Raw genomic sequence first — 141,484 nt, forward strand, 5'->3', positions numbered from 1 at the left:
CCCACTGTCTTTCTTTCTTTTCTTTTTTTTTTTAAGATTTTATTTATTTGAAAGAGAGAGAGAGAAAGAATGAGTAGGGTGGGGAGGGGCAGAGGGAGAAAGAGAAGCAGACTCTCTGATGACATGGGTCTCCATCCCAGGACCCCGGGATCATGACCTGAGCCCAAGGCAGACGCTTAACTGACTGAGCCTTAGGCGCCCCTGAGCCTGCTTTCTTTGTTATGCTACCTCTCCAGTGTAGATCCACCTCCAGGGAGTGGTGCACTTTATTCATGAAACTCATCATTGGAATCTACAAATGGGAGCAATTAACAGAGAGGCTTAGAGACATAGTCCTGAGGAGTCTGATATACAACTGCTGTAACACATACTAGTTGTGAATTTCAAAGAAGCTCAGCCAGAGCAAGGGGCTCTTCCTCCCAGTAGTTTGTTTAATTTGCTAGGATGTGTTGAGCCAGGGATTGTTATGAGTACAATATATCAGGTGAAACTTTTCAAAATAAAGGACCTTGACTGGCCCCTTTATCTTATCATCTGGACTTACTGCAGACTCAGAGACCAGTCTCTTACTCAGTTCAGGGTTTATGAGATTATTTACCTTATTTTCTTCTGCAGCCTTGGTCACACAGCTCATCAATAGCAGAGCAGAATTTAGACACAGATCTGTTGGACTCCAGAGTGCACATTTAGTTACTATACTATACCATCTCCACCCCCATCTTAGATTACTCTAACATAGTGGCCAAGTATTCCACTCTTCCTGGGACTATCCTAATTCCCATGTTTGATTTCATTATTCCTACAAGCCATTAAAAGATTCCCCTAAGTCCACTATTTTTTACATCCAAAGTTTACTTTGAAATGCCCCACCCACCCAGAAGCAGCACTCAAGTCCTATGTGAGATCAGGTGTCCTGATCATGTTTTTAATATGATTACTTCTTTGACATGAGTCTGTACGCCTCAGGCAGGTCCCATCTTCCAAGACTTATGGACTACTGACATAATCTTTTAATGTGTTCATGAAAAGGGCCTCCAGGGGCACCTGGGTGGCTCAGTCAGTTAAGTGTCTGCCTTCGGCTCAGGTCGTGATCTTAGGGGCACGGGATCAAGGCCCACATCAGGCTCTCTGCTCAGCGGGGAGTCTGCTTCTCCCTTTCCCTCTGCCCCTCCCCTTGCTCATGTTCTCTCTCTCTCTCAAATAAATAAATAAAATCTAAAAAAGAAAAAGAAAAAAGCCTCCAGGGCAACGGTTCATTTTAACAGTGGCCTTTTGTAGGCAATAATGCGAAAGACATGTCAAAGGGAGCAGATTACTGTGGCCAAGGTCTGGACTGGGAATCAAGAGACTTGTGTTCTAGTCCTAGCTCTTTCTCTGACTGACTATTTCAACCTGGACAAGTCATTTGAGTACTTTGGACTGTCAAGTGAGAAATTAATGAGTAGTTAGGAAAGTAATAACAGCTGTTTTTCTCCAACTGCTAAAATGTGGCTAGCAAGCTATAGGCAAGATTGTCCAGCCCTGTTTAGAGCCTCCAGGATAACTGATCCACAGCACGGACTCCTCTTCTCAGGCCCTCACAAGGAGCAGTGTTATGGGATGCAATGCCAAGTGCTAGAGTACCTGGCCATAGTAACTTCTGTAGTGAATTTGGGTAAGTTTTTGTTAGGGCTGCATATCTAGAATGTGGCTACCCAAAATGGCCTCTAACCACTTGTGTAGTCTGTTCAAACACATGTTTGCTAATATGCACAGAGCAGGTGTTGAAGTTACCTATTAAGTGAGTTTTAGACAGCAGGGATTATTTAGTGCTAATACTCTTTAACAAATATCCCAAGACGTCATGAAAGTCGATATTATATTTTTATGCAAAAGGTGGAAGAAGGTGGAACAATATATTAAGTCTGTTCACTGTCTTCTGTCAAGACCTCTTCCCAGTACCCCTCTGTAGGCTGGGAAACAGGTCCACTTCCCTGACCACAGTGACTAGACAGATACTAGGGCACAAGGGTGGGAAGGAGTGCTGAATCTGATAGATCACCAGAGTGTCTCCTTGGATTTGTTGACTACAACTCTGGGGCTGTACAGCTATTAGGGAAACATGACTTGACTGCCTACATCCGAGAGGTTGGTTTGGATGCTGATTAATTTGATGTCAATGAATAAATATTTGTTGAATGAATGATGAGGGATTGTAGCCAGTTCCATAGATATGAAGCTCCTTATCCAGGCAGAGATGCTTGCCACATGGATTGGCATTTACTTTAGCTAACCTACCTCCCAGGATGAGCAATTCTACTACAAGGAACTATTGCACAAACCAATGTGTTACGAAGTGATTTAAAAGGTTTAAGGACGGTGGATTGACTACTACAATGTAATACGATGTAAACTAGCCTTAAATGTTGCAGGTCTGGTGTTCTAATTATCCAATTATGCACAACAAACTACCCAAAACTTAGTGACTTAAAACAACAACTATTTTACTATATTTCTCATGATTTTATGTATCATTGGTTTCACTTAACTTTAGGGAGGGTTTAGCTAGATGAGTTTTCTGTTCTATGTTCATTGATGGAAGTTACTTGGTTGTATTCAGCTGATCAGTGAGCTGGCCTGGAGTGCCCAAGACAGCTGGGTTCACATGTTTGGTGCCCTGGTGGGGGTGGTTGGAAAACTAAGCTCAGCTGAGATTGTTAACTGAAGCACCTGTATGTGACCTCTTCCGTGTGGTAGTCTAAGGGCAGTTGAACTTACTCGGCAGCCTCCAGAGGGAGTATTCCAAGAGTCCTGGATGGAAGGTGTGAAGTGCCTTTGACCTAGACTCAGAAGTCCCAGAATGACACTTCTGCAACATATATTGGTCAAGCAAGTCACCAGGTCATCCCAGATTCAAGAAGTGAAAAATCAGACCATTTCTCAGTGGCAGGAGAAGCAAAAAAATTGTGTCTACTTTAATCTGCCATACCTGGTAAGGAAGACTAGGCAGAGAGGGAGGGCTTACAATGGGAATCATCCCTTGAAGGAAGGTGAAGAGAGGTGTTAATGTTAACAGGCCAGAGACCAAATGCAGGGTTGTTTTGAGTTAGAGGAGTCAGAAGGAAGAATGCCCTAAAGTTCTTGCCACCTGCTGATGTGGCTTTCAGATGTTCCAGAAGGGCTGCTTAGGGATGTCAGGTGTTACCGAATAAGTGCTTGTCCATGTATCACAACTTGTATGATGTTTCGAAGTTGGCAGTAGTTAGACTGAACAGAAACACAAGCTGTAAATCTAAAGGTTATTATTCACAAAAGAGAACAAATCCATTGAAACCGGTGGCCTTTATATTCCCCAGGCTTTCACTCCTCTCAGCTTCTTATCAGAGGAGGCCCGGCCTTCCCAGTTCAAAGTCCTATCCCTCCGGAAGTTACTCAAACTCCCTTCCCCACATAACCCTGTAGTTTGTTCCCTAGTGGAATATAGCATGTCTCATAATCCGCCTATTATTTTTGTGACTTCTGCATGTGTCTGTCTCCTTCTTGAGATCGTGAAACCTTGAGGAGAATGCATGTTTTATACATTTTACAGGCTATCATTTGAACTTGGTAGATGCTTAACAGATTAAACAATATTTTAATTGAAGTGTAGTTGACATATAATATTATAGTGAACAGGTGTTTGTCGAATCAAAATGGGGGAGGACAAGAAGTGTGCAATAAAACAGATGAGAAGAGATGAACAATTTTCATAGGTGGTAGGGCCCTTAATAAAGGGGCTTCAAAGGGTTGAGAGGATGGCAGAAAGGAATCAGCCTGGACACTACAATCTGAAGAAAGGTTGCTTCAACTCAAGAGAGTGGCTAATTTAGAAAAGCAGGACTCAAAGGAACAAATATTGGCAATGTGCATTTACAACTGTCCACTGGAGAGAAAAACTAAATTTGGACTTTGTAAACTTTTTGCCAGTCGAGAGATTTTCTGTTACAAGGCAGAGATAGTTTATCTGGCTATCTCAAAATCCAGCTGAAATATCTCTTAGGGATTGGTCAGTGGCTCTCTAACTGGGACAGACTCAAATTGGGCCCAATAAATATAAAATATGTATATGAAATTCAGGTGTGGCAGGGGCTTTCCTTATTAAACTGCAGTAGGGTAGGAAGTTACTCTCTCTCCATCTGGGGAATCACTCTAGACCAGTGGTTTTCAAAATGTGGTCCCAGGATCAGAGATCAGAATCAACATTACCTGAGCAATACTTGTTAGAAATGCAAATTTTTCGGTCCTATCCTAGATCTACTGAATGAGAAATTTTCAAGGGGTGGGGAGGGTGGTGAGCAGCAACCCCAGTTTTAACCAGGGGTTATTAAACTTCAGTGTATATCAAAATCACCTGGAGAGCCTGTTAAAACACTAGTTGCAAGACCTTGGCCCCAGGATTTGGGTATGGAGACTCCAGGGCCCATTCCACTTGTCAAGATTAGTGCTTCTCAATGTTTAATGTGATTGGGAATAATCTGGGAATCTTGTTAAATTATAGTTTGTGATTCATAGGTTGGGGGGGAGGCTGAGAGTCTGTGTTTCTAACAAGGTGACGCTGATGATGGTGGTCTACAGCCCATAGTTTCATTAGCAAGACCCTGGCGCAGAGGTTCCCAAACTTGTTTGCACATTAGTATCGATCTAGGGAGCTTCAAAAATTACTGGGGTCCGGGTCCTACTCTGGAGACTGTGATTTAATTGGTCTGGGTTGTGGCCTGGTTTATGGAATTTTTAAAAAAGATTTTATTTATTTATTTATTTGAGAGAGAGAGAGAGAGAAGAAAAGACTGTGTGAGTGTGTGTGGGGGAAGGGTAGAGGGAGGGAGAGAGAGAATCTCAAGCAGACTCCCTGCTGAGAGCAGAGCCTGCCACTGGGTTGGATCTCATAACCCTGAGATCATGACCTGAGCCAAAACCAAGAGTTGGAGGCTTAACCAACTGAGCCACCCAGGCGCCCCCGGGTTATGGAATTTTTAAATTATCTCCAGTGGTTCCAGTGTTTAGGCTTTGCCGGCCTTGAATTTCTTTGTTGCTACAGCTAACCAGAAAGTAAACTCTAGACATTCCTAGTAAATCAGGAAGTGGGGGTCCCTGTTGCTATTCTTCGTGCATCATTAGTGTTCTCTGATCTGAGGCTTCAATGCTCATTGGATTAAGTTGGAAGGGCTTGCATATCCTGTTCTTTCACTGGTAAGGCAGATAGTTCCCACAGAGAGCTACAGAGGAGGAGGCCTTGAGGTAGGACAATTATCTAAGGTATCTCCCTTATTCCAAGGGGAGGAAGCCTTGAAGATTTAGGCCTTCAGAAGGAAGTCTTATGTGTAATCCACTCTTTTCCTCTCTTATTTCCTTCTCAGTATGTCACCATTGCAGTCTTCTTGCAGGACCTCTTCTTTCCTGTTTCCTGTTTTTTGTTTTGTTTTGTTTTGTCTTTTTTTTTTTTTTTAGAGAGAGAGAGAGAGAGAGAGAGTGCTTGGGCATTAAGGAGGGCGGGGACGGGCAGAGAGAGAATGTTAAGCAGGCTCAATGCCCAGTACAGAGCCCGACCCAGGGCTCCATCTCATGACCCTGAGATCATGACCTGAGTGAAGTTAAGAGTCGGAGGCTTAACCGACTGAGCCACCCAGGCGCCTAATGGGTTTCCTAGATCTGGTGTTCCTTCACCAAACTCTTCTCTTTCCCCTATAGATGGACCTCCAATGAGCAGAAATGCACCTAGGGAGTGGATTCAAAAATTTGTGGAGGCTTTTTTTCTCTCATAATTATTAGAGTTATCTGTAGACATTTAATGGGCAGGATTAATGTCTAGCCAAGATTGCTAGACATTCAGCAAATGTGCAGGGCCCTCCCACATAATAAGGGACATGCCTCCATCACTGACAACTTTGAATGATTTGCCAGTCACTCATGTAGTTGAAAACTCATTGTAATTAGGGATCTGATTTTATTTTAAATATAATCATAAGGCATCTTATATATGGTTTAATATATCCTGAGCTTTCCAGGAATGCCACTACTACAAATATCATGGGATGATCACACCTTGTTTTTTCTAAAATTTGCCAGAAATTGTCATTTTGGAAAATCATGCCACATCAGCACCTCTCTTCATGGTATTTGAATCACCATCGTAACGTCCCCATATCATGTTGCATTTGTAGTTGTTACAGTCAAGGTAGTTCTATATAGAGCTGCATGTATCTGAGTACTACATTGTCTTCTTGAATGTTGTGCCCAAATATTTACATATATAAACACATAGTATTTTATTTATTTAAAAAAATTTTTTTATTCATTTGAGAGAGAGAGAGAGACAGAACACAAGCAGGGGGAGAGGCAGAGGGAGAGGGAGATGCAGGCTCCCCGCTGAGCTGGGAGCCGGAGCCCTGGGCACTGAGAGATCATAACCTGAGCCAAAGGCAGATGCTTAACCTTCTGAGCCACCCAGGCGCCCCCACATAGTGTTTTATAATAAATCATCTTCCTTCTATTCTTTTATATCTCTTTAGATATTTTATAAATTTTTAAATTGTGTGTGTAGGTAAAATACATTTTTTATACATTGTAGTTCATCATTATAAAGGTGGCGTAAAAATATTTGTTATAAGAAAGGCGTGTTGGGACTGATAAGGCAGGTAGCGAGGGAAGCATCTAAGGAAAGAAACTGGAATCTAGCTCAATAATTTGAGAAGATAGGATGCCCCCAAGTCAGAGCTGAAGCTCAGGTGTTTACCTGAGAATGAAGGGTATCTCCCTAAGGAAGGGGATATTTTCCAGAAGACAGATAATCTGTCTTACCCAAGGTAAGCATATTTCTCCTGCAACTATCTGTTTGGCTCTGCTCTTTATGAAATGGTAGTAGCAATACCATCCTAAAGGTCACTTGTCTCTTTTCAGAGCCTGGTCCTACCTTCTGGGAAAAATTCTGCTTAGCCTTTCAGGATGGCTCCATATAGATTCCTTGTAATCCACGGCTCTCTCCCAGGTGGACATTGGCACACTCTCAGTTCCCTCTGCCTTCATTATTCCATATCTACACCTGCTTACAGGCCACTGCCTTTCACCTGGTTACAGACCATTAGACTTTCTCTCACCTTTTATTTCCACTTTCACCAAGTAACTTTAGGAGGAGTTAAAAGTCCAACTATCTTTGACACCAAGAGAAAAGGATCCCAGATAGGTAGAGAACATGCCAAAGTCCTTCCCAAGAAACGGAGTTTGAAGATGCAACAGGAGAAAGGAGGCAGGGGTGGGGGGTGGGGAGGAGGGACTGGAGTGGGGCGGGGACTAAACTCAGGTCCCGGAGAGGCTGCAGCGTCCTCTACGGGTTCTGATCGCGGCCGGCAGTTCAGTTCCCCGCGGCCCGGTGCTCGCTGCCAGCACCGTGGCCGCCGCGCCGCGCCCGGGCCGCGTCTCCGCCCGCTCCTCCTCGGGCTTCCACTCTTCCCACTGGCGGAGCTGAGACCCCGGCCCCGGCTGCCTGCTACCGAGAACCGTCAGCCAGCGTCTTCAGCCCCGTGGGTTCCGGGGACGGTCCGGGTGCAGGTAGAAGCCCGCGCGGGCCCTGGGTCCGGGGCGCTGGGCTCGGCAGCGGGGAGCCGGCGGGAAGGGCCTAGCGCGGCCACTTCGGACGCTCGGGAGAGTCGGGAGGGCCTAGCGCCGGCAGGGAGCCTCTGCCCGCCGCGTCCTCCCGGCTGCTCGGGACGGGGTGTGGGTGTGAAAGGAAAAGTGGGGGAGCCGGCGGAGACCGTGAGGGAGAGGGAGGGGCGGGGGATGCAAGGACACGGAAGGAGACCCAGTGAGAATGAGTCACTCCTCTGCTCTGTGTGCTTCTTGGAAGGGAGAGTGGCTGCCACTACCGAGGAGTAGGTGGTGTGCGCACTGCTTCTAATAACGGGGTGTGCTGAAGCAGGAGAGAGTATCAGCCAGCTTAAAAGCGGGTGTAAATGTGTTTACCCGGCAAGGTCTCCAAGATATACTAAGTGCAGAATAGTGTCTAAAGTGTGGTCCTCTTTGTGGAATGCAAAGAAAACGGGGGGGGGGGGGGATAAACTTGTAATTGTATATGTATAGAAAAGTGTCTGAAACTGTTCCTTCAGAACTGTTAGCAGTGATTATCTCTGGAGAATGGAACTGGAGATTGGATTTTTGCTTTTCGTTTGTAGTCCAGCTGAATCTCCCTTCACAAACTCCAGGGTGCAAAAAAATATTTAACTGTATTTTTCTGTTAACTTAGTTTTTATTGTAAGACTTTTTAAAAATTTATTTTTTTTAAAGATTTTATTTATTTGTCAGAGAAAGAGAGAAAACAAGCAGGGGGACCAGCAGGCAGAGGGAGAAGCAGACTCCCAGCTGAGCAAGGAGACTGATGGAGGGACTGGATCCCAGGACCCAGGGATCATGACCTGAGCCAAAGGCAGATGCCCAACTGACTGAGCCACTCAGACGTCCCTATCGTAAGACTTTTTGTTTTATTTTGCTTTGATATATCTTGAGTCAGTTCTGAGATTTCCCACTCCTTTCCCTAGGGGCTTATATAGTGCAAAGACCCGAGGGAAGTGTATAGGAACAGAGGCCATCATTCTTGTTGTAATTTGTTCACACTGATGCACTAGTGTCTGGTGAGATATCATTGTCTTTTCTAGTTTTGGATTGTCAATCTATTCAAGTCTTCTTGGAAGTGTTCTGCATTCCTGTCCCTCAGCTCTTGTATATTAAGATCTAAGTGATTGACTTAACAATGTACTTATTCCTAAAGTACTTAAACATAAATGGGAGATAAGCACTTGTCCAAATAAGTAAATACATTCCTAATGATATAAATTTAAGCATTTTCTCAGGCAGAGGTTCTTAATTTGCAGTTAATGGGGATTCTAGGAGATCCATGAATGGATTCCCTGAAAATTGTGTGCAAAATGGTATATACTCATGTTTTTCTATGAAAAAGTTATACAGCTTTCACCAGATTCTCAAAAGCCTCTAAATCCCACTGACGAGGCATTATAGAGAAAATGGTGAACAAAGTGAAAAGGGTCTCTGTCCTCAGGAACTTACAGTCTGGTGGGGGAAAGACAAACAGACAATTACAATGTAAGAAATGTGTTCTGTGATAGAGGAGGTTTGCTGTTGGTGAGAACATAGAGAGAGCCACGTATATTAGACTAGGGCTGCCTGTCAGCAAAGGCTCCTTAGAGGAACTGACTACTAAACTGAGGCCTGCAGAGTGGCAGGAAAGTAGAATTTGGACTGCTAAAGGGGGGGCTGGGGAACGAAGTGCTCTTGGTAGAAGGAAGAGTGTTTTATTTTTTTATTTTATTTAATTTTTTTATAATATTTATTTATTTGAAAGAGAGACAGCAAGAGCGAGAGGCGGAACACAAGCAGGGGGAGTGGGAGAGGAAGAAGCAGGCTTCCCTCTAAGCAGGGAGCCTGATGCGGGGCTCGATCCCAGGACCCTGGGACCATGACCTGAGCCGAAGGCAGATGCTTAACGACTGAGACACCCAGGTGCCCAGGAAGAGTGTTTTAGGCATCTGCCTGTGTGAAGATCCTAAGTCAAGAGATACCTTGGCAATTCATAAACTTAAAAGAGTGTGTATGACTGCAGTTTGATGGGAGTAGCAGTAAGAGATGAGGCTGGGAGAGGATCAAAAGTCAGGTTGTGTGTGTGATGCTGGCCATGCGGAGGTGAACCAGACAGAGGAGCTCCCTGACTCTCAGGGAGTTTTATTTTGGTAAGGAGAAACAGGAAACAAGTAGGCAAGTAAGCAAACAAAATAATTTTTTTATCATGGTAAAATAAACAAGGTGATGTAGTAAATGGTGGCTGGGGTATATACCGAGGAGCTGCTTTAGACAGATCTTCATACTGTGTGCCACATGGTTAGGAGGGTTTCAACAAAGGCGGTGGCCGGCAGAATGGAGAGAACTGGATAGATTTGAGAGACATTGAGGGAGTAGAATCAATAGGATTTGGTAGTTTACTGGATGATAATAACAAATAACAATAGCTTCCATTTATTGAACACTTACTAATTACCAGGCACTGTTCTAAATGCTTAATACATTTTTATTTATTCCTATAACAACTCTATGAGGTAGGCATTTATCTCAATTTTGTAGATGAGGAAACTGAGGCACAGAGAGTTTAAGTAACCAGCCCAAGTAAATTCTGGGTCCCATCAGGATTCAAACTCAAGTCTATTTCACTCCATATCCCTGTAAGGAGACTGGGGAAAGGAGAGGGAATAGAGTTGAGGAAGAGTGGGAGAAAGGATACATTTGGGGTCTGGAGTTTTGGGTATCTTTGGGTCTTCCAAGTGGAGATGTCCAGTAGGCAAATGGGTAAATGAAGATGAAGCTCAGATGAGATCTAGGTCAAAGAATAAATTTGTGAGTTGCCAGCACAGAGATGTTATTTGGCGCCTATCCTGGGAAAGTATACAGGATTAGAATAGAATTCTAAGGAGCTTCAGCATTCAAGCGATAGTGGGAAAGAGCCTTCATGAAGAGGGGGTCAGAGATATGAGGGAAACCAAGACAGTGGCACCAAGGCAGCCAAAGAGAAAAGAGAGTTTCAATGAAAGAGTGAGCAACAGTGTCATATTCTGCTTGAGAAATGAGGTTAGATAAGGGCCAAGATGTGCCTGTTCTCATAGTAACAAGAATGCCGTTGGTTAACCAAGAGGACAGCCTTGAAAGAGTAGGGAGGACAGAATCCCATTTAGTTGGTTGAACAGTGAGTAGGAGGCAAGGAAGTTGAGGTTGGTGAATATAGACATCTTGATCAAAATATTTGTTTCTCTAGAGCTAAGAATCTAGAGTTCACAAGTGTGACCCCTATACTTAGTAGGAATCACGTTAACAGCCCTAGGAGGCTCCTTTACCCCTTCCTGAGGAGACATGTCCTTTTCGTCTCCAACACTTTTTTTTTTTTTTAAACTTCTCTGCTCTTCAGCTTCTGCCTTATCTTTTCCCTACTCCTCTCACTTAGAATGCTCCCTGCATTCTCTCTGTATAATATTTTCTTTATACATCCTTAGAATGAACCCACTCCTGGAAAAAGAAATATTGGTTGTTTCCTGTCTGCTGGTTACTGGCATTACCAGGAGGACTATGGGAAAGACATACTCCCAGTGCAGCCAGGAGCTCATGACCTGTCTTTCTCTCCTTCTAGGCATATACTGGTTGGGGTCCAGCTATGGAGAAACTCCATGGGCATGCGTCTGCCCACCTGGACATCCTCTCCTTAGAAAACCGGTGCCTGGCCACACTTCCTGACCTGAAGACCATGGAGAAACCACATGGGCATGTGTCTGCCCACCCAGACATCCTCTCCTTAGAAAACCGGTGCCTGGCCACACTTCCTGACCTGAAGACCATGGAGAAACCACATGGGCATGTGTCTGCCCACCCAGACATCCTCTCCTTAGAAAACTGGTGCCTGGCCACACTTCCTGACCTGAAGACCATGGAGAAACCACATGAGCATGTGTCTGCCCACCCAGACATCCTCTCCTTAGAAAACCGGTGCCTGGCCACACTTCCTGACCTGAAGACCATGGAGAAACCACATGGGCATGTGTCTGCCCACCCAGACATCCTCTCCTTAGAAAACCGGTGCCTGGCCACACTTCCTGACCTGAAGACCATGGAGAAACCACATGGGCATGTGTCTGCCCACCCAGACATCCTCTCCTTAGAAAACCGGTGCCTGGCCACACTCTCTGTTCTAAAAAGTACTGTGTCCACCAACCCCTTGCTTCACTGTCTCCAGAGAGCTCACCTGGTGCAAGCTGATCTGCGTAGCCTGAACATCAGCAACTGCCCACTCTCTGAGCCTCCAAACTGGAGGGCCCAGGGCCTCTCTGAGGGGCTAGGCTGTCCCAGCTGCCCCAGGGCCTTGAAATCCGTCTCTGCCACAGAGAGAGCTCCTGAAACAGCTTTGGTAATAGCTCCCGGCACTCATCCTGACTCCACCCATGTCTGTTGGATACTCTAGTCCCGAGCCTTTGGTGCCACAGTTTCCCCTCTGTGCTGCTCTGTGTCTGTATAACTTCTGTCCTCAGAGCTTCTTCCTGAGGTGCCCTTGACTCTTGGGCTGTCTTCTTCAGCGTCATTACTTTTATTGCATATCAGGTTCAGATATTCTGGACAATAGAGCCAAAACAGGCCCTGTCCTTAGAAGCCTCTGCTCAGGAGCAGGGGCAGCATGATGTTGCAGTAGCAGCCAATCAAGCGCTTTTAAGATCTTATGTCAAGCAGGAGATGCATCTGCTATACCGTGCCCACTTCCCTGTATGTACACGTGTAAATGTATGTCTACTTGTACACATCTATACAAACACACTTAGCACACAGGGCAGAATCAGTAGACAAACACACATTCCTTCTGTATGGACTTGGGATTCAGACTGAGGCAAAAGCTATACTGTCTCGGCCAACTATAAGCCGTACAATCTTGGCCAAGACTTAACCTTTTGAAGCTTTGATTTCTTCCCCTTTAAAATGTGGTCAATGAAAATCTATCTCAGAGGGTCATTGTCAGGATTACTAGTGCCATCTTACATTTGTTTAGGGCTTTGCAATTTGCAAAGAGCCATATATATATTATCCGTTTAATCTTCTAATGACACTATTAAGTAGGTAGTAGGAAGTGATGAAGCTGAGACTCAGAAGTTAAGCAGCTCACGGTTGCTGGGGGATTGATCTGGGACTTGGCTCTTTTTCTTCTGAATCCAGAATATCTTAATAGTATCAGAGGTGTGTTGTGAGGGGCCCCAGGCTCCTAGGCTGTGGCATCAGTAAGGAGATGACAGCAGGGGAAGATCCCAAAGCGTCTGAGCAAAGGCTCAGAAGGTTGAGTTGGGTGTGTGTGACAGTGAGGTGTCACTCTGTCAGCCAGGAGAGGTGGATGCTGGCGTGTGAAGGGGGAGGGAGGAGGAGTTTTGGTGCTGGAAGATAGATGTAGACTTCCTGTGCCTGGGGTCTGCCTTCAGATCTGTCTATGTGATTAATAACTGCCACTGTCCTCAGGGTCATTGTTCCTCTTCAGAAGAGAAAATGCCGGAAGAGAAGGAATGGGTAGAGGTTCAAATGCCTTTTTATAATCTAAGCTTGGGAGAGGAGGAAAAGGTAGAGGAGCCTGTCCTGAAGCTCACCGCCGGGGACTCTGAATCTCATCCTGGGCCCACTGACCAGGCCCTTAAGGACAAGAAGGTAAAAGTTCCAGAGTTGGGGAGAGGTTGATGATGGTGGAGAGAAGGGTGTGAGGTGGTGTGGAGGGGTGGTGACTGAAGGCTGAACCAGATCCCCTCCACAGATGGAAGGGGAAGGAGGGGGCATCACCCAGCTCTTATTTCTCACTCCCTAATCACCTTTTCTAACCTTGCAGTTGGGCAAACATCTTTCTGAATGTGGGGTCATTTCTCTCTGCTCTTGATTTCGTAAATCGGCCTGAGTGGGTGCCTTGAGTTGGTCCTCATTACCTCTTTCATCCTTTCTCCCCTCTCTTTCCTGATTCTCAGATGGTTCTCATAAGCTTGCTGTGCTCCACTCTGACGTCAAAGGTAAACACAGAAGATGCAGCTGACCTGACCTCGGGTATTCTCTTTGAAGTCTGTAGTGAACTTGCCCCCTTGGAGCCTGAGTTCATCCTTAAGGTACTGTGGTGTGAAGGAGGGGATGGATGGGAATGGGAAGCTGGGAGGTAGGAACTGTGGCCATGCTGTGGGAGGAGGATGGTGGCCAGCTTGGTGGGAAGGGAGTAGCATCTCTGGGTGAGTCTGAGGGCTGGTCCCTGGGGTTCTCTGAGGAGCAGGGGAAGATGAGATTGGGAAAGAATATACTAGGGCTCATTTGTTTAGTAAGTACACAGGCTAAGTACACAAAGCTAGGCCTTGAGGGTCATTTCAACAGATATAATGAAACTTGGATCTGGCTTTTAAGGAGCTTATGATATTGTTAGGGAAGCAGAACATTCCCAAGTATCACATAAATGCAAATGGAGTAGTAGGTAGTGAATGTTTCAGAAGCAGAGAAATGGTGGGGGAGTGTTCTCTATGAAGCTTTGGAAGATGGCAGGTTTAATCAGCAGTTTGAACCCTGGGTAGTTTTCAATAGACCTTGATGGTGGGAAGCCTACTATGTACCTGGTTGACTTGGGAGGTAATCAGTAGACTCAGAAGAAGCCATGATGCAAAGTTGGATAAGGGCTAGATTATGGGGGATGTAGCATGCCAAGCCAGGAGGCTTGCGCTTTCTATTTTATAGACAATGTGAAGGGGTCAGGGAAGGTTTTATGCAGGCGGATTAGGCAAGCAAGTTAGTTTAGGACATGATGCTATGGAACAAGTGGCTGAGATGCCAACTCTCCCCACCCTGTGCCCTAGGCATCTCTGTACGCCAGGCAGCAGCTGAACATCCGGACTGTGGCCAACAAAGTGTTGGCCATTGCTGCCTTCTTGCCACTCTGCCGCCCCCACCTGCGACGCTATTTCTGTGCTGTTGTCCAGCTGCCTTCTGATTGGATCCAGGTAGCCCAGTTCTACCAGGTATGGCACTCCGTTCCCTGAGCTTTGGCTCTTACTGGTTGCCTCTCCTTTGCTCATTGCATCCCCGTGGAAAATTCTCATCTAGTTTCGCTTCCCCTCCGCTGTCTTCAGCTTTGCTTCCCAGACAGGACAGCTTCTCCCCGGATCGGGTTGGGTTGCCCAGTAGGGAGAAGACAACTGAGAAGAGCTGCACCACAGTTGGAGAAAAAGTGGTCTTATTCTGGACCTCGTGTTTACGATGTAGGAGATGAGAATCGAAGTCTGCCAACTGGCCCAGGATCATGGAAATGATCACTTTAGAGCTGGGGCTGGAAACCACCTCCTTCTTCTCTGCTCTCATTTAACCCCGTGAAGTAGTCTGACCTTGTTTTAGAGGGTTGGTTTGTGTCTCACTCCTGATGGTCTTTCCTCCCTCTCTGGTAGAACCTAGCTGGAGGAGAGGAGGACAAGCTGGTGCCCCTGCCTGCCTGCCTGCGTGCTGCTATGACTGACAAATTTGCCCAGTTTGATGAGTACCAGCTGGCTAAGTACAACCCTTGGAAGCACCGGGCCAAGAGACGCCCCCGCCCGCCTCCCCGCCCTCCAGTCAGTCCCTGCTCAACCTGGTCATTCATAGGCCAGGCCCCTTCTCTCTGGAAAGGCGGGGTCGGGGGGGGGGCGGTCAAAGGAACATGCTGACCCTGGGGGATTGCACACTAAGCATGTTACATGTTCCTTCCACCAGAAATAAGGGAGTCAGAGAAAAGCAGAGGAGCCGAGTAGAGCTCAGGAGGCAGCGAGGGCAGGGCCTGCCTCTTTCTTGGCTGGCTTCCTTTTTGGTAGAGATGGGCTTTTGGAAAAATTGGAGTGGCTCTCTCCAAGGATGAGTTCCTTTTCCCATTTTGAAATTGCTTCTCCTGTCCCTACAGAAGACAGGGCGCCCATTTTCTGAGACACAAAAATATTTGCCAAGGTACCTTAGGCCTCTTAAAGATGAACAGAAGAAGGTGAGTGCCTTGTTCTGGGGTTCCATATGTGCATGTAAAACCTTTTCTGAGCTGATATTTAGACATGGAGTTCCATTTGGTTTAGAAATACTAATGGTTGGGGCACCTGGGTGGCTCAGTCGGTTAAGCGGCTGCCTTTGGCTCAGGTCATGATCCCAGGGTCCTGGGATGGAGCCCCGCATCGGGCTCCCTGCTCGCAGGAAGCCTGCTTCTCCCTCTCCCACTCCCCTGCTTGTGTTCCCTCTCTGGCTGTCTCTCTCTCTGTCAAATAAATAAAATCTTAAAAAAAAATACTGATGGTGTGGTACGCACATGCCAATTTCCTACCTGGCGAGTTCTCAGTTGTGATTGTAGGGTCAGGTTTGAGAGCACTGGGAAAGGCTCCTTTTATATCCCATTTTGCTCCCCTTGGTATTTACTGACAGACGGCATGTCCAGCTGGATAAGTGAGTTAAAAATGTATGAAATAGGAGCACATGGGTGGCTCAGTTGGTTAAGCATCTGACTCTTGATTTTGGCTCAGGTCATGATCTTGGGGTCATGGGATCGAGCCCCGTGTGTTGGGCTCCTCACATAACAGGGAGTCTTCTTTCTTTTTTTTTTTTAATATTTTATTTATTTATTTGACAGAGAGATAGCGAGAGAGGGAACACAAGCAGGGGGAGTGGGAGAGGGAGAAGCAGGCTTCCTGTCGAGCAGAGAGCCCGATGTGGGGTTCGATCCCAGGACCCTGGGATCATGACCTGAGCCGAAGACAGACGCTTAACGACTGAGCCACCCAGGTGCCCCAGCAGGGAGTCTTCTTGAGGTTCTCTCTCCTCCCTCTGCTTCCTGCCCACCCCCGCACATACACACACTCTGTCTCTCAAATAAATAAATAAATAATGAAATATCTACCTTCCATAGGAGGTTTTAAAACTGCACCAAACCTTTTGCATTAATGACAAATAAGGCACTGCACTTTGTGGTTAAGAACATAGAATCAGGATTTAGACCTGGGTTTGAATCCCTCCACCAGCACCACTTGCTGGCTATGCAACCTTAGCCAAATGACTTACCCTGTCTTACCTCAGTTTCCTCAGATATAAAATGGGGATAATAGCAGCACCTCATTGGGTACTTCGTTGGGTTTTTGCGAGGATTAAATCAGTTATTGAATTTAAAGTATTTTTTTTAAGATTTTATTTTTGTTAGAGAGAGAGACAGAGAGAGAGAGCACGAGTTGGGAGCAGAGGGAGAGGGAGAAGCAGACTCCTGCTGAGCAGGAAGCCCGATGCGGCACTTGATCCCAGGACCCTGGGATCATGACCTGAGCCACCCAGGCACCCTGAATTTAAGGTATTTCTAACAATACCTGGCACTTAATAAGTGTTAGCTATCACCAACATCATTATTATTGAAATAGATTATTAGGAAAATAATATGGTGGTATTACAAGAGAACACATTCTCAGTTGGTCAACTGATCTTTTCTCTTCATCCTAATAATATATCCCAAACTTAGCTCTTCTACCATAGAAGATTCTACCATAGAAGATACCATAGAAAGCCAACTTCTTTCAGTTTTTTCACTCCTCACAGCTTGTATTGTGTTGATACTTCCATTTACCTCCTCCTCCAAGTCTCAGTGATTTAAATAAAAGCTGCTTTTCCTTTCCCTCCCTCTAAGAACAAGGTGTTCTCTGTTCATTCCATCCGCATCTTGTTTTTCATAAGCCAATTACCCCATGTTAACTATGAATAGTTCAATCTTGTGAACATGAAACACAGTGACCCCAAAGAGCTATTATGGTATGCTCGCTGCAGGAGCGCTTGTTGCTGGAGACTTTTGCCCCCTATTCCTACTCTGCCCACATCTATTTTGGGGGAATAAATTACTTCATAGGTATAGGAGGTCTGCGGTTCTGATTTCTGAAGCAAGTGACTATGGTCGTAGATTAAATGACCACTGTGGGACTTGGGGGATATTTCCACAGTTTGAGGAGACCTACAAGGCAGTGCCAGAGAAAAAGAAGCAGCCAAGTTTCACTCTCAAGAAGCTAGTACGGCGACTGCACATCCGGGAGCCTGCTCAGCACGTCCAAGCCCTGCTGGGCTACAGGTGAGAAGACACACCCCGTACACCCCTTCCACCGGGGTGACCCCATGGCTTTTCAGCCTCCACGGCCCTGGCGCCTGTAGTTCTGACCCCAGCAACATTAGGGGCAAACACTGGCTTTGACCGACCTTTCCTTTTCTGAGTTATTTTCAGCTGGCTTTGAAATGATAAGCTTTTCCTCTTCTGTCCCAGGTACCCCTCCAACCTACAAATGTTTTCTCGAAGTCGCCTCCCTGGGCCATGGGATTCTAGCAGAGCTGGGAAGCGGATGAAGCTTCCTCAGCCAGAGACCTGGGAGCGGGAGCTGAGCCTGCGGGGGAACAAAGCTTCTGTCTGGGAGGATCTCATTGGTAGAGTAACTTTGACCACATATTCCCTCCCTCTCTTCCCCGTTCACACCTCTACATGTTGGACCCTGACTTAATTTCCATGGCATGATACAGTTATTCTCTTGCCTGGTGGTTGCCTCACTGAAAGTGATTGGATTTGTGAGGTTTGCCGTTGACCATGCCCAAGTGGACCAGTGGTGCCCGCTTTGAGTGGCACTGGCATCATAGGGAGATCATTATTCCCGATGTGGGTAGGTGATGCACAAGCCTTGATGAACAGGACGAAAGTGGTACCTTCTCTCTGATTTCACCTGTATCATACTGGCTAAGTCATCCAATCAAGGGAGGACTGGCATATTGGAATCTCCACAGGAACCCGTAGTTAGGACATGGACATTTTAGGTAATTTGCCCATACTGATAAAGAGAAAAAAAAAATTAAATCGGGAGGCCTAAGTTATTTCAGTCTTCTGTTTGTCTCTTTTTGTTGTTGTTGTTAATTTATTTTTAACTCTACAAGGCTCTTTTCTGTTCTGTCTTTTTTTATGTCCTCTTACATCTTTAAAAATTTCAAGTCTAGTTCTATCTGTTGAAAAACGTCTTGCTGTAGAGTTTGTGACTGCTTGAGTTTTGGAGACTTCATATTTTGGAGCTTCAGAAGCCCCGTTTTTTTTTTTTTTTTTTTTTAATCTCTTTCTCTGCAAACTGCCACGTGCAGATTGTGCTCAGGGCAGCCTGAATTCTCAGCTGCTCATCGGTCACTGCCCTCACTCTGTGGTTGTCGCTGGGGGTGTAGGCATCAGAATCACATGGGAATTAAAACACACACATGCACACACCCATGCGGGACAGCCTCTTCCCCAACATTTGATGCCTTGGGTGGAACAGGATAAAGTAGCAGGGATGGCAGCCAGGATGTATAGCTGATCCTGGTATGTGTCATCTCTACTTCCTCCCTCTGCCCTTGAAAATTAAAACTGTGTCATTTATCTAAGCTGAGTTTTTTTTTAACTTCAATAGAGCTTTTATTTATTTTTTTTCATTTGCATGTAGTTTAATATTAATGGAATCATAAATGTTCTAGGCAGTAAAGATTTCTTTTTTTTTTATTATGTTCAGTTAGCCACTGTATAGTACATAATTAGTTCTTGATGCAGTGTTCAACGATTCATTAGTTAAGTGTAGGCTGAGTCTAATGCCCGTAGTCTAATCCACTGGTCTCCAGAGTTTTTTGATCATATATTGCAAAAAAAGTTTTGGAATTCATCAGAAATGTATATATATAATTTAAAGGCTTTTATATATGTACTAAAGAATTATGTACTTTAGGAAATACATAAAATATAATTATATAAATATAGATCTGAAAGTATGTATAAGTAAAATATAAAAAATATAAATATATGAATAAAATATAAGACAAAATGTAGTTAGATATACAGACCCCTCTTTGGAGACCACAGGGCTCATTAATAACTCATTAACAGTTTTTTTTTTATTTTTTAAATTTATTAATTGCCAGAGAGAGACAGTGAGAGAGGGAACACAAACAGGGGGAGTGGGAGAGGGAGAAGCAGGCTTACAGTGGAGCAGGGAGCCCGATGCGGGGCTCGATCCCAGGATCCTGGGATCATGACCTGAGCCGAAGGCAGACGCTTAACGACTGAGCCACCCAGGCGCCCCTTATTAACAGTTTTTTTTGAATGAAATCAGTGAACTTCTCAGTCTGAAGGATAAATGTTCAATTTATTTATATGATATTGGACTTAATTTCTTATCTAAATGATCTAGAACACCTCTCATACGTAGCAACAGTTGAGAACAATTTATGAGCTGACAAAGGATGTAATAGTTTATGAGTTGTCACCCATCATTTACATGGTGTACACAACCTAATTGTTCTATACAGTTTGTGAACAGAATTATGACTTGAGAACCGCAGGACTTCCAGAAGGCTGGAAGCTTCTAGCTGTAATTCAAATGAGACTTACATCACCTTAAAAAAAGGCACCACCATTCTCTTGACAAAAGCTGCTGCTAATGCCTGGGGTTGGGGCTGGGGACTGATAGGCCATGTCTCTACAGTGGTCCGAATGCACCTCTGGGGGTACCCAGGAAAAATATCACACTTCCTAGTTATGGTTTCCCTCGTCTAAAAGAAAGGATTTCCTCAATATTTAACCATATAGATCGCACCCCTATGGTCACTTAGTCCGTGTGTCGTATGGTACACGGCACATATGAGAGTTCAGGTTTGTGGAGGAAGAGTAGGGGTTCCACAGTACGAGGGCGTCCACAGAGCCCCTCACTCCTTTTTGGTTTCTGCATAATGACTTACCAAACTTATCCTTGAATTATAAGTGGATTTAGAATTATTATTCACTCTTAACTAAACTAACCATCTAAAATGGACATAGGCCTTAAAGACATTATTATTAAGAAACTATGATTTGAAGATGATACTAATATCACAGAACAAATGGACAATATGAAAGTGATGGGGTGAAATTCTGCTTTAGCACAAGTCTTTTTCATTTCAATGAAAAATAATGACTAATCAGATCTCACAAGAAGTTTGCCAGAAAACTTAAAAATTACCAGGAAGATTATTTGAAATATGAATTTACATACACTGTTATTAAAGGTGAACCTAACCTTAGGTTAAGTTGTGCCTCGAAATATTAACCCGATGATTACACTTCACATATACAAGTTATAAATAAATACACATACACTAGGAAATTTCACATTTCACCATCTAAAATGTTTGGAAATCATTACTCTATATTAGAGAACTTTTTTTTAAAGATTTTATTTATTTATTTGAGAGAGAGAATGAGAGAGAGCACATGAGAGGAGGGAGGGTCAGAGGGAGAAGCAGACTCCCTGCTGAGCAGGGAGCCCGATGCGGGACTTGATCCTGGGACTCCAGGATCATGACCTGAGCCGAAGGCAGTCACTTAACCAACTGAGCCACCCAGGTGCCCTAGAGAACATATTTTGCCAGTTGAACCCAATCTCGTGGCTGGACCAGCAGACAAAATAGTAATAGGAGTTGTTTATTCAATAAACAGCCATCTCGTAAACAATGTTCTATAAATCTTGCTCCACACTTTAGACCAATCCTGTTTTTTATCTTTCCAGACCTCTAAAACATTTTGAGTAGGGTAGATCATATGTTAATACCTCACTCCCTCCATCCTGAATTTTCTGTGTGGCCTCTGAACTTCTTGCTCTGGTCTGACCTCTCTCACTCATCCTTTGTCTGCTTTCCTCACCCTGTGCCTGACCTTCCACAGACCACGGGAAGCTTCCCTTCATGGCCATGCTTCGGAATCTGTGCAACCTCCTGTGGGTTGGGATCAGTGCCCGCCACCACGAGCTTGTACTCCAGAGACTCCAGCATGAGGTATGTATGAGGGGCAGGGGGACTGGAGGTGGGTGCGGAGATGCTGCTGCGTCTTCCTCGTGGCTGGGGAAGGTCATGGCCACGAGCTGTTTTCCATGTGGGCTGTAAACAGGTATGGAGATATGGACAGGGGGGAGACAGATCTGGGGAGATAAGCCCCAGAGATTCAAGTATAAGAACTTCCTTTGGATCACTGATTTACCAAGAAGAGGCACTTTTGTGATGTAACTGACTTCAGAGGGAGTCTGATATAAAAGAAACCAGTCTCCTTCCATTACTTGCTCTCCCTTCTTTCCCTCTTCTCATATTCTCACCTGACAGCTTTCTTTTTTCTTTCTTCTTCTCCACCTTTCTCTGTATCTCTTCTCTAATATCCATTTGATCCTTCCTCACTTTCCCACAAATCTAATAGAGTGGTTATCTCGTATTCTCGGTCCCCGAAGGCCCCTGAGTAGCCCCGCCCCCATACTCTCTGATATGTTGCTCATGACCCCACCCTTGCTTTCCAGAATTCGGTGATCCACAGTCGGCAGTTTCCATTCAGATTCCTTAATGCCCATGATTCCATCAATAACTTTGAGGCCCGACTCAAAAGTAAAGGTATTATCATCTATCTTCCGAATCCTGTTTATCTCTCGAGTCTGAGAGTAGATGAACTAGGAGCATTGGTATTTTTCAGCCTCTTGCCTTCCAGTCTCAGGGTGTGGGGTGGGCAGAAGTCAGACAATTGCCAGCTCAAGGGTCAGGGCTTAGGACAGGTATTGGTGGGAGAACATAAGGAGGGAACAGAACCTGATAGACATTGACTCACTTACTTACCTGTTGCCACACAGCATTGCCACTGCCTTCCAATACAAAGCTGATACGTTTGATAATGACTAGAAACGCAAAAAAGGACAAGAATTGGACATATCGGAGGTATCCTTACAAACCAAGTCGTCGGCAACTTCGGACAACAATGATGATACCGGTGATATATGAGCAGCTCAAGTGGGAAAAGCTGAAAATACAAAAGGCCAGGTGTGTGCGTGTGTGTGTGCGTGTGTGTGTGCGCGCGTGTGCGTGTGCATGCTGTCCTATCTGGGAACAAAGGGTGGGCAAGAAGAGGTGTCCTTACAGGGCTTGGGAGTCATCTGGGAACCCCGACTTTTATTCTGTGAAGACATGCTTGCCCCAGTGGCTCACTGTCTTTGTATAGCAAACCTCGCCTTTAACATTGTCCTATGGAGAAATCATGAGAAAAAAACTATATTTGGGCCTCCAGTTTATTATCTGGGATTGTTTTATTGGTTTCTGTGGGTTCTGTGAATCTGTGCAGCATTCTCCTTTCTCTTAGTGTAGGCTGGTGTTCTCTGCTCCTGCTATGGTTCTGAGTCTCTTTCTTCTCCATGATATCTGTTCTTTTTGTTTCTCTCTCTCCGTGTCTTTATTTTCTGACCCATTTGCTTTCTTTCTTTCTTTTTTTTTTGTTTATACATATAAAGATAGTTATCACCGAGCAGGCTCAAAGTCAGACATAAAACCTGTTCTGTAAGGTTGATGAAGTCAGCACTCTGTCCTTTAGATGCTTCAACAGGATCTTCATTCCAGACAAATGCAGGGCTCATCTAACCTACTAATGAATCCGTGGCTGAACCCAGGGCCACTTAAAAGTCAGGCCTGGGGTCCAGTCCAAACAACATGCCTTCTCTGGCCAGTTCAGCAGCCACTAGCCACACTTGGCTATTTGGAACTGAGATGTGCCAGATTTTCAGGACAGTATGAAAAAGGATGTGAAATACCTCCTCTGTAACTTTTGTATTAATTACATGTTAAAATGAAAATAGCTTGATATGTTAAATCAAATGTCATATTAAGTTAAATTCTCCTGTTTATTTTTACTTTTTTCCTCTGGCTACTAAAAACTTTTATTAGTTACATGTGTGATTTTAATTTTGTTTCATTAATTGTAACTTAATTCTATTGGATAGCACTGGCAGAGAATACTGAATTTTCTAGGTTAAAAACATTATTATGAAAAAATTTTAAACATGCACACAAATAATGAGAATAGTATAATGGACTCCCATAAAACTGTTAGCCACATTCAGTGATTATCTAGATTTTATCACAGTTCTTTTAGTGGTCCCTTTCTTCTTTTTTCTGGGAAGGTGTTTTTAAGAACAAATGCCGAATAATATGATACATTTTATTTCATCCCTTCTTATTTCACACGTGTCTCTTAATACATTTTATTATGTAGTTAGAATGTCATTAATATACCTAATAATTATACTAATAATTGCTTGGTATTATCCTTTATTATCTAGTCCATATTCAAATTTCCCAATCATCTCAAAAGTATGATTTCACAACTTTATTCAAATCGGAATCCAAATAAGGCATACACATTACATTTGATTATTAAGTCTCTTATATCTCTTTTAATATTTTCATTGTCTTCATGCCCTTGGCTTACTGTGGAAACTGGCTTCAGGGACCCTGCAGAGTGTCCCACATTCTGGATTTGTCAACCTCCTCATGGTGTCTTCTAACTTGTTTCTCTATTTCATGTGCTGAGGGCATTAACTCTGAAGGCTTATATAGCTTCAGATTTCACTTTTTTTTCCTTGCAAGAATATTTCATAGGGGATCCTCTGTACACTGTGAGACCACCAGACTTTTTTTTTTTTTAAACCTCATAATAAGATACAGGATCAGGAAGCACCAAAGGTCGGGTGGTCCTACTTGTCGTGATGCTAAGACTGATCCATTCTTTTAAGTGATTATAGCCTGATCTCTTCACTGTAAGTTGATGGTTCATCCATTGGTGATCTTTGCCTGAACCGGTTCTTTTATTAGCAGTTCTAGAGTGGGAGTTTTCTATCATTCCCCATATTTACTAGCTGGAACTCTAGAAAGAACCTGTCCTATCAACTTAAACTATTCAGTTACCCTGAAGTAAAGATTCTACTGGAAAGGTGGGATGAATGTTCCCTTCTTTCCTCTTTTAATTTCCAGTTTTCAGAATAGGAGTTAGTATTTCTTTAAAATACAATTAAAGAATATGGAGCAGTTAAGTCTTGCCTCATGAAGTAGGTATGGATTGATGTGGGAAGTGTGGCAAATGATTTCAGAGAGTGAGTCTCCAGATGACTTCCCCTCTTCTGCCATGAGAATGGGTTAGTAGAGGCCTTTGTAATGGAAGCCCGGAAGCTCTGCCCCAGTACCCCCTACCGGCCGTGGGGGTGGGCTGTGGCAGGGGCACGAACGCTTGGTACTGGAGTGCCAAGTTCTCATCTTCCCGTCTGCCTCAAGGTGGCAAACAGAGAAACTCCTGAGCCCTTCTGTCTGTGCCTTTTCTGCCGGCAGACGGGGAAAATACGATAGTGAGATGTTGGCTCGGTACCGGCAGGCCCTGGAGACAGCTGTGAACATCTCCGTGAAGCACAACCTGCCGCTATTGCCCGGCTGCACCATCTTGGTCTATCTGACGGACATGGGGACGGATGAGCTCTGTCGGAAGAGTAACCTACAAGGGGTAAAAAAAAAAAAAAAAAAAGTTAAAAGGTGGGGAGTTAGTAGGATGCTGGGGATCCTGAAAGCTCTCTTGTTCCCAGACACGGTTTTCCCAAGGAAGTACTCAGAACTGAAATAAATGGCATGCATTTGCTTCTCAGTATCGGACCTTGGTTTCTAAGGACAGTTCCTAGAATGTGGTCTCAAGCCTGTTCATGGATTATCATACTTCTGTATTTCACATTTGGCTGGTACTTAATTCTCTCTATATTTCTGTCACCAAAATATATCTCATTTTTATTTCCCTACATCCCAGTGTTGAATGTGGGCAGGAATCCTGGCCCTTCTCCACCTTCCTCCCTGGCCAGCTCATCCTGAGAGCTGCTGAAGCTGTCCCTTCCTAACTGGGGATTTTGTCCCTTTTCCCCAACCAGTGGAGGTATTTGACCTCCAGGGCTGGATGGGCAATGGTGGGTTTCAAAATAGAGGAGCTGGGGCTCCTGGCTGGCTTGACTGGCTTAGTTGATAGAGCATGCAACTCTGGATCTCACGGAGGTAAGTTCAGACCCCATGTTGGGCATGGAGCTTACTTAAAAAAAGCAGGGGGGAGGGGGAAGGGGAGCTGTATTTCACTGTGATGTTTGTCCAATCAGCCCCCCATAAACTATGTGCTGCTGCTGATTGGGATGATGATTGCACGGGCAGAGCAGGTGGATCTCTTACTGTGTGGAGGAGGCACTATGAGGACTGCAGTTCTTAAGGCAGAAGAAGGCATCCTGAAGACTGCCCGCACGCTCCAGGCTCAGGTCCAGGTCAGACACCCACCCCCACCATACAAAAAGGCAGGAAGGACCTGGTGCTGGACACAGCCAGATAAATCAGGAAAGGCTTGGATATAGACTGTTCTGAAGATTTCCCAAGCAGAAAATGGTGTTTGTTGCTTACTGACCATCTCCTGTGCCAGCAAGGAACATGAGACTCTTTCCTTCAGGATTTGGGTGAAGAGGGTGAATGGTCCATGAACACTTTTGGGAAGTACCTGCTGTCTCTGGCTGCCCAAAGAGTTCCTGTGAGTACTTCCCAGTCCCTGAGAAACCCTTGCCCCCTTCTCACTTTGCCCCCCACAACTGATGGCTCTGATTTCTCAGAGGTTGTCTTTCAAACTACGTACACTACCCACCTCCACTCCCAGCTGGTTGTAGCACCCTACCCAGTGGTACGCTGCTAAATGCTTCACAGCCAGCTCTCTGGAAAAAATAAGCTTTGTTTAATAGCATTTGCTAATTTCTATGGTGTTAAATACTCCTATCATAGCTGAGTTCAAGCTACCAGCGTGGTATCAGTGAACAGAGTTGGGAAGTGATGCTCAGTAGCACACATTACATGGTATTTCTATGATATAGATACAATAGATGTTAAGTAAGACCAAAAGTAGATAATGGTAAAATGTAGTAAAATAATTAGGAAGTGATGAGTTCTGAATATTTGTTGCCTTTATTTTTTATACAATTTAATGTTTAATAGTGGCCATGTTTAACAACTGGCTCACAAAATTACTAAAAAATTACTTTAATATTTTTTTAAAAGGATTTCACTTATTCATTGTTCATTTGAGAGAGAGAGAGAGCACAAGCAGAGGGGAGAGGTAGAGGGAGAGGGAGAAAGAGAAGCAGACTCCCCGCTGAGCAGGGAGCCCAATGTGGGGCTCGATCCCAGACCTGCAGATCACGACCTGAGCCGAAGGCAGACACTTGACCATCTGAGCCGCACAAGCGCCCCCCTAAAAATTTATCAATCAGCTTCTGTGAGCCTGAATGAACCAGCTACAGCACACCACCTTCCTTCCCTCCACTTTCTTGCCCCTCTGTGTCAGGGTGTAGTGATTTCCTCAATCCTAAATGCTCTCTGGAGAGACAATTTCCATTCCCCTCGGAGCTGTCCCAACCCCCTAATCCCCAGGGAGCTCTTCCTTTGATATCCTGAGTTTATTAGCATTTCTTCTGTCGCTTTGCTCCCTGATCTCAGCCCCTTCCTTTTCATCTTACAGGTGGACAGGGTCATCCTCTTTGGCAACACTATGTGTGACAGACTGGTAAATGAGGCCAAGCAGCTTTTCTGGCAGCATGTGAATTCCAAGTGCCTCTTTGTTGCTGTCCCCCTGGAAAGGACATGTAGCATGTAAGGATGCTTAAACTTCTTGTCCAGTGCCAGAAGATAGGTTTCCAGACTTCCTCTCTACCCCTACTGTAGTTTGGGACGCTCCCACTCACTAGGCACGTCCCTGTGTCTGCCTCTTAAGTACTAGAACCTTCTCTGCAGTCTTCAGCCTAGCTCCATGCCCCTTTGTGAGGGTCCACCCCAGCCCTAGCCTAGCACGTACCCCTATTAAAAGTGCAGAAGTGGGGTATCCATCCTAGAGAGCAGTGACTCTGTGTTCCTGGCACGGTTTCTGATGGGTAGTGGCTGCTTCTTCCTTTGCCAGATTACCAGATTCGAATCCCAATAACGTGACACTCTCAGGCTACACTGACGGGATCCTGAAGTGAGTACAGAATGGACACTGAAGGGATCAGGGGTTTTGTTAGAACATCTTTCAGAGATTACCTGGCTTCTACTCCCTTTACTTCTCTTTTTAAGCAAGATAGAAGCTTATTCCTCTTTTGCAGCTGTGCTGGTATAGCAGCAACAGTGCTAGAAGGGCCCAGGCACCTTCTATCTTCTTGCTCCATCATCCTCAAATACTCTGCTTTCACCTCATGGCTCAAGACAGCTGCTCCAGCTCCAGCCCTCATTTTTATATGACATCTAGTATGAAGAAGGAAAAGGGACAGGGGAGGTTGCACTGTTTGCTTTTAAGGGAAAAACTCAAGAGTTGGTCACATTATTTCTATTCATTTTTTTAAAAATTTCTCTTCATTGTTTGTGGCCTCTGTTCCATTCTTGATCCAGAGGAAGTCTCATGCTAAATTTATTTATAGACACCAAATTTACAGAAATCTTTTTGCTTTGTCTTTCTCTCCATGTTCTCTCATTTACTTGTTTTCTCTCCTACCTTTTCCTTTGTATGCCTCCATTGCCCCCAGCTGCTGTTATCATGCGCATTCCTCCTTCTCCAAGGAAGTTTTATGGCTGATACAGAGCTGATGGCCTTAATCTTTAACCTTTAATCTTAACCTTTGCCAGCCTAATTGCCCCTGACCCAAAGAAAGCCCATGATAAGCATGCATAGCAGGAGGGACTAGAGCTGGGTTTCTTCCCTCTTCCTTCCCCCCTTGGTTCTGCATTCTGGTTTATTTTAAGTCTACATTCCCTGCTTATGGTTGTCTCCTTAAGGAGCTCCAGTTAACTGGGTGACCTTCCCTAGCTACATCTTTGTCCCCTGACCCCTTGGAAGATCTGTTTCTGCCACTGGTATTCGCTGTTATTTATTCGGTCACATTTATGTCAGGTTCATTGCTGAGCGTGGGGCCTCCCGTCTTCTAGAACATGTGGGCCAAATGGACAAAATATTCAAGATTCCACCACCCCCAGGAAAGACAGGGGACCTGTCTCTCCGGCCACTGGAAGAAAATGCTCTAAGCCCCTTGGCTCCGGTTTCCCAGCCTGGGTTAGTCTATGTTTCTTTGCCTTTGTGAATTGGGAGAGGCTATGGGCAGGTGGCTGCATTTCTGGCTGTTGAGATGCTGCTTGAGGTATGCTTCCTCTTTCCCAGGTAGGGATTTCTCTGACAGAGGAAATTGTCACATTGTGAGCCTACTCCTCTCTCTACTGGGGAAGGGGGTCAGTCTGTGAGGCGGGCTCAAGGAGAGGGCTCAGGAGTATAGGTTCCGGCTTTCTCATCACAGCTTTGCCAAATAGTAGCTTGAATCTTGGGCTAATTGGTTTTCATTTCTTAAAGCTTTAGTTTTTCGATTAGTAAAATAGAGATAATGATTGTGCTTTCCTCACCGTGTTGTCATGAGCACACCGTGGGCAAATAGTAAGTGTCTAATAATCAGCTGACCAAGGAGGGTGCATGAGAAATGGCAAGTAGGGTTTAAGCTCCAGGGCTGTGCAGTTGAGGCTCTGAGGCCCACTGGACACCCCCTGCTGTCCGTCATACCTTACTTGTGCTGGCTTGTGCTGAAGGGTGATCACAGGCGCATCTGTGGAATTGGGTTGTGAGGCCCATCCCTAGACTGAGCCTAGGCCTCTGCTTACCCCCAGATGGCACAGCATCCGGCTTTTCATTTCCTCCACTTTCCGGGACATGCACGGGGAGCGGGACCTGCTGCTGAGATCCGTGCTGCCAGCGCTGCAGGCCCGAGCGGCCCCCCACCACATCAGCCTTCATGCCATCGACTTGCGCTGGGGCGTCACTGAGGAGGAGACCCGTAGGAACAGGTGAGGGGGCCACAGAGAAGAGGAGCCAGGTCAGGAACGAGGGGCTTGAGTGGTAGAACTGACATGCGTAGGGTGGAGGCTGCAAGGAAGGCTGAGAGCCTAGGGCTCTTTGGATGCTAACAAGAGCAGCCTGTCTCCGCTTTGCTCAGTTGTGAGCCATGGCCCTGTCTTCCTATGTGTACCTGTATCCCCTGATCTGATGCCTCCATAACCATGTCTGCAGACAACTGGAAGTGTGCCTGGGGGAGGTGGAGAATGCACAGCTGTTTGTGGGGATTCTGGGCTCCCGCTATGGCTACGTTCCCCCCAACTACAACCTCCCTGACCATCCTCACTTCCGCTGGGTAAGGCAGACAGCAAGGTTGGGAGCAGGGTCTGGGGAGGAAACAAAGGTTGGGGCAGGGGTGCAGAGAAGCCCCAGTGTGTCAGGAACCTTGGGACTGTGGACAGGCAGCTCCTTGACACTTGAAGTGAATCCCAGGCAGAAGATTGTGCAAGTGGCCAAGTCCCAGATGAAGGGATTCCTTTGAGAAGTATCTTTCAGTTGGCCAAGGGATGCGAGAGGTAAGAGTGTAGGTCTGTTTAGGTTTTGCTCTCAGACATATCTGAGTTCTGATCTCCCTTCTGTCATTTACAGATTGCCTGACTCTGTGGGACATGGCTTATCCTAACCCAGCCTTAACTTCCCCATGTATCAAAGAGGAATGGTGGTGTCTATCCTGCAGGGTTACTGTGAGAATTGGAAACCTGTTTTTAAAAATGCTCAATGCATGACAGGCGTTCAGTAAATGTTAGCTATTAGCTGTGTTTTATTGGCTTGTGGCTGGGGGGAGGGATCATTACTGAGATGCAGGAGGCCTGGGACCTTTGCAGGTCTCGAGGGAGGGGTTAGTGTGACCCGGGACCGAACCCATCTGTCCTCTGCCTTCTCCCCGCAGGCGCAGCGGTACCCTCCAGGCCGCTCTGTGACAGAGATGGAGGTGATGCAGTTCCTGGACCGGGGCCTGCGCCTGCAGCCCTCTGCCCAAGCTCTCATCTACTTCCGGGATTCCAGCTTCCTCAGGTACTGCTGTCGCCTCTGGGCCTCGCGGCTCGGTGGCCATATCTTCTCTCCCCGGCATTCAGAGTGTAGGAGGGAGGAGGCTGGAAGAGAGCACAGGGCTCAGAGAGCTGCCTCGTGGCACCAAATCAGCCTTGCTGCTGAAGCCAGCAGATCTCCCCACTTGTGGAGTTTCGGGGAACCACAGCCAGGTCTGATGGTTGGGGTTGAAGAGAGGCTGGGGTCTGAGCGTAGCTCCACTCTTGGGTTATCTTTGGGGGTCAGCTCTGTGCCGGATGTATGGAAATCTGACTTTACTTCTGAGTCTGAAGAGGCTGCACGTCGGATCTCAGAACTGAAGAGCTTCCTGAGCAGGCAGCAAGGGATTACCTGTCGCAGGTGAGCTAGGGGAGGTAGAGAGCCCCTGCAGGGAGAGATGTGGGGAGGGGAGCCAGGTGCAGTCTGACTCTGCTTGTGCTCACTTTGCCCACAGATACCCCTGTGAGTGGGGGGGTGTGGCAGCTGGCCGGCCCTATGCTGGGGGTCTGGAGGAGTTTGGGCAGTTGGTTCTGCAGGATGTGTGGAATATGATCCAGAAGCTTTACCTACAGGTCAGCAGGAGCACCCATGGCCAGAGGAGTGGAGAGGGGGTAGGGTGGTCTGGGTAGTCCTGGGTGGGAAGTAACTCAGTGGGGGTTCTGTGAGTTTTCAGGCCTGGGGGTCCTAAGAGCATGGAAACATTGTCAGTTACTGTCCCATTTGCCCTCAGCCTGGGGCCCAGCTGGAACAGCCAGCGTCCATTCCAGATGATGACTTGGTCCAGGCCACCTTCCAGCAGCTGCAGAACCCACCGAGTCCTGCCCGACCACACCTTCTTCGGGACATGGTGAAGCAGCTAATGCTGCACCGAGAGAGGCTGAGCCTGGTGACTGGGCAGTCAGGACAGGGCAAGACGGCCTTCCTGGTACATAATCTCAGAGCCCTGGGCAGGAGGAAGGAAAGGTTGTGTGGGCGAAGGAAGTGGGCCACATGGGGTCGTGCATGGAAAATGTGACCGTGTTTTCTCTTTGCTTTCCATGCAGGCATCTCTTGTGTCAGCCTTGAAGGCTCCTGATGGGGCCAAGGTGGCCCCCTTAGTCTTCTTCCACTTTTCAGGGGCCCGCCCAGACCAGGGTCTTGCCCTCACCCTGCTCAGACGCCTCTGTGCATATCTGCATAGCCAACTGCAAAAGCCAGGCGCCCTCCCCACCACCTACCGGTGCGTATCCCCCATTAGCCGAGCCTTGTTGATGCCACGTGACACCACCCATGTATCTCCCTCTCCTCCTGACCCCGGTCCTTACCCTGCACACACAGGGGCCTGGTATGGGAGCTCCAGCAGAGGCTGTTGCCTGAGTATGCTCAGTCCCTGAAAAGTGGCCAAACTCTGGTGCTGATAATCGATGGGGCTGACAGGTTGGTGGGTCAGCATGGGCAGCCAGTCTCAGACTGGATCCCGAAGAGCCTTCCCCCGGTGAGTGTGAGAAGGAGGTGGGGGTGGGATGCAGTAGTGGGGAAGGGGGCCTCTCCCACATTGTCCTTCTCTTTTTCCTTCTATCTCCTTCTCCTTTTGCCCAAATATCACAGCGGGTGCATATGGTACTGAGCATGTCTACTGATGCGGGCCTGCGGGAGACCCTTGAGCAGAGCCAAGGTGCCCATGTGGTGGCCCTGGGGCCTCTGGAGCCGTCTGCCCGGGCCCGGCTGGTGAGAGAAGAGCTGGCTCTGTACGGGAAGCGGCTGGAGGAGTCACCTTTTAACAACCAGGTTGGATGTAGGCCAGGGCCGGTGGGTGTGAGGACCCCGTGCAGCCCTGCTCCTTCATTTCTGAAGGAACTCTGTGCCAGGGGGAAGCTGTTGATAAGATAACTGGGAATCCTTATAATACCAGGCAGCCTTTTCCCCCTGGTGAATGGCCTCCCAGGGCCTGTCCCCGTGAGGGGAGGCGTAAGGCTGTGGTTATTGGGTGGGGTAGGCTGAACCATGGGAGCTTTCCGGAAAGAGAGGCTGGTTGGCAGAGCGGTGGAGGGAAGGGATGGCTGTGTTCTGAGGTGAGGCCATCAGGTGACGCCTGCTGGGGACTCTCAGAGGAGTCACTACCCTGCAGTGGGCTTGGCGTTCGCGGTGGAGCTCGGGGCTGAGGGCTGGCTGTGGCAGGCTCTCTGCTCCCCGCGCTGAGGCCCCTTTGTCTTGTCAGATGCGGCTACTGCTGGTGAAGCGGGGGTCCTCCCTGCCGCTCTACCTGCGCTTGGTCACCGATCACCTGAGGCTCTACACGCTCTATGAGCAGGTTGGTTGGGGACGTAAATCCTCACCCCTCATTTTCTCAGTCCTAATCCACTTCCCATTCTTCATTCAGCTTCTTTCACCCCCATCCCTCTACTTTTCCTACCCTCATCCTGCACCACCTTGCGATCACCATTCCCCATGCTCAGCTCACCCCTACCCCCTTCCTCCCCCACCCTTTCTCTTCTTTTTACATCCTTTCCCATGGTTCCTCCTGCTGCCCACTCCCCTCCCCACAATGAAAGCTGCCTCTTCTCCTCCCCGCCCACTGACTGAAGCCCAGTCTCCCTCCTCTCCCAGGTGTCTGAGAGACTCCGGACCCTGCCTGCCACTGTCCCCCTGCTGCTGCAGCACATCCTGGGCACCCTGGAGCAAGAGCATGGCCCCGATGTCCTTCCCCAAGCCTTGGCCACCCTTGAAGCCACACGTAGTGGTCAGTGGTTGGGGTGGGATGGGAGACCGAGAGCGCAGGTTGGATGACATTGGCTCATTTGGGGTCTCAGTGAGTGGCGTGAGGAGGACCAGGTGTCATGGGATGGGTATGCTGTGTGGTTTGGTGAGAGCCTCAGAGAGCCGCGGTTTTCAGGTCTGACTGTGGACCAGCTGCATGGCGTGCTGAGTGCATGGCGGATACTTCCCAGGGGGTCCAAGAGCTGGGAAGAAGCAGTGGCAGCTGGTAACAGTGGGGACCCTTACCCCATGGGCCCATTTGCCTACCTCGTCCAGAGTCTGCGCAGGTACAGCTGCCCCCAGTTGAGCTCCCACCAACCTCCTGTGCCTTCCCGTCTTTGAGCCAGGGCCCCATGTGATCCTTTATTCATCCCATCATTCCCTGGGTATAGCCCCTGACACCTGTCTCCCAGGACCCGAATGGGCTGCCACTCAATTTACCACTCTGTGGGTGGGCATGGGAGCCCACAGCTATGCCAGGTGCTCACTGACAGGCCTACTCCCCGCCTTCCTGTCCTCTTTCCCTCACATGAGGACAGTCTGCTAGGGGAGGGCCCCCTGGAGCGTGCTGGTGCCCGGCTCTGCCTCCCTGCCGGGCCCCTGAGGACAGCAGCTAAATGCCGATATGGGAAGAGGCCGGGGCTGGAGAAGACAGCACACATCCTCATTGCAGGTGATTGCAGCCCGAACTGGCCCAAACTGGCCCCAGGGCACTGAGAGTGGGGCCTGCACTTGGAGGCCAGGACCACCCACTGGTGCTCCCATTCGGCTGGCCCTCTTACCTGCCACTCCAGTGTGTGGATGGCTTTTGCTGTGACCTGTGGCATGCGATCTTTGGAGATGCTTTAGGGCTGAGCCCATCTCAATGTCTGTTCTGTGACCCACACCTGCAGCTCAACTCTGGAGGACTTGTGACCCTGATGCCTCAGGCACCTTCCGAAGTTGCCTCCCTGAGGCTCTGGCAGATCTGCCTTACCACCTGGTTAGTCTCGAGATCCCATAGGCACCTTCTCCCAAGCACTGCTTTGACTATTCTGAGACCCCAATCCCCCTTGACCACCACCACTGTCACCACTGCCATGACCCCTCCCTACCTTTCTCCGTCCAGTTTTCCTGCCCTCTCCCTCCAGGTCCTTTGTCCCAGCTCCTAGGTTGAGGTCCTGGCTGCACAGGCAGGGCCTAGAACTAGACTCTTCTTTCTCACCTGCTTCTTCACATCCTAATAAGTCCAATCTGACCTTCCCAGCTCCAGAGCGGGAACTGTGGCCTTCTTGCAAAATTCCTTACCAATCTCCATGTGGTTGCTGCACACCTGGAACTGGGTCTGCTCTCTCAGCTCCTGGAGGCCCATGCCCTCTATGGTGAGATAAGTCAGTGGCTTCTCTGAGATATTGGCCTCCTGGGTGTGTTCACGGGGGTGTGCTGGGGGTGGGGCAGGAGGTATAACGCAAAGAACAGTTAAATTTCTGTTCCCAGGCTGAAAATGCCAAGAGGGTAAGCAGGTGATTTTCAGGGGGACCTTCTGCCCAGATCTCTTAGATCAAAGGTTCTCACAGGCATAAAATTACCTGGGAACGTTGTTCAAATTGCAGATCTCTGGGTCCCCAGATTCTGGTTCCCTAGGTCCAGAGTGGGGCCTAAAGCTTTGTACTTTTAACAGGTATTCCTGAAGTAGGGCCAGAAGGCCTCAAGACTTAACATTTTAGACACATCATATGACTGTATTTGGTCCTGGGGTTAATGGGCGTCCAGGCTGGCTCCCCAGTGATGGTCTGTATCTTTTCCACAGCTTCCTCAATCCCTGCAGACAAACAAAGTCTTCCTGAGGCTGACACTGCTGTGTTTCACTTGTTCCTGAGGCAGCAGGCTCCAGTCCTCAGCCAGTACCCCCTGCTCCTGCCCCAGCAGGCAGCCAACCAGCCCCTGGACTCACCTGTTTGCCTCCAGGCCCCACAGCTTTTCCGGCGATGGCGCCTCCAGCTCACACTACGATGGCTGAATAAACCCCACACTGTGGAGGGCCAGCAGAGGTAAGGCCCATGGGCCCGGATGCTGGTAAGCTCTCCAGAGAGCAAGCTACAGCCCTTTCTGAAACTGGAGAAGAAAAGGCGGACCAGAGTCCCCATCAAGAGCAGGGGGATTCAGGCACAGGAATGCAAACGTGAATTTCCGTTCCCTTCCTTCCCTGAATTCCTCATTTCCTTCCTTTCTTCCTACTCTTTCTCTAGCTCCAGCCTGTCTCTGGCAGTTTCCTCATCCCCCACAGCAGTGGCCCTCTCCCCCAGTGGGCAAAGAGCTGCCGTGGGCACTGCCAATGGGATGGTTTACCTGTTGGACCTGAGAACCTGGCAGGTAGGACACTCAAGGTGGGCAGAGTTTGTCTCCAGAAAAAGCCTCACAGATTGCCCTGAAGACCTTAGCAAGCCAGCCCCACCTGTTATCACCCTGTTTGATTCAGCAACTTGTATTTCCCTCACATCAGATCAAAGGTTTGGTGTTAAGTCAATCACGCCTTCCACAGTATTTGCTGAGCACCTTCCATTCAAGGCTGTACTAAGGCTGTACTGTATTAAGCATTGCAAAAACACAGGGCTAGGACTTTGTCTTTGCCCACCAAGTGGTCAGTTTTGTTGAAAGATATGACATGCAAGGTGAAAAGGAACCAAAACATAGCCATGTGACGTAGACAAGAGCTGAGTGCATTGGGTACTTCCAGGAGAACATGGGACAGGCAAGGGCATGCATTCTAGTTGAGTGAAAGGCAGAGGGGAGAATGTTTCCAGGAGATTGCTGGGAATGATTGCAGCAGAAGGTTCTTAAGGGAAGGTAACAGCAGATTAGGCTGGAGAGGTGGGTCCCACAGCCACAGCCACTCCCTCTCTCTGCCTCCCACCCATATCACGCCCTACCGCCATGTATATATGCATGCATACATACAGACCCATCAGAATCTTCTGTGACTTGAGGATGCATATGGGGTTGGGAGGAGGGGAGAAGAAGTGGCCCCACTTGAACCAAGGCTTGGCCTACATCTGGAGTGGGGTGCAAAGCTTTTCACTTTTAATAAGTGCTCCTGATGTGGGACCAGAGGGCCACCCTTTCTCCAGCCCTTCTTGCCTTGGCCTCCTTTTTGGTTGGAGCTTGATGTAGCTGGACACTGGGGGTCAGGGGAATGTCCTGAGCGTGCTTCCCTGCTCGTTCTCATAGGAGGAGAAGTCTTTGGTGAGCGGCTGCGATGGGGTCTCCTGTTGCTCATTCCTCTCAGACAGGGCCCTCTTTCTCACTGCCTTTGATGGGCTTCTGGAGCTCTGGGACCTGCAGCAAAGTTGTCGGTAAGGGGCCCCTCCCCCATGTCTTGGAGTGAGGGCCTTCTCTGCTTGTTGGGAGTCCCCCGGGGCAGGGGAAAGAGGTGGGAGGTCAGGGGGTCCCAGAAGTCTAACTTTGTCTACCTGGGATAGGGTGCTCCAGACCAGTGCTCACCAGTACCAAATCACCGGCTGCTGCCTAAGCCCAGACGGTCGGCTGCTGGCCACTGTGTGCCTAGGGGGATGCCTAAAGGTAATGACCAAGGGGCAGTGGTAGTCAAAGTGGCCCTAAATGCCAAGTCAGCCCCGTGAAGTTGTTCTCTTCGTGTGGCAGAGCTGTTGACTGCTTGGCCTGGGGAAGGCCTTTCCTGCTGAGGGCAGGGGACTGGACAAGGTGGCCTCCGGAACTGAGAAGTCAGGCATCTGTCCTGGGCACTTAGCTTTCTCTCCTTCTCTCTCCTTCAGCTATGGGACACAGTCCATGGGCAGCTGGCCTTCCAGCACACGTGTCCCCGGCCCCTGAACTGTGTTGCTTTCCACCCAGAGGGGCAGGTCATAGCTGTAGGCAGCTGGGCTGGCAGCTTCAGCTTCTTCCATGTGGATGGGCTCAAAGCCACCAAGGTGAGAAGGTCCTGTGTCGCCCTGGGGGAGGAAGCCCAAGAGGGTGGGAGCTGAAGATACGGGTTGACGGACGTCCACATTCTGTTTCACTTTGGGTTTGTGTTGAGAGTAGGTCCTCACGTTCCATTTCTGCTTCCTCGTGTAGGAACTGGGAGCCCCAGGGGCCTCTGTCCGTACCTTGGCGTTCAGTGTGCCTGGGCGGGTTGTGGCTGTGGGTCGGCTGGACAGCATGGTGGAGCTGTGGTCCTGGCTCGAGGGGGCACGGCTAGCTGCCTTCCCTGCCCACCATGGCAGTGTGGCTGCTGCCGGGTTCCTGCGTGCTGGGCGCCAGTTCCTGACGGCCGGACAGGATGGCAAGGTCTGGTGGCAGAGTGCTGGTGGTAGGTTAGGAGGAGGGGGGAGGAAAGGCCTATTTGGGTGAGGGTGGAGCCTTTGTGGGGGAGAGTGTGGAGGAGCTTCGCTGGTGCAAGCTGCAGGGAGAGGGTGCAGTGTATGCATGGGCCGCCCTCAGGAGAAGAGGGGCGAGGACTTTAGGGGGAGGAGGACTTTAATGGGGGTGGCTCTCACTCTGGGGGTGGAAGTGGTCTGTCTTTAAGTCCTGTTCTTGGCCCTCAGGTTCAGGTGTGGTCTGGATCTCTAGGTCGGCCCCGGGGGTGCCTAGATTCCCTCTCTCTCCCTCCTGCCCTCTCTGTGGCTCTCAGCCCAGATGGTGATCGGGTGGCCGTTGGGTACCGAGCAGATGGCATCAGGGTCTACAAAATCACTTCAGGTACTGGAGAGGGGATGGGGTGTTTGAGCCTTTGGAAAGAGCCTCCCCACCCTGAACTCCCTTTCCACGTGTCCCGCTCTTTGTTTCTTCCACATGCTCTAGGTCCTCAGGGGGCTCAGCGTCAAGCACTAGATGTAGCAGTGTCTGCACTGGTCTGGCTAAGCCCTAAGGTGTTGGTGAGCGGTGCAGAAGACGGGTCCCTGCGAGGCTGGGCTCTCCAGGAAAGTTCCCTTCAGTCCCTCTGGCTCTTGTCCAGATACCAGAAGCCCGTGTTGGGACTGGCCACCTCCAAAGAACTCCTGGCTTCTGCTTCAGGTACTGCTGGGCAGTGGGCAGCTTCCTTTTAAATATGCTCATACCTTTCCTCCATTTATATGTGTATGTGTACAGGAAACACACGTAATTATTTTTACAACTTTCAAAGTGCTTTTAAATGCATTTCTCTTGCATCATCAGTCTGGACTGTTTCTTCTTGTTTCCAAATCCTGATTCGGGGACCTCTTTGTAATCCCTGTAATCCTCTGAGTTTCTGCCTGGGTGGAGACTTTGCTGTGTATAGGGCTGGGTTTCCCTTACGTTGAGGGGAGAGATTTTGAGGTGAAAATGCAGAGTGGTCTTAGTCCTCTCTAGGTAGGATACTTGGTCCAAGTGATAGTGGTCACTTGAGAAGAGGAGGGTCTGGAGGTGTAGCAGGGAGTTAGACAGCTGAAGAGCCAGAGCTGGGAGTGCCTGGTGTCCCTGTCCCGTGACCTCATATGATGACTGACCCTTGTCACTCAGATTGTCCACAGCCTGTGACTCGCTGTCGTCGAATATCGTGCTCACCCGTGATTGCCTTTGTCCTTGGGGTCCCGTCTCACTTCCTCTTTCAGGGACTCTTCCTTTCTCCCTCTTTCCAATGCAGAAGATTTCACAGTGCGCCTCTGGCCAAGGCAGTTGCTGACACTGGCACAGAAAGCAGAAGACTTCCCCTGTGGCACTGAGCTCCGGGAACATGAGGCTGCCGTAAGCTGCTGTAGCTTCAGCACCGATGGAGGCAGGCTGGCCACTGGGGGCAGGGACCGGGTGAGCCACGGAGGTCCTCCCACCTTGAGCCCACAGCCCCTCTGGGCCCTGGATTCCTCAACAGTCCATTTCCCGTGGCTTCTGAGGCATTTTGGTTTGCCACACCTCCTAAGCTGCTTCTGTCCACCATCCCTTCCTTGATACTCCCTTTTCCCTTAAAATTTCTTGCTGGAAATGGCCCTGATGTTCCTACCTCCCTCCTATGGTCCTGATTGCTCCCTCTCTTGGGACCTATCCAGAATCTCTTCTGCTGGGATGTGCGGATGCCCAAAGCCCCTGTTCTGATTTGCTCCTTCTCTGCTTGTCACCGTGACTGGGTCACTGGCTGTGCCTGGACCAAAGACAACCGACTGGTAAGGGAAGGGGTGGGGGTGGGCAGAGCTCAGCAGGGTTCCTGGGGGAGGACCACACTGCCCATGTCATCTTGTTTCTGACACCCATTTATAGTAATAGTAATAGCTGACATTTATTGAGCACTTAGTATGTGCCAGGCATTGAACTAAGCTCTTCATATGTCTTGCCTCACTTAGTCTTCACAACTCCCTGTAAGGCAGACAGTACTACTATCTCTTTCACAGACAAGAATCTTGAGCTCAGATAGATTAAAGAACATTTCCAAGGTCATGTAAGTGATGAGGCTGAAACACTAAATATAAGAAAGCCTACACTCTTAACAAGAATACAGAACTGTCTCCCCAACGGTTTAGGGTACCCTCCCTGCAGTTAGAGGCTACTGCTGTGATTTCTTTGGTCCTAAGGCAAAAAAAAAAACAACCCTCAAATTATGCATTCAAGATTGGTGAAGCCTAGTTTCCCAGTGCACAGTCCCCACACTTCTTAAGAAGAGATGAGAAAGGAGTGAGAATCAGTTGACTAGAGTTGTCATAGTCTGCTCTCTACCCCTGCCTTCTTGGTAGCCAGATCTTTCCTTGGCATTGCAGACTGTTCACCTTTGTCTGGGTTTGTTGACTGACAGTATGTTTTTTTTTTTTTTTAAGATTTTATTTATTTATTTGACAGAGAGAGACATAGCCAGAGCAGGAACACAAGCAGGGGGAGTGGGAGAGGGAGAAGCAGGCTTCCCGCAGAGCAGGGAGCCCGATGTGGGACTTGATCCCAGGACCCTGGGATCACGACCTGAGCTGAAGGCTGACGCTTAATGACTGAGCCACCCAGGCGCCCTGACAGTATGTTAATAACAAGGACAATAGCCACTCTTTATGCAGTGCTCAGTATGTACCAGGCAGTCCTTCATGTAGGTGTTCCAGCCCCACAGCAGCCTTATCAAATAGCTACAGTGTTATTATCCTCATTGACTGGATGAGAATCCTTATAAGGCCCAGAGAGATGAACTTGCCACAGGTCATAAAGTAAAGAATGGTGGAGCTAGGATTTGAACCCAGGACAGCCTATGTTTTTAATCACAAGCCTTAATCCACCCCCCCCCAACATTATAAACCTACTGAAATGCTGGAGGCCTGCTGATAATCCCACTCCTCTAACCTCTGACTATGCAGGTCTCCTGTTCCAGTGACGGCTCTGTGGGGCTGTGGGACCCAGAACGGCAACAGCAGCTTGGCCAGTTCCTAGGTCATCAGAGTGCTGTGAGCGCCGTGGTGGCCGTGGTGAGGAGGCGGTGCAGAGCTCACTGGGGGCCCTGGGTGGGCTAAGGAGGCTTTGGGACCCTGGGTGCATTGGGTATCTAATCTCAAAGGCAAAAGCAGTATAAAGAATGAGATGCCCGGGCCTGGATTAGAGCAGGATGAGGGTATTGAGACGGAGGGTTGGAGTGAGGGGAGGGAGAGGGCAGCTCGGTATCCGGGCCTCGTGGAGGATTGCAGTCCTGAGCCACCCAGCCTGTGTCCCTGGGTTCTCTGCACTCTTGGACATCTCCTAAGCCTTTAGTGCTCAGCCCTCACCTCAGTGGTAGGAGTCATACTCCCTACGTCCTGCTCAGTGCAACTCTGCTCTGATCCCGTGTTCTGGGGCAGGAAGAACACGTGGTGTCTGTGGGCCGAGATGGGACCTTGAAAGTGTGGGACCATCAGGGCGTGGAGCTGACGAGCATCCCTGCTCACTCGGGACCGATCAGCCACTGTGCAGCTGCCCTGGAGCCCCGGGCAGGTAGGGAAACATCAGCTCCCTTTTCTTCCCTTCTCCCCCAACCCCCACCCCCCGCTTCTCTCCTTCTTCTCACTTCATCTCTGTGCCTTATCAGCTGGGCAGCCTGGGTCAGAGCTTCTGGTGGTGACTGTTGGACTGGATGGGGCCGCACGGCTGTGGCATCCACTCTTGGTGAGTTCCCTGAAAGGACTGGGGTGGACGGAGTGGAGAGGGCAGAGGGGGACAGCCTCCTGTGGCCTTGACCCCCTGTTGTCTCACCTCCATCCTCTCCTCCTAGGTGTTTCAAACACACACCCTCCTGGGACACAGTGGCCCAATCAGTGCAGCCGCAGTTTCGGAGACCTCAGGCCTCCTGTTGACCGCCTCAGAGGATGGTTCCGTCCGGCTCTGGCAGGTCCCTGAGGAAGCAGGTGAGTGAGGCATGGAGAGAGGCAACATATGAAAGAGGGGTGTGTTACTGGGGCCATGAAGGTCAAGGGTGGCCTGATATCTCCTCTCATGTCTCAGTGGTGGTCCAGCTTCTAATGCATCACTTCCTTCCTTCTCCAGATGACACATATACACCCAGGAGTCCTGCAGCCATCACTGCTGTGGCGTGGGCCCCAGATGGTTCCGTGGCAGCGTCTGGGAATCGAACTGGGGAACTAACCCTGTGGCATGAAGCTAAGGCTGTGGCCACAGCACAGGTGAGTTGGGGCAACCTTGGTGCTTGTCTGTGTGACTTCTGCCCCAGCTGTGCGTGGACTGGTATGTTCATAGATGGCTGGGAGGGGAAAGGGGGTTAATCCTGGCTCCTCAGGAGGACTGAGATGGACTTGTTATGCTCACAAGGCTCCAGGCCACATCAGTGCTCTGGTGTGGTACTCGGCACACACCTTGATTGTTCTCAGCGCTGATGAAAAGGTCAGCGAGTGGCAAGTGGAACTGCAGGAAGGTTCAACACCCAGAAATTTCAGGTGAGATGGGGCAGCTGGGTTAATGTGATACATAGATGGTCTCCCTATACCCCGGATTTTGTGCAAATCACTCCACCTCTACTTCTGAACTAGGTCAATAGGATGTTAGTTAAGTGGGGAAAAGTCCTTGGGAAATTGTTTTTGACTCCCCAAAATAAATAATAATTATGAAGTGCTTCCTTTATGCCATAGCTCTGAGCCAGGCTGTGTGAACCAGATTGAAATTACCTTTTAATTTAGGAAGCACGGTAGAGGAATATGCACTTAAGTAAACCACCAGCAATCAGCAGAGTGATTAGTGCTGTAAGGAAGAGAGAGGTCTATATAACTCCCAGAATTTGAGAAATTTATAAAAAGAGTTGCTATTTGAGGTTGGGCTTTAAGGATGAGTAGGACTTTTCTGGACCCATAAGGGAAGGGAATGGTGTTTCAGGAAGCGGAATTGGTATTAACCAAAGGCAGGGAGGCATGAGAGTGCATGGTATATTCTGGGCACAGCTGAGTAGTTGGGTTCTTGGTGAGAGTGGGGGCAGGGGGGTGGGGGAATTGGATTGAAAAGATAAACTGGGGGCAGGCTATAGAGGGCATAGTGTTAAGGATTTTGAGAATAATTATCTACACTTTGGGAAGAGGACTCCAGTGGCAGTATGGAAGATGGACAGTAGTAGAGAGATTTTAGAGGCAGGGAGACCACCTTCATAGCATTGCTCTAGTTCAGGGAAGACATAGTGTGGGCCCCGAGCCAGGCAGGGAGATGAGAAGGAGGAATAGAGATTTAGGCATGTGTTGGCAAGTAGAATCCACAGTGCTTATTGATCAGCTGGAGGTCAGGAGGGAAGGAAAAGACAAGAAGGTAAGAGATTCCTCGTTTGAGCAGGTAAGGGGATGGTGATAATGAATACTGATAGAAGAAAAACAGAAAGAGGAAGAGAATTTGTAGGGAAGGTCATTGATTGTGTTCTGTACTTCGCTCCTGAGGAATTCATGGGGAGCCGAGGAGCCTGAGAGAGGCGGACTAAAATAGGATCTTTCTTTGCCCTTGTACCTTTTGTGAGTTGCAGTCTTCACCTGAACCGAGTTCTGCAGGAGGACTTAGGGTTCCTGACAGGTGTGGCCCTGGCTCCAGACGGTCACTCCCTCCTCTTGGCCGATGCGGGTTTGCAGTTACAGTGCATGAAGCCAGGGGATGCTCCTTCTGTAATCTGGTAGGATCCAAAAAGCTGTTTCCTCTCAGGCTACAGAAAAAGGCAAAGTGGGTTATGAACTTGGGTCTAACTTAGAACAAAACACTGGGGTCTTACAGAGAGATGTTCATGGGTTCAGCCTCTTTCTTTCTTGTAAACCAGGAGCAGCCACTGTTCAGAATGTGCTATGTTGTTGTCCACCCATCAAGACTATGGTGTGTTTGTCCTGCAGCCAGTGGAACCTGGAGGCCTTTTTTTCTTAGTAAGTCCTATGTGAGTGTGTGTTACAACATTGGTCCAGGGCCAGTACTTTTAAAACCCTGGGGCCATGATTGAGGGTAAGAGGAAGGGAAGGGCACTGGTTGCAAATTCCTTTCTCTTCTGTCAACCGGAGCAGCTCTACTTAAGAGCATTCTATAGCGGGTTTCAGCTTCCCTATAAGATTTTATTGATAAAAAAAGGATTCCAGTGTTTAAAAAAAATCATGGGAAACCATCAACGTAGAAGTTTCCTTAATTGCATTTTTTTCTCATGTCTCTCGTCTTGCCACTGCGAGTACTAGAGTCTGGAACAATATAGACACATCTCGTAGATGTTACGTTGGGTGAAAGAAGCCAGATACAAAAGAGTACTTACTACATGATTTCGTTCAAATAAAGTTAAAGAAGCAGAGCTAATATATGGTGACACAACTCAGAGTATTGTTAGCTCTGGGGGTGGGGGTGCTCTGGTATTGACTGGGAAGGGTCATGAAGGCACGTTTCTAGGGTGATGGAAATGTTCTACATGTTGACCTGGGCAGTGATTGCATGGATGTATATATATATGGAAAAGTTCTTCGAGATGTACATTTAAGATGCGTGCACTTAGGGACGCCTGGCTGGCTCAGTGGGTTAAGCGTCTGCCTTTGGCTCTGCTCATGATCCCAGGGTCCCAGGATCAAGTCCTGGGCTTCTTGCTCAGTGGGGAGCCTGCTTCTCCCTCTGCCTGCCACTCCCCCTGCTTGTGTGCTTTCTCAATCCCTCTCTCTCTGACAATAAATAAATAAAATCTTTAAAAAAAAAAGATTCACACTCTTTACTGTGTCTGAATTACAGTTAAGGAATTGAGCAGCTGAGAGCTGAAACCGTTGCTTTGGCTGGGTAGGGTCAGGTGCTATGACGAGGCTAAACAGAATGGGCCACTCTTTCGTAGAGGCAGAAGGAGTCAGGGGACTTTGAAGAGAAACTTGAGTTTCAGCTGGACTTGGAGAATCCTACTGGGACCTTCGTGTTGGTAACCCAGGCCAAACCGGAATCTGGTGAGTGGGATGGGAGGACCCACAGAGTCTGGAGATGCCTTGTAGGGAATGGTGGGTCTTATGAAGCCGGAAACCCAGCTCTAAGCTCTGTGCTTGAAATGGCAGAGTCCTCGTTTTTGTGTGCCAGCTCTGATGGGATGCTATGGAAACTCGCCAAGTGTACCCCTGAAGGAGAATGGGAGACAGGCAACCTCTGGCAGAAAACAGAAGTGCCTGAAACCCCAACTCCAGAGACAGCCTCATCTGTGAATGACGGCAGCACAGGTGGCTGGTCCCCACCCCCACGGCTGGCGACTCAGCAGCGCAGAAAGGTGAGTTGGAGGGATGGGTCACAAACAGAGGGGAGGAGACTCTCGGTCTGACAGGTGGATGCTTCCTTGACCGAGGAGGGCCCACTGAAAGCTCACCGCATCCCTTCTTCCCCTCCAAGATTCACTCGGGCTCTGTCACAGCCCTCCATGTGCTGCCTGGGTTGCTGGTGACAGCTTCAAAGGACAGAGATGTTAAACTGTGGGAGAGACCCAGTATGCAGCTGGTAAGTGTGTACGTGTGTAAGGAAGGCTAAAGGGATGCCACAGAGAGCAAACTTGGGCAAAGAATGTACAAAAGAGCAAAATTGTTTTCTCCTATCCTTGCTGTCATGTGCAACTAACCTGTTTCTAAATAAAAGGCATTGCTGCGAGAGAAAAACAAGTTAATAAGGAGGCCCTAGGCTTGTAGCCCTCATCTTGCTGTCTTTCGTTCCCCATTGTAGCTGGGTCTGTTCCAGTGCGAGGCGGCTGTCAGCTGCCTGGAACCTTGGCTGAGCCCCGGCTCTGCGCTGCAGCTTGCGGTGGGAGACACACTGGGCAACGTGTACTTTCTGTCCTGGGAGTGAAGATGCACCACCCACTTGTGCTAGAGATGCAAAGCCGGAAGATACCAGTGGCTACTTTCTTGATTAAATGTTTAAAATAAAGTGTCAGATAATCTCCAGTGCAGTCCTGCCTGTGTTCTGATGTGGATGTGGATCAAGAAGAATATGGATGTTCTCATGTTTCTTTTCTGATTTAACATCAATCCTTACTAGAACCTCAAGAAAGAGAACCAGCTCTTTAATAGATAATCTTTGAAACCAGGCTTTAGAAATCTTATGTCATTTGCTGGCCTGAGGGTCCAGAGTCGCCATTCCTGGCAGGGGGAGGAATGAGTGATGTTGGCCAGCGCTTAGTTGGAACAGAGCGCTGAAGACGTCTCACTTGGTCAAGAAAGAATAAGAGAAGAAGTGTGGGTTGGCATTGCCCCCCAGGCAGGGCATTTAGAGAGAACATTAGGTTCCTCCCATAGAAACAGCCTCTTCTGTGCAGAACTAACTGCCCCGATGAGCCGAGAAGCCAGGGCGCTGAGTAGAACCAGACTCCTGGCTTTCACAGCCTCTGACCGAAAAGCACCAGCCACTTGACTTGCACATGTTTGTCAATATAGTAATTTGCATTACTGGAAGAAACCACAGAAGTGTAGCTCTCAAATTGAAGTTCACAAAGATTAAAATGCATGGAGAGATGGAACAATCCTACCCATGGACTCACCATGGACTGTGAGCCGAATGGAGAGATGGAACAATCCTACCCATGGACTCACCATGGACTGTGATCCTTTTAAGTTCTAGAAACTTATTTTCCTGTAATTCTATCTTATGGGAGAGGAAGTTGCCTGAGGCTCTTTCTAAGGGTTAGGGAAAGGTTAAAAGTCTTCTATGTCCAAGAATTTAAGGACTTGTGTATGATAAGCCTTACAAGATTTTGTCCTAAGATGGTAGGCTTCTCTCAGAGAAATACCACTGCACTCTGATCTAGAAATGAGTTCTGAGGAATTGGGTTGTTGAGGGGTACTGAGTTTTGTTCTCACTTTGCCCTGGTAACAGGTTTTCATGGACAAATCACCTGAGGGACTTTTTCCTTTTTTTTTTTTCCTTATTTTTATCAGTGCCCCACCGTCTCCCTCAGCCAGAGGATAAATATATAAGAAATGCCATCAGCTGATGTCTTAATCATAGGTCATGCTTCTGTATTTTCTCATGTGTCTCATGCAAGGGCTCTAAAAATACCTTCTAGACCACCTCCTCCACATACCTTGTGACCAGAATCCAAATTAAGTTTATTTGAAATTTATGATTTATAATACTACCCAGAAATGCTACAGAGAACCATGGCATGGCATTATCCTAAAAGTTGCTGGTTTCAATCTTTTTGCCTTTTGCTTCCCTGAGAGCATGGGCCAAGGACAGGAGGAAGCCCTAGATGTCTGTCTTCTATGCTCTAAAAATTCTACAAAAGCACCTCATCTAAGGCTGGAGGAATGGGGATGGAGAAATTTAAGAAAAGGTTAACTTGACCTTTGCTCAATAGACTCAGCCTTGTTGGCCAGGCCCTCTTGAAGGGTTTTTTTCTGTCTTTCTTATCTTGTAGGTGTACAGCAAGGTCATAGTATAATTGCTGTGAGTGACAATTAAGAAGAGACTCTAGGTAAAAGTAAATATGTGTCCAAGGGAGTTGAAGGGAAAATTAATTTAGGTTGTAGTTTAAACATCTGAGATCGTTGTTTTTGTTTTTTTAAGATTTTATTTATTTGACAGAGAGAGAGAGCCAGAGAGCACAAGTTGGGGGGGGAAGGGGGGATGGCAGAGGGAGAGGGAGAAGCAGGCTCCCCGCTGAGCAGGGAGCCCCATGTGGGGCTCCATCCAGGACCCTGGGATCATGACCTGAGCCGAAGGCACCCGCTCAACCAACTGAGCCACCCAGGCGCCCCAATTTTGATCACTTTTAAGGGCAAGGTGGTTTTTGTTTTTTACTGTTATTTTTCCATACTCTGTTAGAAACAAGTCACTAAGCCCAGCCCCCACTTAGGAGGAGGAAGACTAAACCTCGTAGAGGGAGAGTCAGTGAAGAATTTATGCTATGTTAAAATTACCACAGTAATCGGTAAATCTTGAGGTAGGTTTTTTGAAACTATGAAAGTTATCCTGTTCCACTAATTTCAGCATTCATCCATTGATCTTGATTATAGCAATTATTCCCGAGCAGGCTCCATGCTCTGTGCAGAGTTGGATGCAGGGCTCAGTCTCACGACCCTGAGACCATGCATGACCGGAGCCGAAATTCAAGAGTCAGATGCTCAACTGACTGAGCCACCCAGGCGCCCCATTACTGTGGTTTTCTAAAGATTTATTTCCCTCAAGCCTTCTACATTAATTGAAATCCTTCTGAAAGGATTATTTATCCCTTCTTCCTCATTTTCAAAATGTATGGAGTCATTCATCCATTTCAGTCTTTCTGTGGGTTTCTCATAGATGTCCTTTATCAGGTTGAAGAAGTTCCCTTCCATTCTTTGCTGAATGTTTATCATGAAAGGGTGCTGGATTTTGCCAAATGCCTTTTCTGCATCCAATAAGATAGTCATGTGACTTTTGTCCTACACAGATGGATTTTCATATGTTGAACCAACCTCACGTTCCTTTGCTAAATCTCACTTGGTGATGGTGTATAATTCTTTTTACGTTACTGGTTTAGGCTTGGTAGCATTTTATTGCACATATGTATTCTTAAGGGACATTGGTCTAGAGTTTTCTTTCCTGGAGGTATCTTATAAGGTTTTGGTTTCCTCTTGCCTGATAGAATGAGTTGGGAAGTATTCTCTTCTACTTTTTGGAGAAGTGTGTAGTCTAGTTTTAACAGCAGCACAATATCTCAGTGAGTGGGTATATTTAACTAGTTCCTTATCTAGGATCTTTGCATATAACAATGCTGCACTGACATCAGCTATACAGACAAGTATCTCTGTAGTTTTTAGGTCAAAGTGTGTATTTTAAATTTTGATAGATATTGGTAATCTGGTCTCTAAAAAGTTACACGCTACTGTTTTCATTTAAATAACCTTTACTGTTATCTAAGGAAGTATGGTGTACCTGTGTGTGTGTGTGTACGTACGTGTATTTGTGTTGCATGTGTTTACAAATAATCAGGAAGTCTTTGGATCTGACCTGGACTTTGGTACTTCTTAGGTGGAGCAGGGCATGTCAAAACTCATTCAATTTCTCTCCTTTCCTCCCTGAGATCTATTTAGGGTTAGTGACAAGTCCTCTAAGTGCTTCCAGATTTTTGGACATCTGCTGAACCCTAGGATAAGTGGTGGGAGACCTGGTCTGCAGTTGGTAAACAGGGTCAAAAGGCAAGTTAGAAGATTTGGATGGGGGCAAGGGAACAATGCAGCTTCTGTTGTCTCTACCCTTCTTGTAATAATACCCAACAAATTCTAGATTGCAGAAAAACTGACTTAAATGGGGAAAAGCATCAGTCTCCATTAGCATCCTTCAATGCACAGAGGCTGTTCCGCTGTGAAGGGACAGGGTCCTGAGTAACTTGCAGCTAGCTGTGGGGTACATGGAGCAATGCGTACTTCCTGCCCTGAAAATGAAGTACAAACATGAGAAGAAATATGTGGTTGGAGAAATAAAGCCCAAAGAAGCCAGTGGTAGATTTGTGCTATTTTTATTACATTCAAGATCAGAAAATTCAAAAGTAAAACCTTGCCTATTTTCTTCTTTGAAGATCAGACCTATCTGGTTTATTTAATATTGACATTCACCACAGCTCCAGGAAATTAAACTGAACCTTTAGAAGGTATCGCATAAGGACCTGGTTGGGGTTATAGACAATAAATTCATTGTAGTTGAGGGTATAACCCTCTGGATTCAGAATTCCTGTATCACTTGCTGGTCCTAAGGGTACCGTACTCCCATTCCTGCCAAATGGAAAAAAGTGTGTCAATATCTGCTTCTGGGTCAGAAGTCAGAATATAGAAAGTAGAGAGTCTTATCTGGCCAAAAGAAGTTTTCTGGCCTTATAGGCTCTGAGTACTCACAGGGTGATGAAGGAGGCAGGACTGGGAGCCATCTTGCCCAGTCCCTTGGTGCTGTGTTTGCCCTGAAGTAATCTTTCTGCCTCAGGATTGGCCTCCAGTAGCTCATTACACTGACCCAGAGCGACCTGCAAAGCAAAAGATCTTTAAACACCCACATCCTACTGAGAACCGGATGGCTCTAAGGTCAAACAGAAAAATCCCATCGGTACTTTCTTCCCCTCCTCCTGCAGAGGAATGGAATGGAAATTGCCCTTGGCTCCCCTCTCAAGTTCTCCCAGATGAACCTCTTGGTTCTGGAGTCACACTTTTCTCTCTGGAAAAACATGAACTAATAATAAGCTAAAGATCATAAATATGTTCATCTTACTTCTGATAAAAGCAGCAGTCCAGTATCCTTTACTCGAGAAGCAAAGCAGTAATTGGCACTCTTAGAAGACATGTCGGCAAAGTAGATTCCTTTCCCAAACTGAAATATATAAACAAACTTAATCCACTGTGTTAGAAAGGAGGCCCGTATCACTGACCCTGTGTTTCCATGATCTTAAACACATTATAGACATTTCTCCATTTCCCCCTGCAATTCTTTTCCAGAGAAGCAGGTGTATTGGTGAGTCTCTGCTTTCTGAGGGGGCAGAAGGGATATCTTTAGGAATTTAAAGAAAGAGGGACATAGTAAGAAATGTCATAGGGTGTGAAAAAAAAATATGTCAGGGTTATCAGTGAGCTGGTTTAATTCTTGGGAAGGGTACAACCGAATCCTAATCTAAAAAAAAAAACGGGGGGGGGGGCGGGGAGAAGGACTGAGAAAATTATTGTATCCTTTATCCTTGTGCCTCCTTCCAGGATTCAATTTCTACTCACCATGTAACCTGTGATGGGAGCCTCAGGTGGGGCAATTCGAAGCCCGTGGCTCAGGATTCCCACCCAGTTACTAAGCCTGGAACCATGCCACAGCAGCATCCTAGGGAAAAGCCACTATTATGGTACTCTCTTGCTCTCCAGCAGAGATAGGCCATAAGCATAAAAAAGCCATTTTCTGGAAGTCCCATAACTGCACTTCAGGCAAGGGAATGTCTTCCCAAACCCAAAGCTAAACTGAACCTGTTATGAAGGTCCTCTCTGAAGGCTTCTTTTTCACCCTCCTTCTCCACTTCAAAAACATCCAGTAAGGTCATGGTATAGTCTGTGTGTGTGGGAGCATGAGTAGACTGCAGGTACTGGGAAATCACCTGTGAAAAGAAAGAAATGGCTGGTATGGACTCTACCAAGAGACCAGACTGAGCTGAAGAACCTCAGGGCTTCTGGTAAAAACTGGCAGACTTTCTGCTCCCTAATGGTCTCACAAGACAGTGAGAAAGAGCTCTACCTTCTCCCATTCCTGGTAGATTGAGATTCAGCTCTATATAAAAGTTTGCTCTTGGGCAACCCTCTCAGGTCCCTTCTTTCTTCGGGAGCTTTGTACTATCACTCAATAAACCTTTCTTCCTGCTCACAAAAAAAAAAAAAAAAAAAAAAAAAAGCTTGTTTTTAACCAGAAGTAGCCACAGAACAGTGGTGTTAAGAGGATGGGTCTTAAAGGTAGGAAAATAAATGATCATTTTTCTTACTTTGAACTCATAACTTTCATGGTCTAGAGGGCGCAAGGCACAATGTAGTTTTCTATAGTGTTGGTCGAGTGGGTGTTCTGGGCTTTGCAGCTCTGTCTTCACCAGCTTAATGGCAATTTCAATGTCTCCCAAAGCCTGGCAAGATGAGATACAGGATCAGTGTGTAGGGACTTGGAACCAGAGAGTAATACTTCCCAATCCACACATGTCTCACCTCTAGTAGTTGGACTTTGTCCGATAGTTCTTTCTCTGTCCGGATTAATGGAGGGGTACAGAGTCTAAGGACAGAAATATAATCCATAATCAGTTCTCTAACGGGTGGCCAAAGGCACATGACTAAAAGTAACAGACTAAAGATAAAACAAACACACTGTATAGATTTTGACATCTGAGACTAGAAATGAAATTCTTTTTTATGGGTTCCCTTAATATACCTATATACACAGCTTTATAATTTTGAAAACGATCACTGCAAGTTCAGTTACTATCCCTCACCATACAGTTGACCCCCTTCACCCATTTCACTCACCCCCAACCCCTTTCCTGTCTGTTCTCTGTATCTATGATTTTTTTTTTTAAGATTTTATTTATTTATTTGACAGAGAGAGACAGTGGGAGAGGGAACACAAGCAGGCGGAGTGGGAGAGGGAGAAGCAGGCTCCCCACGGAGCAGGGAGCCCGATGTGGGACTTGATCCCAGGACCCTGGGATCATGACCTGAGCCGAAGGCAGACGCTTGATGACTAAGCCACCCAGGTGCCCCTATGAATTTTTGTTTTGTTTTTTTAGAATCCACATGAGTGAAGTCATATGGTATTTGTTTTTTTCTGTTGGCTTATTTTGCTTAGCATAATACCATCAAGATCCATCCAACCACGTTGTTGCAAATGGCAAGACTTCAGTCTTTTTTATGGCTGAGTAATATTCCATTATATATATATACACCACTTCTTTATCCATTCATCTGTAATGAACACTTAGGTTGTTTCCATATCTTGGCTACTGTAAATAATGCTGCAATGAACAAAGGGATGCATATCTTTTCGAATTTGTGTTTTCATATTTTTCAGATAAATATCCAGAAGTGGAATGGCTGGGTCATATGGTAGTTCTAGTCTTAATTCTTTGAGGAATCTCCATACTGTTTCCTATAGTGGCTGTGCTAGTTTACAATTCTACCAGTAGTATATAAGAGTTCCCTTTCCTCCACATCCTCTCCAACCCTTGTTATACCTTGTTTTTGATAATAGCCAAATCTTGTTTTTTAAGTAAGATATATCAACATCAATAAGGAGCAGCTTGGATATAGTACTGCCTAGAAACAGAAGTAAACCTGCTGACTACTCAGGGTTATTTTTAGGTCACAGAGCTCTATAAAGCGATAAAAAAATAAAAACAAGAATAAGCATCAGAATATAGAATCAACAAAGATAAAATGTATTTTATATGCCTACTATCATTTGAATAGGAAATAGGGAGTTTTATGCCTGAAGCTATTTTACTTGTTGGTTGGATATCTAGACCAAATATTTTCTCTTGGTAACTTCTACTCGGTCAGAAACTATGGTTATAATCAGGCCAGGAGAGTGCATCCCAAACTTCTAAGTTGACTACATAGGCTATCTATAAATCATTTTGGCTCTGTGTCTATCCAACATGATCATTTCATTAGAAATGAGAGTAAAAAGACTATAGTTGCTAGAGTGATGTAGATGGATATAGTTAGGTAGAAGACCAAAGAGAAGTAACAGCACAGGCCTTACCCAAAGTCATGTGGGATTCTGGTGTAGAATTCATTGCAAGCTTCCATGAGAGCTCGTCCATGCTGGCCAGCCCGAATACAGTCCTCAATCTTCTTAAGAGATTGGTAGCCTGCCTTGATTTGTGCCACTGTCAGCTTCCCTGCAGGCCCAGCCAGAGATCATCAGACCCCACAACTAGGGTTCTATCCCGAAAACTGTACTCATGTGCCTACCCGACAAAGACTCTCACCTTTCAACTCTCAAAACAGCTTCTCCTCCCCCACACTACCTCTCACCCCAGATCTCCTTTTTTTTCATTCACAATATTAGCAAGCTTTAAATCATGAAGGTGATGAAAGATCCTATTAAAGGAACTAGGAAATACAAAGAGAGAATGTGGGATAGAATCTGAAGTCCTACCGAGTGGGGCTTTCTTGGTGTCATATTTCATTTCTACCATCATCTCTTCCATGGCCTGGACATTACAGATCAACTCTATCAGCTTCTGCACACGAAGATCTAGCTGTGATTCTGGTTTCAAAGGGGAGCTGAGAGATTCCTTTTTTGATTCTTCTTCACTCTACAGCCAAAAAAAAAAAGGAATTACAAAATCTGGAAGGATCTATTTTAAGGTCCCTGCAAGGTCTGGCTCTACAATATCCCTGGCCGGTGAACACCAATCAACTCCTGCTTGAACACAGGCTCATTCCATGTTAACCTAGTTAGAGTACTTGATGTGATTCCACCTTCAGGTCCTCCATGTGCCTCCCATAGTTAAACTCCTGGAACAAGTCTAAAAGGCTCTCCTAATGTGTTGTTAAGTATGTAAAGACAGCTACTATGTCTCAGATCTTCTCATCTTAAAAAGACTAAGATTTTTACATTTGCCCGATACTGTAGGTGACAGTTTTCAGCATCCTGGTTGCAATTCAATTTGTTGAAATTAACCTTTTACAATGTGGTATATAACCAGAAGTGAAGACAACTTTAAGTGCCGTTTCATCAGTGTGACTATATATTACTCCTCTCTTGATCCATACACTAAACTTCTGGAAATAGGACCAAAGAAAAGAACTGTATTAAATAATAGAGACTAGGTGCGCCTGAGTGGCTCAGCCGTTAAGCGTCTGCCTTCAGCTCGGGTCGTGATCCCAGGGTTCTGGGATCGAGCCCCGCATCGGGCTCCCTGCTCGGCGGGAAGCCTGCCTCTCCCTCTCCCACCCTGCTTGTGTTCCCTCTCTCGCTGTGTCTCTTTCTGTCAAATAAATAAATAAAATCTTTAAAATTAAAAATAAATAAATAAATAATAGAGACTAGAAAGCATATTCTATCTTTAATCTACAGTCCCTTCAAGATTACAAAGATCTGTGAAAGTTGCCCCTGAGGGAATTGTTACCTTTACTTAGGTGGGAAATAGCAAGACGCAAGATACCCTGATCTGTTCTAGTCTGGGACCTGATCTAAGCCATTCTGCTAGACTTCACCTTGGTTCAGAGGAAGTAGTTTTCTCCCCAAATGTATAGCCAGAGTTTACCTGAGTATTGGTGGTATAGTCCATTTCTAGCATATCATATTTTCCAGGCACCTTCTCAAACTTCTCACGATCCTCCCAATTGTTTTTTGTTTTGTCAAGGAATCTGTGGGATCCACAATAGGGAGAAAATCTTACAAATAAGGGTCTACTACTAGGAATGGGCTTCTAATTGTTTCTTTAGAACATCTCCAAACGATTTCTTTTTTTCCCCCAACTATTTCTTAGAACTCTTATATCTGACTTCCCAAAAATCTGGATTCTAAATTAGGACCCTGAATGAAAACAAAAAAAGCTCTGGAGTCAATGGGAACAAAAAATGGGAAAAAAGGACTCTTGAGCTTCCCAAAGGCCCCCAAATACCACAAAAGCCTTTGAGATTTTAGACAAAAGACCCCTTTCTAATCCCTTTCTCTGGAAGATTCCCAGAGACCAGAAAGCTCTGCCTCCATATCATAGTGAAAGAAGTTTTAAAACTCTAACTGAATATTCTCATCCCATCCACTTTTCCCAAATTTCCTTAATTGTTGGTCATGTGCTAAGTATTAGATTGTTCTGTTTTTAGTCAATTTCAAGGTTCCAGGTGATGTAATCACTAACTAAGGATGCAGTTTGGTGTCCCAGTCATAGAATGTCACGGTGGAAATACATTAACATCGAGGCCAAACCACACTTATTATAAAATTCTTAAAGAAGATACATCCAAGAAGAATGGTATTTTTTTGGTACTCATTTCTTTCTTTCTTTTTTTAAGATTTTTATTTATTTATTGAGAGAGAGAGAGAGAATGGTAGAGAGAGAGAGCATGAGGGGGAAGAAGGTCAGAGGGAGAAGCAGACTCCCCGCGGAGCAGGGAGCCCGATGCGGGACTCGATCCCGGGACTCCAGGATCATGACCTGAGCCGAAGGCAGTCGCTCAACCGACCGAGCCACCCAGGAGCCCTTGGTACTCATTTCTTAGCACTCACTTCTTCTGAAAGATTTCCTTGGCTTTGCTGAGGTCCCCTGAACAAGCCACCAAGTTGTGCTGCCCCATTTTCCCAACTGCAAAGCAAATGCCACACATAAGATGGTTTCCTGCCTCCCAATCCAAGTAGAATTTTCCCAAGTAATAAGCCAGCTCTCTAAGGTCTCCTTGCTTAGTATCTGACAAATGGGCAGGAAGGGGAGAGGGAAATTACGATAAATGGGCCCAGGAAACTGATCCTGTTGATATTAGTTACCTCTAACTGCCACAGTCCCGGAGCAGCATTAGCAGACCAAATGCAGGACACTTCCCAGCCTCAACAGGCTGCTCTTAGTTTCTCCAGTGGGAACTTCCTAATGAAGATGCTCGCTATTTCCCATTTGCAAGCCCCTCCCAGGTTATAAAGCCTCCATTCCACCAATTTAAACCCAGAGGATCTTCTGGTTACTCACTAACCTGTTTCTGCCTTTCTGTATGACAAATTAGAAAATCCATAATAAGAGTCATTACCTCGGCCCCATCTCATCCAAACGCTGAAGTGCCTCTGGGCATCATCTTCTAACAGCTGAATCAAATAGTACTTGTTGTTGTTGAACTGAAGGTTGGTCTATGGTAAGAGAAATACGAACATAAGAGAGAGGTTTACAAATGGAAGCCACATAAACTGATGTCTTCCTTGGTCACAGGTACCAGTAACTGCTGTAAGAAGACTACTATAAGGCTAGTACCAGGGACTTCAGAATTAAAGATACGGGCACTGGGGTACTCTCATCAGTAAGTACCAAGAAAAAAATTCCCACACATAGAACAGTTCCTCCCCGTACCTGATTTAGCATGACATAATAGACATCATTCCCTTCACAGTACACATGGGCCTAGAGAGAGAAGGAAAACACTGACGTTAGTATAGTCTCAGTCCTCATGAGATCCTTAGTCATGCTCTAAATTTTATTGTCTCAAGGTGTCATTCTCCAGCACTACCAATATCTACCTTCCAGGGAAAGAACTGCAAAGGGATGTTCTTCTACACATAACATGTTATTCCTATAACGAAAACATGTTGCTTTTTTTTGTAATTACAGAAAAACAAATGATTCTAACAGTTAAAGGAAACCTGCTCCAAAGGAAGCCTTTCTTCTGTATTCTTCAAATCGTTTTCACATTTATCAGTAACTCATGCCATACCAGAGCACAGTTTCTCATTAGAACAAAGATGGTTCTTCCTTGATAATGGCATAATTTGCTAACTGAGAAAGAGAATGAGGTGTGGAAAGCTGATGACAACCCCAGAAGTTAAAAAACACCCTGATTATTAACACCAAACTCCACCACTCCCATATGTTAGCCTTGGAGACAATCACTAGTAGTATTTTGGAGAGGACTCCTAAAATGAATAGTAGCAGTGTTCTGGACAGGAATCCCAGTAGCAAAAGAACATCTGCTCTCTGAGAAATCGATAGGCAAAGGAGTCTCTCACCTTCCCCACCTTGGCTGTGCACTCAGGGTCCACGGGAACTTTGCCCTTTAACAGCAAGGTCTTCACAGACTCTGAAGGAAGACAGATACGTACTACAGCTACTTGTATGGGAATCAAAAACAGTTATAATAATAAAGTTATAATAAAGTTCATAACGAACTTTACCCTTCCCAAGCAATCCTGATCTGTCCAGGTCTCAATCTGTCTAAACTACATGAAACTGAAGATTCTGAGAAAGGAGATTTGTACTGTGGTATGCCCAAAGGATAGAAAATTATATCTTCAAGAAAGGAAGAAGTAAGAGTTGAAAGAACAAGGCATCCCTTGCCCTCACCCCTCCCATAGACAATCCTGCTAGGCCATATCCTTCCTGGCCTACCACTTGAAGCTGACCTTGCTTGTCTTCTGTCCTGTCGTTATTGGCCTCTCCTCCAGTCACAGGCTCCTTTTTCACCCCCTGCCTCTGGCATCTTCGAGTCTTCTTTGCAGGAGGAGGATCTTCTATAGCCGTGCTGCCATTATGAACTCTTCCAGCTTCATTTAATGCTACAGAAGCCATGGGCACGAAGAATGGGCAAAGAATCAAAAGAAAGAGTACCCACTGAACACAATCCTTTGAAAAAACATCATCTTTTTAAAGAAATGGTTCAAGATGGTTTTGTAAATTTACAAAGAAATAATAACTGCCATGCCACTGTTTTTGACAATAGTCAGAAATCACTTCCTAAATTGCAATTCTAGCCAAATTAAAATAAAATGAAATAAAATAAAATGGAGCCCCAGGGCTCTTGTGAGCCCATAGCCTGAGGCATGAGTGTCAGACTGCTTATCTCTGTTTACTTGTGCCCTCAAACTTTCCCAATACCTATCTTCAAACTACCTAAGGTGGTATGAGATAATGGTTAATAGAGTGCTCTGGAATCTGTCTCTAGTTTAGAGCCTAGCCCTGTCTCCAACAGCTGTGGAAACTTGTAGAAGTTATTTCATCTCTTTGTACCTCTGTTGCCCCAACTGTAAAATCCAGAGGATGACAAAATACTACCTAATTTATAGGATGGACCTACACATTTGTAGGATGGATGCATTTAAGAACATAACACACAGAGTATAATACTCATCAATTCTAAGACCTGAATTTTACTATCTTTGAAACTGGGATGCACTTACAATGGATGACATATAAACAATGAAACACGTTTTAATTGGAAGCATTTTCTCCTTTCCTAGTTATACATAAAATAATAATGCATCTTACAATAAATTTTTTTAAATTGGATAACATTAAGTATTTAAAATACTGCTGGCACTGTGTTAGTTACTACAGGTCCACCAGTCCTTATACACAATTCTGTAATCCAAAAAGCTCTGAAAACCGAAATTTAAAAAGTTTAGCACCTAAACTAGCTTGATAGCCAAGGGCGGGTCGGGGGGCGACGGAAGGGGAGGGGCTAGAGCAGAGGGCCCCGTTCCCCTTCAGACTCGTCGCCCCGCAGCGTTCGCCCCCTACAATGTGCACCGAACCTCGGGCCCCGCCGCTGCGCGTCCCCCGCCGTCGGGCAGCCATGGAGCCGGAACGTTCCCGTCAGCAAGCCTCCCCCAAGAACTGTCCACCTGGAGTCACAGGGCGGGAACACAGCGCGCGTGCGTGCGTCCTGAGATGACACGTACAAGGGACAGGGGAGGTACTCCCCGCGATATTTGCATGTTGCTATGTATTGTGGGAAGTCACCATAACTGATAAATGCATTTAGTTGAGGGGGCTTTATAAGTGCTCTTTGGGGCCACCGTTTCCCATAGGGCGGAGGGAAGCTCATCGCTGGGGCCACGAGCTGAGTGCCTTCTGTCACTCTACCCCATGTCCCCTGGGAAGGTCTGAGACTAGGGCCATAAAGCGACCCTAACAGGGTCCTCCCTGAGTTTCGGGGAGGTGAGTTCCCAGAGAACGGGGCTCCGCGCGAGGGCAGACTTGGGCAGGAGATGCCATGAACCCCACCCTTTGGGGCGGGGCCTGGCGGATGCCTCCTTAGCCGGAGCTTGGAACAGACTCACGGCCAGCGAAGTGAGTTCAATGGCTGAGGTGAGGTACCCTCCTCGGGGGCCTCATAACCCAATTCAGACTACTCTCCCCCGCCCTCTTTTGAAGAAAAGCTGAGGACAAGAAGGAGCTTACGAATCCAGGAACGCGTAAAAGGCCACAGGAAAATGCAGAGCCGAGGGGAGAATGCAAGCAAGAAAGGGTAAGGGAAACTTGGAGAATGCTAATGATCTTGGGAGACGTTGAAGACAGAGAAACTCAGAATGGGGTGGTAGCAGCGCACTTAACAAGCAGGCCTCTGTCTCAACCACCGAGAACCCCTGAACCTGAGGGCCTGCATTTGGACCGACCTTGAGGTAAGGAAGGGGTCTCTTAAGACACTGAGTAAGAGAAAAATATTGATAAATTTGATTTCTTAAAATTAGAGTTCTGTTTATAAAAACAAAATTTAGAAAGACGAAAACAAAATTCTTATTGTTTGTATGTGGTTTGGTTGTGAATATAAAAAAAATCCAGAAGAAACTACAAGGTAAACTTTTTAACTCATTAGAGAGGTTTAACAAGGATGATAGAAAATAACATATAAGAATAAATTGCTCTTTATAATGGAGCCTCAAATTTTAAGAAATGATAGCATTTAATATAACATCAAAGTCTATCAAATACTTGGAAATAAATTTGACAAAATATAGGTGCTCAGCAAATGTTTGCTGGACTGGATCAGATTAGTTATTTCTTTCCTTGGTAGGTCAACATCTGTTGCATCTAATTTAATTATGGCACAAATAAGCTAGACTGGTCTAAAAAGCATTAATTTGGAGGTAGGAAAATGTAGTAAAAATGGAAAATTTGTTAAAAATACTTTTAGAGCTTTGTGTACTAGACAGAGTTTTAAGTGCTTTAACATGTATAACATCATATAATCTTCAAGTTTATAATACCTAGAATTTATTTGGTGATTACTATGCTACGAGCTTTACAAACATTATTTAATTCTCACGACAACCCTGTAGGGTAAGCATTATTATTGTCCCCATTTTATGCTAAGGAAGCTGAGCTTTAGAAAAATGTAAGTAATTTATTCAAGCTCACATAGTATATTAGTTTACTAGGGCTGCCATAACTGTCATAGACTGGGTGGCTCAAACAACAGAAATTTATTTTCTTAATTCTGGAAGCTAGAAATCCAAGATAAGGGTGTCTACAATGTAGGTTTCTTCTTTTCCTTTTTTTTAAATTTAAATTTTTAATTAAAAAAGATTTATTTATGTATTTATTTATTTATTTGAGAGAGGAGAGAGAGTGAGCACAAGCAGGGGGAGCGGCAGAGGGAGAGGGAGAAGCAGACCCTTTGCTGTGCGGGGAGCCTGATGTGGGCTCCATCCCAGGACCCCTGGATCATGACATGAGCTGAAGTCAGATGTTTAACAGGTTGAACCACCCAGGCGCCCTTAGGTTTCTTCTAAGGCCTCTCTCCTCTCTCCTTGGATTGCAGATTGCTGTCTTCTTCCCTGTCTTCCCATGCATTGTCCTCCCTCTGTGTTTGTCTATGTCCTAATCTTGTCTCCTTATGAGGACACGTGATACTTGTTGAAGACCCACTCATACGACCTATTTTAGCTTAGTTACTTCTTTAAAGGCCCTACCTCCAAATACAGTCACATTTTGAGCTCCTGATGGGTTAAAACATATACATTTTTTTGGTGGGGGTACACAATTCAGCTCATGACACACAGTTCATAAGAGGCAGGACAGATTTAGGTAACTCCAAAATTTGTTCTTATCCACTAAGCTATTGTATTCGTCAAGTTTCTTGGCAGTAATTATCATCCCACACATATTTTTTAAAATTTATTTTTATTTTTTCTTCTCTTTATTTAGTTGTGTGTGTGTTTTTTTTTTTATGGTGATCAGAGTGAGAATTCTGAAATATATTTTTGAAGATACAACTTCCTATACTCAGATACAAAGTAAACGTAATTAAAATGGTATTTTTTCTTATTAACATATATTGTATTATTTGATTCAGGGGTACAGGTCTGTGATTCATCAGTCTTACACAATTCAGTGTGCTCACCATAGTACATACCCTCCCCAATGTCCATCACCCAGCCACCCCATCCCTCTCACCCCCCACCACTCCAGCAACCTTCAGTTTGTTTCCTGAGATTAGGAGTCTCTTATGGTTTGTCTCCCTCTCTGGTTTCATCTTGTTTCATTTTTCCCTCCCTTCCCCTATGATCCTCTGTCTTGTTTCTCAAATTCCCCATATCAGTGAGATCATATGATACCTGTCTTTCTCTGATTGAGTTATTTCACTTAGCATAATACCCTCTAGTTCCATTCACGTCATTGCAGATGGCAAGATTTCATTTTTTTGAAGGCTGCATAATATTCCATTGTATATATATACACCACTTCTTCTTTATCCATTCATCTGTTGATGGACATCTAGGCTCTTTCCATAGTTTGGCTATTGTGGACATTGCGACTATAAACATTGGGGTCCACGTACCCCTTTGGATCCCTACATTTGTATCTTGGGGGTAAATACCCAGTAGTGCAATTGCTGGGTCGTAGGGTAGCTCTATTTTCAACTTTTTGAGGAACCTCCATACTGTTTTCCAGGTGGCTGCACCAGCTTGCATTCCCAACAGTGTAGGAAGGCTCCCCTTTCTCTGAATCCTCGCCAACATCTGTCGTTTCCTGATTTGTTAATTTTAGCCATTCTGACTGGTGTGAGGTGGTATCTTATTGAGGTTTTGATTTGGATTTCCCTGATGCTAAGTGATGTTGAGTGCTTTTTCATGTGTCTGTTGGCCATTTGGATGTCTTCTTTGCAGAAATGGCTGTACATGTCTTCTGCTCATTTCTTGATTGGATTATTTGTTCTTTGGGTGTTGAGTTTGGTAGTTCTTTATAGATTTTGGATACTAGCCCTTTATCTGATATGGCATTTGCAAATATCTTCTCCCATTCTGTCAGTTGTCTTTTGGTTTTGTTGACTGTTTCCTTTGCTGTGCAAAAGCATTTTATCTTGATGAAGCCCCGATAGTTCATTTTTGCCCTTGCTTCCCTTGCCTTTGGCGATATTTCTGGGAGGAATTTGCTGCGGCTGAGGTCGAAGAGGTTGCTGCCTGTGTTCTCCTTTAGGATTTTGATGGATTCCTGTCTCACATTTCGATCTTTCATCCATTTTGAGTCTATTTTTGTGTGTGTAAGGAAATGGTCCAGTTTCATTCTTTTGCATGTGGCTATCCAATTTTCCCAACACCATTTGTTGAAGAGACTGTCTTTTTGCCATTGGACATTCTTTCCTGCTTTGTTGAAGATTAGTTGACCATAGAGTTGATGGTCCCTTTCTGGGCTCTCTATTCTGTTCCATTGATCTATGTGTCTGTTTTTGTGCCAGTACCATACTGTCTTGATGATGACAGCTTTGTAATAGAGCTGGAAGTCTGGAATTGTGATGCCGCCAGCTTTGCTTTTCTTTTTCAACATTCCTCTGGCTATTCAGGGTCTTTTCTGGTTCCATACAAATTTTAGGATTATTTGTTCCATTTCTTTGAAAAAAGTTGATGGTATTTTGATAGGGATTGCATTAAAAGTGTAGATTGCTCTAGGTAGCGTTGACTTCTTCACAATATTTGTTCTTCCAGTCCATGAGCATGGAACGTTTTTCCATTTCTTTCTGTCTTCCTCAATTTCTTTCATGAGTATTCTATAGTTTTCTGAGTACAGATTCTTTGCCTCTTTGGTTAGATTTATTCCTAGGTATCTTATGGTTTTGGGTGCAATTGTAAATGGGATTGACTCCTTAATTTCTCTTTCTTCTGTCTTGTTGATGTACAGAAATGCCACTGATATCTGTGCATTGATTTTATATCCTGCCACTTTACTGGATTCCTGTATGAGTTCTAGCAGTTTTGGGGTGCAATCTTTTGGGTTTTCCACATAAGGTATCATATCATCTGCAAAAAGTGAGAGTTGGGGTGCTTGGGTGGCTCAGTCTTTAAGTGTCTGCCTTCTTCGGCTCAGGTCATGATCCCAGGGTTCTAGGATCGAGCCCCACATTGGTCTCCCTGCTCAGCGGGAAGCCTGCTTCTCTCTCTCCCACTCTGCCTGCTTGTGTTCCTGCTCTCTCTCTCTTTTTCTCTCTGTCTATTTATAAATAAATAAAATCTTTTTAAAAAAAGAAAAGTGAGAGTTTGACTTCTTCTTTGCCAATTCGGATGCCTTTATTTCTTTTTGTTGTCTGATTGCTGAGGCTAGGACTTCTAGCACTATGTTGAATATCAGTGGTGATAGTGGCCATCCCTGCCGTGTTCCTGACCTTAGGGGAAAAGCTGTCAGTTTTTCCCCACTGAGTATGATACTTGCTGTGGGTTTTTCATAGATGGCTTTTATGATATTGAGGTATGTACCCTCTATCCCTATACTCTGAAGAGTTTTGATCAAGAAAGGATGCTGTCCTTTGTCAAATGCTTTTTCTGCATCTATTGAGAGGACCATATGGTTCTTGTTCTTTTTTTTTATTAATGTATTGTATACATTGATTGATTTGCAGATGTTGAACCAACCTTGCAGCCCAGGAATAAATCCCACTAGTTGTGGTGAATAATCCTTTTAATGTACTGTTGGATCCTATTGGCTAGTATTTTGGTGAGAATTTTTGCATCCATGTTCATCAGGGATATTGGTTTGTAGTTCTCCTTTTTGATGGAGTCTTTGTCTGGTTTTGGAATCAAGGCAATGGTGGCCTCATAAAACGAGTTTGGAAGTAGTCCTTCCATTTCTATTTTTTGGAACAGTTTCAGAAGAATAGTATTAATTCTTCTTTAAATGTTTCGTAGAATTCCTCGGGGAAGCCATCTGCCCTGGGCTCTTGTTTGTTGGGAGATTTTTGATTACTGCTTCAGTTTCCTTAGTGGTTATGGGTCTGTTCAGGTTTTCTCTTTCTTCTTGGTTCAGTTTTGGTAGTTTATACTTCTCTAGGAATGTATCCATTTCTTCCAGATTATCTAATTTGTTGGCATATAGTTGCTCATAATATGTTCTTATAATTGTTTGTATTTCTTTGGTGTTTGTTGTGATCTCTCCTCTTTCATTCATAATTTTATTTATTCAGGTCCTTTCTCTTTTCTTTTTGATAAGTCTGGCCATGGGTTTATCAATCTAATTAATTCTTTCAAAGAACCAACTCCTAGCTTCGTTGATCTGTTCTACTCTTCTACTGTTCTTTCTAATTCATTGATTTCTTCTCTGATCTTTATTATTTCTCTTCTCCTGCTGGGTTTAGGCTTTATTTGCTGATCTTTCTCCAGCTCCTTTGGGAGTAGGGTTAAGTCGTGTATTTGAGACCTTTCTTGTTTCTTGAGAAAGGCTTTTATTGCTATATATTTTCCTCTTACGACCACCTTTGCTGCATCCCAAAGATTTTGAACAGTTGTGTTTTCATTTTCATTTGTTTCCATGAATCTTTAATTCCTGAGTCTTCTTTAATTTCCTGGTTGACCCATTCATTCTTTAGTAGGATGCTCTTTAGCCTCCAGGTATTTGAGTTCTTCCCAACTTTCCTCTTGTGATTGAATTCTAGTTTCAAAGCACTGTTGTCTAAAAATATTCAGGGAATGATCCCAATCTTTTGGTACCAGTTGAGACCTGATTTGTGACCCAGGATGTGATCTATACTGGAGAATGTTCCATGGGCACTAGAGAAGAATGTGTATTCTGTTGCTTTGGGATGGAATGTTCTGAATATATCTGTGAAGTCCATCCGGTACAGTGTGTCATTTAAAGTCTTTATTTCCTTGTTGATCTTTTGCTTAGATGATCTGTCCATTTCAGTGAGGGGGTTGTTAAAGTCCCCTACTATTATTGTGTTATTGTCAATGTGTTTCTTTGATTTTGTTATTAATTGGCTTATATATTTGGCTGCTCCTATGTTAGGGGCATAGATATTTACAATTGTTAGATCTTGTTGTTGGATAGACCCTTTAAGTATGATGTAGTGTTCTTTCCTCATCTCTTATTATAGTCTTTGTTTTAAAATCTAATTTGTCTGATATAAGGATTGCCACCCCAGCTTTCTTTTGGTGTCCATTAGCATGGTAAATTGTTTTCCACCCCCTCACTCTCAATCTGGGGGTGTCTTTGGGTCTAAAATTAGTCTCTTGAAGACAGCATATCGATGGGTCTTGTTTTTTTTTATCCAATCTGATTGCCTGTGTCTTTTGATTGGGGCATTTAGCCCATTTACATTGAGGGTAACTATTGAAAGATATGAATTTAGTGCCATTGTATTGCCTGTAAGGTGACTGTTACTGTATATTGTCAGTGTTCCCTTCTGGCCTATGTTACTTTTTGGCTCTCTCTTTGCTTAGAGGACCCCTTTCAATATTTCTTGTAGGGCTGGTTTGGAGATTGCTAATTCTTTTAGTTTTTGTTTGTCCTGGAAGCTTTTTATCTCTCCTTCTATTTTCAATGACATACCTAGCTGGATATAGTATTCTTGGCTGCATATTTTTCTCGTTTAGTGCTCTGAATATATCATGTGAGTCCTTTCTGGCCTGCCAGGTCTCTGTGGATAGGTCTGCTGCCAATCTAATGTTTCTACCGTTGTAGGTTATAGACCTCTTGTTCTTAGCTACTTTCAGGATTTCTCTTTGTCTCTGAGACTTGTGAGTTTTAGTATTAGATGTCGGGATGTTGGCCTATTTTTATTGATTTTTTTTTAAAGATTTTATTTATTTATTTGAGAGAGAGAGAATGAGAGATAGAGAGCACGAGAGGGAAGAGGGTCAGAGGGAGAAGCAGACTCCCTGCTGAGCAGGGAGCCCGATGTGGGACTCGACCCCGGGACTCCAGGATCATGACCTGAGCCGAAGGCAGTCGCTTAACCAACTGAGCCACCCAGGCGCCCTATTTTTATTGATTTTGAGGTGGGTTCTCTATGCCTCCTGGATTTTGATGCCTATTTCCCTCCCCCAATTAGAGAAGTTCTGTGCTATAATTTGCTCCAATATACCTTCTGCCCCCTCTCTCTTTCCTCTTCTTCTGGGATCCCAATTATTCTAATGTTGTTTCACTTTATGGTATCACTTATCTCTCGAATTCTCCCCCCGTGATCCAGTAGTTGTTTATCTCTTTTTCTCACCTTCTTTATTCTCCATTATTTGGTCTTCTATATCAACTAATTTTCTCTTCTCCCTCATTTATCCTAGCTGTTAGAGCCTCCATTTTTTATTGCACCTCATTAACATCCTTTTTGATTTCTACTTGGTTAGATTTTAGTTCTTTCATTTCTCCAGAAAGGGATTCTCTAGTATCTTCTATGCTTCTTTTCAAGCCTAGCTAGTATCTTTTTTTTTTTAAGATTTTATTTATTTATTTGACAGAGACAGAGTTAGTGAGAGCAGGAACACAAGCAGGGGGAGTGGGAGAGGGAGAAGCAGGCTTCTCACTGAGCAGGGAGCCCAATGCTGGGCTCGATCCCAGAACTCTGGGATCATGACCTGAGCCGACGGCAGATGCTTAATGACTGAGCCCCCCAGGAGCCCCCCAGCTAGTATCTTTATAATTGTCATTCTGAACTCTAGTTCCAACATCTTACTAGTGTCTGTATTGATTAGGTCCCTGGCAGTCGGTACTACCTCTTGTTCTTTTTTTTTTGAGGTGAGTTTTTCCATCTTGTCATTTTGTCCAGAGGAGAATAGATGAATGAGAGAATAAAATGCTAACAGGGTAATAACGACCCCAGAAAAGTATACGCTAAACAAATCAGAAGAGACCCAAAACTGGGGGGGAAAGAAAGGGGAAAAAAAAAGAATATGATCAGGCTGATGAATAGAACAGAGCCACACACTAGATTTTGGGTGTATTTTGTTCTGTTGGAAGAAATTGCCTCCCAAAATTTTAAAGAAAGAAAAAGTTATATATATACAAAAATAAAGGTAAATATGATGAAGGGATAGAATATGATTGTAAAGATAAAAATTAAAAAATATTTTATTTTTTATTTTTTTAAAAGATTTTATTTATTTATTTGACAGAGAGAGACACAGCGAGAGAGGGAACACAAGCAAGGGGAGTGGGAGAGGGAGAAGCAGGCTTCCCGTGGAGCAGGGAGCCCGATGCGGGGCTTGATCCCAGGACGCTGGGATCATGACCTGAGCCGAAGGCAGATGCTTAACGACTGAGCCACCCAGGAGCCCCTAAAAATGGTTTTAAAAAAGGGATTGATAAGATAAGAAGTTGGTTGAAAAAAGAATGAAAAAAAATTAAAAAAAAGAGAGAGAGATAATGTGATCAGGAGGGGGACTAGGACAACATCATACACTAGATTTAGAGTATATTTTGGTCTGTTAGAAGAAATTGTATCCCAAAATTTTAAAGAAAGAAAAACTTATATATATACAAAATATATTTTGTCCCAAGCTCTCAGTACAGCTCTCAGTACAGCTTTGGAGGATGGGAGTGAAAATGGTGGCCTCCCAATCTCCCCTGCCTCCTCAGGAGCCAAGAACTCGGGGCCCCACTCCTCAGTGCACCCCCAGGGAAAAGCAGGCAGTCACTCCCGTCTCCCTGGTCTCCGGCCGCACTCTGTGCTCACCTGGCCTGTGACCGAGCATTTCTATCTCTGGCACCTGACTCGGTGTGGAGTCTCCAAACCCAGCAGATCTCTGCGATGCGCTCCTGCGCCGTTCCTCCCGGGGGAGGAAGGGGAGTCTCCCCGGATCTGCCGCTTGTTGGGTCCCTGCTGGAAGAGTAGTGGCCTGACTGTGGCCTGGATCATGGTTTATGGCAACCCCCGAGCTGAGAGCCCATGCCTCGGCTCCGTCTTTGTGGCCGGCTTCTAATTAAAATAGTATTAAAACATATCATCTTTAGTGGCTCAGTTGGTTAAGCAACTGCCTTCGGCTCAGGTCATGATCCTGGAGTCCTGGGATTGAGTCCCACATCGGGCTCCCTGCTCAGCAGGGAATCTGCTCCCTCTGACCCTCTTCCCTCTCGTGCTCTCTGGCTCTCATTCTCTCTCTCTCAAATAAATAAATAAAATCTTAAAAAAAAAAACAGAAGAAACTATTTAACAGAGGTGTGGTGAATGATAATTTTCTTAGGTCTTAAGCAAAGCAAGAAAAATAGGAACTTAACTTACTTGATCATATATTCTTAAAAAAGAAAATGAGGGGCGCCTGGTGGCTCAGTTGGTTAAGCATCTGCCTTTGGCGCAGGTCATGATCCCAGGGTCCTGGCATCGAGCCTCGCATCAGGCTCCCTGCTTAGCGGGAAGCCTGCTTCTCTCTCTCCCCTTACCCCTGCTTCTGCTTTCTCTTTCTCAAATAAATGGGTAGTCTTAAAAAAAAAAAAAAATTATCAAATGCCCAATGGAAAGTTACAAAGTGTTTAAAAGTTGAATTCAATGTACTTAACATGTAAAGAGCTATCTCAAAGTTATAAGAGAAACCAAATCTGTAGATAACTGGGCAGAAGATAGGAATAAATTGTACAAATATGATAAGGACATGGAAAAATTGTTCAGGTTCACATAGTATAACAATGCAAAGTATGAGTGTTAGTATTCTACAGGATAACTGGCCTACTCTCTTCAGTAAGTTATTCTTATAAGAAAATAATAATAATAACAACAGGGATTGGCACTGTTCTAGATTAAAAGAGACTTTTGAGGCATAACAACAAAATGCAGTGTTTGGTATTTGGATGTTGTTTTAAACAAGCCAGTAATAAAAATCCTTTTGGGAGCAGGAGGGTATATAGATATATGAATTGAGTATTAGATAATTTTAGGGGATTATTTATTAGATGTGACAATGTTATGGTAGTTATGATTTTTAAAAAAGTTCCTTTAAAGAAAGCATGCTGTAGTATTTTAGGGATGAAATATAATGACATCTGCAATTTGCTTTGAAATACTTCAGCCAAAAATAATCAAATGAAGACAATTGCTAAATCTATGTAACCGATGTAGAGATGTCCATTATATTCTTTTCTCTAATTTTCTGTGTGCTTAAAATTGCCATAATGCATTGAAGATATATTAAGGAAAAAATGAGTTAGTCAAAATAAGTGTAACTAAAGAGAAGAGTTAACTGCAAATCAAGACTTCATATCCTGCTAAGTGAACATTTTAGGTAGTGTTACTGATTATAATGTGATATTCCTAAGATTTATTTACATTTTCTATAATACCATAATGACAGGAAACATAGATTAATCAAGCTAAATGTAAAAGGTACATAATGGGAAAGTCTATTTCAAAAAGTAAAGTGTATGAAAAATGGATTTATGATACCCAAGAATAAACAAATAGGCCTTTAGAAATAGAAAGGGACTCTTCCTAATGACCAGTTTCGGTTTGTATCACATCGGACTGAGTAACTAGCTTCCATGCCCTGATAAGAATCATTTAGTTCATACATAAGATCTTGCAAACTTCAAATGGTTGAAACAATCTACAAATAGGTATGATTTTATTTTCTTTATTTGGATTCTGAGAAGGTATAACAGTAGTATCTAAAAAAAAATTTCTGAAATCTCAGAATGTATAAAATATATGGGGAGAAATAGCAGGAGCAGAAGAAAAATGAAGAGACAGGAGGAAGAAAAGAAAAGGGAAAAGAAGGGATAAAAAATTTTATTATTTATTTATTATTATTTTTTAAAGATTTTATTTATTTACTTGACAGAGAGAGACACAGTGAGAGAGGGAACATAAGCAGGGGGAGTGGGAAAGGGAGAGGCGGGCTTCCCGCTGAGCAGGGAGCCCGATGTGGGGCTCAATCCCAGGACCCTGGGATCATGACCTGAGCCGAAGGCAGACGCTTAATGACTGAGCCACCCAGGCGCCCCAGGATAAAAAATTTTAATAATTGGTGATACCTGGGTGGTGCAGCTGGTTAAGCCTCCAACTCTTGGTTTTGGCTCAGGTAGTGATTGAGCTCAGGGTCATGGGATTGAGCCCAGCGTGGGGCTCTGTGCTCAGTGTGGAGTCTGCTTAGAGTTTCTTTCTCCCTGTCCCTCTGCCCCTCCCAACCATGTGCTCTCTCTCTCTCTAACTCTCAAATAAATAATTAAAATAAAAAATTTTAATAATCATATTTACAGAATGTAAATGTGAGTTTACTGTTTGGTCTTGAAATTGTTATGATACTTTTTGTATGTCTTCCATGTATATACCAGCAATATTCATATTTCTCTGGCATCATAAATTTGTTCAACTTTTGGGAAACGAAATAGTAGCAAAGTTTCAGAAGACCCACAGAGCCTGACCAATGGGGCAGAAAGAGAAGAGGTGTCAGCATGGGAACTGATGGGGTAGGGTGGGCAGGGGAAGGAATTAAAGGTCCAGAGAAGAAGGAAGGAACCAGCTGAAAAGCCTGGTGAAGAAAGATTGTGATTAAGGTAGAGGGGCCTAATATTTATCCCAGGGATCTCAAGGTCAGGGATTTTATGCAAGGAGATGAGCCCTATGGAAGAATGGAAATGGGGGAAGAAAAGATGAAGAGAAATATTAAGTGCACAAGAGGGACTGAACAGAGTAGCTGCCGCAGGAGGCGACTAGAGAGGGGGATGAGAAAGGAGGTTTCTGAAAAAGGGTGATTTGGGGGGAGATTTGTTTGCTTTCTTTTACTTTTTTTTTGTTTGTTTATAATGGTAATGTCAAGAATTTGGGATAATGGGCTAAATCTGTGATACTGTATCATCTTTGTATCATTTGATAACTATAGTTATGTAACTGACATAAATTCTTCCATGAATTCAGAGAGTGTGTGGAGGGTGGGGAGATTGTTGTTTCTCAATGCCTTACTAAGAACAACATGCTTCTTACTTCCCCCAAATTACCCAAAAATACTTAGGGCTTGGGGGAGGGCTTGACTCCCACATTCATCCCCAAACACAGAGTCTAGTAAGTCCTCTACTTTATTGCTTTTCACTTACATGGTATGGCCGCACTATTTTATGGCGCTGGAATGATGATCTTGTTCAAGTAGATCATTGCATAGGTCAGTAAGGTTCTTTGAAGGCAGATGATCCCACTTGTTTAGTGCTTAGTGTGGCCCAAAACCAAAATGTCCCACTTAGAGCAACTCAGGGCTCCACATTTTTAAATGCTCTCTTGCAGGACTGTAGAGTCAGCTGATTTCAGCATCTGCAACTCAGTGGATCCAGGACCCAGATTCTTTCTTCATTCCCCTCTCCAGGAATCCAGTTTAGAGATTGCGCAGGCTTTCCTTTACAACCCCCTTAAAACACATAGGATCTGTACCTCTCTGCCTTTGTATGTCATCTTGGTATTCCAAAGCCCTTTACTAAAGTACTTTTTTCACGATGATTTCAGAAAGCCCTATACTCATCTTCTGGGGTTCCAAAATGATCCACTCATATCTCTTATTGGAGAAGAAAAAAATCTGCAATGTAACCTTGCGATTGTTAGGAAGCAGGAAATTATCAGTGAGTATAGGTCTGTAATCACAACATTTAGGAGCAAAAGCTAATTTCCATTGATTTACTTGTATCTAGAAAGAATTGTACAATGTGTAGACAAATAGAAGTGTATAAGTAAACTCATGCAAGCAGTTATTTACTTTTTCATCTCCTCTCTGTATAAGAATGAGGAATGAGCAAGGATGGAAGAACATGAATTGAGCAGGTACTATGACCAGTCATTATATACTAGACTCTTTCATCCATTCGTATATATGTTAGGGAGGTAGGTATTACTCTCCCCCATGGTATAAAGGAGGAAATTGAATCTCAGAGAGTTTAAGAAATTTATTCCAGATCATGCAGCTAGGAAGTATCTTGCAAACTATCACAGTTTATGTGAAATGTCCTAGAATATCCCTGTGCAGCATCTTGAAATAGAGATTTTCATTTGCTACTCTCTGTCAGGGTCTGAAAATTAAACTGACAGATTAACTGGAGAAAAACAGACACATTTTATTGAATTTTTAACTTACATAGGAGCCTTCACAAGAGAATGAAGACTGGAAGAAGTGACCAGGGCAGGAAACTTTTATACCTTTAGACAAAGAAACAGTAAATTTGTGAAGAATTGAGAAAAGACGAAGGAGTTTGAACTAGTGCTAGTAACTGGCCAAGAACACTAAGAAGAGGGGTGCCTGGGTGGCTCAGTCATTGAGTGTCTGCCTTCGGCTCAGGTCGTGATCCCAGGGTCCTGGGATCGAGCCCCGCATCCAGCTCCTGCTGTGTCTGTCTCTGACAAATAAAGAAAATCTTAAAAAAAAAAAAAGAATGCTAAGAAGATAAGGTTTAGTTTAGTAAGGTTTGTTTATACAGCTAAATTTTACTTCAAAGCCTGAGCCCTTAACCACACCCATCTTTTATTCACTAGTCCTGTTAACTGGAATATTACCCTGAAGGTAAGTTCTAACTTGACTGGATCTAGACCGTTTATAATGAAACCTGTTACCTTGCATAAAGTAACCATTTTGAAGTCACAAAGGTTAGGAAATTCTCCTAAAGGAATGAAAATAGTTTACAGTTCCATCTAAACAAAGAATGTGTATACACAGCTTGAATTAGCCTATGTTTGCTTGTGTTGAGTACATTAATTCAAAAGGAAACTTGGTTTAAAAAATTCAATCTAAAAATAGGGCAAGTAGCATCACTTTTCCTTAAGAGACAAATAGGTGAAGGAGGGGGTGGCCTTATTCCGGCACCTTTTAAGGTAAAGGAGGAGGGAGTCTGCTTTTAACTCATTAGCCAATCAGACTCTGAGGCCACTTCTTAAAGCCGCTTCCTGTCTCTCCACTTACTCTCTCCGTTTTGGTGGTAGGCTGGTGAGTGTGCACTTAATTTTGCTCCCTAACTGTTTTGAATTTCTCTTCCATTTGAACCCTGTATCCTGATGGCAGGCCTTTATTTGGAGCAAGCATGGGGGAGTGTGTGTGAGTCACAAGGTGATTAATTTCGGCTGTGTGGCGCCTCGGGGTAGGCAGGGAAATGCTCTGCCTGGCTTATTTCCACATGGGTCTCTGCAGCACTGGGTCAGCCTTCCTTCCCCGAGACCCGGAAACAATAGACTCTGCTTCATGTATAGAGTGCCGGTGTTCCTGGAAATCGCCTGGATTCATTTTGCTTGGAGGGAAAGGTACTGTTATTATCCCAATGCTGTTTCGACTTATATCTCCCTGGGTAAGAGGGTAGACCTTGGGAGGAGTTTCAGACCAGTACACTTTAATTTTCTCGTGTCTGCAGGGCCCAGGTCCTTGCTGGGTTTGCAGGAGCTGTAGCAAATGTTGTCTTTGGCCTAGTCTTTGCTCAGAGCATTCCAGCTTTCTTAGTGAGCCTCGGCAGCAACCCCAGATATTTGATTTTACCGAGCCCTAAGAGGAGCTCCCAATTTTAATGTCGCCACTGTGGTGAGGGTTCCCTAAAAAGCCTAATATATACTAAAGAAGAAATCGGGCCTTAGCCCAGGACAAGCCTAAAGCAAGTACTAGCACCACAGTTTACTTCTCCAGTGACCTTGGGTGGGTGAGTGAACCATTATGAGGCTCCGCTTTTGAAAATCAAAATATACGAAGGCCAGGTATTATATTAAATGTTAGATACCTTCTAGAAGTAAACACTACATTTATTTTGGGTATCTTTTTTCTTATAAAAAGTTTTGCTTAGTGACCTTGAGTATAAATGGATTCCTATTTTCCTCCTTGATCTACATCAGTTTGAATATAATGTAGGTGTTCGCTGTTCTTACAGGCCCAAGGTGTGAAAGAAGTAAACTAGTGGATGGAATGTGGTAATAGACAGTTGTCGACTTATCATAATCCTTATAATTCTCAAGTTTTATTGTTAATGTTATCTTTTGAAAATAATACATTCACGTGGTTCAAAATTAAAAAGGGATCAAAGCGTGTATCACGACGTCTAGGCCACCTAATTCCCCACGGCCCTCACAGCATTAACAGTTTCTTGTGTGTCCTTTCTGAGATATTTTATGTAAGTATAAGCAAATACATGTATTTCACCCTCCCGTCTTCTTTACATACTCTACCAGTTATCTAACTTTTCCCACTTAGGATTTCCAAATGAATAAATAAAGAATATCCACATTCTTTTTTTTTTTTTTTTAAAGATTTTATTTATTTGTTAGAGAGCACAAGCAGGGGGAGTGGGAAGGGGAGCCAGAGAGGGAGAAGCAGCCTCCCCGCTGAGCTGAGAGCCTGATGCAGGGCTTGATCCCAGAACTCCGGGATCTTGACTGGAAGTTATGTAGCTGAAGGCAGACCCTTAACTGACTGAGCCACCCAGGCGCCCCCATCCACGTTCTTTATAATGGTTTTACCGTAATCTAATGTATGTGCATACCATAATTTATTTAAGCTTTATTGGTCAACATTTAGGTAGTTTACAGTCTTCTTATTGCCCCCACAATGAATAACCGTGTATATAATTCAGTTGTCACATATGACAGTTCAGGTGGTTTTTGATATATTTATAAGGACTCTAAACATGCAGTGCTTCCTGTTACTTATATTTATTTTGTGCACAGTGATGACCAGAAACCAACCAACACCATAAATGGCTTGATTGAGCAATAAAGGATTTTCTATTAAAAGCAAAACCACGCTGATGGCTTTTATGTGAATATATCTTTGCCCACTTCAGTTTAAGGGATGGTTTATTTTGCTGTGAACTTGTATTTAATGTTGAGAAGGAATGGCAGCATGAACCAGAGAAACTACATGGTTTTTGTATTCACCAAGGGCAGAGGGGGCATGTTTCCAGTGTTTACTTAGCAAAATGTGTGTTGGATATCTTTCTGAAATTATGGTGTTGAGTGGGTAAACTCATATTTTAGCATTAAGTTGGGGAAAATGGAAATGTTTTTTAGGATGTAAACATGCAAAATAAAAGCTTCTGGGAATCCCACCAAAGCTATATATATATATTTTTTTCTTTTTTAAGATTTTATTTATTTATTTATTTGAGAGAGAGAGAGAGGGAACACAAGCAGGGTGATCAGGAGAGGGAGAAGCAGGCTTTCCGCTGAGTAGGGAGCCTGGTGTGGGGCTCGATCCCAGGACCCTGGGATCATGACCTGAGCTAAAGGCAGACGCTTAATGACTGAACCACCCAGATGCCCCTATTTTTTTAAGTCTTTTTTTTGTTTTGGAGAAAATCACTTTATTCTAATTAATTCATAAATGAGAACATCACAGAAGGTGATTTAAGGAGGCACACAAACATCTGCCCAACCCCAAATTCAAACCATCTCAATGAACTATACAGTAAGAACAACCTTTTTCATTCCAGTTCTGAAGAAAGCTATATTTAATGATGAAGGAGAGGCTTAACTGGTGGTTTTACACTTTATATATTCACCATCAGTTATATTTTTATGCTAAATTAACTTGGTCATGAGAGATGATTTTCCATATCTTCAATTTGAACTTCTTGATTAAGCTAATCCATTTGCAGATCTGTACTACTTCAGTACCTCGCTGAAACCTTCACAAAGCTTCAGGTCACCCTGGTTCTGGGTACACTCCAGAAACTGTTTCATCTCAGAGTGGCATGGGCCAAACTGCTGGTGTGCTGGCTGGGTTCCCTGAGGCTCCTGGGTGAGTGATGTCAGGCCTTGAAGGCTCAGCATTGCCTCCTCCACCGAAGCCCCCAGTGATGGCATGACCTATCGTGTGCCCGACAGCAGAGCCCACAGCTACGCCAGCTGCAGCGGTTGCCATCTGGGCCACAAGACCTGGCTGCCGGGGTGCAGCAGCAGGTGAGCCGACAGCAGCTGGTGGAGCCGCTGCTGGTGCTGGTCTAGGCGCTGCTCTCATCTGAGGTGCCGGGCTGGCGGGAGGGGCCGTGCGGGAGGCGCGGCTCCGGCTTCCACGCGGCATCTTTTTTTAAGTCTTAAAAAGGCTAAAATCGGGTGCCTGGGTGGCTCAGTCGGTTAAGTGTCTGCTTTTGGCTGAGGTCGTGATCCCAGTATCCTGGGATCGAGTCCTGCATCAGGCTCCCCGCTCAGCAGGGAGTCTGCTTTTCCCTCTGCCTCTGCCCCTCTCCCTGCTCATGCACTCTCTCTCTCTCTCAAATAAATAAAATCTTAAAAAAAAAAAAACGGCTAAAATCATCTAGTTTTCCATTAGGAGTACCTTGCATTTGGAAGGACCTTATGAGGGATCTGAATGTCTTTCTCAGCTTCAAGATTATTGTGAAAAGTGAAATTGTTAGACAGGATTCCGTATTCCTATTCAGTAGTTGGGCGAGCTTGGACACTTAATAATAGAAACAACATATTAAGTATTTCACTACATGGCAGCTACTGTGCAAAGTATTTTATGTTTATTTTATCTCATTTAATCTTCCCAAGGGTCCTAAGAGGTAGGTGATATTTGTCTTCATTTTTCAGAAAGGGAATCAGAAGCTTAGAGAAGTTGAAAATATGTGGGGGAGTCAAGATTCAAATCCAGTTTTGTCTGACTTCAAAATCCATTATCTTAACCACTAAGCTGCCTGCCATTTAGACTCCAAACCTTGCTTGCAGACCTATAGAATGGAGATGACATAGTACTTGCAAAATGAGGTAAATATAGAAAGTGCTTTATAAATTCTGAGATAGACCAAGTATTATGAAATAGATAAAATGTCAGGTTACCAGAGTAGCAGTTTTACTGCCTCCTGTATTCTGATTTCAAGTTATTCTTTCCTGCTGTTTTGATGCAAAGCCCTTAGGTACTGTATTTTCATTTGTTACACCAGCAATGAGACTGGGGCTCTTGGTATGAGCTGAATGGTTGGTCTGTGTTCCTGAACTCCCCACTTTTATTTTCTATATGCTCTGAGAGGTTAAAAACAATCACTATTTCTTTTTCTTTCTTTTTTTTTAAGATTTTTAAATTTATTTGACAGGAGAGAGAGTACAAGCAGGGGTAGCGGCAGGCAAAGGGAGAGGGAGAGGCAGGCTCCCCGCTCAGCAGGGGGACTGATGTGGGACTCGAACCCAGGATCCTGGGATCATGACCTGAGCCGAAGGCAGATGCTTAACTGTCTGAGCCACCCAGGCACCCCAAAACAATGACTATTTCTAAAGTAGCTGACAGTGAGTGGGAAGCAAAACTTGGAATCTGTTCTGATAGCGGTGTCTTAGAGAGCTATCCCTAAAAGAGAGCCATGCCAAGTGACAGTTGGGCATTTACTTCCTATATGAAGTTTTGTATTGTTTTCCTTTTGTTTCAGGTTGAAGATGGAATCCATGGAGGAAGGAAGGCCTGGGTCTTCAGACCCCTGGCTGCCAGTCCAGAAGTGGCACTGTGAAAGCATCTGTAACATCTGCTGTAGATGCCCTAACAATCAAGTGGGCTTGGATTTGGACATTCTCAGTAGGAGTGGTTAAAGGCTGATGGGACCATAAAGCAAGTACTTGAACTTGGACTAAGATAGGCCTTAAAGTGTTCTCTATGTCCCATGTCTATGTGTCTTTTCTATCTAAAAAAGATAGGTTCTTTGAGTTGCTGTTATAACCTATAATGCTAGAGACAGAGTAGGCACTGAGTAGTTGGCATGGAACAGTGTACAACTGAGCAGTAGTAGTAATCTTAAAACAAAGCATCAGGTGATTTGGTATTAATCAATTTGTAGTTTGTATCAGGCCTTCATGAAGCACCTATTCACATAACGTAAAATGTACATTTTGGCCATGGGCACCAACACTTAGAAGCATTTATTTCTTACAGGGAACAAAATGCATGGGTCATTGATAGTTCATGGGGGAATTTACAAATTATGTACTTAAGCTCCCTCAATGCTCAGTAAATATGAAATGGCCTTCACGTGGTAGAATGACATTTGCTGAAGCATAGCTCGAGTCCTGCAGGGAGCATCATGTATTGGCAAAGGTATCATGTGTTTAACATCAGGATTTATGTCCTAAACTTTAGGTTATGTGCCAATGATACAGAGACCAGAACTTTTACAATCTAGGTTGTTTGTGAGATGATTCAAATAGAGAAGTTGCACCTTTATATATATATATATATATTCTCCTGTAGGGAATACTTGGATCATGGAGTTTTGAGGTAGACATTGTTAAAGCTGTAGAAACCTTGCACTTTAAGTCTTACTTCCTGTTTCTGTTCACTTGGTTAATCTAATATGCTGCCCATCTGAAAACATCTTACATAATTAGAGTATTATTCAACTATAGGACAGGAGTTAAAATAACACTTTGGTTATATGTCTCAGGTACTTAAAATACCTCAGTTTCCTTCTGACCTACTGTGCCACAATAGCATTCTCATTATATGCTGAAGCAAACCATCTTCTGTAGCTCTGCCTCTATTTCATGCAGGAAGTGGCGTGGCGAGGTGAAAATTGGGAGTTTCCACAGAACTGGATTTAAATCCTAGTTCTTAATAGCTAGGTGACCTTGGGAAATTTATTTAACTTCTCTGAGCCTCAAATTTCCCTGTAAATATGAGATTGTCAAGTTTGAGTGGGATGTTTTTTACAGTTCTTGATAGATAGTAGGAATTTTCAAGAATGGTAACCACTACTTCCTGTCAGTGTATTTTAGTCATACCCATCCTTTAAGGTGCTGCTGTCCAACAGAACTTTCTGTGATGATGGAAGTGTTTTTGTACATTTGTACATGTTTTGTATTGTTCAGTATGGTAGCCATTAGCCACATGTGGCTACCGAGCAATTACCATGTGATTGGTGTGATTGAAGAATTTAATTTTTAATTTAATTTAATTTTAATGGCTGAATGTGGTGTTACCTATTAGAGAATGCAATTTTTTTCTTTTCTTTTTTTTTAAGATTTTATTTATTATTTGACCCAAAGAGAAGGAGAGCACAGGCAGGAGGAGTGGCAGGCAGAAGGAGAGGGAGAAGCGGGCCTCCCCTACATGGGACTTGATCCCATGACCCTGAGATCATAACCTGAGCTGAAGGCAGACACTTACCTGACTGAGCCATTCAGGTGCCCTTGCAGTTTTTTTTCTTGTGATGAGAACTTTTAGGATCTCTCTTGGTAGCTTTCAACTCTACAATACAGTATTATTTTAAGTGCAATTTTAAGGCTCATTCAGGACCTGCACCTTTTATCTTCATGAAGATTTCTGTGACCAGTGATTATTATTCTTAGCATAGCTTGCTCTATTGCTTATTTGGTACTCCCCATGGACATGAATCTTGTCTTTCTAGCTAGATTTTATCTGAGGTTATAGATTTTTAAATCTTCACATTGCTTCATTGAAAGGAACATGATAAAAATATAACTAATATTTTTAGTAAGTTTTAAATTATCATTAAATGCAATATAAGAAACTTTCTAGTTAGTAATCTGGTGAGTAGGGAATAGTCTGAAGGTTGCCTGCAGTGATGAGTTTTGTGTCCAGACTTTTTCACCTAAAAGTTAGATTACACTCAAGTGTTGGAAGAGGAAAGTATGCTTTTTCTTATATTGCCATCTTGTGGCCAACTTGGGCGTCAAATGATGCTAATTCCATTTTGCTATGTCAGAGGAAGGTTTTCTTAGTTTATTGTGATAAATTTTTACCAAGAGTAAAGGTTAAATACAGTCAGCATTGGCTGAAATGAAATTGAAACATGCTTTGAAAAAAATGTTAACTATTTTGGATTACCTTCTCATTTTTTTTTTAAAGTAGACTCCACGCCCAAGGTGGGGCTTGAACTCAAAACCTTTCGATAGAGTTGCATGTTCTACAAACTGAGCCAGCCAGGGGCCCCAGATAGCCTTCTTATTTATCTTACGAGTTCCTGGCTCTTTCCTTTTTTTTTTTTTTTTTTTTAAGGATTTTGTGAGTTTAATGACTGGTTACAAGGGTTTTCTGCAGTTACACACCCTGCGGACTTGGAGAGGTTGGCAGTATTCCATGCCACTTACTCCCCATATTGCTGAATTTTTCCCATGGCTGTCAAGCTCTGGTTGCAGCCAGCACACGGCTCCTTCCTTTTCCGTACCTGTTCTCTTATTGTCAGGGTTTGGTTAGACTTACTGTATAGTTTTGTTTTTTTTTTAATTTTTTTATTGTTATGTTAATCACCATACATTACATCATTAGTTTTTGATGTAGTGTTCCATGATTCATTGTTTGTGCATAACACCCAGTGCTCCACGCAGAACGTGCCCTCTTTAATACCCATCACCAGGCTAACCCATCCCCCCCGCCCTCCTCCCCTCTAGAACCCTCAGTTTGTTTTTCAGAGTCCATCGTCTCATGGTTCGTCTCCCCCTCCGACTTACTCCCCTTCATTCTTCCCCTCCTGCTATCTTCTTCTTTTTCTTTTTTCTTAACATATGTTGCATTATTTGTTTCAGAGGTACAGATCTGTGATTCAACGGTCTTGCACAATTCACAGCACTGTATAGTTTTACCCAAACTTTTAAATTTATTTATTTATTTATTTATTTATTTATTTTTAAAGATTTTATTTGTTCATTTGAGAGAGAGAGAGAGAGAGAGCATGAGCAGGGGTGCGGGGCTGGGAGGGGGACCCAGGGAGAGGGAGAAGCAAACTCCCTGCTGAGCAGGGAGCCCAATGTGGGGCTCGATCCCAGGACCCTGGGATCATGACCTGAGCTGGAGGCAGATGCCCCCAAACTTTTAAATTTATACAAAAAGCTGAGCTTGTGTAAGAAGACCTGTCCTAATGTGATATTGAGTTTGGGCATTTCATGACGTTCTCCAAATAAATGAGTCAATTTATATTACTGACTGGAGGTTCATATAAAGAATGAAGTTTTCCTTGAGGTTAATTTTCCTTGAGGCTATACAGTATGACTTGGGAGTAGGCTGGTGTGCATTCAAGTCATATAATCGTTTTCTTTATTTACTTACTTTTTATTTTCCAGAGATGATACATCTGGAAAGATGATGCTTAGGTAGTTGGTAGATCATGTAGTTCAACTAATTCCTAGATAGAAGCTGATTCATTTGATACCAGAGGTAAGTGTAAAAGAAAACTATTTTTACTTCATTTGGATTTTTATTTTTATTTTTTAAAGATTTTACTTATTTATTTAACAGAGAGAGAAATAGCGAGAGAGGGAACACAAGCAGGGGGAGTGGGAGAGGGAGAAGCAGGCTTCCCACTGGGCAGGGAGCCCAATGTGGGACTTGATCCCAGGACTCTGGGATCATGACCTGAGCCAAAGGCAGACGCTTAACGACTGAGCCACCCAGGTGCCCCTTCATTTGGATTTTTAATCACTTACTAAGTTTTGGGGCCTGGTGCTCTTTGTGGCTGGAATTTGGTAGTTTAAAAAAGCCTTAGTTCTAACCTTAAGAGGGTTCACTTGGGTTAGAGATGAGGAGCCGGTGGTGGTTTGCCCTTCATCAGTCATTTTCAGTTTGCCATGATGAAATTCATGTTAAGTCTGTGTTTCAGCTGATCACCCTGATTAAACACATGCTCTGAGCAGACTAAAGCTAGGGCAAATGCCTGGAGTTGAAATCTGCTTCTTGGAATTCTTACTGGATTCTAGCCTCCAGTCCCAGGTAGTTCTTTTAAATCTTTGAATTATGGATCTGGACACTACAACACTTTGTTGTGCTTTGATCTTCGTGGTATCTTCTTGAGATAGGTAGAACCAGGGTCAGGAATCCTTAATCTAAATATTCAAACACTACAGAAAAAGCACTGATAACTGGTATAATTCTGTCAACCACTTTATTTGGCAGTTTTAAACTTACCACTATTTTATTATCTTTATGTAAGATTAAGAGAATCCCAGAGTTGGTTAAGTCAATTTTGTCAAGATCATAAAATGTGACACTATATAGTCATTTAAAAGTTATGATAGAGGTTTATCTTTTCTGGAAATGGAAGGGTATTTATGATACATTAAAAACAAATTATAGGGGCGCCTGTGTGGCTCAGTCATTAAGTGTCTGCCTTCAGCTCAGGTCGTGATCCCAGGATTCTGGGATCGAGTCCCACAGCGGGCTCCCTGCTCGGTGGGAAGCCTGCTTCTCCCTCTCCCACTCCCCCTGCTTGTGTTCCCTCTCTCGCTGTGTCTCTCTGTCAAATAAATAAATAAAATCTTTAAACAAACAAACAAACAAAAAACAAGTTATAGAGCAGTATGTGCAATCCTTTTTATGCTTAAACATTTTCATATACTTATGTTTACTTCAGAAATTATCTGACAGGATATTCTCAAATACCAGGGATTATTGTCTCTAGAATCGCATTCTAAGTATGATCTTGTTAACCTTTATTTTCTGACTTTATTATATTCATGTATTGTATAATTGAACCTACACGGAACAGGCTTCTATTCTTTACCTGTACTTGCACGTTTCAGCAGAGAATGGGGTACATATGAGGGAGAAATACATGAAATGCAAATAATTCAAAGTAACATCAGCATTTGAAATAGTTTTTAGTTTCGGCTATGTCTTTTGCAGAAATGAAGTTTCAGGAGACCAAAACTAGATCTGAGTCTCATTCTTTCCCAGCCTGGAATTCCTGGGTGCTATAGGTCCTGGATATACAATAGATGATGACAACATTTTTCTTTTATGGTAAGGCTTATGTTGAAATTGAGAAGCTTTGATATGCATATGAATCTTTGAAAATTCGGCTTTATGGTTTCATGACCAGCTGCTAAGTTGCTACAAAAATTTTTATTTTTTAAAAAAGGCAATTAAAGATGTTGAGAGGTTGCTTAGTATAATAGTTATACATGGATTCTGGAGTCAGACTGGGTTCAAACCCATCCTTTGTCACTTAATCAGCTATGTAACCTTAGCAAGTTTCTTAACAGCTCAGTGTCTGAGTGTCCTTATATCTTAGAAGATGAGAATAATAGTACTGGATTCAAAAGAATAGGATTTGACTTTGAAGATTAGATAATAAGTGCATGGGCTTAGAACATTGTTTAAGCATACAGTAATCGCTCAAAAGATGTAAGCTGTTTTATCATCAAAGTCCCTGTGCAGTTTTTGCTTATATGCATCTTTATGCCAATTGGCCTATACCTCATTATGTTTATCTCCAGCACACAAAGCCTAATTTATTCTAGAATTAGGCAAACTATGGTGATAAGGACTATATTGTGTATCTCTATATAACTGTTCCAGTAACTTTTTCTTTAGTTGATTGATCTTGTTTTGGCATCAATTTATTTATCATCTTATTCCTCATTTTGTCTCTAGCTGGTTTTGTCTCTCTAGCTGGTTCTTCTAGCTCTTAGTTGACTTAAAAATTTAGATGTAGTGATTCCTATTAAGAGTGACTTGAGGGCGCCTGGGTGGCTCAGTCATTAAGCGTCTGCCTTCGGCTCAGGTCATGATGGGATTGAGACCCATGTCGGGCTCCCTGCTCAGTGGGGAGTCTGCTTCTCCCTCTGACCCTCCCCCCCCATGCTCTCTCTCTCTCATTCTTTCTCTCTCAAATAAATAAAATCTTAGGAAAAAAAAGAGTGACTTGATAGCTTTATTTTTATAAATGTTCCTTAAAGCATTTATTAAAATGGTTGGAGATAAATTTTGATGGCTGTTCCTCTCACTGCTTGGAGCCTTAGGTAGTGGGATTTTAGTCCATCATATATCAAAGCTGACTTGTCTTCACTCAGGGCACCCTTTGGATGGGTTGGCCATCCGTTAGTGCCTTCTGATTTTTGCGGAGTCATACAATTACAAAGCAGGTGGTGAATCTAGATAAGAATTACCTGTGACTGAAAATAAAACTAATATGAAAACATGAGGATATAGTTTTTAGAAACCCCTTTGACTACAAAAGTATTTGAATAGCACTGACCTAGGACTATGAAAGAAAGAGGTCTAGTAAACTGATTCTGAGAGTTACTGAAACATTATACTCTGAAGTCATTAAATTTCAAGTGGTTTAATCAGTTTTCTACTGATGAGTTTCTACTGATCAGTTTTCTACTGAGTAGCTGTTTATACATTTCAAGGTAGTATTAAAAAATGTCTTTTTCTTTCCAGCATGAAGGTAGATGATTCTTCAAATTAAAGATGGAAGCTGACTTTTCGCACCAGAAATGGTTTATTGAATCAACTTGCAAAAATGTAAGAGGCACCAAAGGAAGGAGTAAAATATTTGCTTTTATCATTCTTAGATTCTTTGCTAGATTGTAAACTCCGTGAAAGCAGGAAAACTTCCTTATCTGTAATGCCTGGCCCAGAATAGATACTCAAAAATATGTGAAGTGAATTGAAACCTCCATTAAATTTTCTTTTAAGTCCCTGGAAAATGGCAACTATTTTAATGGCATTTCAGCAAGACATTTATTTATTTAAAGATTTTATTTATTTATTTATTTGACAGAGAGAGAGAGAGAGAGAGAGAGACAGTGAGAGAGGGAACACAAGCAGGGGGAGTGGGAGAGGGAGAAGCAGGCTTCCCATCGAGCTTGGAGCCTGATGTGGGGCTCAATCCCAGGACCCTGGGATCATGACCTGAGCCGAAGGCAGATGCTTAACGACTGAGCCACCCAGGCGTCCCTAGATCATGCTAACATTCTAAGATTCAATGATAATAGGAGAAATTGCTATCTTGAAATTCTTAGAGAAATGTGGTATATAAATAATATAACTGATAGGTACTTAGAATATCTACATAAGATCAATATTAAACTTTATGATTAAAAAAATCATTTTTGAAAGGTGAAAATAACCTGTAATTAAATGGTATAAGTGACGTGTAAGCACAAATTGTACAGTCAGATTTTATTCAGACCCTTACATTAGGAAGAATGGATTAAAGATCTATAAATGAAAAGCAAAACCTTAAACCTATAGAAAAACAAGGAATATGATGACATTGGAATAGACATAAACACAAAAAGGAAAGATTGATAAATTTGTGTACACTAAAATTCAAACTTAGGTTTGCATGCCATGTAACCAACAAAAGACTCCATATAAATCTAGAAAATGATCAAAGGATCTGAAAGAGTTAATTCACTGATGAGAATCCCTGAGTAGTCATTCACCTGAAAAGAAGCTTAATCTTACTAGTAATCAAAGAATTGCACATTAAAACAACATTCAGATACCATTTCACTGCCATCATAAGGGCAAAAATGAAAACAAAACAAAACAAAAAATTGACACTTGCATATGTTGCTGAGTGTAAAGCAATGTGATCTCATCTTTGCTGGTGGCAGTGAAATTTATTTGAAGTTGCTTATGCACGAACCCAGTCTCTAGGTATTATATTTTATAGGAATTCTTGTCATGTGTACTCAAGGAGACATGTACAGAAAGTTTATTGCAGTATTGATTTTAATTATAAAAACCTGGAAGAAATGTCCTTTAGAAGAATGGATAAATTGTGGTGTATTTGTAGTATTTGGCTGTTAAAGTGAATTAGTGCAAGATAGGTGTATTAACTTCACTACATCTCAAAAATAGGTTAATGAAATGGTGTATTGATAGGTGCTATGTGATAAGGTTTAATAGTTTTAGGACATGCAAAACAAGATTAAGGTATACATATATACTAAAAATATAAAAGCATGCATGAGAGTGATAAATACCCAAATCTGGCTTGTTTACCTCTGGAGAGGTAGGAGGAAAATCAGGAGGCTTCAGCTGTATTTGTAATGTGTTACTTCATTAAAAAAATATCATATGTGAGAAGGATTTCAGTTTATTAAAGCTGAGTGATGGTCATTCTTCACACATTTTTTGTATGCTTGATATTTAATAATAAAAACCAAAATTAAAAAAAAAAGTTCTTTTTGGTGGATGGATCTTTGTATCTCAGCCTTGATTGTTTTCAGTAATCTCATCCCCAGGAGCACTCTAGAAAAGAGCCAGTGAAGGGTTTGTTTATGCCATAACAGGAGAGGACACAGTGCCACTGAGAAGCAGGTTAGTTCAGTTCCTGGTGTTCCAGATTAATTAAGACTTTGTAGCACCCTGCTCCCTTTTATTCTATCTGGCAAAACGTGTTGGCAAAAAAAAAAAAAAGTATACATACATATACATATATATATATGTATATATGTTACTCCTACGGGCTTTTAGCCAAATGGGTTGGAAATTTGAAACTGATTTGGTGGGAAAATCGGGTGGGGAACACTAAGGTTTGGGGAATCAGTGGTCTTAATGATGAAGCAGGAAGAGATCATATTGCAGTACAAAGGTTTAAGTTAGATCACAAAGTTAGGTACTGGCTGAATTTGAATGCTTTGTGTTTTCTAACTTTGAGATTGTACTCCTTTGTTGTACTACATTTGCCATTGTTAAATTCAGAAAATGCACAAAAGGCTCAGATAGCCAAAATAGATGTTAGGGGTTTACACATGAACCCCCAACCTTGTTGGGGAATCCAATTTGTACCACTGGAATTAAGTTACCACTCTAAACTCTAAAGACATTTTAGGAAATTTATACAAAGGTCAAGAGACCCTTTCTAATTACTGTGAACAAGCTGCAAGTAGATAGAAAACTAGCAGAAAGTTGTTTAGTTAGGACAGGTTTTTGTTTGAAGAAGAATGGGTTAGTATTAGAGATTCACTACCCAGAAAGGGGTTTGCGGGGCCTTGGTGTCCATTGTGTTGCTGATTCATTGGATTGTATCTGTTACTAATTCACAATGGGGTCACACGTGGACAGGTGGCCGGCCACAAAAGACAGCATTAAGGCTTGTATTCCAAGGACCCCTCAAGCCCTCAGCTTAGTTCCTAATATGATTCTAACAGACTCCTCTAGATTGAGCAGAAAATCACAGTTTACAAAGAACAGAAAAGAAAGTGACAGGTAAGAGCATTAGGGTAAAACAGGCACAAACATTTAAACAATTACAAGTAGGTCCAGGAGAACACACAGGCAGAGCACCTCAAAAAAGCTGACACCCGATCGATCCTCTCGCTTCATTACAGGCGTTGTAATGAATGTTCGTAACACAGATTCTAAACCAAGAAAAAGTTCCATTTTAGGTGTATATAGAGGATGTGTAAAAGCTAGAAAGATGTCTTTATCAAAATGGATTAGAAAAATAAAATGGCAGAATCTACCTCAACATCGAGGTGGTAGCTATCCAATTACAGGTATCTCAAATTTCTGGAACTTTTTCCTGAAACTATTTAGCAAGTCTGTGCTGCCCAGCCGGTCCTCCCCAAGAGTTCCCAGGACAAACACAACACCTGCGTGTACTCAGGTAGGGGCACAAGCCGGCCCTGTTAGCTTCTCAACTGTCCCACTCTCCGCCCTGCTCTTACTCAGGAGACTCTGACCTCGAATGTTATACCCAGGATAGCCTAGGATGTTACTTTTGTGCCAATTGAGGGCAGTAAACGGCACTCCATGACAGTATCTGTGGGGCTCCCAAGTGGGAAACAAGGACTATGCTCAGGGGGATTCACGCCCTCACAGCGCCTGAGACGCGCGTGCGTGGGGATATGCGCCTGAGTTTAGGTGCCACAGCCTGACAGGTCCCAGGATCCTGAGCGGCCGGAAGCCCTGTGCCCGCCCCCCGGCAGGCTCCAGGGCCACCCTGCGCATGCGTTCTGTGTCTTACTGGAGAGGCACTGCGAATCCTTGCTAGCGTAGTCTAGAGTTGTGGAGGCAACGGCGTTTTCCCGCGCTTTTTCTGGGCGCCTCAGGTTAGTTATTTTATTTGTATTATTATTGTTATTTTCTCTGTAGAGTGCAGAAAGCAGGCCAAGAACTCCAGAGTGAGTCTAATTCCCAAAAACTTGGCCCTCGGTAACTTGGGACAGTTCACCGAATTGGCTCTTTACCCCCAGTCGTGGAAAATTTGGAATTAGCTGCACCTCCCGCTCTGCCTAAGAAGGTTCTCAGCTTTAAAACTTCCCAGCTCTTCAGCTTCTCCTATGCCTATTATCCTGCTGGAGGTAAAATAGGCCTTATGACTCCTGCTGCAAAGTGCCATTTACCCTTGGAGACTAACTCAGTGGGTACTTTGGGGTAAAGATGTCAGAGCGTCCTCCTGGACCCCTGTGACCAAGGCAACATTTTTTTTTTAATTTATTTATTTGACAGAGAGACACAGCGAGAGAGGGAACACAAGCAGGGGGAGCGGGAGAAGCAGGCTTCCCGCGGGGCAGGGAGCCCGATGTGGGGCTCGATCCCAGGACCCCGGGATCATGACCTGAGCCGAAGGCAGACGCTCAACGACTGAGCCACCCAGGCGCCCGAACATTTTTTTTTTTAATCAAGGCAACATTCTTGACAGAATTTGTTGGTTAATAAATGTGTTAAATATGAATATTTTCCTTGGTGTATAATTGGTGTGTCACAGTTATTTCATACAATATATGATTTTGGTATATCCAGAATATTGCTGTCCAGTTTGGGTTAGTAAAAGTAGTGAGAGTGGACACTATATTGAAAAGTAACTTCAGAGTATTTATTTACTTAAAAGTATTTATTTAGTTTTACAAACTTTTACTGACAGTATAGCATTCAATAGTATTTATATTAATGGTGAATTATTTGATGATAAAATAAATCAGCTTTTGTACAGATTTTCAGGTTTCATAATGGTCATTTGCTTGGATGAATTAAATTATTTTCCATTTAATACTATCAGATTACTACTGTTTTTTAGGTAAGGCAACACAGGTAAAGGATATGAAAAACCTAAAAAGTAACTTATAAAACACTTTTCACTAAAGAATGGCTGAAATTGGTGCCTGGACTTATATCTGCCAAGTGTGAGAAGTGGTACTAAAATATTCTAGCAAACTATGGATGATAGTAAATTTGGCTTTTTTGTTTAGGTATTGAGGAATGGCAAAAGGCACTAACTAATTTTTATTTGTACTTTGTAAATGTTCCTAAACTTTATTTTCCATGTACATATTATTTTTGGCTTTAGTAAGATTTGGACCACTTGTGTCTTTAATTTTTTCTCTAAAAATTTTTCTCATGGGCTTTTTAGGGGTTTACACAAGCGAGCACAGTTAATATTGTTGAGTGACTGAAATCTATAATATGTTGATTATAATAAATACAAACAATAAAATATATTATTTTATCATAATAAAATGAAAACATGCTCTATTTCATTTTCATTGAAATATGACTTATTTGACCTTTCCATTTACCCCTTATTAGGATTCTTTTCAGCATCTGGAGACTTCACTCTGTGTTATGTCTTTGTGTGAAGACATGCTGCTTTGTAACTATCGCAAATGTCGCCTCAAACTCTCTGGTTATGCGTGGGTCACTGCCTGCTCTCACATCTTCTGTGATCAGCATGGCAGTGGTGAGTTTAGTCGTTCACCAGCTATCTGCCCTGCCTGCAATAGTACCCTTTCTGGAAAGCTAGACATTGTCCGCACAGAACTCAGTCCATCAGAGGAATATAAAGCCATGGTATTGGCAGGACTTCGACCAGAGATTGTGTTGGACATTAGCTCTCGTGCACTGGCCTTCTGGACGTATCAGGTTAGTGCTTAGGCTAGTTTTTCTGGAGAGTATGATTTGAGGCATATGTGGAAGCTTCTAATGTTTTTCCTTCATTGTGTTTATATTCATTTTTTTTCAAGATTTTATTTTTATTTGTCAGAGAGAGAGAGAGAGAGAGCGCACAAGCAGGGTGAGTGGCAGGCAGAGGGAGAAGCAGGCTCCCTGCTGAGTAAGGAGCCCAATGCAGGACTCGATCCCAGGACCCTGGGATCATGACCTGAGATGAAGGCAGACGCTTGACCGACTGAGCCACACAAGCGTCCCTCATTTTTTATGAATATATAGAAAACATTCTTTTTAATAATTTTTTAAAAGATTTATTTATTTATTTAATTATTTGAGAGAGCATGAGAGAGAGTGTGTGAGAGAGAGAGAGCGCACAAGCAGTGAGGAGGGGCAGAGGGGCCCAATTTGGGATTGGATCCTAGGACCATAGGATCATGACCTGAGCCAAAGGTGGACGCTCAACTGACTGAGCCACCTAGGCATCCCAATAAATGTTTTTTGTTGTTGTTGTTAAAGAAATAGGTTTATTGTTGGAAATCCAAAAGAAAGAAAATAAAAAATGAACTATAATTCCATAACTTAGAGATCATTGTTGATATTTTTATTTTGGTATTACTGGACTTTTTCTGTGTATAAATATATATTTTGTCTGAAAGTAAGAGTAATATCAGTTAAAGCTGACATTATGCTTATGAATATTTTATTACGTATTTTTCAATTAGCTATTCTATAATCATAATTTTAATAATTGTATCATAATTTATTTTCAAGCTATAAAAAAGTTGCTAAGATTAAATTCCTGAAAATGGATAAATATATTTCAAAGTTGTAAAAATTGCAGTATTTTGGGATGCCTGGTGGCTCAGTCAGTTAAGCATCCGACTCTTGATTTCAGCTCAGGTCATGGTCTCAGGATTGTGAGATCAAGACCCCAAGTCCGGCTCCAAGCTGAGTGTGGAGCCTGCTTAAGATTCTCTCCCTCTCCCTCTTCCCCTCCCCTGTGTGCTCTTCTCTCTCTCTCTCTCTCTCTCTCTCTCAATAAATAAATAAATAAATAAATAAATAAATAAATAAATAAATAAAAGTTGCAGTATTTTATTTTTTATTTATTTTTTAAAGATTTCATTTTATGTAATCTCTATACCCAATGTGGGGCTTGAACTCACAACCCCAAGATCAAGAATTGCATGCTTTGAGCCAGCCAGGTGCCCCCAAAATTGCAGTATTTTAAAATTGCCCTCCAGTTAGGCCTGGGGCCTATTATTTTGTGTTCCCTTAAGTGTATGAAAGTGCTTGATTCTCCATACTTTCTACTCACCAATTAGATATGAGTAAAGTAGAATCTCATTATTCTTTTTTTTAATTATGTTATGTTAATCACCATACATTACATCATTAGTTTTTGATGTAGTGTTCCATGATTCATTGTTTGCGTATAACACCCAGTGCTCCATGCAGAACGTGCCCTCTTTAATACCCATCACGAGGCTAACCCATCCCCCCACCCCGGTCCCCTCTAGAACCCTTAGTTTGTTTTTCAGAGTACATAGTCTCTCATGGTTCATCTCCCCTTCCGAGAATCTCATTATTCTTTAAATATGCCTTTCTTGGATGACTTTTAGATGAAAACATTTTCTTGTATTTTTTTCATGTATTTTTCTTTTATGAATTGCCTGTTTCAATTTGCTTATTTCAATTGCTGTAGGTTTTTTTTCCTTACTGATTTGTTAAGAATTCTCTATGTATTTAAGTCAGATGTTACAAGAAATTTTCTCTTTTTTTCAGTTCTTTTATTAGTATGATTTTTAAATTGGCCTTTTTTTATTGTTGAGTTCTAAGAGTTCTTTGTATGTTTTGGATAATAGTCTTTTATGAGATACGTCTTTTACAGATTTTTTTTTTAAAGATTTTATTTATTTGACAGAGAGAGACACAGCGAGAGAGGGAACACAAGCAGGAGGAGTAGGAGAGGGAGAAGCAGGCTTCCCTCTGAGCAAGGAGCCTGAGCAAGGAGCCTGATGCGGGGCTTGATCCCAGGACCCTGGGACCATGACCCGAGCCGAAGGCAGTCGCTTAACGACTGAGCCACCCAGGCGCCCCACAAATATTTTCTCTCAGTCTATGGCTTGTCTTTTCATTCTCTTGACATTGTCTTTTGCAGAGCAGAAATTTTTAATTTTAATGAAGTCTGGCTTATCAATTCTTTCTTTTGTAGATTGTGCTTGCTGGTGTTGCATCTAAAAAGTCACCATCAAACCAGAGATCGTTTAGATTTGCTCCTCTGTTATCTTATAGGAATCTTATAGTTTCATGTTTACATTTAGGTCTGTGATTCATATTGAGTTAATTTCGGTGAAGGTTGTACAGTCTATGTTTAGATACAATGTGACCTCAGTATTCTGCTGGCTATTGCCCCAAAGCTGCTCTCAGTTACTTGCCTTGTTGCCCTTTGCAACATGGCTACTTGCTTCTACAAAGCCAGCAAGTGCTACTAAGGCAGACTTTATAGTCTTATGTAATGTACTCATGAAGCAGCATCCTGTCATTTTTCCTGTATTCTAGTCACAGTTTCTGTCCACATTCAAGGGGAGGATCTAAGTACAAGGAGGCAGGGATAATTGGAGACTATCTTAAAATCTGTTCTCCACAGTGTGGATTACTTGAAATATGAAATTATTTCTTAAAAACCTTAAGACTCCATGTCACTTGTTAAGGTTAGACAAATACTTCTTTTGTTAGTATAATGGTATCAGTTTGAAAGTGTTCCTCCAGAATTTTTTCCTATGCAGTTAGTGACACAGTGTATTATTTTCTATAATAACCATCCTATTGTACATCTAGTTTGCTTAACCTGGTTCTAAATGTTCAATTAATAACATCCCAGTGTAAGTCTTTCTTTTTCTTTTGCATTTAAAGTTTTACAATATATAACTTAAAAATCTTTTTTTGGGGACAGGTACATCAGGAACGTCTCTATCAAGAATATAATTTCAGCAAGGCTGAGGGCCATCTGAAACAGATGGAGAAGATATATACTCAGCAAATACAGAGTAAGGATGTAGAATTGACCTCTATGAAGGGGGAGGTCACCTCCATGAAGAAAGTGCTAGAAGAATATAAGAAAAAGTTCAGTGACATCTCTGAGAAACTTATGGAACGAAATCGTCAGTATCAAAAGCTCCAAGGCCTCTATGATAGCCTTAGGCTGCGAAACATCACTATTGCTAACCAAGAAAGTACCCTTGAACCATCCATGATTGCACAGTCTGGTGTTTTTGGCTTTCCATTAGGTAAGAAGGGACATGTAATATCCAAAAACTGTTCTTTAAATCTTTCACATTGTGTTCTGCACAGTTCCAGGAAGTCAGTGGAGACTCCAAAGGCCTAGAGTGGTGTAGGCTCCAGATTCTTCATCCATTTCTCAACATGTACATCTTTGCTTTTATCTATTTTATTTGCTTGTGGTTAAGTTACATCTTCAATGTAAACAGAGAATAAATCTTTCCAAAATAAAAGTTTGCAAATTGGTACTTTAAGTGAAAAGCTACTTCCTTGGGGTAGTAATAATAGTATTAGCGGCCATTTGTTGATTCCTTACTACGTGCTAGGCACTGTTAGAATTTTACATGTATTCCTGTTATTTTTCAAAACTTTATGATGTAGTTATTATTATCCTTATTTTACAGATGAGAAAACTAAGGCACAGAAAGTTTAAGTAAATTGGTCAAGGTCACAAAACTATCTTCAGAGCCCACACAACCATCTCCTTCCTCAAGAAGGCCATGTTCAGTTTCTTTCACATGGCAATACTGATTGTACAGTTCTTAAGTTATTGTTGGTTGTTTGGTTGGTTCACTTTTGTTCATTTATCAAATATTTATCAAACATATTTCATGTTCTAGGCTGCTAGACATAATCCTAGGCAATGAGAATATAAGGATTATCCAGATAAGATTCCTGCCTTCTGGAAGTGCATAATCTAGGAAGCTACCAGTTCTTTTTTGCTCTCTAGGTGCTTTGGCAAATGCAATGAATCTCATATCTCTTCCTGAGTTCTCCTCTTTATACTACTCTTAATATAACAGAATCCAATAGATTTTTATTAATAAAAATTATTTTTTGCATATAAAAAAGTGAGGTTTCTTGTGCTTGATTTTCCTAAACGTATATTTTTTTGAATTATAGGCTGAGGGAAAAGATTTAGTGGGGGAGGAGATGTCCTAGAAAGGGCAGGAAGTAATGAGGTGTATCAGATAGAAGAATTGAAACAAAAACAAGTTTTTGCTTAACTTTCAGTTAGTCATAATTATAATTTAGTCAATCAAAGTGTTATTGTATATTAACATTGTAGATATTTTTTCCTTGTTACGATCCACATTTATTTTGATTTCTTTCATATTCACTAGTTCTTTCCTGTTCCACTTTTTATGTACACTTACCTTTTTACTTTCACCTCTTGCTACAGTTGTTGGCTTGAAGCAGGTATAGTCTGCATTCTCCTTTAGTTACATGTTCCCTTTAAAACTTGTAGAAGCCAAAGAATGGCTCGGTGGAAGTTGTTAAATGCTTATTTAATCAGATTTATTGTCTGATTTTTCTTAAGGTTATTCTAATTGGTCTTGGATCATGAGTATATGCCAGTTTTTCATAGTTATCGTATATTTTCTAGAGTGTTTATGGCAATCTTTAAAAGAAAAATTATTCTTAAAGAACCTGGGATAAAAGGTTTTATACACACACAATATTCCTTTGAAGTAGATTACCTGGATAATGAATAAAATTATGAATTGTAAGTTCTAGCTTTACTAAAAGCATATTTCATTGTGTCAAATTACTTTTGGCAATGAGGTCATGGCTATTGGAAACTGCGTCACAGCAGAAGGTATGGTATGTACTGTGGTCGTAGGAGGGAGTGGGAGCCATCATAGCCCTTTTCTTTATCCAACGTTAGGTTTATATTTTACTGTCTCATAGGAGTTGAGTTCTGTTAAAATATTTATTAAATAATTTTGTGTTTTTGTTCCTAAAGATCTGTAAGAAATAGATGCTTAAGTTTCTCCCCCCCTTTTTTTTTCCTAGGGAACAACTCCAAGTTTCCTTTGGACAGTACACCAGTTCGAAATCGGGGTGGTGGAGATGGAGATCTTCACTTCAGACCGTTTTTTGTGGGTTCTCCCAGAGCACCTGAACCCAGCAACAGCTTTTTTAGTTTTGCCTCTCCAAGTCATGAATTAGAGCAGCAGCAAATCTCTAGCAGGGCCTTTAAAGTAAAAAGAATTTAGCTCACTTTACAGATTATTTCTCTGTTCACTCTTAGTGATCTCGTTTAGCACATAATCTTTATTCTAGTTAGAAGGAGATCACCAACCTTTGTGTGCTATTACATTTTCAACTTAATGAGGAACTCAGTGTCAGCAGGAGTGGCTTTAGGGTCTGGCATCTTTTTCTGTTTCCATCATTTAAAGTGTGAGCATTATATTAAACTCAAATTTACTGTGACTGTTGAGTTTTCACCAGTAGTGAAAAGGTTACAGTATTACTGCTTGTTTTGTAGATCACCATTTGTTTTCTGTCTGTGTTATTTCCAACTGAACTAGGTGTTTATGTATATGTATATAAGCACGTATGTTATATATCTACATGTCACTTTATATTCTGGTATTTATGCATATATGTATATATGCTTTCCTTTATATTGATATTTTGCTGTATTTGCCAGCATATTTATGTGAAGATTTTGGTCTCAGGAAATGGCAGGTGAATCTGTAGCTTGTTATTTGGGTATGTTCCTTTATTTGTATATATTTATGTATCTGCCCTTGTATTAGTTTGTTTGGAGGTATGCTCATGTTGGTGAATAAGAATACAATTTGATGCTTGTATGTTGTCTGTTTTTCTATTTTTTTAAATTTTGTTGTCTGTATTTCTGATTAAAAATGATTTGCAGTGATAAAGTTATTTTGTAAAGTTGATTTTTTGGCATTTATTTTAAAATGAAATGACTCTTTACCCTTTTGCCAGCAGTGCCTTATTTAGGAATACACTCTTACCCCAGAAAACTTACAATATGTTATTGATCTCAAGAGATTATATTAATTAAAATACTTTTAAAGACTTATTCCTTGTTTTCCTTTATTAAGTAGCATTTCTGATCACTATCACAAATAACTTATTTGAACCATAGAACTGGGGCACCTGGGTGGCTCAGTGGGTTGTGTCCAACTCTTGATTTCTTTGGTTAACTGTCCGACTCTTGATTTCGGCTCAGGTCATGATCTCAGGGTCCTGAGATAGGGCCTTGGGTCTGGCTCATTGCTCAGTGGGGAGTCTGCTTCAGGTCTGCTCTCTCCCTCCGCCTCTCCTCCCCTGCACACGCTCTCTCAAATAAATCTTAAAAAACAAACTAACAAACATGGACCCAAGAAAGAAATTTGAAGAATATTTTCAGTTTACATCCTCTTAGTGGCATGACTTGAAAGCATACTGGTTGCAGAAGCAGAACATCTGGGATCTAATTATGTTTTTTTCCCATATATTGGTTGTGAATTTGAGTTTAAACTTTCTGGGATTGCTATATCTGGAAATGAGGGACTGAATTAAATTATCCTGTAAACCTTTTCTAACTTAAATTTCATTATTTTTATTGGTTTGGGAGGAATTACAGTAGAATTATCTAAATACCAAATCCCATTGTAATTTGGGTTAATAAAGTCATACTGAAAGCTTTTGAGGATATTTTATATTTAGTCATAGAAAGACAAGTGAATATCTTTGCTTTACATAATTGATAGCAAGTAATGTTTTCTTCCTTAGTAGTATAGAATATTAAATCTCTTCAAAAACATTTTTTACTATATCCCAAAGCTAAAATGGTGTCTGAGAAAGAGGATGAAAAGTCCTGACTTAAAAGTTTTAAAACATCTCTTCCCAGTTCATAGCTGTTAACACAGATTTTATAGATTACATTACAAAGTATTTTTCCTCCCTATGCAGTTTTAAATTTTGTTGGAAAATGGTGTGGGGAAATAATTTTATGTGTCTTCATGATTTCTGCCTTGAATCTTTGCTTCTTGTGTTAGGTTTATGGGATCAGTTTGAAATACAAGTAAGCTATAATTAAAAAATAAAGAGAATTTCTTAGGACATTACATGCTACTTTGAAAAAGTTACTTATTGAAGAGCTTAATATATTCACATGTCACCAGTTCAAAAGGTGTAAAAAAGGCATGGAGTGAGGTCTACCTTTCACCCCCGTCCCCCAGTCACTCACTTCACTTTTCTGAAAGCAACTACTGTTGGCAGTATCTTGTGTATCTTTCAGAGACAGTCTATGTGGAAGCAACTTTTATGTAAAAATTATGTTTATTTTTAAATAGTATGTGCACATGATAAATTCAAAAGTGTACACAGCAAAAGAATTTTCTTTGCCTACTGACGACTCTTGGTCCCCATTTCCCTTTACAGGGACAGTCATTGTTTCTTACGTGTCCTAGATATAGTCTATTATTATGTTGGCATTATTAGTGTACTGACATACTATTAGTTTATTAGTTATGGCTTTCGTGATACCATCACGAGTGAGCAGATTTATTAAGATAGTGTGTTCAAAGCAAAAGAAACAGTCAATAAAACCAAAAGACAACCGACAGAATGGGAGAAAATATTTGCAAATGACGTATCAGATAAAGGGCTAGTATCCAAAATCTATAAAGAACTTATCCAACTCAACACCCAAAGAACAAATCATCCAATCAAGAAATGGGCAGAAGACATGAACAGACATTTTTCCAAAGAAGACATCCAAATGGCCAACAGACACATGAAAAAGTGCTCAACATCGCTCGGCATCAGGGAAATCCAAATCCAAACCTCAATGAGATACCACCTCACACCAGTCAGAATGGCTAAAATTAACAAGTCAGGAAACGACAGATGTTGGCGAGGATGCGGAGAAAGGGGAACCCTCCTACACTGTTGGTGGGAATGCAAGCTGGTGCAGCCACTCTGGAAAACAGTATGGAGGTTCCTCAAACAGTTGAAAATAGAGCTACCATTCGATCCAGCAATTGCACTACTGGGTATTTACCCCAAAGATACAAATGTAGGGATCCGAAGGGGTACATGCACCCCAATGTTTATAGCAGCAATGTCCACAATAGCTAAACTGTGGAAAGAGCCAAAATGTCCATCGACAGATGAATGGATAAAGAAGATGTGGTATATATACACAATGGAATATTATGCAGCCATCAAAAGGAATGAGATCTTGCCATTTGCAACGACGTGGATGGAACTGGAGGGTGTTATGCTGAGCAAAATAAGTCAATCAGAGAAAGACATGTATCATATGACCTCACTGATATGAGGAATTCTTAATCTCAGGAAACAAACTGAGGGTTGCTGGGGTGGGGGTGGGGTGGGAGGGATGGGGTGGCTGGGTGATAGACATTGGGGAGGGTGTGTGCTATGGTGAGTGCTGTGAATTGTGCAAGATTGTTGAATCACAGAGCTGTACCTCTGAAACAAATAATGCAATATATGTTAAGAAAAAGAAGATAGCTGGAGGGGAAGAATGAAGGGGCGTAAATCGGAGGGGGAGACGAACCATGAGAGATGATGCACTCTGAAAAACAAACTGAGGGTTCTAGAGGGGAGGGGTGTGGGGGGATGGGTTAGCCTGGTGATGGGTATTAAAGAGGGCATGTTCTGCATGGAGCACTGGATGTTATGCACAAACAATGAATCATGGAACACTACATCAAAAACTAATGATGTAATGTATGGTGATTAACATAACAATAAAAAATTTAAAGGAAAAAAAAGATAGTGTGTTCAAAATGATGAAATCCCTCTGATATAGAAAATAACTGTCAAGTTTGGAAAATATCCAGACAAATTTCCTTACCCTTGTACTAAATTTCCCTTAAAATTTTAAACTTACAACACAGGCATACACTGTCTTAACCTGCCTTTTTTGGCAGGGGGAGATGGTATAATCTTGGTATAAGTAGAAAGATATAGAACAAAAAGATACGTGCAATTAACTTGAGAATATTAGAGGTTTCCATGATTTGGGAAAGAAAGAAGTTTATGAACTCAAAAGTGATTATAGAGAATCGCCTCTGAGCTACAGGCATTGGGTTAAGGTGGTTTGCAGCGGTGCCCTTCCTTGAAAACCAGTTCCTAGCCATGCTTTGTGCCCTCCTAGCAGATAACCTTGCTCCAGGTCCTGCTGGGATGTACTTTTGGCAATGTGGTTGGAATGTATCTGGCTCAGAATTACAATATACCACACCTGGCTAAAGGACTTGGATGTCAAGAAGAAACCCCCTAGTTCATGAGGCCGACTCTAGCACTGCCTTCTGGATATACTGATTCTGCTGTTCTTGAGTGACTCCTTACCATCTGAACCAAAAGCTTTTGTTTTAAATTCCAGCCTCACTGATTTTCCTCTCTGCTAGATCTGTGTTGCCTTAGAGCCACACAGATGGGCCACAAATTAAGAACTACCCTTTTCCAACATGCTCACCGCTTCCCTTCCTCCTTCCAGCCACTTGGGATGGCCCAAGACTGGGATTATGGTGCTAGGTTAGTAAATGTGACCCCTAATTAGTAGTCTCTCCTTTATTCTTTGGGATTTCTATTATCCCCCCTTTTTTTAAAGAAAAATTGATGAGTTTTGTATAGTTGATCAGATATAAATAATGCTGATTTCACAGTTTAGCAATTATGATGGTTGTTTAAACATTTGGTACTAAATTATGTTGTTTTGAATAACTAAAATTCAAGTCCAAAAGCCAGTTACTCCTGAATTATCCATTTGTTTTATACTGTTGTCAGGCAGCTCCAGAGTTGCTAATTTAACCAGTAAGTCAATTTGTTACTCATTAACTGAGAAACTATATTCTGAGAACCTTGTCAGGAAGTAGGGAGTTTAAAAATATGTAAAATTAGGGCCTTTGTCCTCTGTAGAGTTCATAGTCTACTATGCATGTTTTTCCTCAACAATGTCTTTGATTTGGCTCTTTCCCTTCAATAGAATCATATTTACTTTACGGATTACAGGTGTATTTGATATTACATGGTGGATAAATGACAAGTTGTCCATAAGGAAATTTTGTGCCTTTTCACAGTAAAAAATGCATTTACATTATAACTTTATAGTGATTCTCATAAGAAAACTGTTTTTTTGTTTTTTTCTTGCAATCAGAAATCACTATTTTAATTTGTTAAACATATAATTAGTCCATGTATTTTTTAATGTATTTTTTTAATTAAAAAAAATGTTTGGATACATGAAAAAAACTCAAAACCCAAACCCACATAACGCACCAGCTCCTCTACTCAGGTGCAGGTAAGCCTCCAGTGCTCTAGATGTCGCTCTGGCTCCACGATGGGGGTGGGCGTGAGTCTCTGTGGTTACCAAGTTGGGGGCGGAGAAGCCGAGAGTGGCTGGGAAATGATGGCTGATGAAGACGAGGAAGTCAACCAGGTCTTGCAGAAATTGCAGGTGGGCCCATAGATTAAAATCTATATGTGCCTTTGTTCCTCGGGAAGAAGCGGGGAGCCCCGTTTATGTAGTACCAGCGAATTCCTTGGCGCATGCAGGACGCTGCATGTGTCAGTGAGGTTACTATAACAACTCGCGAGGGTGCCGCGGCTGTGGGAGAGGGGAGCCTCCCGCGCCAGGGGAGGAGCGCAGCCGTGTGTTGGGACCTCCTGCTGCTGACCTGAGTACACTCAGTTTCAGTCCTGTGTGGAAGAGGATTTGTTGCCTCTAACTTTATTCTTGCATGTTCTTAGGGAGTTGTTTTGTTTTGTTTTGTTTCTCCCTCCATTTACCCCTCACAGGTAGTATACACAGTAGTAGATCTGCCGGAACTATTACCATGTGTTGTTTTGATTCCCACAAAGGCCGTTTCTTCGCTACTTACCTGCTTTGAAATTGGCAACAAGCAGAGTAATAGCTTGCACCACTTGTATCCTGGTCACTCCCCTCAGGACTCCACGGTTTTGATTCTTTTGCACACTTGCAATCCCAGCTTGGGGTTTGATGACGAGGGGTCCATACTCCACATAGTTCGTAGCTGACTGCAGTTGTGACTAAGACTAGTCTTTTGTACTTGGTAGGTACGCACTAATTGGTTGTTTGCTCTTTACCTTCCTTCGGTGGCCCAAGATTTTCCTCAAATATCAGAAACTCAGTTCTTTGTGTTCTAAGACAGCCTAGAATTTATTTTTTAGTTTTATTTATTTAAGTAATCTCGATACCCAAGGTGGGTCTCAAACTCACCACCCGGAGATCAAGAGTTGCATGCTCTTCAGACTGAGCGGGTCAGGGGCTCCCAGTCTGGAATAAACATTAGACCCGTGACAGGCTTATAAGCTGCTTAAAGACTTGTAATGCAAAAGTTTAAACATTGGTGAGATTTGTTTGTTTCTTGAGCAGACTAAGACAATAACACTTTTTATAGAGTGTGAGCTTTATTTTACTTCCACTTGACTTAGATTAATTTCATTCCCTAGTGTGACTGTCTGAAATTAGAGATTCTCAATCCTGGCTCCATATTAGAAACATTGTGTATATGTATAAAAAAAGTCTGAAGAGGTACACTAAACAGTGGTTATCTCTGAGGTTGGAGTGATTATGAGGCATTTTTTATTTTGTATTTTTTACATGTACTTATTTAAATTTTAGTAACTTACATATATTGCTTTTTCCATGAGACTAGAAATTATTAAGAATGTTCACCCCAGCAAAATAAAACAACAAAGCCAAACAATTTCTTGCGTATTTGCTTTCAGGACTAGAAACAGACACCGAGACCCTCTCTAAAATTCCTGATTTACAGCCATGCGCATTGCAGGGCAAAAGGAATTGGGTTGTAAGTTTTGCTGGGAACAGCCTTTTCCTGGGCTCATTTGTGGTAGACGGACTAAGCATGTATGCTTGGGTATCTTGGGCAGGGTGGGCAGGAATGGTGTAGGAATGGAATGGGGGGAATGGAGTAGAGGAGAGGGAGAGGAGAGTGATGTTGCTATCCATGGGAATGGTGGTACGTTTGGATTTCGTTGTCATTTTAGGGCAGAAGGAATGTCATAAAAAGATATTTCTCAAAGTGTGTTTTACAAACCATTTTCATTACAGTCATCTGGGGTGCTTGTTAAAAGGTGTTTGAGTTCTGCTAAAGCTTCTAAAAATCGGAATCTGCAGGCTGAGTCCTGAAAATAATACACACAATAAATTTGGAAAACATTGCTGCTACAGAGGGGACTGTCCATTCTCTTTGCTCTGGGTAGGGTTTTAAATTACGTATAGCACATATGTGTTTGTTAGAGACAGGGGTGATACATTATGCCATTCAATCAACATTTTTAATGAGAGCCTTTTGTGTTCCAAGCGCTGTTGTCGTGCTCAGGTATAGCTCTGAACACGGGAGATGGGAGATTAGGACCCTCCCATCATGGAGCTTACATTCTAGGGGTGGAGACAGACAACAGACAGTTAATGTATAGGTCACATAATTTCAGCTGGTAAGGACTATGAAGAAAAATAAAGTATGATTAACAGGGGAAGTGGTTACTTTAGTTTGGATAGTCAGGGAAAGCCTCTGAGAAGTTGATAGTGAACTGAGATCTAAATGATAATGAGGAATGAGGCATGCAAAGATCTGGGGAAAGAGTGTCCAGGCAGAGGGAATGGCGTGTATAAACCCCCACGGGGGGATTGAGCTTGCTGGATCTGAGGAACTCAGTGAAAGCCAGTGTGGCTTGAGTATTGTAGAAGCGAGGGTGGGGGAGGGTGAGTAGTAGTGTGAGGTTGTACCGTCTTCTAGGCTGTGGTGAGGAGTTAGATTTTATTCTTTCTACAGTGGAAAACTGAGAGTTTGTGATGTGATTTGCATTTTTGTAAGGTCATTCCGACTACAAGGAGGAGAATGTGAGAGAGTAGAGAACAGCTGACCAGGTAAGAAGCTGTTGCAACAGTCTGGGCAAGTAATGGTGCCGATTTAGTCCGGGAGAGTCCTAGTGGGATGGAGACAGGTAGATGGATTTAGGATGTACTGTGGAGGTAGTTAAGATGTGACAGAATTGTGTTATATATTTCTGCTGCTGGTCAGTTTCAGACTAGATAAAGAAAAAGCTTTGGTGTCACAGGAAGACTCAGAGACAGAGGTATTTAAAATAGGAAAGGGAACATTTACTTGGGTCAAAGGCAAAAGCCAGAAGGTGACTTGACAAAACAAAAACAAAACAAAACAACAAAAACCACGAGTATTTAAAGAAACAAAATCCTGTAAAAATACCAACGTCCTCAAACTTAAATTGATCTCTTTGTCGTGGAAAACAATGGCTCTCACATGTTGATCATCGTCACAATGGTCATGTATTTTCAGATACTAGCATAGGAAAAATCAGGGATATGATTGTTTTCGTTAGGAAGTCCAGTTTTAAGGGTGCATTTCAAAGTTTTGTACTCTGGGGACCCGAAGCATAGGATTACCTTTTTTTTTTTTTTTTTAAGATTTTATTTATTTATTTGACAGACAGAGACGGAGCGAGAGAGGGAACACAAGGAGGGCGAGTGGGAGAGGGGGAAGCAGGCTCCTCACTGAGCAGGAGCCCGATGCGGGGCTCGATCCCAGGACCCTGGGATCATGACCTGAGCCGAAGGCAGACGCTGAACGACTGAGCCACCCAGGCGCCCCAGCATAGGATTACCTTAGTAACTGTTTTATCTCAAGTTGCAAAGTGTTTTTCTCCTCTTGACTGTGGTATATGAAGTGCTTAGTCATACTGGAAGCCCTGTTGGGGCTGGGGGGAGAGAGAACTATCATCACAGGGCCGGGACTGGCACGGGACTACACGAGTGTGGTGCTGGGACCTGGCTACTTTTGTTCATGATCTGTGGCATTTTCGTAGACCCGTCCGCTGGCCTCGTGCGTCATTCCTCAGTGAGATAGAGGATCCGTATTTCTAGACCAGAGCTGGCATGGCTAGCTAGTCTCAAATTTCCTTGTCTGGCGTTCTCTTCTCTTAATGGTACTATTCTTACACTTCCTAGGCACTGGTGGATCAGCTGTATTCGTTTCGAGAGTGCTATTTCGAGACACATGGTGTTGAGGATGCTGGAAGGAAGCAACAGGATGTGCGGGAGGAGATGGAGAAGACCTTGCGGCGGATGGAGGAAGTAGTGGGTATGAGTGGCAAAGAGCATGCAACCCCCTGCCCTTCGCTGAAATGCGATAGAGTTTTGCTCTCTCTCTGTGAAGTCTTTGGTATCCTATTTGTGGCTGCTACAGGATGGTACAACGGAGTATTTCTTCTGTGGGCCCCTGTGTAGGATGGCTACCTTTTAGTCCTCTAAACTGTGTTTTCTAAAGTTTGATTATAGCAACTGCCTTGAAATAAAAGAACATACCTGTTGCTTAAACTATTTTTTTTTTTTAAGATTTATTTATTTATTTGAGAGGTAGAGAGTGTGTGTGAGCTGGGGGAAGGGCAGAGGGAAAGGGAGAGGGGGAGCAGACTCCCTGCTGGCTGAGCATGGAGCCCCACTCGGGGCTCGATCTCAAGACTCCGAGATCATGACTTGAGCTGAAACCAAGAGGTGGATGGACACTGAACTGACTGAGCCACCCAGACTCCCCTAAACTCTTCTTCTTAATTGACCTTTCTGCCTCTAATTTCTTTTACTTCCAAATTAATAATGTAATGGCCATGCCATTATCTTTCTGACTATTACTTCATGCATTTAATCTAATCCTTTTGTCTGCCTCTTTGCTCAAGTATCAGAGATTCCTACTGTTGACTGGTTGAAGTGTAAACACTTTAATTTGGTATCCAAGTCTCCATTATCTTTTGTTCCCTTATCTCCATTTTTGTTTGTTTTTCTTTCTTCTGCTCTTATCTGTGACGACTTACTTACAGAGGAACTTTTTGTTCCTTTCAGGATGGACTGTCCATTCTCCCTTGTACATGCCACATGGGTTTCTGCCTCTCTGCCCTTGTGTATATCATTTTCTTAACTGGAGGATCTTGTCTTTTCTCCTTTTTACTTTTTTTTTTTTGAACATTTTTTAAAGATTTATTTATTTATTTGAGAGAGTGAGAGTGAGCGAGCATGGTGGAGGTGGGGTCACTGAGGGAGGAAAGGAGGGATAGAGAGAATCCCAAGCTGACTGTCTTGCTGGGTGTGGAGCCTGATGCGGGGCTTGATCTCACGACCCTGAGATCATGACAGGAGCTGAAATCGAGTCGGGTGCTTAAGCGAATGAGCCACCCAGGTGCCCCCCCTTTTCACTTTTTAAAACCCATTCATTGGGTGTATGCCATATGCCCCTTTTCATTGTTGTTTTATTTTTTTAAAAGATTTTATTAGAGAGAGAGAGAGCACGAGTGGGGTGAGGGGCAGAGGGAGAAGGAGACTCCCTACTGAGCAGGAAGCCCGATGCAGGACTCGATCCCAGGACCCTGGGATCATGACCTGAGCCTAAGGCAGATGCTTAACGACTGAGCCACCCAGGCACCCCTTGTTGTTTTAATTTTCCATGAATATGCTTTGTCCTCTCCACTAGATTGTAAGCCCCTTCAAGGTAGGGATAATGCTTTCTTAGTTACCCTGTTAACCTAACCTGGTACTCTGCATATGGTAGGCTATCAGTGCTATTGAAAGCATGGTGGCTTTGGTAGGCTTTCAATAAGTGGTTTGTTCCTAAAGAGTTTCGTCAACTGTTTCATTCCTAGGGCCGACCTGGGGTTATTTCTTGAGAGTAAGTCCCCTGGTCCTCTCTGTAAGACTGCCTGGGTTTTTCTCATTTCCTCCATTTTCCCTTTCCTCCTAGGTTCTGTCCAGGGCAAGGCACAGGTTCTGATGCTGACTGGGAAGGCACTGAATGTGACTCCTGACTATAGTCCTAAGGCTGAGGAGCTTCTGTCAAAGGCTGTGAAGCTGGAACCCAAGCTGGTGGAAGCCTGGAACCAGCTGGGTGAGGTATACTGGAAGAAAGGCGATATTGCGGCTGCCCACACCTGCTTCTCAGGAGCCCTGACCCATGTGAGCCATCTCCTGTCCCCTTGGAAAACACAGATGGGGAAGGCTGAGATTCCTTTGGTTCTATGAATTTCCCTGGGATATGAATACCAGAATAGAACTGTGCTAGAACTAGGAGAATGGAATCAGAGGGGAGGAAGATTTGGGGAGCAGACCTGGCTGAGGAAAACAGGGACGGGGGACTGAGAAAGGAAGATGATGGGATCAGGTTCAGGGAGAGATGAGAAGTGAAGAAAAATTAACAGCCAAGTTGATCCTCGTAGATGGCGGTAAGAGTTAAGATGAGAAATTAGATTTAGAAGATTAAGGTAGAAAAGATCTGGAAAGGGGAAATAGAATCAGGAAGGTTGAGTATGTGTCTTCTCCATTTGCAGTGCAAGAACAAAGTGTCCCTTCAAAACCTGTCCATGGTGCTTCGCCAGCTTCGGACGGACACTGGAGATGAACATTCTCGTCATGTCATGGACAGTGTCCGACAGGCTAAGTTGGCTGTGCAGATGGATGTCCACGATGGCCGCTCCTGGTGTGAGTGCTCTTAAAAGATCTCCAGCAAGTTTCTAGAGCAGTGGTTCTCAACGTGGCTGCACATGCCAGAACCTTCTGGAGCCTGGCTGTTGGGTCTGATTCTAAGTGTTAAGCCTGGGCGTCTTTGTTTTGAAGCAACCTGAAAGGTATTTTGATGAACCACTGTTTTAGGAACTCTTCGATCTTTTCATCCAAGAGAGGACGCTTATGTTTCCACATAAGCAAGACAGGGCTTTTGTGCAGTCTGTTGAGGTTTCTGCTTTGGGTCTGCGTTTGCCTCTTTATCCCCGTTAAGTTTGGAGTATACCAAATACAGTGTTATCACTGGGTTTTGTCAGATGTGGGACCTTTCAGGTAAACTTTTGAGGGTAACCAAAATAGGTTATATCTTGAATCTGGGCTCTGAGGTGACTCCCCACTGTGCTTCTTGGGTTTTTTTCCTTACTTAGGTGGGGCAGGATGGCTAGAGTGGGCTGCAGCTGGGTGTCCCCCCTCCCGCACGTGGATGGGTATGGCCAGATGGATATTTTCCTTCCTCAGGTTAGTTAGGCTTTGGTTAGCTAGTTTCTCCCGAGGGCAGGCCTTGTGAAGAACAGGGTGCTCTAGCATATTTCAGAACAAGTTCTTTCTCCCCTTCCACCTGCTGGAAGTATGAGGGGATTTTTCTTGGATACTTGCTGCGGGAATCTGGTTGAGCTTCTGGAGGTAAATCTCACAGTATTGTGGGGACCTCCTTATGCCTGGGACCCCTGGAGTTTCTGACTCCCAGGCTTGTCCACACTGACCCTCCAGCTCTTTGTCAGTTCCAGTTCCAGTTCAGGCGTTCCTACCTCAGCACTGGTACCATGGCTCATGAGTTCCTGCCCTGGTGAGCCACAGTCCCTGTGTTTGCCTGTCTTTCTCCAGTTTTAGGGGTAGTAGTTTGCCCTGTGTTGTTCCCTGTCTTATGGATCCAAGAAGAGTTGTGGATTTTTCAGTCCATCAGGATGGAGTGGTGACTTCCAAGCCCCTTACAGGAGGAACCGGAAACCCTTTGTTTCTCTTTCAGATATTTTGGGGAATGCATATCTTTCTCTTTACTTCAATACTGGCCAGAACCCTAAGATCTCCCAGCAAGCCCTCAGTGCCTATGCCCAAGCAGTAAGTATTTATGGTCACAGCAGAAGCAAGAGTGTCATTCAGTCTTCTACGTGGCTCTTTTGCAAGCAGCATGGGCAGTAATTAGTGGCATCCAGTGTGTGTGGTTTTGCAAAGCTGTATCTACAGAGGTGACTTACTTCTTCTTATAACTGGAGTGTTAGCAACCACTTGCAAGGGTGCCTCAGTGCTAGATAGGCCTTTGAACTATCTAGGTTTCCTACTGGCACTTATAATCAAATCACAGAGCCCATCCCAATGTGTTTATCTTTTGTGGTGGGGAAAAAAGTCTATATTAAAGTAATGCTTATTAATATTTGTGTACATGTTTAAAGAAAAAGGAAAGCTGTAATACTTAAGTGTAAATTAAGTGCTATCCCGTGATAAACCATGAGATACTATGGCTCTGGATTTCCCACAGGCTAAAATCAAAAACAGTAGGGGCTCCTGGCTGGCTCGGCTGGTAGAGCATGCGACCTTTGATCTCAGGGTTGTGAGTTTAAGCCCCACTTTGGGTGTAGAGATGACTTAAAAATAAAAGCTTTAAAATAGAAAACAGCATATAGCCCATTCTGCATCATTTCCTCAGGATTAATCTGCTGGAGCTCATGCTTTGTTTAGGCCTTTCAGGCCGTTTTTCTATCAATAGCTGCTTACATGGGGGATTCCTTCAGGCTTGAGCTCCTGATTACTCATTATAAGAAGGTTCACCTTGGCCTTCTGAGCAGTTTTTATTTGGGTCTCATATTCACCTTTCTTTTTTTGCTTTCTTCTCTTGACATGGAGAATTGCTTTTTAACTTACCATTACTTATTTTATTCTGTGTGGCAGAATATTCTATTCATGTTTGTAGTTTAGGGACTGACCTTTTTTCCATCAGGGAACTTGAAGGCAGAGGGATTATATTTTAGTCTAATTTCTTACTTTGGTGGATGTTTACATTTAAAAAAATAGTAACAGTGTACTTTTTTAATAAAGATTTTATTTATTTATTTGACAGTGAGATAGAGAGCACAAGTAGGCAGAGCGGCAGGCAGAGGGAGAGTGAGAAGCAGGCCCCCCACTGAGCAGGGAGCCCTGTGAGGGGCTCCATCCCAGGACCCTGGGATCATGACCGGAGCCGAAGGCAGATGTGTAACTGACTGAGCCACCTAGATGCCCCAATAGTGTGCTCTTTAAAAATTTTATATTTGGCTTCTGCTAAATTGTTGCTTTTAATTCTTAATTTCTTCACCCAAACCTGCATTTTTAAACATATTCAAACCAACCATTTAAACAGTTTTAATCCATGTTGTTTGTACTTTTGTGATGTGCTAGGCAGTGAACATAATTGGAAAAATAAGCTGAACGTAGCCCTGAACATTGCAGTTTTTTTCACAGCACATCTGCCTGAACTTTCATGTAGTTTCTGGCCATTTATTTAAATTAGAGAATCAGAATTTGACTTTCAGCGGGTGTTTGAAGGGGGCTTGAATATAGAAACATGCTTCTATCTGTATCTGGAGCTGGGATCATGGGGAAAGGAAATGTATTAAATTGATGACATTTCTCTTCTAGGCCTTCTTCATTTATACCATTATCTCACCATTAAATTTTTTTTTTTATCAGAATGCTTTTATACTTTTCTTTTATCTTTGTGCTGGTGCATGGATAAATTATAATCATATTTCAGAAAGTTTTCATGCACACACAAAAACCCTTACCTCCTTGAGGTGTCAGGGACTGAGTAATATACCACTCACATGGTTACCGTATAACAGTGTGGGTAGAGGTAACATTTTGGCAGGGAAGAAACTTTGGATTTTTCCAGGGGGGAGAGGTCTAGGGCATGTTGGGCATGGCCATCCGTAAGAGTGAGACAGGTTCCACTGATGGTCTTTTTCTCCCGCTGTAGGAGAAGGTTGACAGGACAGCTTGCAGCAATCCTGATCTTCATCTGAACAGGGCAACGGTAAGACCTGCCAGGGTGGTGGTCATCTGCAAGTCACCCGAGTGACAGCTGGGTCTTAGCCTGGAACGATAACTGAGTATTCACAGGGACAAAGTTGGGTACAAACTGCGGGAGGAAAGCCACATTATTTTGAGGGAGAGCTGGCTCAGTTTGACTTTAGGATCTGATGGGGCCTCTGGCGGGAAAGTGGAAGGGGCCGAGGAGGCGGGAGGGTACACAGAGGATAGAGGGACAGTTTAGAAGACTTTTCTGAAATGTTCAATATAAATATAAAAATAGACTGACCCACTCTGTGCAGTGTAACTATTTTCAAATTTGGAAGTTAGTGTCTTTTTTTTTTTTTTAAGATTTTATTTATTCATTTGAGACACAGAGATACAGAGAGAGAGAGAGCATGAGTGGGTGGCGGGGGAGAGGCAGAGGGAGAGAGAGAAGCAGGCTCCCCGCTGAGCCAGGAGCTTGATGTGGGGCTTGATCCCAGGACCCTGGAATCATGACCTGAGCTGAAGGCAGACGCCCAACCATCTGAGCCACCCAGGCACCCCGGAAGTTAGTATCTTTGAAACAATTCCATCTTTGGGGTTTGTGACCCCTTAGCCAAGGTGAGGGCTGTAAAGCACTACTGTTTCTTCAGTCTATTCATCGTAGAGCAGGAAAGCCACTGGGAAGGAAACAATTCATTTCTGTAGATTCCTAGCACATTGTGCCATCACTCCCCCTGCCATAGTTTGTGTTAGATACACATGTACTTGGGAGGTTTTCGTTTACTTCTTGTGCAGTTACATAAATATGAAGAGAATTATGGGGAGGCCCTGGAGGGCTTCTCTCGGGCTGCAGTCCTTGACCCTGCTTGGCCGGAGCCCCAGCAACGAGAGCAGCAACTTCTGGAGTTCCTGAATAGATTAACCAGCCTCCTTGAGAGCAAGGTAAAGTTGTCAAAAGGCTGAATTCTGCTTTTATTCTGTGGGTCAATAAAGTAAGAATAAGATAGGCTTCGGTCGCAGTGACCCTATCTATAGAAGTGGGTAGGTGGGGGTAGGAGTAGACTCTCAGAACGACTAATTTACATCTTCTTATCTATTCCTCCACCCCCCCCCCCTTTTTTTTTGGCAGGGAAAGATGAAGACCAAAAAGTTGCAGAGCATGCTGGGAAGCTTGCGCCCAGCCCATCTAGGCCCTTGTGGTGATGGGCGCTACCAGTCAGCCTCTGGGCAGAAGTTGACCCTGGAGCTCAAGCCACTGAGTGCCCTACAGCCTGGTGTGAACAGTGGTGCCGTGGTCCTAGGAAAGGTGGTGTTCAGCCTCACCACAGAGGAGAAGGTCCCCTTGTGAGTTTCTCTTGCCTTTCCTCTTTTTCATTCTTTTGAACTAATGGGTCTCACTTCCTGGCCCTTCTCTGACAGTTGAGGACGTTGTTAGTGGTCACAGATGAGTGCGTTCTGCTTCCTTCTGTGACTGTCCATTGAGCAGGTATTGTCTAGGTGATGACTCACAATCTCTCCCTAGATTTTGTCATCACCCATTTTTTTTTTTTTCTGGAGCTTGGTGCTCTGTGGATTATAACATCCATAGCTGAAATTTGAATGCTGTTTTCTATTTTTATTTTTTTAAAAGATTTTATTTATTAGAGTGAGAGAGAGAGCACAAGAGGGGCTAGGGTCAGAGGGAGAAGCAGACTCCCCGTTGAGCAGGGAGCCCGATGTAGGACTCAATCCCGGGACTCCGGGATCATGACCTGAGCCAAAGGCAGTCGCTTAACCAGTTGAGCAACCCAGGTGCCTGAATGCTGTTTTTTTATAAGGCAGATGGAAACCTTGAAATTTTCCTGCCTCTTTGTATTTTCATGATCACAGAAGTAGGAGGAGGGAGAGTTTTCAGTCCTCTTTGGACTTAGGTATCCCTAGGCAGTTCTGGAAGGTTAGCTTTGAGTTAGAATTTAAGGCCTGATGGGGAGACTGTCTTAGATGTTATTCCACAAATATTTATTGAGCATCTGTTATATGTTTGGTAGGGAGTGAAATGTAAAGGATCCAAGTGAAGGTGCTTACAGTCTAGCAGAGGAAATGAGTTAAGAACATTCATTTAGAAAAAATATTTTTTTAAGATTTTATTTTTTTAAGTAATCTGTACACTCTCAGTGCAGGGCTTGAACTCTCAACCCCAAGATTATGAGTCACACACTCTACTGACTAAGCCAGCCAGGCACCCCTCACTTAGAAAATTTTTAATTCTTGAAAAATTATGGTTTAGTCCGTTTCATCACTCCTTGGTCCGTCACTCACTTCCTAAACCCTCATTGACTGGTTTCCTTTTTCTGTTTTCTACTGAATTTGTTTTGCCTGGCATCACCAGTGTCTGGTCCTGTGGCTTCCACTATGTGGCTCCACAGCATTCTGACTGCTCTCTCACTGTTCCCTTTCATATCCCTTCTGCTTCATCCAAACTGAAACACTTCCCGTTATATGCCTAAGCTTTCTCCATGGACTTCTCTAGAGACATATGAGTGGAAGATCAAGAAGATAGTTGAGAAAAGTTCAGTTAACTAGAGCAGACCCTAGAATTAAGAGGAATGAGAAGGAGAGATAGACAAAGGTGGATTCTAGGGGGCCTCGAAGACAAATATTTTGTCACTTCCTGGTTTCTCTTTTTCTTAACTTCTAAATGTTAATTTCCAGGAGGACTCTGTTTTTATTCCTTTCCACTTCTCTCGCTCTACCAGGATGGCAAATAGGTGCCAAGTTCTACCACTTGGCAGTGGCTGTCCAACGTCCTGTGTAGAAGGATTCTGAGGCTTTGATTGGATTCACCAGGAGAATGCTGGGCTTGATTGCAACGTTGGTTATGAATTCAGGTGTGCTAGGTGATGGCACGAGCCCCAGTTCTTCCCCATCTCATTTATAGGTCATGTCTTTTGGTGATGTCATATAAACCCAAGGCATGCTGCCCCCACCATGCTCACAGGTGTATCTCCAGTCCAGGCCTCATTTCTAAGTTTTGGATTCCTATATCCAGCTACCTTTGGACTCCCATCAGAAATCTCTAACTCAGTATGTCCAAAATTACTCACTTCTCTTTCTCTCTAAACTGTTTCTCCTCCCTGACTTCCTTGTCAATCAGTGGTACTGCTTCTGTTCAGTCACTTAATTAAGACTTCTGGAAGTTGTTCTAGAATTATCCATTCTTCTGCATTGTGGTTCTCACCAAGTCATTCATTCATATATATATATATTTATACATATATATATATTTTTTTTAATTTTTTTTTTTTAGTCCCTACTTTTCTGTCTCAACAGACTCAATTTAGCCCCTTATTGCTTCTCCAGACACGTCTTCTGACTCCTTGTTTTTTGTCCAGTGGTCCACAGTGCAGAGAAATATTTCCCAGATGCAGAACTGAGCATTGCCATTTCTTGTATAAAATCCCTTCCTACTAGTGTGCTTATTTTCAGGATAAAGTTTGAACTCTTAGGTTAGCTTAGCATGCAAAGTCCTTCATAATCTGCTCCCTGCTTGCCTCTTTCCATTCTCTTCTTTCACTTTCCCACTTTGCCTCCTGTGCCTGTCATGGCATTATTTTGTAGGTTCCAGAGCAGCTGTTTTCATGCCTTTGTGCCTTTACACACAGTTTGTGTCTGTCTGGATAATCCTTTGGCTCCTTCTTGATACAGCTCACATTTTCCGTCACAACATTTTATTTTGAAATTTTTCAAACATGGCAAAATTGAAAGAATTTTTCAGTGAACATCTGCGTACCCAACCACCTATATTCTACCACCAGTGATCTCACTTGGTTTCTCACATATCTGTCTGTCCCCTTATTCATCCATTGATCCAGCTTATTTTTGGTGCATTGCAGAGTAAATTGCAGAGCTCAATATACTTTCCTCTAAATACTTCAGCATGTAGTCATTAACTTGAGTTTAGTATTTGTTTAGTTTTCTCCTTTTTATGTAAAATTTACATAGAATGAAATATACAGATCTTAGTGTACATTTGCTAAGTTTTGACTAACATACATCTGTGTAACCCAAACACCTGTGAAGATAGAGCACATTACTTACCAGCACCTCAGAAAGTTCTCTTGTGTTCCCTCCCAGTTAATCCCTGTTTCCATTCTGCCCCAGAGGTTTTCTGTTCCTACTGATGATTAGTTTTCCTTTTGTAACCCAGATAATTTTTTATCCTTTTCCATTCTGTTTGAGGGTCTCCTCCTCAAGGATGCCTTCCCTGCTTTCTAGTTTTGAACATTTCTTCCTCTGGGTTCCCATGGTCCCACCTTTAGCCTCACTGAACTCAGCACGAGGGAAAAGCTGTCTGTTCTGGCACCTCTTACACTTGTCCTGTAAGTGATGGTTTAAGTGTCTGACTCCTGCTAGACTGTAAGCTCACTCATAGCTGGATCAGTGTCTTCTTGCTAAGCACAAAGCTTGACCCATGATAGGTTTTCAGTGAAAGTTTGTGGGATTCAGTGAAATTGATAATGATGGTTAGAGAGTTGGAAGGTTGTGATGATTAAATTGATAGACCAGGAATAATGTTGCAGCTGCAACATTTTGAGCTGGTTCATTATTAGTATTTGTTGAATGGTCCCAGCATGCATATGTCTCAAGTGTGTGGCACAGTGACTGATGAGTCTTGTACATATGCTTTATCAAAGATACTATATACGTAAGACAGATGAGGACTCAGACATGCATAGTGGATGATGGTACCTGTTGTAAGTTTTCTAAATAAGTAACTGAGAAAGCATTTGTTTATTTTGTTGATATTTTAAAACCACTGTTTTTGCTCTTCTTTCCTGCCCACTTTCCTCCCCACCCCTCCCTTAACCCATCTTAACCTGGCAGTACCTTTGGCCTGGTAGATTCAGATGGACCTTGCTATGCAGTGATGGTGTATAATATGGTACAGAGTTGGGGAGTGCTCATTGGCGACTCTGTAGCCGTTCCTGAGCCCAACCTTCGGCTTCACCGAATTCAGCACAAAGGAAAAGTGAGTGATGGCCAGGATTTTTTCCCAGCTCATAGGCTCTGAAAGTGGGGCCAAATTTGTCTCTTTTAACGAATATGTAAAGAAATGCATATTTTTATATGTGTGTATATATATATGATATGCATATGTATGACATATATATATATATTTTTTTTACTAAAAAGGGAAACTATTGGTAAACAGAAAGAATTTTAAAAATGGACATGGACTGGACAGAGAAAGATAAATACTGTATGATTATCACTTCCATATGGAATCTAATAAAGCTCAGCTTAGGAGAAGAGAAGAGAATAGTTGTTGCCAGGGACTGTAGGGCTGGGCAAATTGGGGAGATACTGTTTAAGGGTGCAGACTTGCAGCTAGTAGATAAATACGTCCTTGAGAGCTTATGCATACTACAGTGATTACAGACAACTGTATGGTATTATATGCTTCAGAGTTGCCAAGAGACTAGAGCTTAATTGTTCCCATGACAAAAAAGTAATGACAATTGTATGACATGATAGAGGTGTTAGCTAACACCATGGTGATCATCATATTCCACTATATAAATATATTAAATAAACATGTTGAACACCTTAAACTTAGTGTTAGATGCCAGTTACCTCAATAAAATTTTTTAAAAGGTGGACCGAAATACTATCACTCAGATGTTATTACTGTTCTAGCAGTTTCGGACGTACACCCCCAGTTTTTTTTTCCATAAATCTATACATACACATTCGTATGTATATTTTTAATAAGGAGAAGAATACCATATGTAATGTTTGTGAATATTTCCTGTGTTTTTACATATTCTACAACATTGTTTTAAATTGACACACACAGGTGGTGATGAAGATGATGATGATAGTTAACATTTACTGAACACATAACTGACTGCTAGCTGCTGTGTTAAGAGCTTTTTTGCCTGTACTGGCTCCTTTCATACGGAAATCTTACATGAGTCGCTATTTAACCATTTGTTCACCATTTAGATTAGGGGTTGGCAAATGGTGGCCTATTGACCAAATCTGGCCCCTGCCCATTTCGTATGGCCTGTGAGACAAGAATAGTGTCTGTATTTTTATTTTTTTATTTTTTCAAAGATTTTATTTATTCATAAGAGAGAGAGAGGCAGAGGGAGAAGCAGGCTCCCTGCTGAGTAGGGAGCCTGATGCGGGACTGGATCCCAGGACCCTGGGATCATGACTCGAGCCGGAGGCAGAAGCTTAACCATTTGAGCCACCCAGGTTCCCCGTGTCTGTATTTTTAAATGAAAACAATTGGAGGAAGAAGAATAATTGGTGATACCTGAAAATTCCAGGAAATTCAAATTTCAGCGTCCACAAGTTAATTTTTTTGGAACCCAGCCATGCTCATTTGTTCATGATTGTCTGTGGCTGCTTTTTGCACTGCAGTGTCAGAGTTGAATAGTTCCGTGACAGAGACCGTAGGACCCACAAAGCCTAAACTGTTACTTGGCCCTTTACAGAAGAAATTTGCTGCCCCCAGATCTAGATTATTTCTCATTTTTCCCTGTCATAAAGGCACTGTAGTGAAAAAATTTATATCTGTCCATATCCAGGATTATTTACTTAAATGAATTTCTAAGGTAGAATTCTGGCTCCAAAGGGTGTGCAGAGTTCTGAGACTTTTGATACATATTGCCAGGTTATTTTTGGAATATTGTACCAGTTAGTACCAACAGTAGATGTGAGCGATTGTTTCTCTGTAGTTTTCTCAGCTCCGGGGAAAAACCTTTGAAACATTATGTGCTGCTTTTACATGAAAAATGTATTTCGGGCCTTAAAAAACACTTGGACTAAGAGTTTCTCAGAATTTTCACTGGCTGCTCTGTTTATCTGGGTTTTTGTTTTTGTTTTTAAGATTTTATTTTTAAGTAAGCTCTGCACCCAACATGGGGCTAGAACTCAGAGCCCTGAGATCAGGAGTCACATGCTCCACCAACTGAGCCAGCCGGGCGCCCCTGTGTGTATCTAGTTTTAATTGTCAGGAAACCCTGGAAAGGGCAGATTGTGTGGCAGCTGGTGGTGCCCTTTGGCTAGGCTGTGCCAGAACCTGTCTTTTTTCAGAGAATTGTCCCATTCTTGTGATATTACTGGCATCCCACCTGCCCCAGATTTTCCTTCTGAAGATTGAAAATTTGGGGAAAATTATAGCTCAGCTTCGTTTCTTTAATGTGAGATGGAGGTAGGGGGTGTATATCCTGGGGGGGAAGGAAGGGGGACAAAGTCCCAGGTGGTGTATCCCTGTGTGGAGTTGCTTCCATCTCAGGATCTATCATGAACCTCTGTGCGTTTGTCTTTTCTAGGACTATTGCTTTTCCAGTGTTCGTGTGGAGACACCCCTCCTGCTAGTGGTGAATGGGAAGCCGCAGGGCTCCAGTAGTCAGGCTGCTGCCACAGTGGCATCGCGGCCCCAGTGTGAATGAGCTTACTTGACTTGCACGCTGAAGAAGGAGTCGGCGCGAGAGGAGAAGCTCACAGGCCCTCGGCAGCCGGACCACTGATATCCCGGGACTCAGCCGGGCCAGGGCGGATGTTTGAGATGATGACTTTCCTTTCCTCTGCCCTGTGAGGCACTGTGTGTCTCTTCTTTCCCTCCTTTTATCCTGTTCTAGCTCTCTCTGAGGCACACACTCCCCTGGTATAACCTCTGCTGCCTCTTTCATTGCTCTTCTGTTTTAGGCAAAGAGCATGGAATTGGTAGAAGTATTGGGATCTTGCCATGGGACAGAGTTCCCAAGGTTCTTGTTCTTGCCTCCTTCCTGAGCCTCATGTGTATATATCATTTCAGTATTTATTGCTAAGGGAGGGGGCTTAATTTTTTAATAGCTTGTTTTTTTTGTTTTGTTTTTGCAATTTTTAGTTTTGTTTTTAAACTTTAGGTCCTTCCCCTTCTTTGGGGCTGGAACAGAATTAAATTTGTTTGGAGAAAAAAATACCGTGTAGTTTGGCTTCATTCTCTCTAAGCTAGAATTTTGGTTTTAGGATCACTTCAGTCCATTGGCGTAATCCTCCCCCCCGCCCAGCTTTCTTTTTCCCCTTTACATAAAATGGTTCATTTCTCGACAGAAAAGCGACCACTTTCTGGAAGGTAGGACGTGTGGAGAAGTGAATCCGAGGCGATATTCAGGAGGATAGACGGCGGGGGAGGGGGCCTCCGTCAGCCGCTTCTGGCAAGTGATAGAGCCGCGGAGCACAAAATCTGAACTTTTAGAAGTTGGCTCCGCTGAGGGACGTCGCTCCAGTGGCTAAGCAGGGGTGGAACCCTCTCTGGGACAGTGTGGTCTCAGGACCCTCGGGGTCACAGAAAGACCGGGGGTGCCTGAGTGCAGCAGAGCTCCCAGGTATCGGAGCGGGGAAGCCGGCTGCAGAGATGGAGCCGAGGCGCGGGCTCTCAGCTCGGGGTTGCCATAAACCATGATCCGGGACACAGGCCACTGCTCCTCCAGCAGGGACCCAACAAGCGGCAGATCCGGGGAGACTCCCCTTCCTCTCCCTGGGAGGAGTGGCGCGGGAGTGCACCGCAGGGATCTGCTGGGTTTGGAGACTCCACACGGGGTTGGGTGCCAGAGATATAAGCACTCGGTCATAAATAAGATATAAGAACTCGGAATAAATCTAACCAAAGAGGCAAAGGATCTGTACTCAGAAAACTATAAAATACTCCTGAAAGAAATTGAGGAAGACACAAAGAAATGGAAAAACCTTCCATGCTCATGGATTGGAAGAACCAACATTGTAAAGATGTCAATGCTACCTAGAGCAATCTACACATTCAATGCAATCCCCATCAAGATACCATCCACTTTTTTCAAAGAAATGGAACAAATAATCCTAAAATTTGTATGGACCCAGAAGAGACCCCGAATAGCCAGAGGAATGTTGAAAAAGAAAAGCAAAGCTGGCGGCATCACAACTCTGGACTTCCAGCTCTATTACAAAGCTGTCATCATCAAGACAGTATGGTACTGGCACAAAAACAGACACATAGATCAATGGAACAGAATAAAGAGCCCAGAAATGGACCCTCAACTCTATGGTCAACTCATCTTTGACAAAGCAGGAAAGAATGTCCAATGGCAAAAAGACAGTCTCTTCAACAAATGGTGTTGGGAAAATTGGACAGCCACATGCAGAAGAAGGAAACTGGACAATTTCCTTACACCACACACAAAAATAGACTCCAAATGGTTGAAAGACCTCAATGTGAGACAGGAGTCCATCAAAATCCTAAAGGAGAACACGGGCAGCAACCTCTTCGACCTCAGCTGCAGGAACTTCTTCCTAGAAACATCGCCAAAGGCAAGGGAAGCAAGGGCAAAAATGAACTATTGGGATTTCATCAAGATAAAAAGCTTTGCACAGCAAAAGAAACAGTCCACAAAACCAAAAGACAACCGACAGAATGGGAGAAAATATTTGCAAATGACCTATCAGATAAAGGGCTAGTATCCAAAATCTATAAAGAACTTATCAAACTCAACACCCAAAGAACAAATCATCCAATCAAGAAATGGGCAGAAGACATGAACAGACATTTTTCCAGAGAAGACATCCAAATGGCCAACAGGCACATGAAAAAGTGCTCAACGTCGCTCGGCATCAGGGAAATCCAAATCAAAACCTCAATGAGATACCACCTCACACCCGTCAGAATGGCTAAAATTAACAAGTCAGGAAACGACAGATGTTGGCGGGGATGCAGAGAAAGGGGAACCCTCCTACACTGTTGATGGTAATGCAAGCTGGTGCAACTACTCTGGAAAACAGTATAGAGGTTCCTCAAACAGTTGAAAATAGAGCTACCCTACGACCCAGCAATTGCACTACTGGGTATTTACCCCAAAGATACAAATGTAGGGATCCGAAGGGGTACATGCACCCCAATGTTTATAGCAGCAATGTCCACAATAGCCAAACTGTGAAAAGAGCCAAGATGTCCATCGACAGATGAGTGGATAAAGAAGATGTGGTATATATACACAATGGAATATTATGCAGCCATCAAAAGGAATGAGATCTTGCCATTTGCAATGACATGAATGGAAATGGAGGGTGTTCCTGAGCAAAATAGTCAATCAGAGAAAGACATGTATCATATGACCTCACTGATATGAGGAATTCTTAATCTCAGGAAACAAACTGAGGGTTGCTGGAGTGGTAGGGGTGTGGGAGGGATGGGATGGCTGGGTGATAGACATTGGGGAGGGTATGTGCTATGGTGAGTGCTGTGAATTGTGCAAGACTGTTGAATCACAGATCTGTACCTCTGAAACAAATAATGCAATATATGTTAAAAAAAAAAGATAGCAGGAGGGTAAGAATGAAGGGGAGTAAATCGGAGGGGGAGACGAACCATGAGAGACGATGGACTCTGAAAAACAAACTGAGGGTTCTAGAGGGGAGGGGGGTGGGGGGATGGGTTAGCCTGGTGATGGGTATTAAAGAGGGCACGTTCTGCGTGGAGCACTGGGTGTTATGCACAATGAATCATGGAACACTACATCAAAAACTAATGATTTAATATATGGTGATTAACATAACAATAAAAAATTTAAAGATTAAAAAAATAGTTTCTTTCTCTCCCAGTTAAAAGAATGCTGGGAACAGGTAGCCAAGGGCAGGAATGGCAACCCCACAGAGTCGCTGGGAAGTTCCGCATTCTGTCATCCCTAGGGGTCGCCCTCATCATGGTGTAAGATGACAGCAATATTATCTTAATAGTGTTTCTAGGCTGCAAGACAAGAGGGAGCTAGATATTCAGTTCCTTTAGATTATAGTGATACATTTTGTAATAGTTTCGCTCCCTTTTTTCCCTAAGATTGATTGATTTGAGAGGGAAAGAGAGAATGCACACATGTGTGAGTGGAGGGAGAGAATCTTTGTGCAGACTCCCCACTCAGTGTGGAGCCTGACTTGAGACTCAATCTGACGACCCATGAGATCATGACCTGAGCCAAAACCAAGTCAGACGCTTAACTGACTGAGCCACACAGGCGCCCCTATAATAGTTTCTCTTAATATCCTCATGGAAAAATGTGAAGGAGGATTAAAAACCACTGAATGGCTATAACTGGAGAGTACATTAATGGATACAGATTAATTTGGAAAACTTCTGGTGATCTGGCTTAGGTCTTTGTACTTGTTTGGTCCTGTTGAACATTTTTTTTTTAAGATTTATTTATTTATTTTAGAGAAACAAAGAGAGCGTGCATGAGCAGGGGGAGAGGCAGAGGAAGAGGAAGAGGGACAAGCAGACTCCCTGCTGAAGGAGGAGCCTGATGCGGGGCTCGATCCCATGACCCTGAGATCATGACTTGAGCCAAAATCAAGAGTCAGATGCTTAACTGACTGAGCCACCCAGGCACCATGGTGCTATTGAGCTCTTGATCAGTGGCTTGAATATCATTGGTGACTCACTGATTTTATAAAGAATGTAAAACACAGAGGACTCCTCAGAGAATGGATGATAAAATAAGCTAAATGGGTGATAAAACTAAAGAAGGTACAAGGGCTGAATCTAAGATAAAAGTTTGAAGTCCATTCTTTTGGTCCCAAAAGGCCAATTTTCTAGGTGTATCTTTAGCATCATGTGTGAAAAATTACTGGGAATTTTAGTAGATAAAGTAAGTATGAGTAATCCACATGCACAGTTGCAAAAACTATTTTTCGGCTGTACCAATGAATCTGTAGTAGCCTGGGAGTTTTTAACACAGTGTCAGCCCACATGTGGAGCTTTGTGTGCAGTTCTGGGTGTTAATTTTGAGACCTACAGTCATGGGAGAGCAATCAGGAACTTGGAGGGGTGTAAAATGCCTTGAGAAATGGTTGAAAGCAACTGGGGAGGAAGTGGGGGTGGTGTGATGTGTGTTCATTCGAGTCAGTAGAGAGATGAGACCCAGTCCCTCTTCCCCTTTTACTCAAGTTCTGAGTGTGATTTGACATAAGCAGTGTAGGGCCAGACAGTAGAAAAATGGCCAGTAGGTGGTAGATGTGCCTGAAAGGGGTGTCTTAATCGGATGGCAGCCCCCACATATGGGGCGACCATCGGGTGGAAGCTGGCGCAGGTGGTGAAAGAATTGACATGAGGCAGAAAAAGGAGAGAAGTTTATCGAATACACTGTGAGAGAGCAGCAGGTAGACGGCAGAGGAGAGGCCATCCGCCACGAGGCAGTCGGGGGGGGGCTGTATTTAAAGGGAAGGTGAGGAGGTATGCGACCTACGGAGTGCTCCCATTTTTTGGTAACTGTGCCTGGTTGTAAGTAGCCCGTTGGTCAGTGAGGGTCTCTGGAGATTTTGAGGTGGGGCGCCTGATGGGCCTGTCTGTATTCAGCCAGGGGGTCGCTGTGGCCCTTTCTACATTCCAGCGCTCAAGCCTGTTTGCCTAAAAGCGGCCTTTAGAGTGAAACAGAACTTAAAAGATTTATGATGAAGTACATGTACACGTGAGTATGCAAACGTGTGTACAGTTTAAAGAGTAATTAGAACACCTGTGAAAATGTCCACCTGGCTTAACCAACTGAACCACCCAGGCGCCCTGTCCACCTGGCTTAAAGACTAGAACATCACCAGTATCTTGGAAGCCCTTCTGTGCCTCTCCATGAGCTCATTTGTTTTCATAGCTGTATAATATCTCATTGTATGATTGTGTCACAATTTAGTTTGGGTTTGTTGTTATCAAGGCAGCAAATTATTAATATTCTGCACCTGTCCTGAATGTATAAGTGCAAGAGTTTCTTTAATAGCAGTGGTTTTCACAAGACTGGTCCCCAGACCAATAGCATCAGCACCACCTGGAACTACTTTTTTTTTTCCAGAGAAAGTTAATGAGAAGAGGGGAGGGGGAAGGGACAGAGGGAGGGATTGCATTCCATATAGGAATTTAGGAAGAATAGACATCTTTATAACTTTGAGTCTTCTTATCCATAATTTTCTTCATTTATTTAAGTCTTCAAGGTCTTTCAATATAATTGTATACTTTTTCCTGAAAGTCTTATATATATCTTATTTTTTTGAAGATTTTATTTATTTATTTGAAAGAGAGAGAAAGAGAGAGAGCATGAGAGCGGGGAGAGTCAGAGGGAGAAGCAGACTCTGCTGAGTACGGAGCCCAATGGGGAACTCAGTCCCGGGACTCCAGGATCATGACTTGAGCCGAAGGCAGTCGGTTAACCAACTGAGCCACCCAGGCGCCCCTTATATATATGTTTTATTAAATTTATTCCTAAATACTTCATAGTTTTCAGTGCTATTGTAAATAATACCATTTTAAAATTACACTAGCTATGTTTGGGAACAGAAATACAGCTGGCTTTTTTTTTTAAAGATTTTATTTATTTATTTGAGAGAGAGAGAGAGAGAGAGAGAGTGTGAGCACAAGCAGGGGGAGCTGCAGAGGGAGAGGGAGAAGCAGGGAGCCCGATGCAGAGCGTGATCCCAGGAAACTGGGATCATGACCTGAGCTGAAGGCAGACGCTTAACCGATTGAGCCACGCAGGCGCCCCCAACTGGCTGTTTTATATATTTTTTCATAGCTGTGACCTTTTTAGAATCTCTCATTCTAATAATTTGTTGCCTCTGTTGGGTTTTCAACATACAAATAATGACTGTTTTGTATCTTCCTTTCCAATCCTTTTACCTTTTACCTTTTCTGTACAGTATGACCTCTGGTATGCTGAATACAAATGATGATTGCAAGCATCCTTGTCTTGTTCCTATACTTAAAGGAAATATCTTCAATATTTAATAAAAAGTGCAAACTCATAAATAAATATCACTTGTGACCCACAGATACAAAATCCTAAATAGTGCGTAAGTGAATCCAGCAATATATATAAAAAAATATATCCTCACTAAGGAAGGTTTGTATCAAGAACGCAAGTTTGGTTTATTAATTGAAAGTTGAGCGTTCTACTTCACCACATTAGCAGATTAAAGGAGAAAAATTCTTTGCCATCTCAATAAATGCAGAAAAAGCTTTGGATAAAATATAACACCTTTTCAAAAAAAAATAACACCTTTTCATGACAAACACTCAAAACAGGTGTGGAATCTAAGAGCAGGTGTATGTAAAAAGCACATAATAAACCTATTTTAGTCTGATTTTAATATGAAGTTATGCTAGCCTCACAATGAGTAAAGAGTGTTTCTTCTACACGTTTATTTGAAAAGTTTATTTTAAATCAGTTTATATTTTTCTTGGTAAAACTTGCATATAAAATTATCAGTATCTGACCTTTTTTCATTGTTGTTGTTTCAAATTTTTGTTTAAATTCTAGTTAGCATAATGTCTAATATTGGTTTCAGGTGTAGAATTTAGTGATTCATCACTTACGTATAACACCCAGTACTCATCACAACAAGTGCCTTCCTTAATCCCCATCACCCATCTAGCCCATCCCCCACCTACCTCCCCTCCAACAATCCTCAGTGTGTCCTTTGTAGGTAAGACTCTTATGGTTTGCCTCCCTCTTTTTTTTTCTTCCTTCCCCTATGTTCATCTGTTTTGTCCACATATGAGTGAAATCATGTAGTATTTTCTTTCTCTGACTGACTTATTTCACTTAGCATAATACCCTCTAGTTCCATCCACGTTGTTCCAAGTGGCAAGATTTCACTCTCTTTTTTTTTATGGCTGAGTAATATTCCATAGTGTGTGTGTGTGTGTGTGTGTGTGTGTGTGTGTGTGTGTGTGTTTATCCATTCTCCAGTTGATAGACATTTGAGCTCTCTCCATAGTTTGGCTATTGTTGATAGTGCTGCAATAAACATTGGGGGTAGGGACACCTGGGTGGCTCAGTCGCTTAAGCGTCTGCCTTTGGCTCTGGTCATGATCCCAGAGTCCTGGGATCGAGTCCCGCATCGGGCTCCCTGCTCAGTGGGGAGCCTCCTTCTCCCTCTGCCTGCTGCTACCCCTGCTTGTGCTCTCTCTCTGACAAATAAATAAATAAAATCTTAAAAAAAATAAACATTGGGGTGTAGGTGCCCCTTTGAATCACTATGTTTGTATCCTTTGGGTAAATACCTAGTAGTGCAATTGCTGGATTTTAGGGTAGTTATATTTTTTTAACTTTCTGAGGAACCTCCATACTGTTTTCCAGAGTGGCTGCAATGGTTTGCATTCCCACCAATATTGCAGAAATTTCCCCTTTCTCTGCATCCTCGCCGACATCTGTTGTTTCCTGTGTTGTTGATTTTAGCCATTCTGACAGGTGTGAGGTGGTATCTCATTGTGGTTTTGATTTGTATTTCCTGATGATGAGTGATGTTGAGTATCTTTTCACGTGTCTGTTAGCCATCTGGATGTCTTCTTTGGAAAAGTGTCTATTCATGTCTTCTACCACCTGGCATTTTTTAATGGAAAGATTAAATACTGATTTAAATTCTTTAATGTTTATTATTCTCTTGATTTGATTTTGATATTTTATATTTTTTAGTAATTTATCCATTTCATTTAAGTTTTCAAATTTACTGAATTGTTTGTAATATGTTTCTTATTTATTTATTCTTTGTGGTTTCAGAATTTTCGTTCTCTTTTTCTCTACTGGTACTGTTTATTTGTACCTTGTATCTTTTCTTTCAGCAGTTTGTCTCTTACAAGTCTTCAAAGAACTTGACTTCGTTTACCCCCGTCTTTTGTATTTTTTTCCATTTTATTAATTTTTATTTGTATCTTCATACTATTGATTTCCCCCTTCCCAACTGTTATGAGAATGGCTATTCATAATGAGATATGGTTTTTATATCTGATAGGCAACATGACACTTCATTCTTTTAAATTTATATTCCTTTGTCTGTGATATTGAACATTTTTTAAATTTAAATTCAATTAGCTAACATTGAGCATATTTTAACAAAATATTTGTTAGTTACTTATGAATTTGATGTGAAATGTAACAAAGGGCACCCAAGACTGAGAAAACTGTATTAAAGAAAAAAATTAGAGGCATATGTTTAGGAAATGATACAGCACTTTGTACTTTCTGTATTACTTGGCATGTGTTTTATTGTGTTAGAATTACTTGGTTTTGTGGTTTGAACTTGAACTATGACACGAATTCATTCTTATCTTTGACTTTTAGACATTATCATGTACATCAGAGGGTTAGACATTGCCTGACTCAGTAACAAATAGCTGGCTGGCTGGATAGATGGTGGATTAGGAAAGTAGGACAAACTCAACTAATATAGAGGGTTTTGACACCTTGTATGCAGAATAATCATAATGTTGAAACTGTATTCTATTGACATGAAGAGCCTATAGTTCAGGACTTCTGCTCTGGTAGTTGCTTCTCTTGTAGGTCAATGTGGTCTCTAGCCTTTCAAAGAAACAGTGGAGGGATGCCTAGGTGGCTTAGTCGCTAAGCATCTGCCTTTGGCTTAGCTCATGATCCCAGGGTCCTGGGATCAAGTCCTGCATCAGGCTCCTTGCTCAGCAGGGAGCCTGTTTCTCCCTCTGCCTGCAGCTCCGCCTGCTTGTGCTCTCTCTCTCTTTCTCTGACAAATAAATAAAATCTTAAAAAAAAAAAAAGACAGTGGAAATTGTGCTTATTCTTTATCAGAATATGAAGCATGGAGGTCAAAATTAGGGAAGGACAGGATGGAATATATCAGTCCATGGTTTGTTTAAATGGGGAGCAGAACCTTTATGAGTTATGGGATAAAGGATTTATTATACAAATTAGACCTTATGCATTGTCCGAGGGGCTGGAGAAATGAAGATCCAGGAGGAAGTTAGGAGTCCCCAGTCAGTCAATCTGAGAAGCCAAGCACATCCGGCCATTGAAATGGGACTGCAGAGAGAAGCCTTGTGTTTGTTGGGGGAATGTCTGTGGGAGGCTATGCCACTGTAAACACAGTTTCTGTGGGCTTGCCCACCATTGGCCAGCCTGTCAGTAATAAAGGCAGAGGCAAGCAGGACAACACTCAATTATGCTGATATTCCAGCCGGAATTTGAACGCAGTCATCCTGGCTCTAGAGCTTGTCGTCTTATCCGTTCTGCTAATATGCTCTGCTGCTGTTTAAGAAATGGGAAACGTTGCCAACAGTTTGACCTTTCTCAAACATCAGTCTGATCATATTATAGTAGTCCCCACTCATCCAAGGTTTCGCTTCCACGATTTCACTTTCCGCAGTTTCAGTTACCCCCATCAGTCACTGTCTGGAAGCGGATGATCCTTCTGATGAATTGCAGCAGAGCATATTAGCTAGGTCACAATGTCATTCACCTCACTTCATCTTATCACATAGGCATTGTACCATCTCACATCATCACAAGAAGAAGGGTGAGTACAACAAGATGTTTTGAGAGAGAGAGACCACGTAACTTTAATTACAGTACATTGTTATAATTGTTCTATTTTATTACTAGTTACTGTTGTTAACCTCACACAGCACCTCATTTATAAATTTGACTATTATACATATACATGTGTAGGAGAAAACAGTGTATGTAGGGTTCAGTACTCTCCAGAGTTGCAGGCATCCACTGGGGCTCTTGGAAAGGTATCTTGGTGGCTAAAGGGGGACTATCCTATTTCCTTATTTAAAAACCTTCAACAGTTCAACATAATTCCAGTAAGACATTCCTTCACATGGCCACAGCCTTCAAGTTTTTTCTGCTTATTTATATTATCTCATTTCTGCTCTTTTCTCCTTGTAATCCTAATGCATGGCACACCCAACATATCCTTAAGGTCTGGAAATTTTCCATGCTCTTTCATACCTCAGTACTTTTGCACGTGATTCCTTCTGCTTGAAATGTGTTGTCCCCCCCACTGGAGAGTTCCTAACTGTCCTTTGATGTTCAGTTCAAATGTTACCTTTCTTGTAAAACCTTCCTGAGCTCACTTGAAGCAGGTTTTGATGTGTTTGACTTTATTCTCTCAGAGCACTTATGACTTATGACTTACTGTGTTTTAACTATTTGCTAATTTCCTGTGGGCTCTGAGATTTTTTGAAGGTACTCATTTTTGCAGTCTTAGATCCTAGCTCAGTACCTGACACAAGTGCTCAATAAATTTACATGGAACAGGTGAAAAAACTTTAAAAGAGTGTAGTCCATGGTAATGACTGCCTCTTGGTGTCAGGATTCTGTCAGCACTTTCTTTTTTTTTTAAATGAAATTTCTTTTTTTAATAAAATATTTCATGTATTTATTTTAGAGAGAGAGTGGGGGTGTGCGAATGTGTGTGGGAGGGGCAAAGGGAGAAGGAGACAGAGTCTTAAGCAGACTCCATGCTGAGCATGGAGCCCAAATGGAGGCTCGATCTCATGACCCTGAGATCACAACCTGAGCCAAAACCAAGAGTTGGATGCTTAACCTGCTGCACCACCTGGCACCCCAGCACTTTCTTTCCTACTTACCATTTTACCTACATCTATGATTTATAGTCATAGAGTGTTGAAAGTGGTGTGAGAGGCAATTTCTTCCAATACTCTATCAATTTAGTTTTATCTGTTTTGTCTCTAGATGTGTGTAGCTGCAATAGCCATTGTGTCATATGTCCTCTCACCTTGCTTCTTGTGGGAGCCTGTCTCACTGTATCAGGCAGAGGAATCTCCCTTCATATCCAGGGCAGAGTTCTTCCCCTTCGGTCAATGACTTGCCAGGCTGTTGAGTATTAGGGGGCCGCAGTCCCTAGTACTGGCAGGTTTTGTGGCCTTCATTCTTTCTAATCTTGATCCTTTATGCTGAAGTGTTTGTTTATATTTCTATTCTCTTAAAATATTGGACAAAGATGCTATTTTTTTCCCCCAAATGACACTGTATTGTTAGGATCACTCCACCTACAAGCAAGAATCATGTTTTCACTTTCCTTATCACTTGGTTGGTTTTCAGCACACTCTTAACTCCTGGCAGATTTGCACAGAGCAGGCAATCATGGGAAAGTTCTCGTAGGAAATCATGCTTGTGTACGTAGATGTGGATGGAGGTGATGGAATGGGGAAGAAGTGGGAAGAGAGGAGAAAGAAAGCTATTCTGGCCTTTTACCTAGCATGGGAGGCAGCATTATGCAGTGGGAAGAGAACTGGATTGTGGTTTTCTGCTCCTTCATTATAGCTTCCTTTTTCATTTAATTTCAGGAGGTTAAATATACAAGAGTAAAATTGTAAAGTTTCAAAAAGAGTAACAGAGGCAAACTTCATTTCCACTCCTGACCCCTAGTTCCCTTGCTGTAACTGCTCCACTTTCTTGTTTTCTTCCAGAGGTAGTCTATGTATATATAAGCATAGTGGCATATCACTTAAAATATACAAATTATACTGTCTGTGTGATCTTAGGCACATCTCTTGAACTTCAGCATTAACTTCTTTAAATTCCTAAATGGAAACACTAATACGCACTTGACAAAACCCACAGGGATTTTGTGACAATGAATGAAGTGATATTTGTGAACAAGCTTGAAAATCATCACGTCTTCTACACATACGGGCCAGGGGGTGGTAATCATGGAAGTAGTATTGTTCTACAGAAAGGACAGTGAGTCATGTGTGATCTGACTTGACAGGTGTGATTCGGAGTTGGTAGCAGGGCTGTTGTACCAGCAGTACCCTGTATACGCCACTGGGTATATTTTCCAGCCTGTCGCCCTCATGGCATGTTCTTGGCATTTTCAACATGGCTCATCAGGAGATACCACTTGCACCTTAATTGCCAGGTATGTATGCACTTGGGGTAAGAAGTAGATGCTTGCCAGCATGTGAAACTCCTCTGGCTCCCTCCCTTTTGCTCCCTCTTCATGATTTGGGGAGTTGGCATTGAAACTTGGCTGATGCAACAGTTGAGTCATGGTCCCTTGGTGCTGTGGGATCCATTTAGTTTTAATTGGTAGTTTCTGGAATTATTTCTCTCTTCCTCGTCCTGACTTTCTTTTCTAATTGGCTCTCAGGGGCCTCCAACTCCTGTTTTAATCAACTGAGGCAGAGCTGCTGCAGACTCCCAAACTGGCATCTGGGGACCTCAGGATCTCCAGTATGACTCTGCTTCTTCAAGTTTCTTTCCCAATCTGTTAAAACAACTTTGTCTTTGGATTAGGCCTGGGGGGATGGGAATCCTTTGGGGATTGCTTTCACAGAGGTAGCTTGAACAATGCCAACCTCTTCAAGACTTTGCCAACTACTGTGTTTGGCCTGAAATTTTTTGTTCTTGCTAGCAGAGAGGGGAGAAGAAGATATTTGGTTGAGGTATCCCAAATGGGCCAAGTGAAAGATGGCACAAATGAGTAGATGAAAAAACTTATTATTCAAGGGAAACTCACTAATTGAGCCTCTATATTTTGGTCTACAGACTGCTTCTCTATAGCAAAAAGACTTGGGAAAACTTACTTTGTCTGCTCTTTTTGTCACTGCCCAAAAGAGAATAAACACTAATTATGTAGTTTTGGCCAATAATTATTATTAGGTTACATTTTTTAGAAAGGATTTTATTTTATTATTTATTTGGCAGAGGGAGAGATAGCGAGAGCAGGAACACAAGCAGGGGGAGTGGGAGAGGGAGAAGCAGGCTTCCCACTGAGCAGGGAGCCCGATGCGGGACTCGATCCTGGGACCCTGGGATCATGATCTGAGCCGAAGGCAGACGCTTAACGACTGAGCCACCCAGGTGACCTATTGGGTTACATTTTTAAGATTATTTTAAAAATGTACTTTATTTTTTAAAGCAGTTTTACATTCACAGCAAGATTGAGTGGAAAGTACAGAGAGTTCCCATGTACCTTCTACACACACACACACGCACGCACACGCACGCACAAACACCCACACGTTTCCCCAACTATCAAATCCTGCACTGGAATGGTACATTTGTTATAGTCAATGAACTTACATTGATACATCATTTCACCCCAAATCCACGGTTTACATTAGGATTCACTCTTGAGGTTGTACATTCTGTGGGTTTTGACAAATGTGTAATGACTTGTATCCACCATTATGGTATCATACAGAATAGTTTCACTACCCTAAAAGTCCTCTGTGCTCCACCCATTCATCTTTCCTTGTCCTCTAACTCCTAGCAACCACTGGTCTTTTTACTGTCTCTACAGTTTTGCCTTTTCCATAATGTCATGCAGTTGGAATCATAGAGTATGTAGCCTTTTTGGATTGACTTCTTGGGTTACATTTTTAAATGACATTTAAAAACATTTTTTAAGTATGATAGAGAATAAATTTATCACCTTCTGGCAGACACGAGCACATTCATGTGACCTCTTTCTGAACAAATGGTTGCTGCTGAAGGGAATTGTCCTGATTCTAGCTCACCCTCAGAGAAGCAAAGCAATAGTAGACTTGACTTTGAGGGCCTTGTTACCAATGCTCTTTGGCCAGGCCAGTCAAGGTCTAGGATGGAAAACTTCTCTGAGGGTTGAATTGTAACCTTTCTATTGAATGATTGGATAGTTGTCAGCCTACAGGTAAACTTACTTATAAGGCTGTATCTTGGGACAAGACCAAGAAAGACACAGAAATCTCAGTCTATACAGTTTTATCAGTGTTCATTGAGAATTATGTTCTAGATAAAGCAAACATATTTGTATATTCTTACTACTATCTAATGTATAAGTGATTTGTAAACTATTATCAATATCTCCCACAAGATTTTGATCTCTTCTAGGTAGGAAATATGTCTTTCTAAAATGTGTCCCTGGGCGCCTGGGTGGCTCAGTTGGTTGGGCCACTGCCTTCGGCTCAGGTCATGATCCTGGATCGAGCCCCGCGTCGGGCTCCCTGCTCAGCGGGGAGTCTGCTTCTCCCTCTGACCCTCCCCCCACTCATGTGCTTTCTCTCTCTCATTCTTTCTCTCAAATAAATAAATAAAATCTTTAAAAAAAATAAAATAAAATGTGTCCCTAACTCTAGTTATCTGTTTATAGTAAACAGTAGATGTTGAATGAATATACGTTATTCTGTCGTTGACTACAATTCTCTGGACACATATTTTTCTATTTTTGCTTACATGTATCTTATTTTTTTAAAAGATTTTTTAATTTATTTGTTTGTCAGAGAGAGAGGAAGAGAGAGAGCCCAAGCAGGGGGAGTGGCAGGCAGAGCAGCAGAGTAGGCAGAGGGAGAAGCAGGCTCCCCACTGAGCAAGGAGCCTGATGTGGGACTGGATCCCAGGACTCTGGGATCATGACCTGAGCCAAAGGCAGATGCTTAACCGACTGAGCCACCCAGACATCCCACATATCTTATTCTTGCTTTAGATTTAGGAGATCAGATTCTCACCTTTTTTTTTCATATGTTTTACAAGCTCATATTGATAAACAAAATGGCTGCATGGTCCTGGTTATCTTTGCTCAGGTCATGATGGCTATAGAAAATATTAACCAGAATTCTATCAGATGAATAGAGAAGCAGATCTAGAGTTCTGGGATTTTAGGTCATGGCCCCACTGCATGGCAGAGCACATGGTTTCCCACTGTGGTAAGGGAAAACTGCTTCCCAGGAGATAAGGAATCTTAGAGTCTAAGCCTACCAGTCTTTTTGCCCTGTTGGCTTTCCTTCTCTTTGTGCTCATTTCCTGGTGCAGGCCATTTCCTCTTTGTCCTGCCATTATTGAACAATTGGTGGGGGGAGGACTATATCCTTTATTTTATTTGCTTACCTGTTGTTATAGCCCAGTTCATAAATTGGCAAGCAAAGAGGAGGCCTCTTCCACTTCTTCACTAGTTTCTCCTAGACTCAGTTCCTGATTAAATTTATAAACATTGATTGAATACCTACTCTAGTATTGGATATAGCAGTATGAAAGTTTTAAGATGAATGTTGTATAGCTAGTGAGTGGTAAGCCTGGGCTTAAATCTAGGTCTCCTGAAACCAGGTCTAGTGCTTTTGACATTATACTGGGCTGTTTTGTGAGGTTATTCTTGCAAAGTAAGAAAGTGAAAGAAATTATGTATTCTTAATTAAACCCACAAAAAGATAATGCAGAAAGGACTAAAATTTAATAGTTAAGATTAGTGTGTATAATGCCTAATTCTCCTTAGGTGTTTAGATTTAATTTTTAAATGTATTTTTTCATATATTTAATGTTTGTACTTGCTTGTTTTGTAGAAAAAATATATAACAGGATAAAACCATGTTAATCCAGCCTTTTAGTAAACCATTTCTGTTTGATGTGTAGTTGCTCATATATAAAACATAACCATTGTCTCTTTTTCTTTATTTGGTCATTTGTTTTGTTTCTTAAATTCCACATATGAGTGAAATAATATGATATTTGTCTTTCTCTGACTATTTCACTTAGCATAATATCCCCTAGGTTTATCCATGTTGCAAATGGCAAGACTTACTTCTTTTTAATGGCTGAGTAATATTCTTTTTTTCCCCCCCAAATTTGAGAGAGAGACAGAGAGAGCCTAAGTAGGGGAAGGAGCAGAGGGGGAGGGACAAGCAGACTCCCCACTGAGTATGGAACCTAATCAGGGCTTGATTCCAGGACCCTGAGATCATGACCTGAGCCAAGTCAGATGCTTAACTGACTGAGCCACCCAGATGCCCCATGGCTGAGTAATATTCTATTACTTCTTTATCCATTCATCAGTCTTCATCCATTCATCAATCCATGGACACTTGGGCTGCTATCATAGTTTGGCTATTGCAAATAATGTTGCAATAGACATAGGGGTGCATATACCTTTTTGAATCGGTGTTTTCATTTCCTTTGGGTAAATACCCTGTAATGGAATTACTGGATCATATGGTAACACTATTTTTAGTTTTTTAAGGAACATCCACAGCATTTTCCACAGTGGCTGCACCAACTTGCATTTCCACCAATAGTGTGTGACAATTTCTTTTTCTCCACAAGGTACATAAGCAGTGTGATAGTTTATTTTAATTTTAATTATTTTGCAAGCCTCTAGGAAGAAATAAGCAGCCAAAGTCAAAGCTGAAAATGATGGCAAATGTTATTCTAAGAAATATGAGAAAGATCTTATTAAACCAAGGAGGGCATTGAATTGGTGGTTGTAGTATTATTATGAAGGATAGAGATGGTTGCCTTGGACAGTATGTTTAGCGACTGGAGGAGAGATAAGAATCAGCATAATATTGCCAAGTAATATTGATGTAGAATCAACCTCCATAGAGTTCATTAAGTTTTAAAGCTATAAATATATTCATCTTCATGAACAATTCTGGGAGGAAGAATTGAATCAGAATAATTTCCCCTAAATTCCCCCAAGATATTATAGAGAATTGTTGACTGAACAGATTTGCTGTCCTTTATGGAAGTGCTTAGAAAATTGTACACCAAGAAAATGATGTTTGTGTGACATAGTGCAATAAACTTGAAGGGATTTAAAGTCAGCTCTATACATTTCGGTGAAAAAATTCATTGTATTTCTTATGTCCCAAGGAAAAAAATTATATAATATGATTAAAATTTATAATAAATTAAAATATATTAAATATTAAAACTCTTCAAATTCTAGGTATTCATCATTGATGAGAAATTTTCTTTGCATGAATACATGGTAGCAAATAGCAGAGGGTATATATTGCTTTTTCTCCTTTCTGGCTATTTAACAGAATTTGGAAAATTCAACTTCTTTGGATCATGCTTCAGGGTGTGACCATTCTTATTTTTTTTAAAGTTTGTTTATGTATGTATGTATGTATGTATGTATTTTGTAATCTATACATCCAATGTGGGGCTTGGACTAAATCTCATGGCTCATCCTTTTTTGTCATTGACAATGTAGTGTTAAAAGACCTTGTGAGGAAACTTTTAACATTATAGTAACATCTAATCAAACTTTCTCTTATCAAGTATTTTAGAAAATGTTTAAGATTTTCCTCAAGTATGCAATGATGTTGCTGTGCTAGTCTTAATATTCTTCAGGATTCAAGTAATAAAACTGACTAAATGTTACAAATGAACTACTTCTAAGCTTCCTTTTTCCGGAAGTTGAGGCTTTCATTTTGAATCCATGCATACTGTCAGTACATCAATATATCTTCATGTGGATCTTGGCATTTTACATGAGGTTATTCTGGTGGTATAAGTATCAGGTAAGCCATTTAAAAAGTAATGAACTTTTTATTTTGGAATCCTTTTATATTTATTGAAGTTTAAAAGATAATACAGGACTGTCTCCATGGCTCAGCCAGTTAAGTGGCTGACTCTTGATTTCAGCTGGTGTCATGATCGCAGGGTTGTGAGATCAAGTCCCCCAAGAAGCCCTGCATGGGGCTCTGCACTGAGAGTGGAGCCTGCTTGGGATTCTTTCTCCCTCTTTTTTTTGCCCCTCCCCCTCACTCATGCTCTCTCTCTCTCAAAATAAAATAAAATAAATTAAAAATTAAAATAAAGATAATACATAAAGTTCTGGTATACCAGTCACCCAATTTCCCCCATTGTTAACATCTTACATGGTACGTTTGGTAAAACTAATAAACCAACATTAGTATATTATTAGTAACAGATCTCCATTATTTAGACTTCATCAATTTTCTCTGAATGTCCTTTCTTTGTTCCATGATCCAATTCAGGGTACACATTACATTTAGTTGTGATCTCTCTCCTTTGAGTCTGTGACAGTTTCTAAGTCTTTCCTTGTCTTTCATGACCTTGACAGTTTTGAGAAGTATTGAGCATGGTTTCTTGCAGAATGGCCCCCAATCTGGTTTTGATATGTTTTCCTCATGATTAGACTGTGATTATGGGTTTTAGGGAAAGATACCACAGAGGTGAAGTACCCTCCTTGTCATATATCAGGAGACATGATATCCACATGACACCACTCATGACGTTAACCTTCATCACTTGGTCGATGTTGTGTTTGCTAGGTTCCTCTGTTGTAAAATTACTATTTTTCCCTTTCTCTTATATTGCTTGGAAGCAAGTCATTAAGTCTAGACCAACCTTTGGGAAAAAGTGTTAAGCTCCACCTCCTGGAAGGGGTAGTATCTACAAATATATATTGTTCCTCTCTTCTTCCTATCTTCAAGCCACAGATCAACCACAACTTCCTCCTTGACTATATTTTTCTACAGCATATACTGGCATCTCATTTTCCTAAGTTCTTATGGCACTTAATGTTCAATTCAAGGAAGGAAAATTAACACAATATTGACCTCACCTCTCATATTGGCAAACAAATGAGAAAGCGCGATAGGATCCAGTGCTGGGGAGGCTATGGGAAAATGAACATGATCATACAAGTTTTTTAGTGAGATATACTTCACATTGCATAAAAATCACCCTTTTAAAGTGTAGGTAGTTTTTAGTGTATTCACAAGGTTGTGCAACTATCACCACTATCTAATTGTAGAGTATCTTCATCATTCCCCCCCAAACTGGGCACCCATTACCAGTCATTCCCCATTCTTTCCCCTGCTTAGTCCTTCATAACTACTAATCTACTTTCTGATTTGCCTACTCTGGGCATTTTATGTAAATGGAATCATACAATATGTGACCCTTTGTATCTGGCATGCTTTGCTTAACATAATGTTTTCAAAGTTCATTCATGTTGTAGCAAATATCATACTTAACCCCATTTTATGGCTGAATAATATTCCATTCCATGTGCATACCATATTTTGTCCAATCATCAAATGATGGACCTTTAGGTTGTTTTACTTTTTTGGCTATTACAAATAATGCTGCCATGAGCATTTGTTTACACATTTTGTGCAAAAAAATGTTTTTAATTCTCTTGGTTTTATACTTATGGAAATTGCTGGATCATATGATAACTATATTTATTTGAGAAACTGCTGAATTGTTTTCTAAAGCAGCTGTACCATTTTACATTTTGGCCAACAATGTGTGACTATTCCAATCTTTCCACATTCTGGCCAACACTTGCTGTTGTCTGTCATTTTTGATTCTAGCTGTGCTAGTGGGTATGAAATGGTATGCCATCGTGGTTTTGATTTACCTTTCTCTAATGAGTAATGATGTTGAGCATCTTTTAATGTGCTCATTGGCCATTTGTATATCTTATTTGGAGAAATGTCTAGTCAGATCTTTGTGCACTTAAAAAATTGAGTTATTTGTCTTTTTATTGTTGAGTTGTAAGAGTTCTTGATATATTCTGGATAATAACCTCTTATCAGATACATGATCTGCAAATATTTTTTCCCATTTTGTGAGCTTGTACTTTGATAGTAACCTTTAAAGCACAAATTTTAAAAATTTTGATGAAGTCTAATTTATTTTTCCTTTTATTGCATGTATTTTTTGTGTTATATCTTTAAAAAATTGCATAATTCAAGGCCACAGAAATTTAAATCTATGTTTTCTTCCAGCAGTTTCATAGTTTTAGCTCTTACTTTTATGCCTCTGATTCATTTTGAATTAATTTTTGCATGTGGTGTGAGGTAGGGGTCCAACTTTATTCTTTTGCTTGTGGATATCTAGTTGTCCCAACACCATTTGTTGAAAAGTTGAACAGTATTTGGGACATTGCACTTAGCAACATTTCTCAAAATTAAAAATACACATTTCTTATATCCCAGAAATCCTTTCTCTAATTTGTGGAATACTGATGTGACTATATAAAGACTCATATTTAAGGACATTGGTTGCAGTATTGTTTTTTTTTTAAAGATTTTATTTATTTATTTATTCGACAGAGAGAGACACAGTGAGAGAGGGAATACAAGCAGATGAGTGGGAGAGGGAGAAGCAGGCTTCCTGCTGAGCAGAGAGCCCGGTGCGGGGCTTGATCCCAGGACCCTGGGATCATCACCTGAGACAAAGGCAGACGCTTAATGACTGAGCCACCCAGGTGCCCTGCAGTATTGTTTTAATTGTAAAATATTGACTACAGTAAAGTGTCTTAAGTGAGTAATTGATAAACAAATTGTGATATGTTCATATAATGGAATGCACTGTGCCTGTTAGAATGAGGTAAAATTATACGTACTGACTTTAAAAGATGCTATTATATTTTATTGATTTAAAAATATTTATTGAGTTCTGTTTACCAGATACAATACTAAGAGCTTTAAAAGTATTGACTCATTTTTTAAAAAAGTATTGACTCATAATAACTCCATGAGATAGCTGTAATTATTATCATCCTATTTTACAGGTGAAGTAGCTGAAGTTGTGGCATTTAAGCAACTTATCCAAGGTCACATAGCTATCAGATAAGGCAGGATATGGAAAGTCTGACTCTAGAGTTTGTACTTTAAAGCATTAGCTACGAATTCATATGTATATGTATCATTTGGCAACAGAGGTTTTCATGAGCATAGTGAAAATCTGATAGAATAGCCAGCCAATTATCTGTGGTCAGATTTAAAAGATAGGAAGGAGAGGGGAACAAACGTGCTGAGAACGTCCTATGTGTCTTTTTTTTTTTTTAAGATTTTATTTATTTATTTGTCAGAGAGAGAGAGAGAGAGAGCACAAGCAGGGGGAGTGGCAGGCAGAGGGAGAAGCCAGCTCCCTGCAGGGAGCCGGATGTGGGACTCGATCCCAGAACCCTGGGATCATGACTGGAGCTGCAGGCAGACGCTTAACCAACTGAGCCACCCAGGTGTCCCTCCTATGTGTCTTATATTGTTTGGTCCCTACATAAATTGTCTCATTTAATCTTTATGACTTTATTTTCAAGATGTAAGTCATATACCCATTTTATAAAATAAGACCCTAGGAATCTAAGTGTCAAGTTGCATAGCAGAAGACAAAGTGCCAGGAGGCTTCCCAGGTTTAAAGAGCAGCCTAAGCAACAGTGTGGAGATGGTAGAGAATGGAGTAGTTAGGTGACTAGCCTCACTAGAGCTGAGGGTTCCTTTGGGAATGGAAGGAAAACAAAGTAGGTTTAGTGGAGCCATACTATGAAGTATGTTGAGTGCCAGACAGAGGAATTGAGGAACGTTGACTTTAACGAACAGAGTGAAGGATTGGTGAGGATGAGAGTGAAGATGAGAAATCCATCATTTTTATACACTTCTTCATTGCTTGACTTTGTTACAACTACATATTATTTTCTTTTTTTACTTTACTTTTTAATTTAATTTAATTTTTTATTAACATATATTATTTGTTTCAGGGGTACAGATCTGTGATTCACCAGTCTTACACAATTCACAGCACTCACCATAGCATATTATTTTCATAAGTAAAAAAATTTGAGATAAAAGTATTTAACAAACATTTTGAATTCTTACTCCATGCTAGGTATCATAGTATTGTTGATTCCCGCTCATGCAAAGACCATCAGGAACACACCTGTATTTGAACAAAGATAAGTTTATTGGCTTTTTGCAGGAAGGGAGAACATAGGTCATGAGGAACATGGGGCATCCAAAAGGAAGATGTTAGAAAGGATTTATTATATTATTTGGGCTTCTGTTAGTTGATGTTGGGGAGAATTTAAGGAAAATAGAGATTTTCTCTGGACTTTGTCAGAAAGTGGAAGAAAATTCTATGATTGGGTATCTTAATTTTTACCTAAAAGGCAGTTGGGCTAAAGCTTTACTTGGTAAAGAGGCAGTAGTCACTAATAAAGTGACTAAAGAAGGGGATGTTTGGTCATTTTTTTACAGTTGGGACAGTTCTTGCTCAGACATGATTATGGAGGGTTTTTATTTTTGTCTTGATCCATCATGTTCACATAGTGGCTTGGTTTCAGGGTGCCATTTTGTGAAATTGTTTATGTTCAACAGGTTTATACTCCATGGCCTAACTTATAGTGTCAAGCCCGCTCCTGGGAACACCAACACTTAAGTGATAATTGCCAGGCCAGTTCCCCAGTTCCAGGGGCTGCTTTCTTCTCTGTCACTGTGGGTTGGGGATCCAGAAAGGAAAAAGGCAATTCCCATTCTGAGGGAGCTCTCTCAGGGGGAAATACATGTAAATAAATAAATTATGCTACAATGGGGTACATGTAATAATGAAACTGTTAAAAGAAACTTCAACAAATGATTTTTTAGCATGTATCCAAGTTTTATTTCAAACGTACCACAGAGGAACTATACCTCTAAGAAAATTTGTTGAAAGAGTTCCTACTGGTCAAGAGAGTTTTTTCTCCTCTCTTTTAATATAGGGAAAACATGTTTAGATAAGATTGTTAGGCTAGGGATAAGAAAGGAGTGTCTGTTAAAAGTTATAGAAAGGTCTCATGTCTAGTTAAAATCTACTGCACCTTTAATGTATATTAAACATGTGCAGTCCTTTTGTATATCAATTACACCTAAAAAAACTGTTAAAAAAGTCACTGCACCTTTAGCTATTTGGTAAAAGTCATTAGACTTGTCCTAAATCTGAAGGCAAATCTTTCAGGAAAGTCTGACTTCTATAATATAGCAATTCCACTTTATCACTCCAATGATGATAGCCTTTAGAAAAATTTCACTGCATGTTGATGTGCAGTGAATTTAGGTTTTAGTAGTCAGCATGGGTATTTAAGCTGAGCATACTTCTGGGGAAAAAGAAAAGCTTTTAATTACTCAGAGTAAGAACTAAAAGGCCATTAAAAATTTATACATCTCCAACTTACTCATCATTAAAATTTGGAAGTATGGACATCTTTGGCTCAAGAGTTTTAACTAATTCTCATTCTAAACAGGATGTTTCTCAGGGCAAGTTTCATGTCCTTATTGCGAAGACTATAGATCAGGGGATTAAAGAGAGGAGTCATTATTGAATATACCAGTGTGAGAATCTTATGCATCAAAGTTGGGATGCCATATGTAGGACTCACATACATTACCATGACTGTCCCATAAGAAAGTGACACCACAGCTAAGTGAGACCCACAGGTGGAAAAGACCTTTCTCCGGCCAACTGCAGAAGGGACCTGAAAAACAGTTCTGAGCAACAAGATATAGGATCAAAGAATGTACATAATAGTAAAAAAGAGAACAAGGGAGCTCTGAGTATAGAAGATAAATTCAGCAATGGGGGCTGGAGTATAAGACAGAGCCATCAGTGGGTCCATGTCACACAGGAAGTGATCAATGATATTGGGTCCACAGAAGGGGAGTTGGGAGATGAAGAAAATGGGGATCAGGTAGCCAAGGAATCCAATAAGCCAGCAGAGACACACCAGAATTCTACAGAGTTTCCCAGTCATGATGGTGGGGTAGTGCGGTGGGTGGCAGATAGCCAGGTACCGATCATAAGCCATTACTGCCAGGAAGAGACATTCAGTTGTGCCCAGGGAAAAGAAGAAATAGAACTGGAGGAAGCAGCCAGAAAATGAGATGGCCTTGGTTTTGGAGAGAATGTTGAATAGCATATTAGGAACAGTGGAGGAAGCATACCAGATCTCAAGGAAGGCAAAGTTTCCCAGCAGAAAGTACATTGGGGTATGTAGTCGTGGGTCCCATCTCACTGCACAGATGATGGTTCCATTTCCCAGCAAGGTCAAGACATAAACCACCAAAAAGATGAGAAGAGGAAAATCTATATCTCCCAGCAACCAGGGAATCCCAGGAGAACAAACTCAGTTACAGTGTGAATGTGTGTTGCTGACCTGTTCATTGTCTTAAACCTATGAAGAAGAAAGACATGAGTGTAACACAAGTTTCTTTGCTTCCTACATGTTTGAAGGACTTTATTGAGAAGGGACCTTAAACTTTACAGGAAAATAAGATATTTTGAGACCAGGTGGGAATAAATCTCACCTTATTTTTTTTTAAAAGATTTTTATTTATTTGAGAGAGAGAGAGAGAGAGATAGTGAGAGAGAGCACGAACAGGGAGGAAAGGGAGAAGCAGGCTCCCCGCTGGCCTCGCTCGATTCCAGGACCCTGAGATCATGACCTGAGCTGAAGGCAGACACTTAACTGACTGAGCCACCCAGGCTCCCCTCTCACCTTATTTTGAATTGATCGTAGTTCTAAATCTTAGTGTTCTTTTGCTAGGATATAATGCAGCAAGAATTTTCTACATCAGTGGTACCACCAGACAAATTTCTTTCTTTTTTGATTTCTTTGATCCTTAAGAAGACGTTTTATGATTCTGGTTTGTTTTCCTAAAGTTGATTGTGGATCTTCAATGTACAGACTCATCCACTTTCTCTTATTCAGCTTATCTTGTTTAAAAAAAAAAGGCAAAGATTTTGAGGACAGCTGATGTGAGGATGGGTTAAACCTTTGGCAACAGAACAAAATTAGTTTACTTACTCATGGAGATAAAACTTAGCCAAGGACATTGGCTTTTCAGAATAGTCTAATCAACTGAATTAATTGTTATAGACATCTCTACAGTCAAGACTCAGGGCTGTTCTTAAATTTTCCTTTAAACATTTTATTTATTTGACAGAGAGATCACAAGCAGAGGGAGAGAGAGGGAGAAGCAGGCTCCCTGCTCAGCAAGGAGCCTGATGTGGGACTCGATTCCAGGACCCTGGGATCATGACCCAGGCCGAAGGCAGCCACTTAACTGACTGAGCCACCCAGGCGTCCCTCCTTTAAAGATTTTTTAAAAAAAATATCACTCTAACAGTTGAGTGACACCTAAAAAATACACAAAAGCCCAATCATATCAAATTATCTTTGCTCTAAAGGATAAGTGAGGATATTATTTTCAATTATCTGTATTTGCTAGTGTTTATTTTAATGTTTTTTACACATGCTATAAAAAATGAACTGTCTTACTCTTCATATTCAGATCCTACCTAGCTAAAATAAAGAAAATGATGTTTTCAGTACAAAGTTTTAGTTCATTTAGTAAGTAATTTTGGATGATAAAAATAGGGATCTGAGATTGAATAGGGTCTTATCTGCACTTTTATCTGGTA

General features: G+C 42.7%; 5 protein-coding genes, 3 non-coding genes and 2 pseudogenes across 14 annotated transcripts; 7 read left to right on the forward strand and 3 right to left on the reverse strand.

The window, feature by feature from the left end:
- Positions 1-7,360: 7,360 nt before the first annotated feature.
- TEP1 (telomerase associated protein 1) lies at positions 7,361-45,384 on the forward strand. 3 transcript variants are annotated; one of them, XM_088024702.1, is made up of 56 exons: positions 7,361-7,563; positions 8,296-8,474; positions 11,195-11,965; positions 13,054-13,236; positions 13,545-13,679; positions 14,409-14,570; positions 14,994-15,155; positions 15,479-15,556; positions 17,532-17,656; positions 17,846-18,003; positions 21,281-21,390; positions 21,900-21,990; positions 22,224-22,410; positions 24,742-24,910; positions 25,542-25,700; positions 25,880-25,957; positions 26,936-27,066; positions 27,371-27,430; positions 28,337-28,495; positions 29,095-29,271; positions 29,495-29,615; positions 30,210-30,334; positions 30,596-30,709; positions 30,804-30,921; positions 31,080-31,274; positions 31,393-31,568; positions 31,667-31,823; positions 31,937-32,116; positions 32,547-32,639; positions 32,936-33,068; positions 33,222-33,372; positions 33,625-33,758; positions 33,979-34,067; positions 34,332-34,446; positions 34,875-35,115; positions 35,314-35,437; positions 36,293-36,417; positions 36,544-36,643; positions 36,856-37,011; positions 37,157-37,369; positions 37,627-37,780; positions 37,883-38,095; positions 38,685-38,845; positions 39,085-39,198; positions 40,363-40,470; positions 40,837-40,969; positions 41,064-41,140; positions 41,247-41,379; positions 41,519-41,655; positions 41,801-41,925; positions 42,987-43,130; positions 43,272-43,371; positions 44,304-44,409; positions 44,515-44,720; positions 44,840-44,944; positions 45,164-45,384. In XM_088024702.1, exons 3-56 carry the CDS (start codon positions 11,219-11,221, stop codon positions 45,284-45,286), a joined length of 8,070 nt encoding a protein of 2,689 aa, XP_087880828.1. In that variant the 5' UTR covers positions 7,361-7,563; positions 8,296-8,474; positions 11,195-11,218; the 3' UTR covers positions 45,287-45,384. The 3 variants fall into 3 exon arrangements, 2 of the variants coding, with proteins under 2 accessions (XP_087880828.1, XP_027975224.2); XM_028119423.2 differs by having other exon boundaries at positions 8,314-8,474; XR_015768540.1 differs by lacking the exon at positions 45,164-45,384 and having other exon boundaries at positions 8,314-8,474; positions 44,537-44,720; positions 44,840-44,927.
- A 3,535-nt stretch (positions 45,385-48,919) lies between these two features.
- On the reverse strand, positions 48,920-58,261 carry PARP2 (poly(ADP-ribose) polymerase 2). The gene is made up of 16 exons (XM_028119387.2): positions 58,154-58,261; positions 57,026-57,178; positions 56,633-56,703; positions 55,980-56,030; positions 55,666-55,762; positions 55,157-55,232; positions 54,192-54,294; positions 53,078-53,237; positions 52,679-52,817; positions 51,130-51,193; positions 50,916-51,050; positions 50,410-50,537; positions 50,170-50,269; positions 49,676-49,774; positions 49,309-49,433; positions 48,920-49,188 (listed from the first exon to the last, which is right to left on the reverse strand). The coding sequence occupies exons 1-16, from the start codon at positions 58,194-58,196 to the stop codon at positions 49,029-49,031; spliced, it is 1,704 nt and encodes a 567-aa protein (XP_027975188.1). The 5' UTR covers positions 58,197-58,261; the 3' UTR covers positions 48,920-49,028.
- Positions 58,262-58,429: 168 nt separating this feature from the next.
- Positions 58,430-58,764, forward strand: LOC148163929 (Nuclear RNase P). Its single transcript, XR_015768655.1, has one exon.
- Positions 58,765-72,491: 13,727 nt separating this feature from the next.
- CCNB1IP1 (cyclin B1 interacting protein 1) lies at positions 72,492-95,174 on the forward strand. 5 transcript variants are annotated; one of them, XM_088024703.1, is made up of 7 exons: positions 72,492-72,801; positions 76,899-77,078; positions 82,097-82,213; positions 83,639-83,722; positions 88,745-89,077; positions 92,061-92,394; positions 94,184-95,174. In XM_088024703.1, exons 4-7 carry the CDS (start codon positions 83,669-83,671, stop codon positions 94,384-94,386), a joined length of 924 nt encoding a protein of 307 aa, XP_087880829.1. In that variant the 5' UTR covers positions 72,492-72,801; positions 76,899-77,078; positions 82,097-82,213; positions 83,639-83,668; the 3' UTR covers positions 94,387-95,174. The 5 variants fall into 5 exon arrangements, with proteins under 5 accessions (XP_087880829.1, XP_087880830.1, XP_027975339.1 ...); XM_088024704.1 differs by lacking the exon at positions 82,097-82,213 and having other exon boundaries at positions 76,899-77,074; XM_028119538.2 differs by lacking the exons at positions 72,492-72,801; positions 76,899-77,078 and having other exon boundaries at positions 81,760-82,213.
- Positions 75,115-75,559, reverse strand: LOC114221424 (coiled-coil-helix-coiled-coil-helix domain-containing protein 2 pseudogene; annotated as a pseudogene).
- LOC114221485 (small nucleolar RNA SNORD126) lies at positions 81,035-81,111 on the forward strand. The gene has a single exon (XR_003611744.1). It is a non-coding gene; the product is annotated as a small nucleolar RNA SNORD126 (small nucleolar RNA).
- On the forward strand, positions 83,181-83,328 carry LOC114221483 (small nucleolar RNA SNORA79). The gene has a single exon (XR_003611743.1). It is a non-coding gene; the product is annotated as a small nucleolar RNA SNORA79 (small nucleolar RNA).
- A 1,483-nt stretch (positions 95,175-96,657) lies between the features above and the next one.
- LOC114221334 (short transmembrane mitochondrial protein 1 pseudogene) lies at positions 96,658-98,479 on the forward strand (annotated as a pseudogene).
- A 1,053-nt stretch (positions 98,480-99,532) lies between these two features.
- On the forward strand, positions 99,533-116,694 carry TTC5 (tetratricopeptide repeat domain 5). Its single transcript, XM_028119559.1, has 10 exons — positions 99,533-99,614; positions 103,170-103,302; positions 104,950-105,161; positions 105,533-105,683; positions 106,732-106,823; positions 108,715-108,771; positions 109,551-109,697; positions 109,885-110,099; positions 113,619-113,763; positions 116,078-116,694. Exons 1-10 carry the CDS (start codon positions 99,564-99,566, stop codon positions 116,195-116,197), a joined length of 1,323 nt encoding a protein of 440 aa, XP_027975360.1. The 5' UTR covers positions 99,533-99,563; the 3' UTR covers positions 116,198-116,694.
- A 22,580-nt stretch (positions 116,695-139,274) lies between these two features.
- Positions 139,275-140,253, reverse strand: LOC114221421 (olfactory receptor 11H4). The gene is given in 2 exon segments (XM_028119537.2): positions 139,275-140,131; positions 140,134-140,253. Coding segments are annotated over 2 exon segments (948 nt in total). The 5' UTR covers positions 140,225-140,253.
- Between the last annotated feature and the right edge of the window lie 1,231 nt (positions 140,254-141,484).

This window comes from Eumetopias jubatus, unplaced genomic scaffold, assembly GCF_037043125.1.
Source record: "Eumetopias jubatus isolate StellerSeaLion01/CBP00866 unplaced genomic scaffold, mEumJub1_p1.0 scaffold_7, whole genome shotgun sequence".
In the NCBI taxonomy this organism is placed as follows: domain Eukaryota; kingdom Metazoa; phylum Chordata; class Mammalia; order Carnivora; family Otariidae; genus Eumetopias; species Eumetopias jubatus.

Excerpts from the sequence above, each read along its gene's own strand:
- CCNB1IP1 (XM_088024703.1), top strand. The coding sequence starts at position 83,669 with ATGGAAGCTGACTTTTCGCACCAGAAATGGTTTATTGAATCAACTTGC. Across the intron at positions 83,723-88,744 it reads TTGAATCAACTTGCAAAAAT|GATTCTTTTCAGCATCTGGA; the intron begins GTAAGAGGCACC and ends ACCCCTTATTAG. Across the intron at positions 89,078-92,060 it reads TGGCCTTCTGGACGTATCAG|GTACATCAGGAACGTCTCTA; the intron begins GTTAGTGCTTAG and ends TTTTGGGGACAG.
- TTC5 (XM_028119559.1), top strand. The coding sequence starts at position 99,564 with ATGATGGCTGATGAAGACGAGGAAGTCAACCAGGTCTTGCAGAAATTG. Across the intron at positions 105,162-105,532 it reads TCTCAGGAGCCCTGACCCAT|TGCAAGAACAAAGTGTCCCT; the intron begins GTGAGCCATCTC and ends CTCCATTTGCAG. Across the intron at positions 105,684-106,731 it reads CCACGATGGCCGCTCCTGGT|ATATTTTGGGGAATGCATAT; the intron begins GTGAGTGCTCTT and ends TTTCTCTTTCAG.
- TEP1 (XM_088024702.1), top strand. The coding sequence starts at position 11,219 with ATGGAGAAACTCCATGGGCATGCGTCTGCCCACCTGGACATCCTCTCC. Across the intron at positions 21,991-22,223 it reads GGCCCGACTCAAAAGTAAAG|CATTGCCACTGCCTTCCAAT; the intron begins GTATTATCATCT and ends GTTGCCACACAG. Across the intron at positions 30,335-30,595 it reads CGGGATTCCAGCTTCCTCAG|CTCTGTGCCGGATGTATGGA; the intron begins GTACTGCTGTCG and ends TTTGGGGGTCAG.
- PARP2 (XM_028119387.2), bottom strand. The coding sequence starts at position 58,196 with ATGGCTGCCCGACGGCGGGGGACGCGCAGCGGCGGGGCCCGAG. Across the intron at positions 55,763-55,979 it reads ATTATGTCATGCTAAATCAG|ACCAACCTTCAGTTCAACAA; the intron begins GTACGGGGAGGA and ends CTCTTACCATAG. Across the intron at positions 53,238-54,191 it reads ACTATACCACCAATACTCAG|AGTGAAGAAGAATCAAAAAA; the intron begins GTAAACTCTGGC and ends TTTTGGCTGTAG.